Source organism: Esox lucius, chromosome 16, assembly GCF_011004845.1.
Source record: "Esox lucius isolate fEsoLuc1 chromosome 16, fEsoLuc1.pri, whole genome shotgun sequence".
Taxonomy (NCBI): Eukaryota; Metazoa; Chordata; class Actinopteri; order Esociformes; family Esocidae; genus Esox; species Esox lucius.
The window spans coordinates 14788568-14932746 of NC_047584.1; the positions used below are offsets into that span (position 1 = coordinate 14788568).

Consider the following 144179-nt stretch of genomic DNA (forward strand, 5'->3'; position numbering starts at 1 on the left):
GCTGATGTTGTTGTTGTTTAAAAGAAGCACTCGCAGGCACCGCAGTGTCCCAAAGGAACCTTTCTGAAGCCCTGCCAACAGGTTTCTAGACATGTCTAAGTGATCAGTGATGGGGGGAATGTTTTTAAGAGGAGTGGTAAGGTTAACACCTGAACAGTTGACATATTTCATAACCGAAAGACAGCTACACCCGTTATAGCAAGCTTTAATTGTCCTGTACGGAGGACTGATGACATAAAGAAGTAGAAGGAGCCAATAGGATGGAGCCACCATGTTCCTGAAAGAAATACAAGTGCAATGGTTTATGTGTTTACACCTGATCCGGAAAATGTAGTATCCCATTGAATTTTGTGGGAATGCTATGCCATTTCTGACAAAGGTGAGATAAGCATCAGATCCATTTTCCTTTCTAAAAGTAATAGTTTTTAAAAGATTGTGTGCGGAATAACCCTTTTGCTGGTTCAAAGTGTTATACTTATTAATGACCGTTATCCAACAGACAAAGCAACAGTAATTGCACTTAGCATGCAAGTGAAAATAAAGAGAAAGAATCCAAGCTCTTACCTGTGGGGTAGACTAATTGTGAAATTGACATTACCCTCACACCACGTAGCACCTGTCTGCTTCCAGCCTTAACTGCCAGCAGTGGAACCACATGGAGCAGACGGGTCAGACAGCTGACCTGATCTGTCTGTCAGCGGCTGAAAAGAAGTGGTCGTCTGCTTACATCCCCCCTCCACTCCCCTCGAGTGCACTTGTCGACAGGTGAGGGCCGCTCTGACAATGGCAGCGTGAATAATTCACATAGTGGTAGGTAGAGAGCCGGGTTGCCAACCTCCCCGGTCTCAGCCACACATGGCTCCCTGGGGATTGCTGCTGAGAAAAAGAAGGAAGCCTTTGCATTCGTCTTGGGGGTTAGTATACCGTATACCGGGGGTATTTGGACGTTTTCAATACTTCCCCCCCAAAATAGGTCTCATTTTTATTTTGTTTTTGCAAAATGTATTAAGCCGGTCATTATAGATTTGATTGAAGTAGCACATGGTACAAATACGTTACATAAGACAGTTGATCACTTCACCCAAAATTCACTGCTAATGTTTTTCAGCTAAATGTTGCATATTATTAGTCAAATCAAGCTTCTATGTTACTGCAGAGACAATATATCCCCCTCTTGGATGTGAAATAGTTTGAGATACTTTATGAGCTGGGTTGTCTGTCCTTGCATTTACTTTTTTAGCTTAATATTGATACCATTCAGATAACATTGAGATTAAATCTCTAGAACACATTTCAGTAATTTTTCACCTTCTACTCTTCTCAAACAGAACACATTCCTCACTCTATGCCACTTTTTCTTCACATCACCTTCTACTGATGTGTATTGTCGGTATTTAAAAAAACACAAAAATAAGTGCTGTGGAATTGTGTGCATGGGCCATGCCATTAATCACTGCATGCTACAATAATGGTATGATGGTATGTAAATCTGGAAACCACACTACACTACTTAGTGCCAGAATTACATAAAGAGTTACAGTACAACCCTAGTGTTTAATTGAGTAGACAATTATTGACACTTGGGCTGTGTGTTGTCTGTGATTAAATTTGAGACATTTAGCAGGCGCAACTGCAGATTTGAACCTTTTGACCTTTTAATTACTGGCCCTACGTACTGACCGGCGGGCTACACACACACACACACACACACCATTGAGCGTTGTGCGCAAGGTAATTTCAGGAAGACTATTATTCAACTCCTTATAGACTCTCAACCTTATTCAGTCTTATTGAAAATACACAGGTTTACTGTTTAAACCCCAACTAATAGCAGTGAGATCCTGCTTTTGCCTGGAGGTGTGGAGTCTGGAGTCTGCTGCTACGCCGCTGAATAAAGATGTGTTGAGCAGGAGCCCCACAGCTAAACCCAGCCCAGCTATCAAGTGGAGGAAACATGATTGGGGGAAAAAAAGGTTCATTACTCAACCAATGTGAGCTGGGGCACAATGCCATGGAAGCAGATGAGTGCAGAATTTCAAACCAGGTTCTGTCTGGCAGAGCATGCAGACCACCAAGGAAACTCATACCAGTGTGATTACCAAGGATATCGTGTAATTACAATTACATTTCCCCATGACATGTAACCCCATCATCAAATTGCATTTGATATCTATTTTCACATTTTGAATTTCGAATGCAGGCTATAGTGTTTGCTTCCTGAGTTTCTGTAAGTAACAAATACAGCAGATGGCAGCATTGCCATGTGGGAGCACATGATTTGCAGAGAAAGATAATGGCGAAGCTAGTATACAGGTGGTATAGAAGGCATTATTATAGCAATAAATACCGCAACTCTGTGCAAATTTCGCTGCTTAGCTGCAGCAGTACGATGTTAAGTGCAGACCCCAAAATATTTTATTTCTAGAATGAGCAGAAATGTTTGGTTCAGAACCACCTTGACTACATGTACTGTAGACAATATAGAGAATACAGTGAAGCAGGACCAAACAGTAACTCAAAACAATGTGAAGAGCCACGAGACCGACATGTCAAAACCTCATTGTTATACATTTCTCACAGCATTTTAACTACTGCTACAATGATGCTATATTCTAATATGCAAACAAAACCAGTATTGCTTTAATTTAATGCAATTCAACATATTTCTATTGTCAACATTGAAACAGAAAAGAAAATGAACTACACAGTGTAGTTCCAACAGTTGTGTGTTGTGGTTTGACACAGTGGTGGTGCTCTCTGTCATCTCCTTTGGCAGGTCACATAATAGCTATATTGATGATCTGTCAGCACTGGGCCTTCAATCCGTGGCTATAGGCCCAGTGAGCGATAAGGCCCTCCTGGTCCTATGACAGTGTTCCTGTGTACAATGACAAGTATTACCGTATGTGATAGGTTACCATTCTGTATGGAATGCTTATTTGGCAGCTAAATTTCACTTCGTAGGCTACTGAAGAAATTGTTCAAAATATATAGGCTTTGTGAAAAAAAGCTTTCACTGCAACTTTTCACTGCATAAAAAAATTACAAGAAGGGCCTCTTGTTTCTGAAAGACATTACGAACAATGACTGGAAACATATCACTCATGAGCAACTCAAACAAGCATATGGTGAAACATGGTATAATCAACTCATTGCAGCTACTTAATACCAGACAAATGGAGAAATAAAATAAAAAATCACCTATTAAAGATCATGCATGGTTAAACCAGACTAACGTAAACCGTAAAATGTATCTCTTCCATCTTGCTACAAAAAGTCTGACTGCAGCACCCTACAGTTTTCAAAACATTTGGGAAAATCTTTATGATATTCCAATCCCATGGCACTAAGTGTATGGACAAGTATATAAAACAACTATTGATGTGTCTCTGAGTGCCGTTCAGTTTAAATTGTTGTACAGAATTCTGGCCACCAAGAAAATGCTTAGATTATGGGGAATTGAGCAGTCGCCCGTGTGCAGGATATGTCAGGACAAAATAGAAACAATAGAACCTCTATTTTGGTACTGTCCTACATTGGCAAAATTCTGGATTCAAGTTCAAGATGGGTTATTGTGTCACAGAGTCACCCTGGAAGTTAGTTTACAGAGAGTCATATTGGGTGACCTGAGAGGCAATGCTCAATCAATTGAAAACATGATTCTTCTCCTTGGTAAAACATTCATTTTCAAGACTGCATCGGTGGACGCATTGAGCCTCGACTAATTCAAATATGTTGTAAAGAATCATATTAAGAACGAGAAATATATTGCTGCTAACTAATTAATTACTGGAATAAAACTCCACAAATATCAGACCTGAAGTATGGCCAGTGAAGAGGGTTGGTTAGCCAATGACAGATGAGAGCCCAACTATGATACTGTGACAAACTATGACACAGTCATGCATCTGGTCACAATCCACAATGTACATACCTGAGGTACATATGTACAGTGGAGAGAACAAGTATTTGATACACTGCCGATTTAGCAGGTTTTCCTACTTACAAAGCATGTAGAGGTCTGTCATTTTTATAATTTTTATAGGTACACTTCAACTGTGAGAGACGGAATCTAAAGCAAAAATCCAGATAATCACATTGTATGATTTTTAAATAATTAATTTACCTATTATTGCATTAAATAAGTATTTGATCACCTACCAACCAGTAAGAATTCCGTCTCTCACAGACCTGTTAGTTTTCTTTAAGAAGCCCTCCTGTTCTCCACTCATTACCTGTATTAACTGCAACTGTTTGAACTCGTTACCTGTATAAAAGACACCTGTCCACACACTCAATCAAACAGACTCCAACCTCTCAACAAGGGCCAATACCAGAGAGCTGTGTAAGGACATCAGGGATAAAACTATAGACCTGCACAAGACTGGGATGGGCTACAGGACAATAGGCATGCAGCTTGGTGAGAAGGCAACAACTGTTGGCACAAATATTAGAAAATGGAAGAAGTTCAAGATGACGGTCAATCTCCCTTGGTCTGGGACTCCATGCAAGATCTCACCTCGTGGGGCATCAATGATCATGAGGAAGGTGAGGGATCAGCCCAGAACTACACGGCAGGACCTGGTCAATGACCTGAAGAGAGCTGGGACCACAGTCTCAAAGAAAACCATTAGTAACATATTACGCCAACAACCTCCTTCCCTCAGTAAAAGCATTGAAGATGGGTCGTGGCTGGGTCTTCCAGCATGACAACGACCCAAAACACACAGCCAGGGCAACAAAGGAGTGGCTCCATAAGAAGCATCTCAAGGTCCTGGAGTGGCCTAGCCAGTCTCCAGACCTGAACCCAATAGAAAATCTTTGGAGGGAGCTGAAAGTCCGTATTGCCCAGCGACAGCCCCGAAACCTAAAGGATCTGGAGAAGGTCTGTATGGAGGAGAGGGCCAAAATCCCTGCTGCAGTGTGTGCAAACCTGGACAAGAACTACAGGAAACGTATGATCTCTGTAATTGCAAACGAAGGTTTCTGTACCAAATATTAAGTTCTGCTTTTCTGATGTATCAAATACTTATGTCATGTAATAAAATGCAAATTAATTACTTAAAAATCATACAATATTCTGGATTTTTGTTTTAGATTCCGTCACTCACAGTTTAAGAGTAGCTATGATAAAAATTATAGATGTGAGGGGAGCATTGACCCTCACATCTCCCGGATATAAAAGCAAGGGACGACGCACCTCTTACATACTTATGTTTGTCTGTCTGTATTTTGTGTCTTTTTTGTGTGAGTTTGTGCGATTGAATGTGTGTGACTTTTTCTAAATGATGCAAAAAAAGATGGAATCAAAGCAAAGGATGGCTGCTTTGAATAATCTAAAATATAAATTAATCTTATTTGTTTAAGACTTTTTTTGTTACTCCATGATTCCATACATCTTATTTCATAGTTTTGATGTGTTTTTATTATTCTGCAATATAGAAAATTTTACAAATCAACCCCCCTTGAATGCCTTCGGTCTTGTGTCCAAACTACTGTATATGCTTGCATGTGCGATCTCGCCCTCTCCGGCACCAGTGTTGGGCCAGTGTTCCCCAGGGTTCCCATGAGAACCACCCAGCCCAGGTCTGCAAAACGTGGCCAGGGAACACAGACCAGCAGCTTCTCCATTAACGAGGCGCACCTGCTCCCAATCATGCCTCATTTAGGGACAGTTAAAAAGACCCCAGGAAAGCAGCTGAGGAAGACAGAGAAGCGACTACAGCCAAAAGAGAAGCCGACGATGCCAAACCGTGTTGCCCTCGATGCTGCTCTGTCACAATGATGCAAGCGCTGAAGGAGGAGGACGATGACCAGGAGAGGAAGGGTGCAAAGGATGCCTCTATGAGGAGGTTGCTACAGAGATGACGACACCCCCTGTCTGTCCTTTTGTTTGTTGAGTTTTTCCCCACTTCCTGTGTCTCCGTAAATACACAGGACACTTGGTCCACTACCCTGTGTCTCTACCCATTGCCATATACTGTACATACAGGATGTGTATACATACAATACCATGCAAAATTATTCAAATCCCTTGAACCATTTGCTCAATATATTGAATTAGAATATTAGAAAACATTTTGTTTTATTTGATATTTTATTTAAATCACAATTAAATAAGGTCACATTGGCTTTATGGTTTCATGTTGCTTGCATAACATTCAACACTTACATATTTATATTGGTAGTGTCACATTTCTTTGCGGTAAACACTTTAAGTGACTTTGGCCCATTCCTATTGGGAGATTTGCTCAAGGTTGTGAGTGGTTGTTGGACAATGCTTGTCAAACTGCAATTTTCCAATTGTTCCACAGATTTTCACTAGGATTTAGATCAGAATTGCCACTGCAGGACCTACTTTTTCTTTTTTCTTAAGCCACTCCAAAGTTTCTTTTGACTTGTGCTTTGGGGTCATTGAATTTCCTCCCACGCATTGGCAGAATGGAGCAGATTCTCTTGCAGTATTCCTTCAATTTGAACAAGAAGCCTAGACCCTGCTGATGAGGCATTCCCATAGCATGATGCTGCAGCCATCCTTACAGTGAAGAATGGTGCAGTGTCTTGAGGCATGAGCAGTGTCAGGATTGTACCAGACTTTCAGTTTTTTCCCCACACCTTTCCCCACATTTTAGCTGTGTCACTTTGACATTTTGAGTAACAACTTCTTTCTTGCCACCTTCCAATACATGCTAGTTCTTTGCTTGATATATTTGATTGGTGCACCTTACTGCAATCCTAGCCAGTGAACTCTGTAGCTCCTTCAAAGTGATTGTTGGCCTCTCTGTGGATTCCATTTCTGTATAGTCTCTGGTCAGTGTGATACAGCTTCCACTTCCCGATTACTGATCCAACGTCCGCACAGTTGGATAAACAAACACTTGCTTATTATTATTTGACTATGTATTTATTTTGCTTTTTCTCTAAGTTCTGTAGAATGCCCTTTGGTACATTTCCCTTCAGATTCACAGCCTGACCTATGTTCCTTCAAGAGTGTGATTTTATCTGTAAAATGAGCCAGCAACTTTAAGGGTTCACAGGTGGAGTCCCATAGTAAAGTATCTGTGTCTTCGGTAGGGCAATTTGTTTCTTAAGTATAATAATTAAGAAAGGTTATTTTTGATATTAAGAAGGAAATTACATAATGCTTGATATCATCCCCCTGCAGATATCTATGGCAAGCCATTTCATCCAATTATTGTTTGATATCAACATTTCTATTTTTTTAAATCAACAATTAAAATGTTCTTGATATCAGAAACAGGAATTTCAAAGTAAAAAAAATGCCATAGTGGGCAGACACTACAGCAGCATGTAGGCCTTTAGGAAGTGCTTCTGGCACAGGCAGATACTTCTGCAAAAAAAAAAAACCACAACGGAAAAGAAATAGCCACTGTGCACTCTTTTGACAGATATCATCTCAATGTCCAACCACGCAAAGTTTTATGAAGTCCATTTATTTACCACTGAAGTAGACTTTTCACATAATCTATGATTTAGATGTGCATCATTGCAGTAGCCTGTGTCAACGCCAGTGAAACAGACCCATAAATGATTCAGAATTACAACACTTTTCTCTCTGTATCTGTGCATTAGTCACTCTTGTTTTCACATTCCCTGACAGTGTGGAGAAAATCCCTATGGATGGAGACTGGCCAGTATCTGTACACGGCTCAGCTCTGATCTGACTGCATAGGTGCCTGGGAAAGTATGCTGTCAGTAGTCTGTGGGGAGGAATGAATAATTGCGGCAGTTCTTTTGTGTCAAACACAGAATTAAAATGAGAATGAGCTCTCCAAAGAGCAGGGATGATTTTAAAGAATTGCCTGCTTTGACTTACTGTTGAAAGTTAAGAATAGTCGAATAGACTGTGACATTTAAAAATTTGGTTGTGCATGAAGTGCATCAGCAGTTTTTCATTGAAAGACAATTAGTCCGTGATAGCTAAACGTGTTTGGATTCGCAATTTAGTCTTGCTTTAGCAATTGGCTAAACTTCTAAGAATTGCAACTTTTCTCTACACCCATGGTGAAATGTTTAGAATTGTGGGTAATTAACTCAAAAACAATTATTGTCAAGAGCTACTGTCAAGAGCTTGCAAGGTGTACGTGTGTGTGTGTGTTTGTGTGTATGAGGGAGAGAAAGATGTGACCCACGAGCCACTGGAGCCTCTCATAATTAATTCAGATTAGTTCCCATCCCTACCTAAGGTGTCCCTCACTGCCATATGGTAAATAAGCTTCACACCAGGATTCAGAGCTCATAATCTCTCTGTATCTGTTCAGACAGGAATCCTGGGTATTTGGACGTGTCTCATCCCCCTGCACATTTCAAAACAAGACTAATCGATATGGTTTCTTTTTGGAAAGTGGTAAGACTGTGAATGAGAGTATTATTTCATAATATGGTCCAGGTGTAGGTCAACGTGAAGGTCAAGGTGTAGCTCATTACAGACCATTATGCAAAATGTTCTAAGGCTATTTACAGCACCTGAATGGTGTGACCTGAAAATCTTTATCTAAAATGTTAGATCCCTTTCAATGTGATCCAGTTTAAGGTTTCAATAAAGTCACTGCACACCCCCCCCCCCCCCCACCCATGGGGGCCCCCCATGAACAATTCTTCGTTAATTATGCACATTTCAATGTTTAAGTAAAGTTAATTTGCATTTCCAACTTCTTGATCAATCTGGATATGACAAGGATGAAAATGAATGGACATTTTCCTTATTATCTTTTGACTGAAATGAATGATCGCATGTGGCAAATGTAATTTCCCAGTTATTTCCTTATCTTTTACCTTGCATCTTACCCTCTGTTATTAGCTCTCCTTATGCTGCAGGAGCAATAACAGCATGAGATGAATGACGATAAAGCTTCACTTTCTTCTGGTAATTGGGGCTGCGGGTGGATTTTTCATTTCCGCTCATCTGAGCTCTTAAATGAGGTAGGATCTAACACTGACTCCACATTTGTTCTCAAAGACTTCAGAGGGTTGTTTTAAAAAGTGCCTGCATATTGAATGTACCTCTGGAATATAGAAACCCTCTTGCATAGATAGAGAACAAAGCATAGGCTGCTGCTTACTGTGGAACAGGAGTTCTAAGTTCAATGACTGACAACATATAGCACTTCTCTCAACTATGCACAATGTGTGTTTCAGTTATTATGCAGTAAAGTGTGTAAATGTAATGTGTGCAGTGAGTGTGTTTTTAATGTTTTATTAAATCATTTGGATTTCTCCTTTTATTAAATAAATCAACATGTAATCTTTACTTTTTGAACAATTCTAAATGATCATGATAAATACAATGCCAGGAAGTAGTTTGAGAATTAGAAACCTGAGTGGCACTTGAATATCTGGCTGTAATAGTTCAATTTGTCCCAATGCTATTCTCTGATAACAAGTAAGTGAATCAAAAGCCTATAGAAGGAGACATTTGAAGGGAATCAATAAGAGAAAAACCATTGTGTGATATCTATCAGTGGAGTTCATTATAAAAATATTTACCCCATGAGAGAAAGGACATATTGTCAGAATTGAAGGAATTGTAATTAGAGAAAAATATTGAAAAACATTGTACAGGAGAGAATAATAAAGAACAAAAGATTGTTATATAATGTGTGTTCGTGTGTATACAATATACATATACAGTATCTCACCAAAGTGAGTACACCCCTCACATTTTTATAAATATTTGAGTATATCTTTTCATGTGAAAGCACAGAAAAATTACACTTTGCTACAATGTAAAGTAGCATAGCTTGTATAACAGTGTAAATTAGCTGTCCCCTCAAAATAACTCAACACACAGCCATTAACGTCTGACAACAAAAGTGAGTACACCCCTAAGTGAAAATGTCAAATTTTAGCCCAATTAGCCATTTTCCCTCCCCAGTGTTATGCAACTCTTTAGTGTTACAAGGTCTCAGGTGTGAATGGGTAGCAGGTGTGTTAAATTTGGTGATATCGCTCTCACTCTCCCTCATACTGGTCACTGGAAGTTCAACATGGCACTTTATGACAAAGAACTCTCTGAGGATCTGAAAAAAAGAATATCTCTATATAAAGATGGTCTAAGCTATAACAAGATTGCCAAGACCCTGAAACTAAGCTGCAGCGTGGTGGCCAAGACCATACAGCAGTTTAAGAGGACAGGTTCTACTCAGAACAAGCCACGCCATGGTCGACCAAAGAAGTTGGGTGTACGTGCTCAGCGTCATATCCAGAGGTTGTCTTTGGGAAATAGATGTATGAGTGTTGTCAGCATAACTGCAGAGGTTGAAGTGGTGGGGGGTCAGCCTGTAAGTGCTCAGACAGTTTGCTGAAGACAAGCAGACTAAGGACATGGATTACTGGATAAGAACAAGATAAACTTATTTGGTTCAGATGGTGTCAAGCGTGTGTGCCGGCAACCAGGTGAGGAGTACCAAGACAAGTGTGTCTTGCCTACAGTCAAGCATGGTGGTGGGAGTGTCATGGTCTGGGGCTGCATGAGTGCTGCCGGCACTGGGGAGCTAGAGTTCATTGAGGGGAACCATGAATACCAACATGTACTGTGACATACTGAAGCAGAGAACGATCCCCTCCCTTTGGAAACTGGGCCGCAGGGCAGTATTCCAACATGATAACAACCCCATAAACACCTCCAAGATGACCACTGCTTTGCTAAAGAAGCTGAGGGTAAAGGTGATGGACTGGCCAACCATGTCTCCAGACCTAAACCCTATTGAGCATGTGTGGGGCATCCTCAAACGGATGGTGGAGGAGCGCAAGGTCTCTAACATCCACCAGCTCTGTGATGTCGTCATTGAGGAGTGGAAGTACTCAAGTGGCAACCTGTGAAGCTCTGGTGAACTCCATACCTAAAAAGGTTAAGGCAGTGGTGGAAAATAATGGTGGCCACACAAAATATTGACATTTTGTGCTCAATTTGGACATTTTCACTTAGGGGTGTACTCACTTTTTTGGCCAGCGGTTTAGAAATTAATGGCTGTATGTTGTGTTATTTTAAGGGGACAGCAAATTTACACTGTTATACAAGCAGTACACTCACTACTTTACCTTGTAGCAAAGAGTCATTTCTTCAGTGCTGTCACATGAAGAGATACACTCACCTAAAGGCTTATTAGGAACACCTGTTCAATTTCTCATTAATGCAATTATCTAATCAACCAATCACATGGCAGTTGCGTCAATGCATTTAGGGGTGTGGTCCTGGTCAAGACAATCTCCTGAACTCCAAACTGAATGTCAAAATGGGAAAAAAAGGTGATTTAAGCAATTTTTTGCGTGGCATGGTTGTTGGTGCCAGACGGGCCGGTCTGAGTATTTCACAATCTGCTTAGTTACTGGGATTTTCACGCACAAATGGGCCGACTGATTCAAGCTGATAGAAGAGCAACTTTGACTGAAATAACCACTCGTTACAACCTAGGTATGCAGCAAAGCATTTGTGAAGCCACATCACGCACAACCTTGAGGCGGATGGGCTACAACAGCAGAGGACCCCACCAGGTACCACTCATCTTAACTAGAAATAGGAAAAAGAGGCTACAATTTGCACAAGCTCACCAAAATTGGACAGTTGAAGACTGGAAGAATGTTGCCTGGTCTGATGAGTCTCGATTTCTGTTGAGACATTCAGATGGTAGAGTCAGAATTTGGCGTAAACAGAATGAGAACATGGACCCATCATGCCTTGTTACCACTGTGCAGGCTGGTGGTGGTGGTGTAATGGTGTGGGGGATGTTTTCTTGGCACACTTTAGGCCCCTTAGTGCCAATTGGGCATCGTTCAAATGCCATGGCCTACCTGAGCATTGTTTCTGACCATGTCCATCCCTTTATGACCACCATGTACCCATCCTCTGATGGCTACTTCCAGCTGGATAATGCACCATGTCACAAAGCTCGAATAATTTCAAATTGGTTTCTTGAACATGACAATGAGTTCACTGTACTGAAATGGCCCCCACAGTCACCAGATCTCAATCCAATAGAGCATCTTTGGGATGTGGTGGAACGAGAGCTTCGTGCCCTGGATGTGCATCCCACAAATTTCCATCAACAGCAAGATGCTATCCTATCAATATGGGCCAACATTTCTAAAGAATGCTTTCAGCACCTTGTTGAATCAATGCCACGTAGAATTAAGGCAGTTCTGAAGGCAAAAGGGGGTCAAACACAGTATTAGTATGGTGTTCCTAATAATCCTTTAGCTGAGTGTATATACATCATTGCAGCTAAGTTCTGTTAGTTATTAGGCAAATGCATTAAATTCTTAATGTGTTTGTCTCACTATATGTATTTCAACAACCTTTAATTATATGTTCAAATAATCTTACCATCCCAAAAGATGAAGTCCAGTGAACCATGACATCCTGACATTTCGAGAACTTCCTAAAGAGTCATCTCTTTCCACAGGGTTTTTCATGTTTGTTTTTAAAATATTTCCTGTCAGTTGATCGAAGCCCAGAGAGATGCTTCAATTGAATTGATATGATTTCAATTTTAACTAAACTCCCTGGCTCTGCTCTCTTCCATAGCAGCTGATCTCCAGGTCTAAAAATACCAGCTTGATCACAAGTGATGGCTTTCCCTTATGGTGGCAACAGGATTTGTAATGTCGTCACATTTTCAACAAGGGAGGGGACAATTATATGAAGGGCCAAACACATGGGCCTAGAGAGGTATTGTGGCCAAATTTGCACTGAGTTTACAAGAGCACTTTGTTTATCTTTGGCCTATCATGTGTGCACTCCCGATCAGCCATTAAATGAACAGAAATTGGTATTTCAGTTGTCGCTTGGCAACCGTTTGCATATATTGTAAAGATGACAAGAAATGGTCACAAGGTTTTGAGATCTGAAGGATTACAAGCTTTAGTCTGTCTCTCCTTTCTTTTTCCCTCTCTCTCTCTCTGCTCTTTCTCTCTCTTTCCCCCTCTCTCACACCGACTCACACATATGCACACATCGTAGCTACCAGCCGACACACAGTCACATACATAAACATGAACCATCCCCTTTTCCTTTGTGGACTCTATAAGTACATTTATATGCATTTTTGACAACGACAGAATATAAAATTATGACCCAAGGTATAATTACATTCCCACTTCAATATCACTGAGCCTCTTTCCATCCCTAGTAAAAGCCTTTTTTATTCAAAATCAAATGAACCTGTTGAAAATGATAAACAATGCAATGAGGCTGAACTTCAAGTTGATGAATAGCCCCGCAATATTCCCTACTTTAATGACTCCCAGCTTTAATCAGATGAGATTTTAAAACACCCAAGTGCAAAAACAATTAGTCTAAGCCCCCAATGAAAAAATAAAATAAAATAAAACGCTTGTAACCCTGGCTAATGCGAGCAGCCCTATAGTCTATGTGCATTGCAGTTGGAATTGACTGGGTCATTTTCACCTGGTAAAGTAATGTGTCCTGTATTATATGTATAATGTATATGTATAATATGTATTATGGTATAACATTAAATTTATTATGCAAAAAATAACATTTAAGCACGAGACATGATGCGGCTTGATGTGGGTGGTGATACAGTATACAGCCCATATACCACAACTGGAGTCTGTTCGTAGGCATGTGGCAGCATTGAGTGTCTGGATACAGCACTTGGTAGCATTATTTTGCCAATATAACAGAAACACCTGAAATGCCTTAACATTTTAGTTTTTAACCCTGAAATGGCAATTAATTGAGTTAATGAAAGGCTTCATTATAAGTTTACTAACTAAATTAGGTGTGTCAGTTTCAGGTTAAAACAAAACAGGAAAAATTTGGGAGGCCCAAGTAGATGTTTAAGAAATACTGTCTTATACCATGTTTTATGCCAAACCACATTCAGGAGTCAAAGCACCCAGTTTATAATGGTTTATAAACATTTTCATACTGTTGTCACTTAGTCAGCTGCAGGCAGACTTTATCCATCCATTACATGCATTTTAAAATGGCTTCTTGGATACAGTATCGGATACAGTTCAGACTATGGATTTACTTAAAGTTTCACATAACCTTTTAACAGAATGTTTAATTCTGTTTGATAGTGTGATAGATGCCATAGCCTGTTCTAGTGTATTGTAGTGCTTATTTTGTCACAGATGGGACACTTTCACTCTGCTTCACCTGCAAATTGCTGTTTGTGCCATTATACCAATACACCCTGATTATCCAACCAATGTTCAGGTTTTTGGCTATGTCATTTCTCTCTAGCTGTAGCTTTAGTGCAGTCTCCAGATCCATTAGATGGATGCTTGTTTATTGTAATGACAGAAAACAACCAGTGCCGCATTCCCACAGCCAGACTGACCCAGACCGTCCTCTGATTGCCTCTCTCTCTCTCTCTCTCTCTTTCTCTCTCTGCCACACATGCTCACACTCACACACATTTACATTTTACTATCCTGGTGAGGAACCCAAACCCTCCCATTAATATTTCCCTAAACCTACCTCCTAACAGTAACCCCAAAAACCTTACATTAATCATATATCTTTCCTCATGGGGACCAACGATGAAGTGTTACCACAAGGTCAAATGTCCCTTTTCAACTAACCTTAATGGGTCCTCACTATTACACAATACACACACACAAAAATATAAATAATACCTTACAGGAAATGTGTGCCAACAAGTTAGTTTGTCTCCAGGATAAATGGCTCTTATTGTTGTTGGCACGGGTGTAGTCAATATTTTTGTAGTAATGACGATGGGGTTGATGACAAATATTAGTGTCTGTGTGCTTCTGTGTCAGATCATATAAATCAATTATGAACTGAAAAGGTATTACATTTTCTTCACCCATCTACAACACTGAATACATGGGTTTCATCAATTCTCATTTTACTGCACGATATGGTTGTATAGAATGATTATTATAATGTATACAGGCACCGACTAGTCTAGCTAAAGTCATTGCAATTGTACATGACAAACTTTGTGGCAAACATTACAATCCCTTCTATCTGCCAAGACTCTTCAACAAAGTTTTATCACCAATAGTTTTATTTCTTATCTAAAATAACTTTTTTCATGTTATTCCGCTACCAGAGAATGCCGGAGTGCTTTTTCAATCCCTTTCAGACAGTGCTCCTTTTTTTCAATTTTGAGGCTGCGGTTTGAATATATTTGATGGTCTCAACAGTCTTTCTACAATGCAATTTCCTAAATACATTCCATTGTGTTAGAACAAGTTAAATGTATTATTTAAATAATTGATGTGTATGCCAATGTATTATGTACAACTTTCCATTCTCCATTTCTTTTAGTGAATATTCAGACATTTCCTTGACATGTTAATGTATTGTCAACTTTAGAAGTGTGGGTCACGGGTTCCAATGATTCAACGTTTTCATAAACTTACAAATTCCTTATAATCCAACCACACTGAATCCCATACTATGTCTCTACAAACATTTGCACTCACTTACATACAAACAAAGATACATTTATTGAATGTCTAGTGGTTTTCAAAAAAAGATTCCCATTAGAAATCGATTTATTTAGATTTTATTTCTTAATAATATTTCTCTTATACCTAACCTAACCCTAACCTTAACACCAAAAACCTTACCATACATCTCACAGTTTATTCTTGACCCTGATTCTAACGTTAACTTATATCTTTTACAGTATACTGGAAATACCCATTTTCTATGTGAGGACTAGTAAACACACACAAACATTTTTTACTTCCTTGTTGGGACCAGAAAGCCAGAAATCCATGTTATGTTTGCCCTGACACAAAACATCATCTTAAACCTATCCTTTCAATAAACTTTACTCTAACCATCACCTCAGTAATCTACCTTTTATGCCTAAACATAACTCATTGTAATCCATAATTCCTGAACATACAATTAACCCAAAGGCCTACAAATTATTTTGGTTTTCTGTTTGCTCTTACTCTTCTCACTTTACAAGTTGCACATTTTTCATGTACTGTACATAACAGGGAATCTCTATGTTTAACTGAAGGCAGATGCTATTTGCCCCAGGTGTCCGTAGTCCACAATGATATTTGCACCGGGGTGGAATAGGCCATGTATCTATTTACATCCGGGGTAGAATCAAAGGCTGATGCTACAGTATTTGTACCCAGGTGTCAAATCTGTGACAAATATGTTACTGCAGTCTAAAATTTAACCATTAGCCCTATTTTTGGTGGTTAAAAACTTAATATAGCTATATGGCAACACAGCAGAGTATTTCGACTAACTGCAGGAGATGTGAAAGTTTCACATTTTGCCCAAGCATGTTCAGCTGTAGCCAGTAACACTACTAGTTAGCAAAATGACTGTATGTCATCATCATTGCTGGCTATAACGTTTGCTAAATTACTTGGCTAAGTCTACAATTTTATAAATTAGCTGGGCATAGCTAACCACAGAAGTTTGCATTATGGTAATATTTTGTGTTTAATGTAGCCTACCTTTTTTACCTTTTGTTGAATCCTCCTTTGGCACCTGCAACCGTTGACGCACGTAGCTATCAACTTTTGTATTCTTTGGCATCTGCTGCCGTTGATGTACGTAGCTATCCATTACACATTACGTCATTTATTTGGGTGGATGTTAATAGCCAATTAGCTGCCGTGTGGCTATTATCAACTGGGTGCAAACAGACACTGTGAATTGAAAAACATTTCACAATGCATTCATATAATTTCAAACCACATGCCATTAATGCCAGAGCTCAAAAAGTAATAATTTTTGGTAGTTTCATTATTTGGCAATTTTTTGGCAATCAACCTTATTGTTCCAAGCAGTACATACTTGCAGCAAAGTTAAAAACTGCCCTCACTGGGAGCTATTATTTGAACTATAGCTCATTAGCCAGGATGTTTTTCAAAAACTTTGCTCCCAGGTTTTCATACTACGTAACAGTCTGATGAGCGATTTTCCCTAGAGTAAAAATGGGTGGCCCTGAAGTCATTACGTAAAGCGCTGAAACTGATGAATAAGAGGGAAAACAAGTCTTTTGCCCTGCTCTGGTTTATTGGATACGCATTTACAGTGTGCGTACTTGTTGGCGTGTGTGTCTATATATACAGTAGACTGTGTAATGCAATGGTTATAGAAAAGGAATGTCAGCAGACATATATGGTTTAGGAATATAAATGTAGAAAAGAAATGCGGGTTGTTTCATTTTTGTTGTTGTTGTCATGTCATCTACAACCCTCAAACAAAATAGCAATACATTAAATTGCCCTTATTACTATGTAGTAATATGGTCGTTGAGCATTGTTTTGTAATTATATGGTCACATGTTAATTACCATGTTAATGACCAATACATGACCTAGTTACTAACAACACGAGGCCATGACCCAACTCAACAGATAAGACCAATGTTGAATTGCTCTAATTTTGGGGGCTAAAGAAAATAAATGCTCATTCTCTTAGTCCTCCCTTAGTCTATGCTATCCATAGACTCTCTCATGTATAGCATTAAACACAGTGAAGGACCACAATACATAATTTGGACTCAATAGAATGAAAAGCTCATGGAAAACTCACATACTGAGCTGCTGTGTTATTTTATTAGCAAATGCTGTTTAAGCTGTGAGTGGATTTAACATGCTCATTGCTAATCCTGTAACAAAACCCAAAAACTTTGTACTAAGATAGAGCTGGCAGAACACTCTAAATCCATCCTTCCCATTTGCCAAAATACCAAAGAGATAATAGATATTCACGAGAAGGCAGATGATGGACAGTGGCTCAGCTGCTTAGGTGGGTCTCCATCTACAAAGGAAAACAAACTCTCAAATACTTCATGAATGGAACGCAATTGAACTAATTTTGACCTTATCAATATAAAAAATAATGCTTAATGGAAATCTTGACAAAAAGTGCAACTAATGAGGCAAGCTGTTACACTTCAACTCAAATTTAAGTTTACTAGAAAGAAAGAAAAATAACCAGATGTGCCTTATGTAAAATAGACATACTGTTTTTGTCTATGCCAGTTCTAATGCTAATGCAAAATGATCTGTGACTTAGACCCATCCCCACAAATAATTATGAAGCAGAAATATTAAATGAACATTTAGGATTTCTCTGACACATTCATTAGATGCTGCTCCAAAACATAATCATAGTTCCTAAAGAGATTACAACAATTACATACCTATCACTGCCAAATTCTGCAATACTGCTGAAAGAGGACAATGGCCTTGTCAACTGAGACCAAAATACAACACATTCTTAATGTGTCTCTTTGTCCAAATAAAAAGTTGACCATTGTCTGCCACAATGGTGATATAATGGAGGATGTGGAATTAGTTCATAGAAGACAAGTTTACCACCTTGGTGTGCTTCAGGGTCAGATAAAGTCCATAGACAAAAGGCGTGCTGAAGACTTGACAAACCAAGAACATTAGTGTTGTTTGGAGATTTTTTTTTATTTTTATTGGCTTATGAAGTTTCACTGCCAGCCTTATTGGAGGACACAGTAGACAAGGGGCGAAGACAGTGTTCAGCTTTATAGCAAAGTAAGAAGACAGTGTCCTATCTTCCAACTGCTTTATTAAAATTAACAAACAAGAAACTTGGCAAACCTAATTCAGCCAGCCCATAATAAAAAATGTCGCCATCTTTAGATTCCAACCCGGGTCGCCCACGTGAAATGCAGGGTTGTTAACCACTAGAACACAGAGCTATACACTTGGTGGCTGTCAGTATAGCTTCTTGTGTTTGTCTTGAACAAATCCTCTTTTGACACTGGCCGTTTTAACAGTTAATTGGCCATTCGTGAATGACACTGATACAGTTAAACTGACTAACGTTTCTTGCTAAATTAACCTCCACCATTTTAACAGCATATTAGCCAGTAATAAGCTTTACCGGTATCTACGTACTTATTGGAAAAGTCATAAGAATATCCGGCAAAAAATAATGGAATTAATAATTGGCCTTCCAGTATAAAATCCTAGGCTCTTTTTGACAAGGTTATTTAACATTTCCTGTGTCAACAGACCCATGTTTCTTTTACACAGGCTCATGGCATTTTTACCAAGTTTTATTAGACTGTGTTGTATCGCCATTGAATAGGAAAAATGGGGAATGTTTTGTATATATTTAGTTTGAAAATGTCACATAATAATTTATTACAACCTCGAACTTGGGGACCTGGGGCTGTATTCACAAAACATCTTAAGGCTAAAAATAGCTCCTAACTTGCTGATTTAGAAGTAAATCGTAAAAAGAATAACGCTTTTTTTATGATTTACTTCTAAATCAGCTATTTTTAGTATTTCACAAAGTGTTTTCATGTTAAAACCAGCTCCTACATCTGTGAAAAGTTAGGAGTAGTCAAGAGGACTCCTAAGTCACTAAGACCAAGTCACAAACAATCCTAAAGGGCTGCAGCCTGGAATCCACCTCCTAATCAGGTCAACGTTTTAGAAACATTTAATGAAACTGAGCTTTTAAAAAGTTATTACCTTAATCGCGAGGGTGTTATGATCGTAGTAAAGCTAGTCAGGGATGCTGTTACTTCACCAACAAACAGAAACAACCCAGTAACACCAGAGACCAAGGTTGTGACAACTCTACACTACTTGACCACAGGGAAAATGCAGCTATGCTGTGCAGATGAAGTACGTAGGCTATATCTCAGTCATCTGTCTGTAGAATATTACATCAAACAATAAATGCCCTCCTCAGACTCCACATCATGCAACAAATTATTAGTTTTTCTCATGATGTTTGCCAACTACAAAGAAACAAAACCGACTTCATGGCCATTGCTCGACCACCCGGTGAAGTTGGTGCTATAGATGGGACACACAATAATTGCACCAACTATTGCACCATCAAAAGATGAACGTGCATTTCTTTACGAGCTGCTAGACATGCAAGTGGCTGACAATTAGCGGAACATTTCTTGACCAGTCAGTATATCATTCTTGGTTTCATGTTTATTCAACCTAAATTTTTATTACAATATCTTTATTTCAATATGTCAACATGCCACATCCTTCTACAGTATTGCTATGATGAATTCACTGCCAGAGAGTCCTCCCCTATCATCCAATCACTGTGGGCATAGTAAGTAAGCTTGTTCGTAGAACACGACATCATCCACAGCAACGCGGTCAACTTCTCTCCATTCCTTAGTAAAAGTTGTTCCTAGCAGCTTTGTGAATAGATTTTAAGAGGAAACTATTAGCTAGGAAGTTTTAGTGCTGTTCAGGAGTCCTCCTAGTGGTAAGAGAATGTTTTTGTGTGAATATGGCCCCTTGAAGGCTGCAGGTTTGCATTTCTACCTGGTATGTAATTGCATACACCCAGGTGTAAATCAATCTGTGGCTAGTAGGCTAGAATGAAAACTCTGGAGACCTGGAGTTCAGAGCCCTGGAGTTGAGAGAAATACATTTTCTGGGCATCTAGTATACACATTTCATGTTCTACCAATGTCTTACAAAAGTCTTTGTATATAAACAGCTGGGATAATAAACTGCCTGGGCTAAATAAGCCCTGTTACCATGACCCTCATCTGACTCTGTAGTTCTTCATCCTCTTCATGTCCCATGGCAGGTAGGTCTAAGTGCTGCTCCAAGATAGAATCAAAAGAGATGATTAAGAAAATGACATAGAAGATGTGAGTGTCTTATGGATAGAAAAATGCCTATTCTGCAGTGGTGGTGATGGAGTGTGAATAATTAAGAGTTTGACCTTCTGCAATGTGCTGATCTTCATTAAGGTTCTTCATATATCCTATTAACTCTTCTACAAGAAGAGTGATCCTGCCAACAGCAATACCCATATTTATTCCTTTGTCTTTTCAGCAACAAAGTAGTCATTTGTTACAATGTTGATGTAGAGAAGTAGAGAATATGGAGACAGGTCATTAAAGTTGGTCAAGACATCATTACCCTACAAGATCCAGAGCGGAGTGTATAACATCTATACATGTGGATTGGTCCTGTCTTAAAGTTGTAATGAAAATTCCACTCTTTTGTGTTCAGCCAAGGCATTTCTTCAACATATCAAATAGGCATCTTGGTCTGAGCTGCCAAGTGGGCCCTTGAATTTTGTTCAGTAGCCCACTTGTGTTTTCCTATCCTCAGGAATCATCTGGTCATTCTAGTGGAGGCACAGTGGTGCTGATTTCCCTATAGTGGAGATTTTGTATCCTCCCCTTGCTCACCTGTCCATGTCCTCTTTTCAAATACTGAACTGGTGACTTTAGTATTTTTTATTCTTATTTTAACCAGACTACTATCTTCATCACTATGGCATACTTTTTTTCAGAATTCGTTATATATATATATATATATATATATATATATATATATATATATATATATATATATATATATATATATATATATATATATATATACTGTATATACACTCACCTAAAGGATTATTAGGAACACCTGTTCAATTTCTCATTAATGCAATTATCTAATCAACCAATCACATGGCAGTTGCTTCAATGCTTTTAGGGGTGTGGTCCCGGTCAAGACAATCTCTTGAACTCCAAACTGAATGTCAGAATGGGAAAGAAAGGTGATTTAAGCAATTTTGAGCGTGGCATGGTTGTTGGTGCCAGACGGGCTGGTCTGAGTATTTCACAATCTGCTCAGTTACTGGGATTTTCACGCACAACCATTTCTAGGGTTTACAAAGAATGGTGTGAAAAGGGAAAAACATCCAGTATGGGGCAGTCCTGTGGGCGAAAATGCCTTGTTGATGCTAGAGGTCAGAAGAGAATGGGCCGACTGATTCAAGCTGATAGAAGAGCAACTTTGACTGAAATAACCACTCGTTACAACCGAGGTATGCAGCAATGCATTTGTGAAGCCACAACACGCACAACCTTGAGGCGGATGGGCTACAACAGCAGAAGACCCCACCGGGTACCACTCATCTCCACTACAAATAGGAAAAAGAGGCTACAATTTCCACGAGCTCACCAAAATTGGACAATTGAAGACTGGAAGAATGTTGCCTGGTCTGATGAGTCTCGATTTCTGTTGAGACATTCAGATGGTAGAGTCAGAATTTGGCTTAAACAGAATGAGAACATGGATCCATCATGCCTTATTAACATGGTGCAGGCTGGTGGTGGTGGTGTAATGGTGTGGGGGATGTTTTCTTGCCACACTTTAGGCCACTTAGTGCCAATTGGGCATTGTTTCTGACCATGTCCATCCCTTTATGACCACCATGTACCCATCCTCTGATGGCTACTTCCAGCAGGATAATGCACCATGTCACCAAGCTCGAATCATTTGAATTTGGTTTCTTGAACATGACAATGAGTTCACTGTTCTGAAATGGCCCCCACAGTCACCAGATCTCAACCCAATAGAGCATCTTTGGGATGTGGTGGAACAGGAGCCTCGTGCCCTGGATGTGCATCCCACAAATTTCCATCAACAGCAAGATGCTATCCTATCAATATTGGCCAACATTTCTAAAGAATGCTCTCAGCACCTTGTTGAATCAATGCCACATATAATTAAGGCAGTTCTGAAGAAGAAAGGGGGTCAAACACAGTATTAGTATGGTGTTCCTAATAATCCTTTAGGTGAGTGTATATATATATATATATATATATATATATATATATATATATATATATACACACACATATTTATATTTTACATTATTCTAAGGTTGTTGCACTGTCGTGAAGGAAACGATAAGTATTTGGTTGAATGGCACATACAATGTTGAATATTTTTTAATGAAGGGAAGCAATTGTAAATGTCTTTTATTGATTTATTTTACCCTGGGATTGGAGAAAAATATGCTTGTGCATCCACCACAGTACAAGAAAATGAAAAAGAAAAATCATGTTAACTTCACATGAATGTCTCAGTGAAGAGTTTGGCATTTGATTTGCCACATGCATCATTCCTGAGCTGGAACCTTAAATTAGTGGAACTGTCTCGTTTTCAAAATCCCTGAGTAGATCAAAGTTCCTTTGTATGATACCCTGTGGATCAGTAAAGATACGGTGTTGCTTGTGCTGATGCTATGCCAAACACTAAGCGCACAAATAGGTGTGTGTGCAACATAGTTGAAACATGGCAAGTGTCAGAACATTCCTGGGGATATTCTTTAAATATAGATTGAAATAATAAATATAACAACCTTGATTTATTATCTATGCATGATACACAGTCTATATGAGAGTTTTAATGTGGATTGTGTCGTTCCCTGGGCCATGGAAAACATTTTGGTAACACTTTATTTGAAGGGGTGTGTATAAGTGTCCATGATATGACACATGAAGGAATCATTTTGAATGTGACAAAATAACCTGTCAGTGTCTTTTTTATGACAACATGACAGTAACCAAGACAACATAACCTGTCATAAACATGGGCCTAATTATCAAACTTGAAGAAACTATTTAGCCAGTATTCTGTCTGCCATAAAAGGAACTTTGCTGATCCTGAGACTGTTGCTCATACTCAGCTTATTGAGCGTGCATGGCAAAAATACAAACTGAAAATATGGAGTCATAGAGGTAACTGCACTCGTGAGTCACTGAAGATTCACTTCAAAATGATGGAGTGGCACAACTGGTTAGCCAAACGCCATTATAATGGTGTCTTGGGCAGACTTTTTCATGATGTGAAAAAACCAGTCAAGTTAAAATCAAAGTTTTTTGCAGGAACATAGTTTATACTGTAATTTTGATTAAGTTGATGCAGGACATCCATTCATCTATTCATAGTTTGCATGAACAATAGACTAAGTAATGACTATGACAGAGACCCAGAGACCCATGTCTATGTAAAATGCCATGACGGTGGTGCATTCCTTTGAAAAATAAAAATGTGTTACTGTACTGTACTGATTTTTTATTTTTTTTGAAAACAACACTCCTGACAATATCCCTAGGATTAATATAATTGGATTTTGTAACTGTATTCTTTAGGAACTTTACAATCGTTGCACTGTGAGTGTTAGCGATTAGCTAGTTCCTTGTTGTTAGCTGGCTTCGGTTGGTAATTAGCTGGCTCCAGTTAACTGTATGCTAGCTCCAGTCAAGTGTTTGTCAGTTCCAAGTAGCACTTTGCTAACTTGCTCAGACATGTTCTATTTGTGTTAACATGAAAGTAATTAGTTAAACTATCACTATCTAGCCTACTTTATGAATATTGTTTTCAATGTGATTACATTATGAATAGTTTAGATTATTTAGGCTATTGTTCATGCAAAGAACTAGGTACTGTACATGAAGGGATGTCCTGTATCAACCTTAAAAAATTACAGAACAAACTGTGTTCTTGCAAAAATGACATGAGCTTATGTCCTGTGTCAACATGAACAAATGACACTACTCTCTGTTATTTAATGCATTTGTAAACCATTAATAAAGTAAGGGTTATCATTGTTAACCGTTTGTTCATGTCTTGTTCATCATTGTTCGTCAATGTTCATTCAAGGTAACTACTGCATTTGTCAATGGATGTTCATGCACACTTATCATGTACACTTACAAGTCCAAATTGTACCACTGTACTTGAGGTTAAGGAAAATATTCATGACACAATTATAATGGTCTCATGACAACCAATGTCAAAACCAACCACATATGACAGCTGTATTTAATGCTAACACATAAAGCTAAATAGTTTATTCAAGTTTGATAATCAGGCCTGCTATGACATGTTTATGACAGGTAATGTTTCTGACTAACTGCTCCACAGCATGGTTTGGCAGTTGCTCCGTAGCCCACTGGAAGGTCCTGCAACGGGTGGTGGAAACCGCCCAGCACATCACTGGTACCCAGCTCCCAGCCATCGTAGACCTCCAGCACAAGCAGTGTCTGCACAGGGTGTGTGGCATCATCAGGGGCCCTTCACATCCACGCCACAAACTGTTTGCCCTCCTTCCATCAGGCAGGTGGTGCAGGTCTCTTCATTCCCGTACCAGCAGGCTCAGGCATAGTTTCTTTCCATCTGTTGTATCCCTGCTGAACTAGGTGACCCATCACTAACCTTACCCACCCTTTGTACTACTGGACTCTGACACTTCCTTGTAAAGTCTGAAGTTTTCAGTTGTTACAGGTACGTGGCTACATTGGGAACCTCATTGCTGCATTTCAGTTGCACATGCTACCCTACTCCTTCAATTTCATTGTATTGTACTTGTTCAATTACAATAAAGTTGAATCTAATCTAATGTTGTCATGGTTAATGTCAAGTTGTCATAACAAAGACATTCCAAACAATGTCAACCTTGCATAAAAAATGACACAATCAACCGAAGGACACCTAATGACAATATTCATAAACGTTCATAATGATTCCTTCATGTGTCATATCATGGCTATGACAGTATCATCATGACAATTATTACCAAAACTGTTAGTGTTTGGGCCTTAGGAATAGATGGGAATAAGTCACATTACAGCATATCATTAAGAATGTCTTCAATTTATTAATAAATATACAATATACCTGTACAACTGATACTATGCAAACAATAACAGAAAAGTAATGACATATTGTAATATGAATCAGCAAAATCTGATCATTAGAAGTTGGTTGTTTTCATTTAGAAAAATGTGACCATATCCTGTTTCGTAACTTTGTGACTCAAACGTTCACACAACAAATTATTCATTTTCTAGTTGTCAAATCCACTGGCTAAAAACAACTAACATTGCAGGGGCCCAATGAGCAGTCACTAGAGTTTGATCTGACAAGAAAACACTTTTTTATGGTATTCCACAACCATTATCAGAACCATGGATGCAATAATGCAGCTGCACTGCAGTGTGTTTAAAAGATGTGAAGTGGAGCCCCATTAGCAAGTCAATATGAGGCATGTATTTCAGGTGAGAATGTGTCTCGCATGTTGTAAGTGAACTCTATCAGACCAGCTCTGTTGCTTTACACTTTCTGAAGGGGAACATGTAACACCAAACTTTTAACAGACTGAATCTACTCATTTTTAAACCTTATAGAAAAAAACTCACATCTGAGAATTATCCATCATTGAAACAAAAACTACAGCACTATGTAACGAAATTACACCATCCATTTTTTTGTGGTGAATCAAGTGATGATTACAGTAAAGATGATTCATGTTCAGATTCATGTAATAAAAAAAGTGTTAAGGGTTCTGAAAAACCAGTCAAACTATATAAAGAGGCACTCTCAAAGGCACTATAGGTCCGTTCTTCCGTTTAGTAAATTTAGTGTTCAGTTTGTTACAACGAAGTGTTCCTTGATGGCATCACTTACAGGCCTGACCTACAGCACATTTTCTTACTTTTAAGAGGGGGTTCCACAGAGCCTTCTGGGAAATCTTCAAGAATATTGTGGGTAAAAAAAAATAAAAAAAACATTTTCAAAAGTTTGTAAACATACTCAGTAGGTTTGTCAGGCAGCATGCACTGTCTTTATGTCCTTCTCAGTCCTTTCTTCTTGTAGCTGAGAATTGGTTCAGATATCACGCCCTGCTCATTCACTCCATACTAGCAAAGAGTATCACTGACCACACAATAAACGTACAAACCTAAAATAATCTAAACGTGTAGTCCACTACCAATATTATTTTCAACCATCAGACAGTGGGCAGAATCCTTGTGCAAGACTCATAGACACAGGCTTTGGGAAATGTTGTTGTCCTGTATGGTATTTTTCAGCGACATCGCCTAAACCACTCTCAGAGAAGAAACATTCCCTGATGAGTAGGGGGCACAGACACCAGTGGTCAGATGTAGTACTCCCTGTTGTTCCTGAGAGAAGAGCTGTTGTTGAGGTGGAGCTCAGTCCGATAGGCTGGTTCAGCCTGGTAGGCTGTTTCTCTCCGGTAGGCTGTTTCCAGGTTGTGTCGGTGCTCCTTCTCAGTGACGCTGGCATCTGTCCGGCCCTGCCGATGGCGGTACAGGAAACGGGTCATAACCGCCACCGCACACAGAGTGATGAAGACAACCGTTGTCACAACTCCTATTTGGGAGAAACAACAGCCATCTTTATAAAACAATAGATTTATTGATAGTAGACTATTTTTTGTTATATTTTTTGAGCCAATGTCTATATTCTATTTATTAATTTGGATACGTAGACTCAGAATGTTATTTAGCTAACAACTTTTAACTGGCTTTTAATTTGTGAGCTAAAACCTAAAATCCCTTCCCAAATCATTCAATCCATTATGTCTATTACTTACAATCATATCTGACTCAAAGTCAATTTACAAGGCCGTTTACTTTACAGTGCAAATAACAGCCCTTCTCTGTAATTACTTTAGAAGTCTCTCAGCACTGGAAATGCCTAAATTGTGGCATGTTATCCTGTCTTGACAGACACACATTATTTCAAGAAAACGTCTGACGAGAGAGCGAGCGGCGAAGATAGTCCAGGCTCATTTCACAGCACACTGACTTTGGCAATTGAGCACTTTAACAACTCTGAATTGGACAACTCACCTCCAATTACCGCCGAATTGCTTTGTGAAGCGTTCCGTAATGGCTCCTTGCCTCTGCCGACTGTCTCTGAATGATCTACTGGAGGAGGAAAGAGAAAGTGGTGACATCATGAAGAATAGATTAGGTCATTGATCTCTCATTTAGTTGATGACCAAGGACAGAAGGATAAAAAAAAAAAAAAAAAAGTATAAGCAACATTTGCTTGGGACCAATCATGGTGACAACGGAGAAATCTGACAAAATAAAATGAAATTAACAATGTTTACAATTTAAATGTTAACTTAGATCATCCACAAAATGAAGTATATTTTCAGTACATTAGACCTTCCTTACCTGACTGAGAGTGCAATATTGCTGAGTCAGCCAGCAACCCACAGTTAGACTCCACCAGTTGACCCCGTATGCTAACCAATGAGCTGCCATGGTTCAGCAGCGCTGCCTTCAGTGGAGCAACGCGATTAAACTGGACTGATGATAAGCAGCCAATGAAGCCCTTAGATCCCGCCCACATTACATCCTCACTAACAGCCTCTAAACCTGTAAACAAAAAGGAATCAATTCAAGCACCAAGGCAGGTACTAATCAAACTCACTGATTCATGGATTAATCTGTGTGTTAATAAAACCGACCACCACAATGAGAACAATGCAGTATCTTTCTATTTTTCACTGATCGGCATGTTGTATGGTATCCATCAAAGTAATCACTTTGTTTCGATGTGAGATAGCATGAGCCATTGAGCAGGCTCTCCTGAGAGTGTAAGGAAATGGTCCATGCTTGTTATTTTCAACTAGTCTAATTGCATATAAAATGTATGCAAATGCAATTAGAGCAACACAATATGTTTAGTTAAAGATTCCTCATACTTTACCAGAAATGAATCATAACAACTACCAGATATGTGGATAGCATCCTGGCTTCTTAAAGCACTTATCATTAATCAGAGAGGAGAACCGAGATGCAATTTTCTATTTAGTCTTGTGCTCAGGACATGTTTAGATGGGAATACGAGATGCAAGACAAATCAGTGTGTGCCTGCCATTTATCCATAGATAAACTATTTTAATGTACTTAAATAGGATAGTATAGTACATTTAAATATAACGGCGCTTATCAGATCATTAGTAAAAATTCAACAGCATCTTCCTTTTGAAATAATATTGTATTTAATTGGTTTGAAATCTACAGACCTGTCAAATTTGAAGATTTCTTTATGAGCATTACCTAAGTGTGGCCGGCTCTGGACCCAACGATGCCCTGTGCCCACACACTACAAATCATCATAATAATGACACTGTTAGAAGGCTGCCTATGTTGGAATAGCAGGCTATAGACTGTAATATCTAATTGGTAATTCAATATTTACAAAAAAAGTTAAAATTCACTGTCAGGGTTTCCCCTAGGGCCTACACTTCTATTTGTATTACATTTCTTTTTTTACTACCTTTTATAACATCTCATTTCTCCATTCGCCACCATTCCATCAAATCTAACTGTATCCATGGACATTGTCATTACAAATGACTTTCAGTGGATTTGGGACAAGATCATTGCATGTCTTCCTCATTGGCATCAGTGCATAGCCCCTTTGCATTTTTCAACCCATCTCTTCCAGCCAGGAACCACGTGGGTGAATACGCCTACCTGACGACATCAGTTGGCTTTGCTGGCACTGAAGCCACAGACAATAGAGCAATGGGGGAAATCCTGCTTGACGATCCATGACCATTGTCTTAGCTGTTTCACTCCAACCCCATGTATATGCAGCCTCATTCATTAATTAACTGTCTAATTATAAAAGTGATGCGCTAAATTGAGGCTGGAGTGCAAACCAGCTGGACACAAGCGGTCCAGGAGCAGGGTGGCAGACCCCTTCGGGAACATTTAGAGGAGGGAGACTAACATTTAGCACAGGGAGAAAGGAACAAAAGATGACGCAACGACTGCAACAACAGAACATGATACAAACAATGACCAGTGAACACATGAGGGAAGGAAGAAATTAAAAAGAGACAGAGATCAGGAACACAGGTGGGCAATGATAACGAGAATCACGTGCCCATGTTCTAACTGTGGGATACAGGGCATTGAATCCCATCGCCATGGAAAACCCAAGATATTTAAAAGAAAATAACCCAGAGAATATTCCTTACTTTGGGGAGGATGAAAACCCTGTCAAAGTGTAGCCACTTCATATTGTTTCACAAGAAAGAAAAACCAACGGGACAGCAACATGATTATTCAGGAACATACAGGGCTGATCGGGCTGTATACTTTGCATTGTGTAGTCCAGCCACATGCAACACAAGGCCTATTTAAAAATGAACTCAGTATATGTCAGAAAGAGTGGTTGTATGCAGCAGCTGTTGTTAGAAGCCAACAGTTAAAACATTTATATTCCATATGGACTGGCATCCAAACGATTGCATGAGCACACATTTCACTGGCTTTAATGTTAATCTTGTCAGCTGTCAATATCAACTAGGGATATCACAGTACTTATCTTGAGTTCAGAGCAAGTGGAATCATTTGCCTAACTACAGGTTGCAAGACTGGCTGGAAGTGGCAGGTCTGAACCACACCAAAACACTTTTCTTCCTCACTTGTTGTTCTATTCCCTATAACACAGTGACCACAATTATAGACACCCTAAATAAAGTTAATAAAAAAAAGGCTATGAAAAAAGTCATTGTTGTTTATCAGCTTGATCTTTCACTCAAGATGTGAGATAAATATAAATATTAAGGAAAGAAATTCTAATGAAGAAATATTTTTCTCACAAAAACTGTGGTATGAATCCTGACACCACTACATTTACAATGTGCACCCTTGCCCAGATAACAGCACTGATACTTCTCTAAAGTTAAATGAAGTGGGATGACATATACAAAGGATCTGAGACCATTCATCTGAACAGAATCTCAACAGTTCCTTCAGTCCTTGGATTGAGAAGAGAAGTGGACTCTTCTCTTCAGCTCACCAAACAGGTTTCCAAGGGGATTTAGTTCTGGGATGACCATTGCAAAAGCTTGCTTCTGCGTTCAGTGAGCTATGCTTTGAAATATTGTTCTGCTGGAAAATCCAACAATAACCCAATGTTAGCTTTCAGGCAGAGGAAGACCAATTTTTATTCAAAATCTTGTAGCACTTGACAGACTCCATGCAGCCATGTGTCCTAGCACATTTCCAGGGCCTTTGGAAGCAAAACAGACGCAGAACTTCACATATCCACAATCATACTTTACAGTGAGGATTAGATTATTTTCAGTTTGACCATCTCCCTGTTTACACCAAACCTACCTCTGGTGTTTGTGGCCAAACAAAATGTTGTCTGATCTAACCTAAAAAACCTAGTCCCTATCAAAGTTCCAATAACGTTTAGCAAACTCCAAGTGCTGAGGTTTAGGACTTAATGAGAGTAAAAGCTTTCTTCTGGCAAGATATCCATATAGCCTGTTTGAATGAATGTATCTTATTACCATAATCCCAAGATTCGAACTAATTCTCCTGTGATCAATTAAGACTTCTTTGCTTCTCTAACTTATTTTCTTCATTGTGCATGGGACCTAGAGTAAACACTTGTCAACAATTGTGCATGGTAGTTAAAGTCCTTGTCAACACTTCAGTTCTGATTCATCACAGCTCAACCTTTAACAAAAACTATTAGTTATTTAATTTGTTCTGTAATCTGTTATATGCAATATGTCACTACCTATTGTTGACATATGGCTATATCAATGGGATGGCTATATAATTTATTTATTTATTAAAATATGCCTAACAATCTTTAAAAGTCTAATACAACTTTAATACTCAGTGAACAGTTTTGACAGAACAGCCCTCAGACAGGATGTCTTCATCCACACAGCAAAGCGCATTGAACCATTGAGACGGCATACCTCACCTCAAAATGTGTACATGCTATGCATACCATCATTATTCAAATTTGAGGCAATTTACCAGGAAGTATTTTTCGAATGATTGCCACAGTGATTATCGTTGGACATTGTGGTGCTGTACAGGTAGGATTGATTTGGGCTTAATAAATCCCTAGGAAATGTAACCCAGCCAAGAAGGTAAATGTATTTCCTTTTATCCTTTAGAGAACAGGCTGTACATGTGGAATCTGTTGTGCTATCCAGGTGTCATACAGATACTCTGTATGTGGCTTACAGAGAAATTGAATACTCTAGGGGAAATGAGTGTTTGTCCTATATACTGAGCTCATATTTGGCATACATAATATACTTTTGATTTTGAGTGTTTCACTTTACTTTTATGACTTTCCATGAGTTTGTGGCATTTCTGGAATTACATCAACTATCGTTACGATGATTGAAGCTCATAGGCCTAAGTGTAATATTTTTAATGTTTAATGGCTCTAATCTAAATATCACACAAGTGTTCCTCTCAAAATCAACTGTAATTTCAAAAGTATTCATCCGTGTTCTTTCTCTTCTAACAGGGTATCCGCAGTGCCATAATGATAAAATTAATGTTTGTTTTGAAATGCAAATCACTCTCAATTAGCATGGATTTGCTAATTCTTCAAACTATTCTGAATCTTTGTATTAAAGTAATTATGCTTGATTTACTTGATAGTTCCATTTAGCTTCTGATTAACATGTAAAGTGATATGATTGAGTAAAATACTTCCAAGATTGGTTATGAGTCTATATATAAAACAGATAATTATAAAGATAGAAATGTCCTGGTGGAGTGTTGTTGGAAGTAGCTGACACCTCTTTCCAATTCCAATTTATGTTCACATATTTTATGTTTTAGTGATTTAGCAGATTTAATTATCCAGAGTGACTTACCGTTAGAGCATTCCATACCTAATGTGAAAAGTGATTAAAATATTTGACCAAATCTAATGGTTAGAATGCCTGTCTAATCATCAGTAACAGATGTTGTCCATCTCTTCCAGTTTACAAGCTTTTATTGAAAAGACTGCTTCTTCAAAGCCTTGCAATCATGTCCTAGGCTGTTCATTTCCTCAATATATATTGTGGAAGTGACTTTCGCTCCCAATCATTTTATCATTTTAAACTACAACAACCAACATGTCCTAATTTCTCTGGAGGTCTCACCTGTGACTTTCCCCAAAGCCAGCGATTTGATGGAGATTAACTCTGCCTCTGATGTCAGGCTATATTTTAGGTTCATGTCCTTGTCAATCTGGTGGAGTGGGAGAATGAAAAAAGACAAGGAGGTATAAAGAACAGATTCAGCCAAAAAGAGTACTTGGTTAATCCAACACATAAGTGTTATCTATTATATTGTTTCTGAAGGTGACAAGGTACAGTTTAGTTTCCATTCCCGCTTAGCGTGACATTGTATTGGTTGCCTTTTTTTACTGCCCTAACTGTTTGGATATTGGAGGTATTTTACCCCCTTCACCTCCTCATTCTTTACCCTCCTTCACCTACATTTGCCTTTTATGAATGCATCTCTTTTGTTATATTCAACCCATAAGTACATATGCCTTTGTCTGGCTAACATTCCCCCATTATTGGCAACCCCCAATTATCAGCCATTTCTAGCGGTTGGAGAACGAAATCCTCTCAAGTTCAAAATTTAAATTGCCTTGGGTAAAAAAAAAGGTATGTTTTGCTATTAAATACACCCTTTCAGATACCACTTTTTATAGAGATGTATGGAGGTTCAATATATTTTTTATCTAAAATAAAGTTATCATCTAATCGTGTATGGACATTTTTTTAGACAAGTTGCAAAATCGTGAAATTCGACAAACCAGACATCATGTAAAATCAAGGTGATCAGCCTTTTTTATTTACCAGAAGGCATGAAAGGTCACCACAACATACTAGTATACCCTTCAGAATACAACATAGAAGACTAGTATCTGTCATTTGAAAAACAATAAAAAGGAAAAATAAAGCAATTGAACCAAATTGCAAGGTGGCCGATAATTGGGGACAGTGGCCAATAAAAGGGGATCGTATCTTATAGCTATGTCTCTAACAACTAAGCTGAAAATATGAAAATTCCCACTGACATTTCAGAAGCGCTAATTATGCTAGCTTACATTTACATGTCACTAATATTCACTAAACATTGACCTGATCAAATGATTGCTTGGTACAAGAGGATATATTTCAAAACTGATTTTGGCTATGCTGATAACGGGGCTTTACGCTATACATTCCATTTCTTGGCTCACCTGTAAATAGATATATCTTCCCTCACGGTGGAGTCTGATGCGGTGAAGCCGTCCGTCTGCCAGGCTGGAAGGCCTGGGGCTAAACACATCTGGCCTCCTGTCCACATGGAGATGGTACCAGATCTGGAGACTACCTGTATACCACAATGGAACTGGATCAGATCTGTTAACTCAAAAAGGATAAATCCTTTTTCAACAGATGTTAATTTATCACAGTGAACAATGGTAAAGAGAAGTCTTTACCATTGCGTGCCAGTATGACGGCTATGTACTGCTGGCTGAATGTGCTGACAGTGAGCAGCATAGCAGGGCTCTGTGTGGTCATGAAGCTGAAAGCCATGTTCTCTCTGGCCCTGCTGCTCTCTCTGTACCAGCTGGAGGCCTGGGAGCTCCTGTTCTGCATCACAGAAAAAGGCTCTTGGAAGGTGTAAGTCACTGACGACTCCCTGTCAAATGACACAGAAACCTCTGCATGGACAGAGAGAAAATCATTTGTTAGGTAATGCTCTCGATCTGCTCCCTCTGGGCTCCTGGCCGTCCCAGCCCAACAGGAAGTGATCTCCCGCTCGGTCCTTTCTCAGTCCTTTCTCGGTCCTGCCACCCCCAGTGGTCTACCTAACAGCATTCCAACAAATGTTCATCAATCATTTCTCGCAAATAATTGACATGACCAAACCAAAATCAAATCAAAAACCTGGTTGTAAATCAATTCACTGTCTGTAACATGCTGTTTTATATAAAAGTCTTATCATCTCTCCAAAATAAAATTAGTCAACTTGTTTCTAATTAATCTGCGCTTTAGTCTGATCAGCTACAGTCTAATGTTGACACCCGTAAATAGAAGCGGTGATGTACAGAACACATTCATAACCTCTTTATTGCCAATTTACTGCATTTGTACTCAGGTAAAATGTGAATGCGATAAAAATATTAAAATCTTTCATAAACCCAATGACTTCATAAGAAAAAAAAAAATCCCTCCAAAGGTTTAGATTAGCCGACACTATAAAGCCAAACTCTGGACTCTAAGAAAACAAGTACACTACACACCCACTTCAAGGCCTGGGTGCCTTCTATGAACAATGTCATAACTGAACAAATATATCCCATTTGCCTGATCTATCATAAATCAACATTGTACATTATTTCTGGAGGCGGGACTTATCATAGTGATCGTAAAGTGCATCTGGCACTATTTCAAAATGTTTCAGGTTGTTGCTAGTTCTGGTAAAAACTAACATCCCAAATATTACAATGTATAGATCACAGTTGTTTCCAAAACATTCTCTGCTATTACCATGTAAACTGGAGGAGTATTTCTTGAAGGACGCCCTGCTTTGGGGAGTGGTCAACATTTGTTTACTATTGTGCACTAATACCTTTGTAGGTAGCAAGCGAAATGGAACTTTATATCTGATTAAAAGTATTATCTGAGTGTATCTTGCTGGAACAACATGTTCATGTATCATATTGTGAATGTGTGAGCCCCAGTCCATCTCCTGAAAAGACAACCTATCCACCTCTGAAGGTCTTATTCCTCCAGCCCTTCATAAAGTGACAACATTAACATAGTAATATGTTACAATATTAACATTATTAGAATCTGTAACAATGAAATATGTTTCAGGGCATCTAAAATGTAATTGAAAAAGTAAAAGACAAAGATATTCGGTAAATTCTGTAGCCTAGATGCTATAGTAGTTTGATTGAATCAAAGTGAAACTATTGTATTTTAGACCAGTGGAATATTGCAGGTGTGTGTTCTGCATGACAATGGAAGCCTAGATTAGTGTGAATGTGAGAGTTGATCCTTTCAGATAGACCAGAGACAGCAGAGCAGCAAGGATCTGTCATACCATCCTCTACCTCTTTGATCTTCTTCAGATGAAGTCCAATCTGCACTTTGAATGCCACTGATCTCAACACATCTACTTCAAGAGCATGCGAACATCATCAGCAAGAGGCAGCTGAAGATCATGGGTGCAACCGAACATTTCACTTGAAACTATTCTGCATTTTTTTTTATATCCTATGAGCGAGTTAGATGTCTGTTAATGTAATGCAATATATTGCAACAAAGGTCTGTCATGACATTTTACAGCTCTATGTTAAGCAGCTTATGATTGCAGCAGATAACACTTCACTTGGGATCTTCTACTGTACACCCACAAGTTAAAAATGATACTTCAAAAACATAAAACACTTGCTTTGTTGGCATGTTTTAAATTAAATGCTGAATGTTTGAATCACACAGTGGCGTGACAAAGATTAATAAAAATGAAACATATAATTCAACGTTTGAGGTAGAGTATATGGTTTGTTTCAAGAAATTGATAAGTTGAGAAATGAGTAGTAATAGTTTTCTTAAAATTATAAGGGTCAAAATGATGGACATCTTTGTTTCAATATAATTGAATATGCAACTTTGCAAAAATTATGGCAAATATCCATTTATATTTTACGTGCTGGCAAACACAATGGTAGGAATTTTAAATCATTCATCCACACAGACTCTTGTAGATCCTTGATATTCTTCATCTGCGCTAATGGACTGCCCTCTCCAATTCAAAACACAGGTTTAGGGATTGATGGAAATTGCATTTTTATTTTCATTCAGCGGCCAATTAACAAAAGTGGATATTCTGTGTCAAAACAGAAGCAGAGCGAGTAGGTTAAAAATCACAGAAGCAAGTAAAGCCCAATGCATTATCTTTATAATGGAGTTACTCTGACATTCAGACCTTCCGTACAGCTTGATCCACCGTAGGCTGACTGGGAGCAGTCACACACGTAGCCACTGTTCTTCTCCACGCACCTTCCTCTGTTGTGGCAGAGACTACTGGAGCTACTGCAGTGTCCGGGGCAGCCAGGGCTCACCCCCGGGGTCATTTTAGCGCGCTCCTCCAGGTTAACGGTCACACCGTTTATAGTCAGAGTTCTGATGCAGCCCAGGAAGCCCCTCTGTCTGGCCGCCGTTCCCCCTTGAGGAGAGACCACAGGTTATTACTAGTTCACAGTTCTTCATATGATTGTATATATATACATATACATGTTATATATATACATATATATATATATATATATAATAGCATTTAATAATTGCATATATATATAATAGCATTTAATATAAATACATATTCATGACTCCATTTACACAGGGAAGGCAGCTTCTAACTAATTAATTCTGCTTTTACGGTGTTATAAAACATTTATCATTGTTCTATATAAAGTCACCTCCAGAATGATTGGCACCCTTGAAAAAGAATTATGTTTGAAATAACATAGGAAACTTGCTATATTCAATGCTAAATACATAATGTGGTTTTATTTTGTTTAAAGATGCTCAAAGATTCATGAACAAGTTAATAATGGCACACCTAATGATTCTTATAAATAAATATTTTTTTAGGTACATATCACTATTACGGAACTGTGGCCTTCAATGGCATCCTGTTTCACAGAAGTAAAATTCATTTCTCTTCCATCAACCTCTGGAAAAGCCAGAGAGGTTAGAAATGAATATAGAAAACTGAAAGGTGGCCTTTATAAATCAAGCAATGGGTAAATCATCATTATACCTCTAACCACTATTAGTGCAAAAGTTCAAAACTGGCTGAACAACGTGCCTGCAACAACACGCCAGTGCATATTGATCCAATACAAAGTGAGGAAAATAATTTGGAAGACAAATGATAAAATTGCCATATTTGAATCACAGAGAATGTTGTTGCATCTTGAGGTCACTATGCCTCCAAAACAACAATTACGTGCCACCTACAGGCCAGCAATCTATTTGGGAGGGTTGCCAGGAAAATACAGTACTTTGCAAGTAGTAAATGTAACCACGTGGAGTTTGCTAAAGGGCATTTGCATTTGGATTGGAACCGAGTTCTATGGTTAGATTAAATGAAAATGAAACTTTTTGGCCAGGCAAAAAGGGTGAGTATGCAGGAAAGAAACCCATACCTACTGTAAACTATGGTGTTGGATCTTTGATGTTATGGGTCAATTTTGCTTCCACTGGTGTTGGGGCCCTTTGTTAAGGTCAACAGCATCAAAGTACTGAAAACAATAATAATTTTTACATTTTTAGGCAAACAAAATTTATAATTTCAGAAATATGTAATTTTGGTTGATTCCTTTAAATCATTAATGAAGATACATTATTTGAAAATATACTGTAGCTGATAATTGTTATTGTTTATTCTATAAAGCCTGTTTTGTTCATCTTCATCTAGGGTGACAATTACTGTGGAGGTGACTGTGCATATGAATCCATGGAGTGGGTGTTCAGCCAAACCCTACCCACAAACAGCTGGCTGTTGAGCCGGAGGCGGAGGTGTCCATCAGACGGGGCTTCTAGGAAGCGCAGGGGCAGCTGGTCCACCTGCAGAGAGGCCTCCTTCACGCTGCGCTCCGCCCTCACGTAGTGCCACTGCCTGTCATTCAGGGGCACGTGGGACTTGACGGCAAGGATCACTGGCCCATTTCCCACGTCAAAGGAGAACGTCACCACAGACGGAGCTGAGGGAACAGGACAAGGGCAGTCAGGTCAGTGCTGAATTTCAGACTTTAGTATGATACACTATTTCTTCTTTGTCGATAGGATTTTATGTAGGGCCGAGCTGACAGCTTAACATGAAATATTTCTAAATGTGCCGAATATTTCAAATGGTGCAGTTATTTCAAAGCTGTAAATGTCTTGTGAGAGAAATGAATCTTGTAAAAGAACTAAGGAGTGGCTTTTACATACTCGTTTGGAACCAACAAAATGATGCTGCCGTCCTAGGGTTGCAAAAACCTGTGTGCAAGTGAGTATGCGTGCAGCAAAACCTCTCACAGCTGAGCTCCAGTCGAATGAAGTCCTTGAGGCCCAGGTTTTCCAGGAAGACACCTGAGGGGGCGCTCGTCTTGAAGTAGAAGGAGAGGTCAGCGCTGAGCTCTGTCTGGAGGGTTGGGAAGTGTAGGTAGGAAGACTCCTGGTAGAAGGACGCTGCATTCCACGTAGACTCTAGAAGAACAGATTTTGTTTTCTAACAAGTCTTGACTCACTTAAAAAGGATACAGATACATGAGTCAAAAAAAGGGTTTGCTCAAACTTCATCAACATTTTGCCTGAAAAAACAAGATTTTTTTTTACAAAACAGAACAGTTCACCTACTGTCACCATAACAACGCAGTGGGCCTATTCTGTAGAGCGCCTCAGAGAATGTTCTGTTGGTGTCTCCAATCACGATCTCACTTACTGGTAAGTGCTCTTTGTAAGAGAGGACTCCTGTGTCATTAGCCCTACAATCCAACGAGAGAGAAGCCTCTTAATTTCACCACCGATAAACTAATCTAGTCATCAGTCAGCATTGCCTGGAACTTTAGAGTAAACTCTAGAAGATGGAGCAATCTATCCAGTGGTGGACAAGTGCCTCCGGAGGTATGCAAATGAGGTTTCTAAATGCTAAATCACACAGGGACACAGTGGGTGAAAATAAATGTATGTAACAGAATTCAAGGAAAAGATAAAGTATGTAATAAAGAATATCAAGATAAGATATGCAGTTGAAGCCTATTATGTTTTATAGTAATCTATGCTTTGTCTAATATATTTAAAAATACAACAGTTGACGGGTCCTAGAGATATCACAGTATTCAAATCCTTGTATAGATGTAAAGTAAAAATACAAAAATCTTATATCACTAGACAAACTGAAGGGTATGAACAGCATACTGATCAATAAATAGCCCAGCAGACATTAGTTTTTTATTTACCATGAGTCTGTATCAGCGTCACAGTTGCAGAAGTAGTTCATGTCTATGCAGTTCTCCTCTAGGCTGCAGGAGCACTGCTGAACACCCGGCAGGAAGCCCCCCCAGTAGGTCCGTCTCTCCCCAGCCTGGTCCACCCACCAGGACAACGGGGTACCATCTACAACAGACCACAACACGCAATTAGATTCAATGCGGCAGCTACAGTAGATGCACATGTAGTTCTGTTGTATAACTACGAGATCAGGTAGTCACTGAAGCGTATACATAATACCATTTTGAAAATAAATTTAAAACATTATTTGTAATATATGATGTCATCTGTATTCAAATTACACTTTCCCTCCTGCTGGTCAGTAAGATTCAGCCAAATCATATTGGGGACCAGCTGGCCAAGGGTCATTCCCGCTGTATGGCTGTCTACACAGTGACTGGGATTAGAGCCCTGGGGGTCTGTTGGCATCCCAAATGTTGTGTCAATAAGCCCTCAGCGAAGCCAGTCAGACAGGCAGGGCTCATATCCTGGAGCATCTGTAAGTGGTCCTGCTACAATCATTCATCACACAACATGAATCTGCATTACACTACAGGCCTGCAGAGAGCAGCCCCTCAGCTGTCAGCATAGCTGTAAGCCTCTATGAACACATATGCATTGTGCCTCGGTGGATATGTGAAGTTGGATGCCAGACTTGCATATATAATAGACACTCTCTCATAAAACTCAGCCTGCAGCTAAGCAGTCTGATATGGCTCGTGTTGTGCGCCTTTTTGTCTGGAATAGGATGCGGTGTTGAGCAATATGAAAACCTACACTAGACTAATGTTGTTTTTGATTTGTCTTTGTGGTCACGACAAAGAATGTGAAACAATGCAATCTTAGTATTCAGACAGTGTGATCACAGATTATGAAACAGCATTAACCAATCAACATTACATTGTCAATGTGAACGGTAATTGGTCTTTTCATGTTATATTACAAGCTACAGCTGCTGTCTATGACCAGCACAATACATTTTCTTTTTTTTTTAAATCTATGTGAATGACATATTAACAAATTAGTAAATGAATGATACTAATGTGAACTATATTTTAAAACATTGTGCAGGTTATACATGTATGACAGTGTCATGTCGGCATTCACAAAAAGCCTAGTGATTAATGGAAGTTCCTTTCAATCAACTGGACCAATTATAAACATTTAGTGATCCTCTACGAACAGCTAAGTAATATAGTGTGTATTTGAAATGATGGGAGGAACACCATTGATCTTCTATAAAAAAAAGAAAATGTTAAAACACAGCAGCCAGCAGAAAACAACCTACTCCTGTTCCATCTGACAATGTTCAAATACATAGCCAGTAAAATGACTTATTTCCTGTCTTTCTTTGATCCGCTGTGGTAATGAACTTGTTTGTTTACGAACACTTGACAGCCAGGGAATCAGGGATTTTGGGACTTCATGAATGTTTCATGATTCAGGAGCAAATGTGGGATGTCTGGGAGACTGTTTTCTCCCAAAGCAATTGAAGATGAATGCTTAGAGAGGTTCTAGGCAGTAGCCTTTCAAGTTACCAAAAGATAATGGGAAGAATGGTTGAGGATGGAGTGCATTCACACTTTCAGGATGGAGTCAGGTCCGTTCTTAGAATACTAACCAGGCCTATTACAGAATAGGTCAGTTTGGGACCCAACTCACCTCTGGTGTTGAAAAGGCGGGATTTCCTGCAGCTGTACGTCACTTCCTGTTGACACTGCTCAGACCCAGCCACGAGGGCAATCAGTTGTTCAGGTGAAGCGCTGTAGTTGAACTTCATAATGTAAGGCTTCTGTAGTGTGGAGCCCTGGACCCTGATTGGATCAGTGCTGTTGTGGGTCACCACTGTCCAGACCTTGTCCTCTACACACAGCATGGGACAGATACATTTTCACCTGTAACATACAACCTTGGATATATTCACAGGCTTTGACTTAGAAGCCAGTATCCAATGGCAAAACAAATATGTTGAATTCATCATTGATTAAAGTGATTAAAAAAGTGAGTTCCCGCATGTACAGTAATCCAGAGCCAAACAGACGCTTTCCTGTAGGCACCCTGACTAAGGGTTCATCGTTTGGGTGATTAATCGAGGTGAGGACTCCAATTCATTTACTTCCACTCATTTTATGTGTTATCAGGGATTTGGTGTTTACCTTGCCTGAGAGAAAATCCTCTTCCACTTTGTGATTATTCACATCCCAGGTTGTCAAGCTGAGAGTTATTTACATCTCTAATGGATTCTTTAATTGAGGTCAACCCGAGGCAACTCTGTGTAAAATTATAAGGATTTGTGTGTGTGTGTGGGGTGGGGGCTAAAACATTGTGATCTGGGCTACACTATTGAGAGGCAACAGCAGTCAGCCACCTCCATAATGACTTAATTGTAGCATTAACCTTAGGAAAGGTCAGAGCTGTAAGCTCATGCCAGCAAGGTGATGGATACTGTCTTGAGTGCCTATGTAGAGGCATCTAAATCTCATTGTTTTACTCTGTGACATGGGTGGGCCCTGAAGCTGAATACTTGACACAGACTTGAATAAGGGCTCTAGTGCTCTTCGTGTCTTCTTTTTGACTTTTCACACAATTCTTTTTTTTTTTTAGAGCAGACATTTCCCCATTAGCTTTATTTGGAGCTCTTACTGCTTAGGGCTTGTACCATATCAAGTAACCCTAATGATTTCCACTTGATAGCCTAGCTGTCAGTTGTCAGTTGTGTTGTGGGTCAATGTAATGTGATCTGTAAGTGACTGAATCAGACATTGTTTACTCTGCCTCTCCTCTGACATGAACTCAAGGCCCCTGAGGGATTCTGGGGAGTGCAGAGAGGTGATGACTGGGCTGAGGGCCGTCAGTGGCAGCTCACCTGTCATGTTGCAGTAGACCTTTGTGGGCCCCAGAGGACCACTGCCATCTGGATCAATGGAGAAGTAGCCTGAGGAGCTGCCAGCCAGCCTGTAGGCCTCGCATGACACCTCGTAGATGGCTACAGAGGAACACACGTCATGGTTGAAAGACAGACAACCACCTTTACAAAACAGAAACATGGATATACCGTACATAGAAGACATACTTTGGTACAACCGGATCATTTTCATATCTTGTACCCCGAATCCCTCTCTCCCCACATTGTATTTTACATATCGCACATGTATGCATAACTTACCAAAGGTGGCAAGTCGGACAACACTATGCATATAATGAGGACGGTTCAAAGTAAATGGGCATGTTCTTATTCATGTGGCGCACATTCATTTCAAGGTAGACTCGAACATGCAAGGACAACCACATCCGCTGGCGAACAAACAATAAATCAGTATTCAGGAGCAGAGGGCTCTCACACAAGAATTCTGCGTGCATTCAGTGGTGAATATCAAAAAGAGAGTCTGTGCATGTCTAGAGCCGGCAGACGAGAAGAGAACGTCCATATGTCAGACCGAGGCTCTTGATCTACAGCTAACAGGGTTTACCTGATTTCCAGGTAGTTAAGCCAGGCAGGATACCGAGGGGATTGATCACAATAGGGTAACTCTGGCTCTGAACCATCTCATGTTGTTAGGCACCGCTCTAAATTGCACTTTTTAAGGATGGCAGCACAGGGATAACAGTTCAATGTGATTGTGAGCTGCATTTAAATGCATTATATGTCCTGGTTTGGGTTGGATAGCACAGTATTATTGAGAAAAAGAAATGAAAGAAAAATGTAGGTGAGAAGCGTAAATCACTCACAGTTGTGGCAGGTGGCCCCATTGTATCCTGTTCCAGAGCAGTCACAGTAGAAGGTGCTCCAGGACTGGGAACACTGTCCAGCATGTTCACAGAAGTTTGGCAGGCATCTGGAGACAAAGTATTGCTGCAGCAACTGACATTATCATGTATAAACGTATCTATAATATGTATAAATGTATCTATAATATGCATTAACATAAGTAAGCGTATTCATAATAATACAAGAAAAAGTACAAAAACATGAAATAAAAGAAATTACTTTGATAAAAACACCAGTGATTGTAGCAGTTCTTTGTGTTCATAGATTAAATACATTTGTCCGGTAATAAACAAAAACAATAACAAAATGAGATTATGGAAAATCTTTTACAAAGCCCCATGGTGTATCAAAAGGATTCCACAAAGCTAGTTTGTGCAGTACAAAGGGACAAACCCAGCTTGAATTTATGTGTAGGTCTACTATCCTGATCCTTTCATTATCTGGTTATCAGGCTCCCTCCTACATTTTCTCAAAATTATCAAAAAAACTGCTTGGCACCCATGTACTCAAAAGGTGCCAAAAGACAGTTTGTGCATATCCTTTGCTGTGGTATATTTATGATTAACAGGCAGTGTGAAATCTCAAATACATTGGTACCATTCCAACTCAGATCGTTGGAAGAAGCCGTAAACAAAGACTTACACCAGTGTGTGTTGCTATGTGTTTAAAACAAAAAGCAGCATAATGTAATCAAAATCACACCACGTGTTTACGGGATTTCAACACCCAGCGTTTCACGGAAATTCCTCTCCTAACCACATTTTCCTGATTTATAGTCTCTTCCTCGAGCCTACTTCAGTTTCGCATAATTGCCCGGCTTTCAAGCACGCATCTATAATTTCATACACTTTCGTCTCTCCCATTAATTGTCATGGAGCGGAGTGACTGCGCGTGGATAAGGTTACAGGCCATGGTTTAATTACCGTAGAGCTATTTCTATTGTTGTGTTCACGGCTAGCCTCACAGGTCATGAAATTACAGTAGCCGGGGGACAGAAGTGCACACTTGCAATAAATTGAGTCATGAAGTTTGATTTGACACAGAGAAATGCTTAATCTTCCAATCCTTTAATGAAGCATCGTTCTGGCCATTACAAGGGGGGACACTCTCCACTGGACAATGAAATAAAGCCAATGAAAAGACGTTAAGAACAATAAATAATACAGAGCATTAACCTTGTCCACGCAACACACTAGTGCACTACCGTCCACAAATCAAGGGATTAGGTGTGATATTGAATGGTAATATGAAATAAAACACAATCTCACAGTGTTCATCTCACTGTAGAAATTACACTGAGAGGAAGCTAACGGACAGACTTCTTTTTGTTCTCACCAAGCAGAGCACCTCAATGCGTTTCTTAAAACCTTTCTCAGATTCATTTAACTAACACTCTGATGCTATTCATTCATCTGTATTGTTCCAGTATCTCCGGCAACAAATCAACCTGGCTATTAGCATTCCAAACAGAAGAATCAGGTAAAGCGGGCTGACATCAGAGAGTTACAGTAGGGCAAATATGAGTAGATACGCCAGCTCTCTTGTTCGTCTCCTCCTGTAGATGTTCCAAGCTTCCAAGTGAGCCATGACGTCCACTTGACTTGTGCTAATCCAGGCTCCATTGCATAGTCTAATTAGCTGACAGCTTTAAGCCTATGTCTGCCGGCTAACTTGTCAGCGACACACAGCATGGGCTGTGGCGAATATACCTGTCAACAGCTGAAGACTGAACATAAACAAGTCACCATTTAATCCATAACAAAGGGACCTACTTGATCTCTTACGTCTCGTTTTTTTTATCCAAACACACCAGCAATTTGTTATTGGACCTCGACCATACTGCTGAAGCAAAAACCTTAAGTCTTACCTGTCATGGATGCCGCATGTGTTGAACTGCAGTTCTCTGTAGTTTCCCAGCCGTCCTTGGCGTAGCAGGTTAAGGTCAATGGGCTGGCTGTTGACGGAGATGAGACGCATGCACCCCTGGAATGCCAGCGTGGGGTTCACACAGCCTGCGACGTTCACGGATGGGCAACCTGAGACGCAGTCAGAAAAGCGTTTCTAAATCATCAATTTCAATTGTTTTCCGTTTTCTTGTCTCATCCAACATTGTATTCAGAACAGGCACAAAAGACTGACCACAAAGACCTGGCCACAGGAGGCAGTGAAGCATGCGGTCTTACCACCAAAGTAGAGGTCTCCTGCCTCCATGTGGTCTTCCAGGTCAATGGTAGAGGGCGGCTCGTTGTCCAAAGTCATGGTGACCTGGAGACCTCGGGAGCTGAGACTCACAGAGTGCCACAGTCCATCATTCACTCTGTGACCTGTGGACGCAGCAGGGTTTCATTTCGGCATGTCACATTTCGATGAGACACGATAAATCTCTGTTACAGGCTTATCAAACATAAATTACAGGTTTATTCAGGGACTGTTGGGATTAGGATCTTCAACAAAGGTAATATTTCAGATTACATTGTTTGTACTACATATTGAGTTATAAATCAGAGCCTGTCATTCACCGTGTAATCTATGGTCATACAGTTTGTCATAATAACTGTCACACACCACTATATGAAAATGGAAGATTGCATGTAAATGAAAATGAATGACAAATGTGGCTAGCCAGATTGAAGCTAAATCATTGCCAGAGGACATAACCTAATGCTGTGACTGTACTGGTGGTTATTATTGGATGAAACATTAATTTAGCCGTAGGTTCTAGCTTCAAACAGACGTAACAGCAGATTGTGCTATATTCATTTTGATTGTCCTTTATAGTGAAGGGCTTCCAAGCTTTGGCCATCTTTTTGTGGGTCTATAATTCCCTCTGTGCCAGCCATCTGCTGAGAGTCTGGGCTGTGCAATGCAATGTAATTTTACATGTTCTTTCCCTCTGACTGCAATCCTGTGGAACTTAAATCCAAAATACAAGATTTATGCTATTTTCCTTCAAGCCATTCCATTAAGATTAAGTGTCCTCTGACGTTATAGGGAGCAAAAGGTAAAATTATGTCAATGACATGACGTGCAAAACCAAACACAGACAGTCTTTCTCCCCCAGATAATGGATTAGCCTTTCACAGCCTGTCTACCTCCTTGGAATAAATAACCTTTTACATTCGTTCCCCCTGGGTGTAACTACTGATCCCACCCCATAGTAGGGATTTGACTAGAGTTGGCCCGGGCCTCACCGGTGGAAACCTCTTCTTTCTGCTGGGCTGACGTGTGGTGGGTCAAGCGCAGCCGGCTGTTGCTGATCTGCAGCTCCAGCCGCTGGGGCTCGAGGGCGAGCCGGGTGGAGAGCAGTAGCCCATCTGGGTTCCACGTTCTGAACCGGAAACGTACCGCAAAGCCGCCCAAAGAGGACGCCGTAGCCCGGAGAGACAGGAAACTGCTGCTGGAGCTCAGGAAGGTGGTGGACACCAGCTGGGGCTCCGAGCATGAGAAGGTCACGTTGCCCTGGAGACAATGGAAACAAATCATTACAAGGATAGTGATCGTATGAAGCCATTTATTATCACATAGTTGTTTAGCTCCTTTTTAAATCATAATGATAACAGAAATCACCCAAAAGGCCCTGAGCAAAGGTTTACATACCCTTGAATGTTTGACCTTGTTAAACACACACAAGGTGACACACGCAAGGTGACACACACCAGGTGAAAATGGCAATTAAAGGTTAATTTGCCACACCTGTGGCTTTTTAAATTGCAATTAGTGTCTGTGTATAAATAGTCACAGAGCAAGCTAGATACTGAGCCATGGGGATCAGAAAATAAAAAGACCTGTCAAAAGATCTGCGTAACAATGGAACTTTATAAAGGATATAAAATGATATCCAAAGCCTTGCAAATGCCAGTCAGTACTGTTCAATCATTTATTAAGAAGTGGGAAATTCACGGATCTCTTGATACCAAGCCAAAGTAAGAAAGATTTCAACCAAAACTGCCAGAAGAATTGTTTGGGATATAAAGAAAAACCCACAGGTAACCTCAGGAGAAATATAGGCTGTGACGATGTGGTTGTTTCAAGGAGCACAATTTGACAATACTTAAAAAGACATTTCTGCATGGTCGAGTTGCCAGAAAGAAGCCTTTACTGCGCCAATGCCACAAAAAAGCCTGGTTACAATATGCCTAACAACACCTTGATACCCCTTAGCTTCTGGCACACTGTAATTTGGAGAGACGAGACCAAAATAGAGCTTCAAGGTCACAACCATAAGCTCTATGTTTGAAGAGGGGTCAAAAAGGCCTATAGTGAACAGAATACCATCCCCACTATGAAGCATGGGGAAAATGTATGGCAAGATGAATGCAGCATGTTTTCAGAAAATCCTGGCAGGCAATTTGCATTCTTCTGCACGAAAGCTGCGCATGGGATGATCTTGGACTTTCCAGCATGACAATGACCCTAAGAACAAGGCCAAGTTGACCCTCCAGTGGTTACAGCAGAAAAAGGTGAAGGTTCTGGAGTGGCCATCACAGTCTCCTGACCTTAATATCATCGAGACACTCTGGGGAGATCTCAAACATGTGGTTCATGCAAGATGACCAAAGACTTTGCATGACCTGGAGGCATTTTGCCAAGTCGAATGGGCAGCTATACCACCTGCAAGAATTCAGGGCCTCATAGACAACTATTACTAAAGACTTCACATTGTCATTGATGCTAAAGGGGGCAATACGCAGTATTAAGAACTAAGGGTATGCAGACTTTTGAACAGGGGTCAGTTCATTTTTTCTTTGTGGCCACGTTGTGTTTTATGATTGTGCCATTCTTTTATAACCTACACTTGAAAATGAATCCTATAAGAAATAAAAGACATGCGTTTTGCCTGCACACTCTTGTTTTCTTTACAAATGGTACATACATTATCAATTCTCCAAGGGTATGCAAACTTTTGGATGTACTGTACTGTATGTACACATCCTGTAGCTTACCATTGTAAACATGAATATAAAATCTGTACAAATATCTTATTGTTTACAGAATACAGCAAAGAGGTAAAATTACTTCATGTATAAAACAAGATAATGTATAAAACACACCCATTTCCTACTAACGCTATACTGTGTAAAAGAGTTTAAAATGAATTAGCTGCCTTACAAAGGACCACAATGCAAATATTCCATATAACATAAAAATATACATTGACCCTAACAATCTAAATCAGGCAGATGGGCAGAGGTGACAGTAATTCCAAGTAGTTCAGAGATCTTGTAAGGCACATGGACCAAAAGAAAAACCATGTCAATTGAGGTCAGTGGCCCATCATTTTCAGTGCCTCAGGGGCATGGAAGAGCAATCGACAGCCGTTTGACTATCAATGTGATCCCTTTCCACTACCTCAGGTAGCAGTCCACATTGAAATTCCATTACAGATTTCATCATGCCGGTCCGTGAGCAAAATTGCTCACTCTCACACTTGTAAGTAAAGGTCTTTTAACATGGCAATCAGAATTCCGTGGTGGGAATTCTGGTTGGGGGGGCTGTGATGCAATGTGGCACTTTGGCTTCTGTCAGATTTGATTGGGCATTGAAATGATAGGCTGTGCCTATGGCTGAATCTATTCATGGATTTAGATTTAATGACATAGTAGTCAGGACCAGATAGAACTTAATGGTTGAGAGACTATAAATTGGTTTTCTCACTCATAATTTGCCTCCATGGACAGTGTCTCTGCCCTGGATCGCTAACAGTTTAAGGCATATGAAGAAAACGTGTGAATAACCACAAGTACAAATGGGATTAAATGGAATCACATTGTAGAAAAATTTGAAATCTCACTGCAGCAGTGCAATTAAACCACACTGTGAGCTCAAAGAGGCCTAGGTGGATTAAGAACTTTGTTTCCGTACTATTTCAAGGATGTTCTAACCGTCTATGGAACAAATGGATGAGAATAGCTGTTTTACCACACTGTAGATCTGAGGCTTGCGACGCTTGGCTAGGTCGATGACGTTGATCCCATTGTAGTAGAGGTTCTCAATACAGCCATGGAAGTTCTTCCTCAGGAAGGTACCAGGTTTACCTGGCAGTGGGATGCCTCCAAAGCTGAGCTTTGATAAGGAAAGCAAGTAAACATTGACATAACTGTAACTCAAATTACGTTAAAAACTTTGTGCAGGTGCAAGACACGTTTTTTAGCAGGTCAGACAAAGTCCTTGAACCTTTTTTACTGCAAGTGTTTGGATGGACACACCTCATAATCCACCTCCAGAGAAACTCCTTCCCCCTTTGTCCTGAAGTGCTCGGTGTGGGAGTCCACAGTGAAGTTGACTTGCTTGTTGAAGCGCTCAATGAGGACCGAGTGCCAGTGTTGGTCGTCCAGAAGACTGCCCAGAGTGACCGCAACACGACCGCTGCTGAACCGCAGCCTGGTATCATCTGATGATTAGAAATAGAAAATAGATAATAGAGTTAATTTGATATTTATATACAGTCGATATTAAAAATAAAACAGAGTTGTTCATTAAGAGAGTGCTCACAAAACATTCCCAAAGCAAAGTTAGGACTGAGGGCCAGCCTGCACCAGTGTTTGATTAATCTACATTAAAGTAGAGGGCCAGCCTGCACCAGTGTTTGACTCACCCAGGTTAAGGTAGAGGGCCAGCCTGCCCCAGTGTTTGATTAATCTATATTAAAGTAGAGGGCCAGCCTGCCCCAGTGTTTGATTAATCTACATTAAAGTAGAGGGCCAGCCTGCCCCAGTGTTTGATTAATCTACATTAAAGTAGAGGGCCAGCCTGCCCCAGTGTTTGATTAATCTACATTAAAGTAGAGGGCCAGCTTGCCCCAGTGTTTGACTCACCCAGGTTAAGATAGAGGGCCAGCCTGCCCCAGTGTTTGACTCACCCAGGTAAAGGTAGAGAGCCAGCCTGCTCCAGAGATTGACTCACCCAGGTTAAGTTAAAGGGCCAGCCTGCCCCAGTGTTTGACTCACCCAGGTTAAGATAGAGGGCCAGCGTGCCCCAGTGTTCCACGTTAAGATAGAGGGCCAGCTTGCACCAGTGTTTGACTCACCCAGGTTAAAGTAGAGGGCCAGCCTGCCCCAGTGTTTGACTCAGCCAGGTTAAGGTAGAGGGCCAGCCTGCCCCAGTGTTTGACTCACCCAGGTTAAGGTAGAGGGCCAGCCTGCCCCAGTGTTTGACTCACCCAGGTTAAGGTAGAGGGCCAGCCTGCCCCAGTGTTTGACTCACCCAGGTTAAGGTAGAGGGCCAGCCTGCCCCAGTGTTTGACTCACCCAGGTTAAGGTAGAGGGCCAGCCTGCCCCAGTGTTTGACTCACCCAGGTTAAGGTAGAGGGCCAGCTGGCACCAGTGTTTGACTCACCCAGGTTAAGGTAGAGGGCCAGCCTACTCCAGTGTTTGACTCACCCAGGTTAAGGTAGAGGGCCAGCCTACCCCAGTGTTTGACTCACCCAGGATAAGGTAGAGGGCCAGCCTACTCCAGTGTTTGACTCACCCAGGTTAAGGTAGAGGGCCAGCCTGCCCCAGTGTTTTACTCACCCAGGTTAAGGTAGAGGGCCAGCCTACTCCAGTGTTTGACTCACCCAGGTTAAGGTAGAGGGCCAGCCTGCCCCAGTGTTTTACTCACCCAGGTTAAGGTAGAGGGCCAGCCTGCCCCAGTGTTTGACTCACCCAGGTTAAGGTAGAGGGCCAGCCTGCCCCAGTGTTTAACTCACCCAGGATAAGGTAGTTGGCCAGCCTGCCCCAGTGTTTAACTCACCCAGGTTAAGGTAGAGGGCCAGCCTGCCCCGGTGCAGCTCCAGAGTGATGTAGTCGCCCCTCTGACCCTCACCATGGAGCAGCACCCCCTCAGCCTGGCGACTCTTGAAGCGCAGCGAGATCACATCCTTCACCGTGCTCATGGACTTCTGGTTAAACCGGTAGAGCAAGGAGCTTCTGCCATCAAAGTCTGTAACGTCTGATTCTGGGGGGCATCAACATGTAGTGAAATGTTTTAGCAGTGGGTTAGACCAGTGTAAAGTTGTCACCCTTTTTTATCTTGTGTAGTTTCAGTAAAAATATTTTTTTAAATCATTTGAATAATGATTTAGATTAGTTATTGTTAAAATGCCTAAAACAGTGAGACATTTTAGCAACATTCAAGTCACATTTGAGTTTACTGCCTCATTAACCTACAGTAAACATACACAGTATCACTGACTTCAGGTAATAAAAGAATCACTAGGCACCTGCAAAATGCAGGTAAGTTAAATTCTGACAGGGAAATCTCTCAATCTTACCAACCACTGCGATGGGTAGCCGACAAGTGTACGATACCACCACTTTTTTATTGCAAAAAACATGACCCTGACAAACCTACTAAGACATACCAAGAACTTAATGTCAGTTAACTCAACGTCATCCTCATAACAGGCTCGATTTGCCCCCCACACAATTCGACAGGAGACGCTTGTTGAATGTGAATTCATATATTTTACTTATATCTGATAGAACCATGATCACAGGCCAGTGGTGTAGGCTTTGTTGTTGCACAGCTTCTAATTGCCACAGAGGATAAATAGCACAGCTTCATTCAAATCCATATCTGTAGTCAAGTCATGTACCTATGCCACAAATTGTGTGCACTTTACGTAATAAGATAATACCAAAGGATCTGATTGCACTGAAAAGCTCTCTTTCCAAAAACCTCATGTACACTAACTTGTCTCATCAAGTTTTAAAAATATGTTTTGTTTACAGTTTTTTCTAAATCTTTTTACTATTGTTTCCCAATCCTGGTCCTGGGGACCCAAAGGGTTGCACATTTTGTTTTTGCCCTAGCACTCACACACCTCTTTCAAATGTTGCCCTACCACTCACACACATGATTGACGTACTGGAGTGAATTTTTGGTTGGATGTGCATTATCTTTATATGTGCAATATGTAAGTAGAAACACTATTATACCTCAATTGGCACTGAAAATCCAAATTGGATAGTTCTTGATGACACCGGGCCCAAATTGGTACATTCAGGACCCAATAATACATTTTCTAGGGGCTTTTTGGACTCAATTTTATCTGCAAATGAAATTCTAAAGGTTTTTGAACATATTCATTGAGATTTTCTTGCTTCAACAATGTATGAATTAGGATCCACAACAAATTGCTGTCATAATTACAATTATCACCAAAATCAGCAGATATAGCTGTGAGCTAAAGTGTTTTAATTCCAGTAAAACACAATATATAACAATGCATTGGATGTCACACCCTGATTGCCTTCCCACCATGATTCTACACACCTGTGTTGTATTACCAACCAGGTGTCTCTCCTTAACCCATCACCTGTGATTTTATAGCCTGCATTCATTGGCTTCTCTGGTTTTCCGTTTCATGGATTCTCTTGTTGTTCTAGCCTGGCTGTATTTACCGTGACCCAATCAGTGTATGAATCCATGCTATCCCGTGTACCGACCTCTGCTTGCCTTGACCTGAACTCTGCTCATTCCTTGTTTGTCTACTGCGATTGCTATTTACATGTACTTAACCCTGCCTGCTCATGACCTGTCTTCGCCTATCGATACAAATAACCCTTGCTTACTATAGTTTGTACAACAGCTTCCTGAGTCCGCAGTTGGACCTCACCATAGTTATTACATTGGAAAACAATATCTTAGCAATAACGTTGGTTGTCTTTCAACTAATAAAGACTAATATTTGGCATGCAATTTAACAAGCATTTGAACGCTGAAAGTTTTGCGCAGATGTGCAAAATTTGTAATATGCCCTACCGCCTCAACAGAACTTGACACATTTTGATTGAATGGCGATTAGTGTTTCTTTTTGTGCTTTTATGCTAAATTTATATCTAGAATGCCTGATGTTAGTTTTTTTCTGTTAAGGCCTAATTATGTAAAGCACTTTGAATTGCCCCTGTTTATGAAATGTGCTATACAAATAAACTTGCCTTGCATGTAAAAGCGAACAGATTTTGATTGCAAACATTTATTTTTTGTAAAAACAATTGCTTTAAAGCCTTAGACCGTAAACACTGATCAATGTACAATCGGCGATTAACACCATCAGGTCACGTTTGAGTTGAAATGAAGTGTTGAATTAGTGACATACCTGAGATTTGTGACTCAGTGCGCACAATTCTTTGCATAAAGAAGCACTGTCTCTTCCGCTCTCTTTTTGTCTCTATATTTGTGGCTGTCAATCACTCTCTTCTTTTTGTCCTAAACTGATCAACCTTTTTAATGCATATTAAATTGAGAGGTGTTGCCGCTTTTATTCTTTAAACTATGAGCTGCATTTGGGTGAGATGCATCATTTATTAGAAGAGTCCATATTCATCCAACATTAATACCCGGATCATGCTGTGGAACAGTTCGACATTATGGAAGTGCTCACTCAGGGATAATTATAACTGTCTTTCACAGAGCAGTAATTCACTGGCTGATCCAGTTAGTGCTGCTACAGAATGTGTTTGGGTGACGTCCCAGTGACTATCTTTTATTTACTTAGCATTACCCAGGAAAAGGCTCTCCACCTGAATACTTGCTTGGCAGCAACTTTATGCCTCTACTGCCTGCTGGGAAATTTTGATGAAATTTCTTCTTTAATCATGTGTGATAAAAAAAGAAGTGCATCAATATCAAAATGTGTGCACTCATACTTTTATTTAAGGGTGTACATAAAGGTAGGGTCATCTGCAGGTAATGGCTCTGCGAGATCCTTCACTGGATTCAGCTATTATGAAATTAGCTGAATGGGCATGGTCTGTCTGTACATGGTGGTGGAAAATATACTGCAGGCTCAGTCTACTGTGCATGGCCGGGTGGTCTGGTCACTCACTGTAGGCACAGCCGTACACCTCCACTCTGAGTCCCACCCAGCCACTGGGGTTCCAGTCCAGGGGAACAAAGCGTAGGAATCGGCTTCTGATGGAGTGGGACAATTTGTGGTGGACAACATCATTAGGGTTCACATTCCCAACAAACCTCTGTAGACAGAGAGAGAGAGAAGGCAGACCAGTAAGATGCCACAGTAAGGATTAATACAATATAGTGTACATGGGTAGAATCTTGAGGGAACTGTGTTCATTAAACAAAACCAGACAAAGCAATTAAAGCTCCGTTATCAAGGGAGCACCGTTAACCAAGTATGGCTTATATCTTGTAAAAGGAAATGCATTTTCAGCAAATCATTGAAAAGGTTTTTGTGTCTACTAGGACAAATGTTTTGGATCATAATAACATACAAAGGGGAAGTTACCAGGAATTGTGAAAGGTATGAAAAATGACTAAGCTGCGACAAAGCAAAACCTGTGCCGTGTCTTTCATTCTACCTGACCCTACTTTCAGATGAAAAAAATAAAATGTGTTGCGTGGGTTGGAACATTTTGAATTTAGAACTCAGTGGGGGAAAAAGCGCACTGTGCCAAGGAGCCATTGGGGAAAAAAACAATTGGTATCGCATAGTGTCTGCTCCCGGGAAAATACAAATAAATACTCCTCTCTGAGCATGTGAGATACCATTCTTCTTCTTCATTTCCACCCCCTATCCCTCTACCCTCCACTTCATCAACAATTTGTACCCTGGAGGCTGAGGGGGATGAAGAGAGAGACAGAGTGAGAAAGAGGTATAAAACAAAAACTCAGATGACTGATCACAAGTGGCCATCATAACGGATTCGAGGCAGGTGATGAGCTAAATCGATAATGATGTGTATCACAGAGTAAAGGAAAGAAGGATTGTTGACACTGGGGCTCTAGGCTTTATGAATAGCCCAGCAGTGTCAACTTATGCCATTAATTCAATTCTCCCTGCAGCTGGAACACAATGGCATAGGGGAAATAGAAGAGGCAAAAATCACAAACACTTGGAATTCATGTGGTAGAATGGAGGTATGATGTTTCCTCTCTGAGTAACGCAGCATATAGAGATTGGTTTCTAGGTAAACAATGAAGAAGAGACAGCCCAACAAGGTAACAAAATTCAGGCTGTTATTGTTATTCATGCATATGCTTTTAAGTTGTGAGTCCATTTAAGTGGAGCCTGGTGAATGTATTCTAGAAGATGTGCAAGCTAAGCACTTATAAATGCATTGTAACTTGTGTCTGTGCAAGATAAGCATTTGCAAATTCCCTAGGGTCTACACATCGGCTCAGACCATGCGGTGTATTGCAATGCATATCCTCTGCAATGTGTGCCTTAACTTATTTAGCAAATAAAATTAGAAAGCTTTTCGCGTTTCCAAAATATAGGATACATATTAATGACTGAGAAAACCACATTTCTCAATATCCATGAGACGTACCACAATATCTCCCAAAAATATGAGGGAAAATGATTTATTCTGTTGACAGGCATGCAGGCAAACTAGGGGATATTTTCTGCTCATTATTGTCCTGGATGAAACCAGAGTTGAGAATATGTATTATGTGAAACAATACATGTTGAGAAATGAATGTCTCGATTTGGTCTGAGCTTTTATTGCAATTTTAGATAATGGCTTTACTGGGAGATTACGTTTAAAATTTATGTTACTTCCCATTCATATAATATCTATAGAGAACAACAAAGGATGAACCATGAAACAATTGATTCAAGTGAAAAAATAAATGAAGTCTCTTTTTTTTCCCAGAGGTAGTTTGATACATTTCTTATTCATGAGAAATACTATCAAAAAGAGCAGAATTTAAGCTTTACATCAAATAGTTTTGTTTAATAAAGAGATGGCAATACATCCCCGAGGACTGCTCTGTTTAGTAAACATGTATTCGGACACAGCACTCCAATGAGTATTTGAAAGCACTTTTCTTTTACAATAAATCAGTCCAATTACTGTGCAGGTGTGAAACCCAGAGGTACAGAACACCTCCAATTGGACCACAGGGCTTTAGGTAAGTCCCTCTCCATGTATGTAGCTCCAAACCAACAGTGACCTCATTATTTGGATTCCTCTATCAACTCCTTGAACCAACACCTTTCTATCCCAAGGTGAAACATCCAATTGCCTTGAATGGCAGGTAATCTAAAGACACTGGTGATCAAGAAAACATGTTCAGTCAATACCTGCTTTAAAATCTTGCTATGGCAAAGCTGGGGTTCTTGCATTAGCCATCGCAAGTAGCATGTACTCACACAGAAATGGCAACTACCCAGTAGGTAAACAAGCATCGTTTTTTAAGGGGCCCTGCCAGTTGGCACAGCAGTCAACATGCTCTTAGCTAACCAAGGATGTCAGGTGAGGCCCTCACTCGTAGTGACCGACATTACTTCCTAGTTGGAAAAGCAGCATTTAAAAGCTGAATGGTTTGACAAAGATGATTATAACTAAAGCTTGCCACGATCATTCACTCTTTCAAATCTGTTGGAAGTTGTGATGAGACGTTGTCGTAGATACTGGATAATGAAAAAAGAGAAAAATGTAAAGATGAATTGCATTAATTTGATCAAAGAAGTTATGAAGGTAAGATAGCACATGCACAACTTAAGCTAAACTTAGTATGCTTTACCAAATGTATAATATTTATTAACTACATTGCCGCATTGCCGGCAGTAAGTCAGACTTGTTCCCAGTGCATGTTGGACTCCGGCAGGGCTGCCCTTTGTCACCGGTTCTGTTCATAATTTTTATGGACAGAATTTCTAGGCGCAGCCAGGGGCCGGAGGGTGTCAGGTTTGGGGACCACACGATTTCGTCTCTGCTTTTTGCGGATGATGTTGTCGTGTTGGCCTCTTCAAACCAGGACCTTCAGCATGCGCTGGGACGGTTTGCAGCCGAGTGTGAAGCGGTGGGGATGAGAATCAGTACCTCCAAATCTGAGGCCATGGTCCTCAGTCGGAAAAGGGTGGCTTGCTCACTTCAGGTTGGTGGAGAGTGCCTGCCTCAAGTGGAGGAGTTTAAGTATCTAGGGGTCTTGTTCACGAGTGAGGGAAGGATGGAACGGGAGATTGACAGACGGATCGGTGCAGCTTCTGCAGTAATGCGGTCGATGTATCGGTCTGTCGTGGTGAAGAAAGAGCTGAGCCGCAAGGCGAAGCTCTCGATTTACCGGTCAATCTACGTTCCTACTCTCACCTATGGTCATGAGCTTTGGGTCATGACCGAAAGGACAAGATCCCGGATACAGGCGGCCGAAATGAGCTTTCTCCGCAGGGTGGCTGGGCGTTCCCTTAGAGATAGGGTGAGAAGCTCGGTCACCCGGGAGGAGCTCGGAGTAGAGCCGCTGCTCCTCCACATCGAGAGGGGTCAGCTGAGGTGGCTTGGGCATCTGTTTCGGATGCCTTCGGAACGCCTTCCAGGGAAGGTGTTCCGGTCCCGTCCCCCCGGGAGGAGACCCCGGGGAAGACCTAGGACACGCTGGAGGGACTATGTCTCCCGGCTGGCCTGGGAACGCCTCGGTGTCCCCCCGGAAGAGCTGGAGGAAGTGTCTGGGGAGAGGGAAGTCTGGGCATCCCTGCTTAGACTGCTGCCCCCGCGACCCGGCCCAATACGGATGAAGCGGAAGAAGATGATGATGATGATGAACTACATTTTATTGACATATACCTAATACCCCCAAGACACACCCACCCACAGAACTAACAGATAATGTTAATCCATGATTAATCACATGCCATGATTAATCACATGCCACTTTAGTAGAAAAGTCTAGAAAAAGTAAACAACAGAGAAGTAAAAAATGGCACCTTAACACCCTTTTTCTGAAATATTGTAGAAGTGATATTTGGCTATGTTTATATCCCCTCATTATTGTACAATGTGGACTAAATTGTAACAGCTTTATTTTTTTCAACAGCCAAACTGTCCAAGCTTGTTATCTTGGATTTAGCACATTGTTGCACTCCGGGGGTAGAACAATTGGCATTTTGATGGAGAATGTAACTTTCTTAACAATCTCAGAGGAATTTATAAATAAATGCAAACTAAACATTAGAACTACAATAAAAAAATAATAATATATATATACATATCTTTATGAGGATCTGTATATTAGGAGCAGACAGCATCAATCTAATCTGAAAGAAATTCTGAGTTCCACTGACGGAAAGAAAAACTAAAGCCAACACAAGTCAACAAAGCAAAAAAAAAAGAAAAAAAAAGAAAGAAAAAAGAACAACATACAATTAGATAAAATTGCACAGAAAAATATAGATTTCTAGGCATGAGTCATTTTGCTTTCTTTTCTCACTGGCTTTGTCAAATTAGATCATTAGCAGCTGGTCCATGAGTGTCATGCTGTCGTTTCTAACATCATGCCCTACACTCCCTGTTGTGCAATTGCAGCCTGGCTATCTGACTCCTAACAAACACTGAGGACTTGCAAGCATAGATAATCATGTCGCCATTGTTCCCTGGTCTGGCACAGAGCAGAGATTAAAAGGACGGCACCTCTCTCTGTGCTCATGTGTGTGAACGTATGCTCCTGTGCATACTGTATGTGTGTGTAGGTCATGCATTCTTGTTTGCGTGTGTCGAAGCAAAACCGAATGTGAGAGAGGTATAATAGGTGTGTTTGAGATTGTGCCTATGACCACTTAAGTGCTAAGAAAATGTCTTCTTTCATACGCGGCACGTAACACTGGCTAACCTTTCAGGTGCAGAGTTGCCGCAACCCGACAGACACAGGCAGCTGGTGTTCTCTCATTAGGAATTTCAGTCTGCAACCACCATCTGCAGGCCATTACCTTTGAACTTCCCTTGTTAAAATGCCAGACGGACATCAAATGTCTGTGTGGTGTGCAGATTCAAACCGGTCACCCACCTTTCAAGTGCCTATTAGGGAAGTCCTGCTAATTAGCTGCCACTCGTCCAGTTCATCCCATCATTTCTGTAGGTTGGATTCTTAGCCAAATGACAACGGCAGTCGTCTAACATGAACAGATAAATGAATGTTATGACTGTTGAACAGGCTAGATGGTGTCTCCTTGTGTTTTTGATTGACCAAAGACAACTTAAATGTTTTTTTTGTTGTTGTCACAAGGATTAATGAGTCTCCAAGTTGGGCAAGACAACCTCAGCTACCCCCAACAACTTGATTGATTTCAAAGCACTACATAACATTATTTATAACAAGAGTGGATGGGTAATTGTACAGTTTAGAATGAAGGTGGTTAAGTTAAGATTGTACTAGGTATAACCCCTTACACACTGATGGCTCTTTTGGGGTGGGTGGCATTAGCAGGCAATCCAAACCAAACACCCTTTGAATGTAAAACTTAAGACAACACATTCAATATCATAAGGCCTTTCTTTGAGTGCCTAGTAATACTATAACTCAGTAGTGTTAGAAAACTCCTGTTTAAAAGGCCAAATCAGGCCTGAAAGTCACATTAGCCTGACTTGAAAAGTGATATGTAATTCCTATTGAAAGTGGTTAAAGTCAATGCATCCTGCAGTCAGAAGGCTTACCAGAGTAGCAAAGACTGTATACTGAGACAAACTCTATCCTCTTAACTGGATCAGGCCTTCTCATTAATGGATGCACTAAATCCTACTATTAATAGATTGGATTTTGTTTTCAAAAAATTTATCAGAAAATGGTTGTTGTGTAGTGTAGCTTACGATTACTTAATAAATCAATGTTCATTGCATATTTACTGAAACTAGCAATTCTCAAAATCCTGTTTAATTTTTCTGCATATTCATGAAACAGAACATTATTGTGTGCCTTATAGCTTTTGCTAAATATTGCCAAAATATTAAAATAAGACTCACCCTATACTTTAACATTATATGCCACTGATAGTTTCTTTTAGTATAGCTGCTATGTAAAAGCTCCGGTTGCACGTTCTTTAAAAATGACTGCCATGCAGGATGGCGACATTACTGTCATTCGCTACCTTGCTAACCAACCTTAGCTAGCAGTCAAGTCAAAAAAGAAACACAAATGACATTGGAAAGACAATGACTAGGTGGGTATTTTTGTTTGATTTAGCTTGTCTATGATTGGCAACTAATTGGGTGTGTTCATAATGATATTAATACTGTTGATGAGTAATTTTGTCTGGCTCAGTAAACATGTCACATTCTGTCATGGTTGCCTAAAGTACATCTACATACAATAGCTGATTCGAACTGCAATGAAAGCCTGATGATATGTTTGTGAAAGTGCAGTGATACTTTTTACATGAAAATCTTAGCTTCCATAGGTTTTTGTGGTAGGCAATATAACACGGCTGGGAATGCTGCTCAGAATCCAAGATTAAAATGCCTGGTTTTATTATGCACGGTTCCAAATTAAACCCTTCCTGCCTTCCAAAGAATAATCAAATAATATGTTCTTAAGTAGAACTCTTAGCCTTACAAAAGACATTAATCTCCAAAAAGGTGTCCTCATCAAAATGGCTCTTGGTATAACCCTATCATAATGCAAATAACCCTTTTGGAAGCCTTTCGGGGGGCATTTGACTGTTAAAGCCATACATTGCATAAAATACATGATTACCATATTTCATTCTGATTTTAAAGTAACTATAACAACAATTATTATGAATAACAATCAAAACGGAGTGGGCTCCAAACAGCAATTTCATTATGGCCTTGTTTCATAGTAGCAACTTCCAGCTGGCTCGTGTCCCAATAAAAAAAAAGTACATTCTTCATGCCATTTTGGTTCTTATCACAATGCTCACTCAACTATGAAGTAGGCCAGAACCAACATGCTTGGAGAAAATCTCTCTGCTAACAACTGCAATGGTGAAGGTGCAGAAAAACGAAGGAATTCTCATATGTATTCGTTCCAGCACTTCCCACAAAGAACTATGGCACAGAATATATGTCAAAGTGCCAGAAAATCTGCATCATCAACTTACCTCCATCTTGAAAATCGATTTGGGATCATGTGTACTGTTCTAGTGTTGATACAAAAAAAGTAATGAAAACATGTTTATAATATGCAACATCAGCAAATGAGCACATGGCATTCACCATCTTTGTGCAGTTTTACCATTGAGCTTGGAGTTCCTGATTTGCTACAGGGGATCACTGGCAAAGCAAACCCATCAGACCATACCTCCGCTCAATGTAAACGGCGCAGAGCCAGCTTGTCTCCCCTTTGAGACACTTCCGGGCACTGTCAGTATGCCGCAACCGGGATAAGAGATTAGGTTTAAATGTGATGCCTTAGACAACTTAATGTAACGTACTGAAGAATTCATCAAATTATCACCACAGGCACCTTCATTGTTAGCACTCATATCAATTACATAGAGTGCGCTACACTACACACTGCCATATCAAGCTGTAGTAATAAGAGACCGCAGAACAAACTGCTGAGAAAACGATGTAATTTTCTATTAAAGGCCCACGGTTAATGCAAGATGATGACAGATTTGAGGCAGATGTACAGCCCGGATGTACAGCCCGGTTTCCAAAATAGCTGGGACGCTGTGTTAAATGGAAATTAAAAACAGAACGAAAGATATGCAAATCATTTATACCCGATATTCAATAGAAAATAGTACAAAGACAACATATAAATGTTGAAACTGAAAATGTTGATTGCGCCTTGAAAAACATATGCCCACTTTGAATTTAATGCCAGCAACAAAAGACTGGAAAAGTTGTGAAAATCGCTGCATCGGCTCAGGAACATTTCCGAAAACCATTGTCTGTGAACACAATATGTCGCTGCATCCACAAAAGTTACAACTCTACCATGCAAAGAGGAAACCATATATAAACAAAATCCAGAAATGCCACCACTTAGGGCCCGAGCTCATTTAAGATGGACTAAGGCGAAAATGGGAAACTGTTCTGTTTTAAAATGGGAAACTGTTCTGAAAATATTTTAGGAATCATGGACGCCGCATCATCCAGGCTAAAAAGGAAATGGACCATCCGGCTCGTTATCAGTGCCCAGTTCAAAAGCCAACATCCGTGATAGTATCGGTGTGCATTAGTGCACACAGCATGGGTGACTTGCGCATCTGTGAACAATATATACTGTACAGGTTTTGGAACCACATAATATTTTTTTTTCAGGGAAGGCTTTGCTTATTTCAATAAGACAATGCCAAACCACATTCTGCAACTATTACAACAGCATGGCTCCGTTGTAAAAGAGTATGGGTGCTGAACTGGCGTGCCTGCAGTCCAGACCTGTCACCCAATTGGCGCATTATGAAACAAAAATAATACAAAGGAGACCCCGAACTGTTGTGCAGCTGAAATCCTATATCAAGCAAGAATAGGAACACATTTCACTTTTAAAACTACAGCAATTGGTCTCCTCAGTTCCCAAACAATTACAGAGTGTTGTTAAAAGAAGAGGAGATGCAACACAGTAATAAACATGCCCCTGTCCCAACGTTTTAGAAACATGTTGCTGGCATCAAATTCAAAAATTTTCCAAAAAACAATTACTTTTCTCTGGTTTAACATTTGATGTGTTGTCTTTGTACTATTTTCAATTAAATAAATGCATTAAATGATTTTCACATCATTCCATTCTGTTTTTATTTGCATTTTACACAGCATCCCAACTTTTTTTTAAATCAGTGTTGTACTGTATTTAGACTTGTCTGGCACTTACACAACATAAGATTCATAACAGATTTTGTGTTGCAAAATGCAGGTTCAGTTTTATTTATTTTGTTATTTATACAGAGATATCAACTGAGACCTTGGTCTCTTTCAAAGCTGAGCCCTGTATTACCACGGCAAAACATATACAAAACAGATATATGAAATACACATACATTTTTTGTAAATAAAATAATTTTTTGTTTATCAGACATTTGAAGGTGTTTCACCTAACATGTATACCCCAATGAAACAGGAACTTTTAGATTAACCTTAAAGATGCATTCAGTTTCAGGACATGCCTCTCGAGAGGTCGGTGCGCGGCCTTGGCTTCATGTCATCCAGATTTCAATGATTACTTTATGTATGCAAACATTTTGGATTTCATCAGATCTGGTTCATAAGACATTTACAGTAACTGTAAGGTTGCTGAATCAAATAGCTGAGATGACAAGATGGAAAATCAGCTCCTGTAATTCGATCGGAAAATGAGTGTTTGCTAAATGTCAAATGAAAATATCCCAATGACTGTTTACGTGGTATTTGATGTAACTGGAGAAAACTAAATGGTTTCTAAAGAGTGAATGTGCACACAAGTATTATGATGTACAAACAAGCCTTATATTTAAGATGTTAACTCTGTTATGCACATGTTTTAGCCGGGCAGTAGCAATAAAAACAAAGGTGAAGGAGGATGCACACTGAGCTACTCAAAAGTGTGAAGTGTTCATCCCAGGTTACTGTCAAACTTAACAAAATGTCTCCTTCACAAAAAACAATGAAACAGAAAGTCAATTGCAATCTGAATTATCCTAATTGCTACAAAGCACGGTACCTCTGGGGAAAGCAGAACAAATACAGAAAGGTTTAGACATCTGCTCTCCCTCACATACACAAACAGCTGAGGACACTCACTTAGGTACTGGAGAAGGACCAAATGTTTAATTCCATTACAGCTCTGATGTACTCTTAACACTCAAACTCTTACCAGTCAATGTAAGTGACCAAGTTCAAACCCAGGTTTTTTCCATGCCTGTATTAGCCTATTGAGCTACAGCCAGGGCAAAGACTCATGATAATAGCACATCAACAGACACATGCACAGCACTAAGTATGATGCGACTCACCCCCACCCCGTCCTCCTCTCGGTACTGCTTCCAGGCTCGTCCCGTGTCACTGAACAGCAGCAGGTAGCCGCTGACCCAGTCGGAGCTGCCGTAACGCCCCTGTGTGGCGATGGCCGTCACCTCCATCCTGTCCTTGAGGTCCAGCTGCATCCACGGCTGTCTGTCTGTCGCCTGGGGAGACCAGCCTCCTGCTCCTTCAGTAAAAGGTTTGCTTTCAGCTTTTCGCCAATGCAAGGTCTGGATCAATTTGTGATCCGTGTTCAATCTAGATAGCTAGATAGATGTGGAACATGCTATCCTGCAATTGTTGCAGAATCTTGCATTGCTGTCTATGTGGGCAGTGTCCTGTGCATGCTAGACTCTGTATAGTTGATCTGAGGTTTTTCGATTGCTTGCAATATGAACTAATCCCCCTCTATCATCCAATATGATATGGAGTGTGAAAACACCATTTGGCTTACATTTCAGATGCATGAGTGCACCTCATATGATGCATACACTGGTGAATAATAACCTCAGCATCTAGATCCAAAAACAAATGTGAATGTGTGCGATGGCGGTTCTATGTACAATTAGGAGAGCCAGACCCACCAAGCTGCCCAGCTATCACGCTGAGGAAATGGGTCAGCTCTGGCCGAGATGCTCATTACTCAGCTGCTGTGGACTGGGACACAACGCCATGGGAGCAGATAAGTGTAGAATATCAAAGCAGTGTCTCGGCCACAGAGAAAGTATTGGTTACGGAGACCTCCCCCGCAGGGAGCAGGACCATTGTAGTTGTTACTGAAACAAGTGCTGTAGCCGAGGTGATAAAAAAGGACGCAAAAACTGGGGTAAGTCAACTGAGAGTCGGTGTTTAACTGCAACATCTCTGCATCATATTTACAGAGTGTGGACTCAATTATTGATCAATGTTTAACGCCGTACTTGGAGTCCACCTGTAGATCAGACTATCAGTAACATTATAACCCTAACCTTCCTAACCCTAACACCACCCATACACAAGCATCACTTTGCCCGGCCATAAGCACTGTGCATATGTAATGTTTCACCCGCTAAACCTGAAGCTCAAGAAAATCTGTTCCATTCCCATAACAGTATGGATGTGCATGTCAGCCATGGTGAACTGAACCTCAGTAACGTGTAATCCTTTGGACATGACACCACCTGAGCAGTAAAGTAACGGTCATTTATTTCAAAGGAGGCCTTTGGCTGATAGCAATGCCGGCTGCACAATGGTTCTAGTGTAGCTTTTTGGTACAGAATGATGGACATTGGGACACTCAATTAGAAGTATAACCAATTCTTGTGTTTGGGACAAACAGAATGGTTGATAAGCAAACACCACTTGCTCAGAGCAATACAAATATTTGCCTGTTACTGTATGTAAGTGGTTAACAACAATCATCTTGGGGAAGGGTGAAGGTAAGTTCTAAAAAGCAATCATTACAAAAATGTACATTGCAGTACATTTATAAAACCTCACAAACAGGTAACAGAAAATTGGAACAGAACCTTCCATTCCTGGACTGTGTAAAAGCAAGCAAACAAAGGAATCAGAACAAGAAAATCCAACATATATTGTTCTGACTAATCCTATACAATGCGATGTGGGATAAAAGGCAGACTGATCTATTGTAAGCTGGGTGATATGTGCTACTTAAAGGTCCTGTAAACCTTCCACTGAACAACGCAGGGACTCACTATCTGGGATTAGGTGAGATCAAAACATGCACCTGTAAACAGAACGGTTTTGCTAACCCATTAACACATGTGGCTCACTGAATTGTCCTCCCAATGCAAATGAAATTGTACATCATGCCTCAAATTCAGCTGACATCTCTTTTACAGACACTATCGTTGTCATGTCTGGCACAGAGCCTATATCTGTTTATTTAGTTTCCAAAAAAACCCAGTCAGCCAGAGATTAATGATATTTGTAAAGAGCCATGGCAAGCATGCAAAACATGTCACAGCAACATGTTTGGTGTGCAGCAACCTTTTCTTTTTTTTTTTAACGAACTTCCACAAGGCTTAGCCATTATTCGCCAGATTGACCCAGGTTTTTAGACAATCACGTCAACAGGACCTGGAGGACAGCAGAGCATGACTGTACTAGCACAAACTACTGTACTTAGCTCAGTATAGTACAGTATAGTACAGTATACTACTGTACGCTAGCTCAGTATATTTATTTGTCTTTTTGCATAGCTGCCTAACTAGCAACATGCAGTGTTCACTAGTACAGCTCTGATTTGAATAAATCTACTTAATGTTGTCCCATGCACATGTTACACTTCTCATAGATTTGTTGCTGTTGCTACTGTTCTTTCCTGGGGCGTTGTGTCCACTCTTCCCCCGTGTCAATGGGGCAATGACAAGGTTCTCCAAGATGAGCTAGATACTGTTTTGCTGGTGGTTATGGTAGGTGCACTATCGTTCTTAACAATGTACATTATTTGTCTGCATCACAATGCGTTTTATAGGGAAATGCCAGGAAAAGACACACTGAACCACCATTTATAGTAGGGATGGGCATGGATAGTCGAATATTCGAATACCCGAAATGTATTTAGCATTTGATTACTTGTGTGTGTATTCAATTAACCCCCATTATTTGTATTCTTTTTATTTAATTTTTTATAAATAGACTTGAATGTTATTTTTCTAAATACTTTCAAAATTCCAATCTAAAATGTTTACATATGACGATATATGCAATGACGAGGTTCTCCAAGATGAGCTAGATGGCCTTGGAGGTTCTTCTTCCCTGTATGTCCATTCACCGATCATGATATTTTTTTTTAGGCAGGGATTGTCTGCTATGCCATAGTATGCGGAGCTAACACCCCTGACCAATATGCCAATATGCCCGACCACCCCTCCTGGGCGGATGTCCGTTCGCAGGCCCGTAAGTATGCTTTGTCGTCATCCTCCAGGGATAACCTGGGACCTAGGTTTGTGGGCAAGTTCTTCTTGAAGTCGGACCTGAACCTCTGACCTTCATTGCAGGCTGCCAGGTGGCGTATTGGCTCTGCATCAATCTGTGCAATTTAGGTACAACCAAAATAAGAAAATAAGTATTCCTAAAAATAAATCATGTCCTCAAAACGTCCAGGGGAAAAATAGGTCTCGACCTTTACTGTGCCCGCGTCGTCCACCGGTTGTAATGGGTTGGCATAACTGTCACCAAAATAACAGTGGGAAGGATGAAAAGAAGAGACGTGAGATGGAAATGAAGTGGAAATCAGGTATTGATGGAGTTGTGCTTCCTTTTTAACAAAGATGTAACTCAGGACAGGAACAAAACCGGTTACGTAGAGACTCAGCTACAAAGCTCTTGGGTTCCCGGCCTGAGGGTGTATAAGTAGGTTAGGGACAAAACAGTAGTTAATGAAAATAGGTAAATCAAATGATCACTACCCTACTCACACCTCAAGCCGGGTTCTCCCTGGGTCCTAGGGTCCCCAGGATGCTGTTCCCTCACAGAATATTAACATGATTTTCTTTATGAAGACTAGCAAAAAAGTGAAACTTAATAAATTACCTAATAGACTATGATAATTTGCCAGAAAGAAATGGTGGTGGAAAAGTCTATGTTTCCATCCCATGTTTGTATTTGATCAATGACATTGTTGGCAAGCAAGCTATAGCCGAAAAAATCTGTTTGGCTGTCAGGTGTGATTCACAATGAGGAAGCAGGTGTTTTGCCATGTGAGTGGGTGGTAACATTTAAATAAATCCAGCACTTAAACAGTGTAGGCTGACAATAATATTGACATCATCTCACAGGAAGAGATGAATTTGGCACTTGAAGGATCTCTTAATCTCCCCATAATATGCTCCACAAAGGCTGTTTAGCAACCTACAACAGCTGCCCTTCATATTAAAAAGCGCTATTAATTAATTCTAGTATTTGTAAAAGAGTATTTGTAAAAAGAAAAGATAACGTTCCATTATAACTTACCATCTCTTTCATTGATCTTGGAGAAGTATGGCACACCACTGACAGAGGAATGTGAGGAGCACTCAAAGGAGGCCTGAGGCAGCACGGATAGCAAAGGGACATTGCAGACATCTGTGAAAGTAAAATAGAAGAGTTTACAGGTAGATCAGGAAAGATATGTGAGATGTATGATTAGAACATTGGCATTGTCAGCCTTTCTGGAAAACCAATGCCTCATATGGATAAGATGTCCCATTAGAATAGGCTAAAATATCGACACAGCATTTTTGCTAAATACAAAGGGTCTAAAGCGAACCTTTGCTAAAATAGTGGGATTGCCTCACAACAAAACTTTCCACAGCACTCTATTAACTCAAGCAGTGACCCTTAAACAACAGGTAGAGTTGAATACACAGTAACCTTTGGAGAAATGTGTGTTTATTGTTCCTACTAATCCATCAGTGTGAGATTAGACCACTTCCACCAAGAAGGAGATAATAAACAGTGATCTAAATGTTGTGTTGACGTCATCTTACACTGACCCAACTTGGTCTGCCAGGCCCCAATAAGGGCAATGAGGGGCCTGGAGCTCCAACAACTGTGTTTTACACTAAGATATACACTCACCTAAAGGATTATTAGGAACACCATACTAATACTGTGTTTGACCCCCTTTCGCCTTCAGAACTGCCTTAATTCTACGTGGCATTCATTCAACAAGGTGCTGAAAGCATTCTTTAGAAATGTTGGCCCATATTGATAGGATAGCATCTTGCAGTTGATGGAGATTTGTGGGATGCACATCCAGGGCACGAAGCTCCCATTCCACCACATCCCAAAGATGCTCTATTGGGTTGAGATCTGGTTACTGTTGGGGCCATTTCAGTACAGTGAACTCATTGTCATTTTCAAGAAACCAATTTGAAATTATTCAAGCTTTGTGACATGGTGCATTATCCTGCTGGAAGTAGCCATCAGAGGATGGGTACATGGTGGTCATAAAGGGATGGACATGGTCAGAAACAATGCTTAGGTAGGCCATGGCATTTAAACGATGCCCAATTGGCACTAAGGGGGCTAACGTGTGCCAAGAAAACATCCCCCACACCATTACACCACCACCAGCCTGCACAGTGGTAACAAGGCATGATGGATCCATGTTCTCATTCTGTTTACGCCAAATTCTGACTCTAGACCAGGCATCAGAGACTCATCAGACCAGGCAACATTCTTCCAGTCTTCAACTGTCCAATTTTGGTGAGCTCGTGTAAATTGTAGCCTCTAATTCCTGTTTGTAGTGGAGATGAGTGGTACCTGGTAGGGTCTTCTGCTGTTGTAGCCCATCCGCCTCAAGGTTGTGCGTGTTGTGGCTTCACAAATGCTTTGCTGCATACCTCAGTTGTAACAAGTGGTTATTTCAGTCAAAGTTGCTCTTCTATCAGCTTGAATCAGTCGGCCCATTCTCCTCTGACCTCTAGCATCAACAAGGCATTTTCGCCCACAGGACTGCCGCATACTGGATGTTTTTCCCTTTTCACACCATTCTTTGTAAACCCTAGAAATGGTTGTGCGTGAAAATCCCAGTAACTGAGCAGATTGTGAAATACTCAGACCGGCCCGTCTGGCACCAACATCCATGCCACGCTCAAAATTGCTTAAATCACCTTTCTTTCCCATTCTGACGTTCAGTTTGGAGTTCAGGAGATTGAATTGACCAGGACCACACCCCTAAATGCATTGAAGCAACTGCCATGTGATTGGTTGATTAGATAATTGCATTAATGAGAAATTGAACAGGTGTTCCTAATAAGCCTTTAGGTGAGTGTATATTCCCTGAAATTCACTGAAGAATGCTTGAATCACTACATTGTTTTGTATTATAAACAAGGAAGAAATGTAAAGCAATTATGCTTATGGAATAAGTTGTCTGCTTATTTACAGTGGGGCAAAAAAGTATTTAGTCAGCCACCAATTGTGCAAGTTCTCCCACTTAAAAAGATGAGAGAGGCCTGTAATTTTCATCATAGGTACACAGAAAATCACATTGTAGGTTTTTTTATTAATTTGTAAGTCCTCTGTAAAATAAGTATTTGGTCACCTACAAACAAGCAAGATTTCTGTCTCTCACAGACCTGTAACTTCTTCTTTAAGAGCCTCCTCTGTCCCCCACTCGTTGCCTGTATTAATGGCACCTGTTTGAACTTGTTATCAGTATAAAAGACACCTGTCCACAACCTCAAACAGTCACACTCCAAACTCCACTATGGCCAAGACCAAAGAGCTGTCAAAGGACACCAGAAACAAAATTGTAGACCTGCACCAGGCTGGGAAGACTGAATCTGTAATAGGTAAGCAGCTTGGTGTGAAGAAATCAACTGTGGGAGCAATTATAAGAAAATGGAAGACATACAAGACCACTGATAATCCCCCTCGATCAGGGGCTCCACGCAAGCTCTCACCCCGTGGGGTCAAAATGATCACAAGAATGGTGAGCAAAAATCCCAGAACCACATGGGGGGACCTAGTGAATGACCTGCAGAGAGCTGGGACCAAAGTAATATAGGCTACCATCAGTAACACACTACGCCGCCAGTGACTCAAATCCTGCAGTGCCAGACATGTCCCCCTGCTTAAGCCAGTACATGTCCAGGCCCGTCTGAGGTTTGCTAGAGAGCATTTGGATGGTCCAGAAGAGGATTGGGAGAATGTCATATGGTCAGATGAAACCAAAATATAACTTTTTGGTAAAAACTCAACTTGTCGTGTTTGGAGGAGAAAGAATGCTGAGTTGCATCCAAAGAACACCATACCTACTGTGAAGCATGGGGGTGGAAACATCATGCTTTGGGGCTGTTTTTCTGCAAAGGGACAAGGACGACAAGGATGATCCGTGTAAAGGAAAGAATGAATGGGGCCATGTATCATGAGATTTTGAGAGAAAACCTCTTTCCATCAGCAAGGGCATTGAAATGAAACATGGCTGGGTCTTTCAGCATGACAATGATCCCAAAATAACAACACATACTATTACTATTTTTACCATAGTAAAATATGGTCCAATGCACATCCCTAATTTATAGCACTTGAAATAAATAAAAGGGGCGTCACTAAATCCTGGCTTTCGATGCTCTCTAGCTAGCACTAATGTTTTGGTCAGCATGGTGTGTTTTGCACAAGTTTATTAACACAGTTGGGATCGTGTGCAATGAGAGCCAACAAGTACTTTGTGTCCACGCATCCACTTCATTAAAACTGTAGAGTGTTGTAAGGTTTATTAGAATATTTTCCAAACGACAGATTAGAATAAGATATCATAACAAATGTAAAAGTACATTTAGAAATGTGGTGGCATGTTAGAACAGAAACATTTTGCCCCTCTCGAAAGTTGACCAGCAATTCTGGCAGAACTGAAAGTACACGTCATCTATGCATTAATTAGCATGTTTTGTTAATATTAGGATTTTAAAAATAAGCCATGTGCATTAGCCATTTGACCCATCTGTATCTTTTTGAATCTATCAACATGTTTTGTTAGTAAATTAACATCAGAATCACAATAAGTGCTGAATGATGGAGCAATAAAGCGCTGATTAAATATATAATTTAAAATGCCCTTCTTGGTTTCCCCATTAAGCGTATTTCTGATTACATTTATCAAGTGTGAAAAACGAATATGATTACAGATACGAGTATGACGAAATTGGTACACCCTTTGTCTACTATTAAAACATCAAGTTTACCACAACATTTGCATGCTAATGTTATGCTTGATAAACAGAAATCTAGAAGCCTGTCAACTGTATACATTAGCAAAAACAAAAATTCTGTCTTTAAACAGCTTAAATGCAGTGACTTTATTATTCTGACTAATTAATCTTTATTAGAACAGACAGAGGAATCTTTTATAGAACTAACAACCATGTTTTTACTGGAAAACAGAGAAAACTTGAATTTGCTTGTCAAAAATAACGGAAGACATCCCTGCATGTACAACATATTAACAGTTCAGTAGCCTACATGTATTATTATTTTTTTTTTTATGTATTTAAGAAAGTAGATTAGAAATATTTTTTTCAAGAGCATTCAGGCAAAAATATGCAGCAGCAAGTCTTTATTTTAAAATGAGAGACAATAAAAAAATTATATATGTATTCTAAAGAAACATGAAAATCAGTCCTAAATCAAAATCATAATAACAACAAATTAAAACATTGATAGGTCAAGGAATCAGTCTCAAAGTCCTTCATCAATGATTAATAAAAACCAAGGGGGAGAAGTTCTTCCAATTTAAAAGTATTTTGTAAGCCGTTCCAAGCCGATGGAGCGTAGTACATAAAATCCCCTTTTCCAAATTCAGTTCGGGCATTTGGGACAGTTAGTAGGATAAAGTCCTGCAAACGAAGAGAGTACCCACCACATTTGTAAAGTATAAACATGCACAAATAAGATGGTAGCAGACCCAGAATGGCTTTGTAAATAAAAGTATAGTAACAGAGTAGGAAGACCAGCCATCCCCAGAATATAAATTGCAATGGTGCTTAATTGTTTTGCAGTTTAAAATAAATCAGTTGATCTCAAACACTGAGTGGAAGCATGTATAAAAAATCGCCATATTCCATTTTAGGCATAAAAGCAGCTGATACAAGTCTTCTTTTGGCTTCAAAAGAAAAACAAGAATAATTCCTAAAAACAACTTAATCTTCAGATTGTTTGCAAGTTGTTGAATATAGGAAGAAAGGCCATCATCAATTCCAGCTTTAATTCAAGGTTCATTTACATACACAGTCCCCTTATTTCAGGGGCTCAAATGTAACTGGACAAATAAACACCATCATAAAGAAAATGTAAATTATTAATACTTTGTCGAGAATCCTTTGCAAGCAATGGACATCTTCAAACGCTGGGTTTCCTCCTTTGTGGTGCTTTGCCAGGCTTTTACTGCAGCTGTCTTCGGTTGTTGTTTGTTTGTGGGTCTTTCTGCCTTAAGTTTTGTCTTCAGCAAGTGAAATGCATGCTTGATCAGGTTGAGATCAGGTGATTGACTCGGCCGTTGCAGAATATTCCATATTATTTTGTCTTAAAAAACTCCAGGGTGGCATTCGCTGTATGTTTCGGGTTTCATTATCCATCTGTAAAGCACCATCCAATTTGGATGAATCTGAGCAGACAAAATATATCCCTACACACCTCAGAAGTCATCCAGCTGCTTCTGTCTTCTGTCACATCAACAAATAAACACTAATGACCAGTGCCATTGGAAGCCATGCATGCCCATGCCATCACACTGCCTCCACCATGTTTTACAGAAGATATGGTATGCTTCGGATCATGGGCCATTCTCAGCCTTCTCCATACATTTTTCTTCCCACCATTCTGGTACAGGTTGATCTTAGGTTCATCAGTCCAAAGAATGCTGTTCCTGAACTGGGCTGGCTTTTTTAGATGTTTTTTGCCAAAGTCTGGCCTTTCTATTCTTGAGGCTTATGAATGGTTTGCACCTTGTGGTGAACCCTCTGTATTTGCTCTCGTTATGTCTTCCCTTTATAGTAGACTTGGATAATGATATGCCTACCTCCTGGAGAGTGTTTTTCACTTGGCTGGATGTTGTGAAGTGGTTTTTATTCACCATGGAAAGGATCCATCCACCACTGTTGTCTTTCGTGGATGTCCAGGCTATTTTGTATTGCAAAGCTCACCAGTGTGTTCTTTTTTTTCTCAGAATGTACAAAACTGTTGATTGGGCCACTCATAATGTTTCTACTATCTCTCTGATGGATGTATTATTACATTTTTTGCAGCCTAAGGATGAACTCTTTCACTTGCATTGAGAGCTGATTTAACCGCATGTTAAATAAAATAACAAAGGAATAGCCCACAACTGTCCATGAAAAATTTTGAGTCAATTGTCCAATTACTTTTGATCATATTTAAGAGCTGTATTTAAATCTGTGGGACTGCACTTTAAGCCCACATGTATTAACTGTAAATTTTGTGTCAGTGTCCAATTATTTCTGGACCTAAATGTATGCCTATAACTGTTTGTTAACTCAAATAAAATTACAGTGAATCATGTCGCTGTTTGTTTAATATACTGTATAAAGCATGCAGACATGGTCAAGTGGTTTAGTTGAATATAACCAAACAGTAGAATGGGGAAGTTAAAAAGATGAGAAAGTGGCTCTGCGATGATAGAGGCTACTGCGTTGAGGAAGAAAGGATCCATTTAAGTTACATTAACTAATAAAATAAGTCCAAATAAATTGGAAAATGTGCTTGACATGGGTTGTTTTTAGATTCGAAGCCAAACAGAGGTTTTTTAGGGTCAACATTAAGAAGTAAAATGCAAATGCAATGAAGAACTAGCTATTTTAAAACCACATTTTGCTATTTTAAAACAAAATGTATTGCCGATAAATATACACAGGAAACTATAACGCTCTGCATAGTTTAAAATGAACATGATGAAAATCATTTGTTTTCATTTTCATTTTGCTCAGGAGAGCTCATGTCATGCAATAAAACGTACCCTTTAGGCACCCTTGATAAAAGTGCTATAACAATTGAAGTTACATTGAACAGTCCAAATACATTGGATAATGTGAGTTATCTTTGCTTGACATTTACACAACAAACCTTTTCTGCAACAAAATTGACCAGCCAAAAGTAGTAGCACTTGGACATCCATAACCTAATAATGGTAAATCTGATTGGCTTAATATAAAAAAAAACTGGTACCAAGCACATACACTGATCAGCCATAACATTATGACCACCTGCCTAATATTGTGTAGGTCCCTCTTTTGCCGCCAAAACAGCCCTGACCCGTTGGGGCATGGACTCCATTAGAACTCTGAAGGTGGTGGGGCCTACATGGATCAGACCTGTTTGTCCAGCACATCCCACAGATGATCGATTGAATTGAGATCTGGGGAATTTGGAGGCCAAGTCATCACCTTGAACTCATGGTGTTCCTCAAACCATTCCTGACCCAGAACACTGCCCAAAGCATCACACTGCCTCCGCTGGCTTGCCTCCTTCCCATAGTGCATCCTGGTGCTATGTGTTCTCCAGGTAAGCGACGCATACGCGCCCAGCCATCCACGTGATGTAAAAGGAAACGTGATTCATCAGACCAGGCCACCTTCTTCTATTGCTCCGTGGTCCAGTTCTGATGCTCACATGCCCAATGTAGGCACATTCAGCAGCGGACAGGGGTCAGCATGGGGACCCTGACTAGTCTGCGGCTACGCAGCCCCATACGCAACAAACTGCAATGCACTGTGTGTTCTGACATCTTTCTATCAGTACCAGCATTACCTTTTTCAGCAATTTGAGCTACAGTAGCTCATCTGTTGGATCGCTCAGATCCTTAAGCTTGCCCATTTTTCCTGCTTCTAATACAAATTTTGAGGACAGAATTTTCACTTGCTCCCTAATATATCCCACACTCTGACACTTGTTATTCACTTCACCTGTCCATAGTCACAATGTTATGTACATTCCACATTAATTAATAATTTTCTGCCCTCTTCTATTTGCCATTGAAGTTGAATCTAATCTAATATTCTGTCTTTATTAGGGATTAATTGGTACGTACAAAAACACACATCTCCACTACAGTGATCAGTCGTTCGCCATCCATCATCCAACTTTTACCATAGCAAAGCTGTTGTGCCAGGTGACCTGTGGCATCTTCACAAATAATCATCAGTCCAGAAAATATGCTGATGAAATTAACGCCAAAAGCCCAAACATATGCAAATCTATCATTTTTCCCTACACAATAGGCCAGTACGAGTTACATTATTTGTATGCATTTTTAATTAGTCAAAACACCTTATCAGCCTCCAAAAATCTATCTATTTCTTATTATTTCAATTCACATGACAGAACGAACATGTGCGGTGGCTGTCAAGAATTGAACCTCAGCATTTTGTGAAGCTTTTCTTGGTCCACCAAATTTTACCTAGCCTCGTACTCGTTTCCTGGCAGTGCCAACCACCCTGGAATCTAGTCTTCCCCCAACCATTTTTCATTGAACTTGCATCTCCGCATCTTGGCTTATCCTTATCTAGAAACTACTTACAACAACAAAAAGATGACACAGCCAGATGTCAACATCTGTAGCTAGATAACATAACCTAAAATGTATAATAATGGCAGAATCTCTCATTGTCTAATACTAAGTTAATCAAACAAATACACGCTAACGTCTTATCTACCATGCCAATGTGCGTGCCAATTTTTCCATCAGCCTTAAACGCACCATCCGCAAATTTAAGACAATTTACGACCTGATTCAATTTTAGGACCTTTTAAGATTTTAAGGAGATGCGGCAACCCTGTTATCCATCCTAACTGACTCTTCTCTAGTTTTGCATTTTGCTAGTGTCTTTGTCACTACTGGTAGCATGAGATATCTGCAATATCTGCAGCCCATTCAGGTTGCACAAGCAGTCCAGCTCCTCCAGGATGGCACATCCATATGTGATGTGACCAGTGATGGTCTGGGTAGGCAAATCCTTGGAGGACTGCACAGCTTGCCAATGGTACCGACTGCTGCTAGGTGCCGGGATGAAATCCTCATACCCATCGCCAGACCTCATGCTGGTGCAGTGGGCCCTGAGTTCCTCCTGGTGCAGGACAATGCCCGGTCTCATATGGCCAGAGTGTGTAGGCATTTGATACACTGCCGATTTTGCAGGTTTTCTTACTTACAAAGCATGTAGAGGTCTGTAATTTTTATCATAGGTACACTTCAACTGTGAGAGACTAAAATCCAGAAAATCACTTTGTATGATTTAAAAATATATATATATTAGCATTTTATTGCATGACATAAGTATTTGATCACCTACCAACCAGTAAGAATTCTGTCTCTCATAGACCTGTTAGTTTTTCTTTAAGAAGCCCTCCTGTTCTCCACTCATTACCTGTATTAACTGCACCTGTTTGAACTTGTTACCTGTATAAAAGACACCTGTCCACACACTCAATCAAACAGACTCCAACCTCTCAACAATGGCCAAGACCAGAGAGCTGTGTAAGGACATCAGGAATAAAATTGTAGACCTGCACAAGGCTGGGACACAAGGCTCCATGCAAGATCTCACCTCGTGGGGCATCAATGATCATGAGGAAAGAGAGAGATCAGCCCAGAACTACACGGCAGGACCTGGTCAATGACCTGAAGAGAGCTGGGACCACAGTCTCAAAGAAAACCATTAGTAACACACTATGCTGTCAGGGATTACAATCCTGCAGCGCACGCAAGGTTCCCCTGCTCAAGCCATCACATGTCCAGGCCCGTCTGACGTTTGCGAATGACCATCTGGATGATCCAGAGGAGGAATGGGAGAAGGTCATGTGGTCTGATGAGACAAAAATAGAGCTTTTTGGTCTAAACTCCACTCGCCGTGTTTGGAGGAAGAACAACCCCAAGAACACCATCCCAACCGTGAAGCATGGAGGTGGAAACATAATTCTTTGGAGATGCTTTTCTGCAAAGGGGACAGGATGACTGCACCGTATTGAGGGGAGGATGGATGGGGCCATGTATCACGAGATCTTGGCCAACAACCTCCTTCCCTCAGTAAGATCATTGAAGATGGGTCGTGGCTGGGTATTCCAGCATGACAATGACCCAAAACACACAGCTAGGGCAACTAAGGAGTGGCTCCGTAAGAAGCATCTCAAGGTACTGGAGTGGCCTAGCCAGTCTCCAGACCTGTACCCAATAGAAAATCTTTGGAGGGAGATGAAAGTCCGTATTGCCCAGCGACAGCCCCAATACCTGAAGGATCTGGAGAAGATCTGTATGGAGGAGTGGGCCAAAATCCCTGCTGCAGTGTGTGCAAACCTGGTCAAGAACTACAGGAAACGTATGATTTCTGTAATTGCAACCAAAGGTTTCTGTACCAAATATACATTTTTGCTTTTCAGATGTATCAAATACTTATGTCATGCAATAAAATGCAAATTAATTACTTAAAAATCATACAATATGATTTTCTGGATTTTCATTTTAGATTCTGTCACTCACAGTTGAAGAGTACCTATGATAAAAAATACAGACTTCTACATGCTTTGTAAGTGGGAAAACCTGCAAAATCGGCAGTGTATCAAATACTTGTTCTCCCCACTGTACTTCAAACAAATCATCAGTCTCTTCAAAACAACCACTTCAACACAGTGCGACCACCTTTGATCCTGAGGGCCTTCTCACCAACCATAAACGTCAGGTTAGTCTTTCACCTCTGTAAAAGGACTTGCTCCATTTTATCCAAGGGTTACACAAAACCAGATTGCACATATGAGACCTTGGTACAGGGGAAAGGCTACAGCAATAACATTTTATGTCAGAGCAGCATACGATGTAAAGCCGGTAAGAACATAACTCTGAATTCAAAGCCAATTTCAGTAGCTCACTTATAAAACGTGTTTTACGAACAGTGTTTTTGTTTATAGCCTGCATCTAGTTTTATTGTCGCAGAGCCAAACTCGGGCTGTCAATCATAAAAACATTATGGGCAGAGGATGATTTGCCTGCAAAGCTGCACTGCTTTGCTCAGTGCCTCCTTGCCCTGGGATAATTGAAAATCTCTCTAAGCTGTGAATGTGATCGTGCCACAGCACACTCACTATGCAAAGTGGTTTGGCTTAAATCTTAAACACACACCCTCATAAGTACATGACACACACACACATAAACAAACAAACAAACAAAAAACTGAACTCAAACAAAAACAAAAAAACAACTCTAAGAGCTTGTACAGGAGATTGTGGCAGGTTATAGCATATTTGCATTATAAACAGTCATCAGACATCTTGACACCACCCGGGCTTGGAGAACATCTTGCTGGGGTTATCAGTGGTTGTGTTTTGGATAAATAAAATGAATATTATGGTGTGTGAAAACTAACTGTAGTAACTGAATTTTTTTTTAAAACTGTAAATTGCAGTACAAAAACAAGCATGTGGGTTCGCATCCGCATGCTAACGAGACAAGTGAACAACAGAACTGAGTAACCTGACGATTAAATAGTCAGAATGAATCTGATATTGTGATAGTCAGATTCAATCCCCGATGTCATCAGGTAAGTCACCAACCAAAGACCACTTGGGTTTCCTCTCTAAATTGGTTATTCTAATTTGTTTTATCTCACCTTTTATTTATTTAACCCAACCCCCAGGACAGTTAAATGCAGCTGCTCAACTTTTAACCAGCCAAAAGTAGCATTATGCCTTCTCATTGCAGTTCCTGTACTCATTCTATAAAAGGTTATTCAAGTGTAGAAAATGATTTAATAGCATTTCCCAGCAATCATACATTGATTGCAAGGGACAGGGCTGCTGACAGAGGCCAAACATGCCGGTTGAAAATTGGCAAGTAAAGAGAGTGTGGGGAGATTGTCAACCACATTAGCACTAATGATGATGGCATCAGTCAGAGATCACCAAGCAGCATAGCTTCAACGTGTCAACTAGCTAGTAAGATGTGTCAGCATCGAATGATTGCCTCTGGCCTATTCCCAGTTAGGGGTAGTGATGAGATTCTCTGCAGACTCAAGCAACTGAATCACTAGCTGAATTTCTGTCTGTCTGTCCATCCCAGAAGATAGAATTTGTAAATAATTGTCCCTATTCTGGGGTTCACCCATGACAAAAGCCAAGCCTGACCTGCTAAAGACTGACAAATTCCATCGAAGCTGGAGTGGTATTCTCCTTTCATTCTTTAACAGACAGGAGTTAAACTCCTCTACCCTCAACAAGAGATATGGCAGGCCAGGCAAAAAGCTGTTACTCAGGCTGCCAGCTTAGTGGAGCCACCCCTAAAATAGTCACTTTTATCAGCTCCGTTTTCCCCATTGAGACTGCAACTGTGCCTCAATCTAGGCTGAGCAAAGCTAAATGGGATGTTGTTTGAAACAGCAGCTTTACTAGAAGAGACCTCCCCCATTACTGTAATTAATGAAAAACGCTGTGATAACACCTCACATCTCAGTTGGACTACTTAATGTTAGATCACTTACTTTTAAGTGATCTAACATTTTACATTTCATTGGTATTGTTCACCCCTGAGTTTCATGGTCATGTCTAATACCACTCGCATGCCCTGGATCTTCTGAAGTGTATCCCCAGCTAGCTTTGCAGTGTAGACTTGCATATTCCAGGGCTGACACAAATCAGAGCTTTTGGTATTAATCAGAGCTAAGGTAAACAATAACAACTTTCATGTTTTAAACCATGGTAAATCATAGTAAATTTAATAAACAACATATCTAATGTAACCTGCTCAACATCAGAGCTTCATGCTTAGTCCCCTTCTATACCACTTGTTCACCCAGGACTGTATTGCGCTTAATGTAGGACTCATAATCAAATGTGCTGATGACAAAACAGTGGCTGATCACTAATGACGAGACATCCAAAAGGAGGTCAGTGTGGTGCCAGGACAATAAGACAATGTCAACAAGACAAAGCAGCTGATTGTGGTCTTCAGGAAAGGGGATGAGAACATCTCAGTCCACATCGACAGGGATGACGTGGAGAGGGGTGAGGGCATAGAATTGATTGGTGTTTACACTGTCAACAAGCTAACATGGTTGGACGGCGCCATTGCGTATCGCAATGCATGTAGTATAGCAGCTGTCATTGGTTTCAAAAGTGGCATTCCTTAAAGGCTGATGGAAACGTCAAATGCTTGACGGCTCTAGTGTAGCTTCAGCCTTAGGAGGCTAAAAATATCTGATCCTCGAAAAGCACCGTTGAGTGCGTCTTGACAGGCTGCATCACCACTTGGTGCGGTTACGGACCTCGATCGCAAAGCGCTTAACAGGGTGTTTATTTTTTTCTCACAAATATTTTCCAACATCAAAACATAGTCGCTTAGCATTAACTGATTTTGAATGTCAGTTTTTTTTTTTTTATAAAATATAAAACATATTTGCCATTTGTAATTCAGTTAAATAAGAGCTATGGTCAAGGATTTGAATACTTTTGCAAGGCACAGTATATTCAGTTTTCATTCCTGTTCTTTTTACTTCCTTAAGTGAACATTTAATTTAGGGCCTGTAATTACACTCTATGGCCAAAAGTATTCAGACACCCCTACTAATTATTGAGTTCTGGTGTTTCAGCCACACCCATTGCTCACAGGTGCATAGAATCCAGCACATAGCCATGAAATCTCCTTAGACAAACATTGACAGTACGAGCCATACTAAAGAGCTCAGTGAATATTAATGTGGCACTGTTATAGGATGCCACATTTGCCACAAATACGTTTTTGTCCTACTAGATCTGCCCCGATCAACTGTTAGCTCTATAATTGTGAAGCGGAAGCACCTAGGAGCAACAATACCCCAGCTACAAAGTGGTAGACCACAAAATTCACAAATTGGGACCGCTTAGCATGTAAAATTTGCCTATCATCTGTTGCATCATTCACCACTGAGTTCCAAACTACCTCTAGAAGCAACATCAGCACAAGAACTGTTCGTTTGGGAGCATTTGACGAAATGGGTTTCCATGTTCGAACAGCTGTAAGCAAGCCTCACATCAACATGCACAATGCCAAGTGCATGTAGTGGTGTAAAGCACATCACCATTGGACTCACACAGTGGAAACATGTTCTCTGGAGTGATCACAGTTCACTGTCTAGCAGTCTGATGGACAAATCTAGGCATGGTGGATGCTAGGAGAACGCTACCTACCGGAATGCATAGTACCTACTGTAAAATTTGGTGGAGGAGGGATAATGGTCTGGGGCTGTGTTTCAGGGTTGGGCTAGTCCCCTTAGTTCCAGTGAAGGTTCATCTTAATGCTACAGGATACAAAGCCATTTTAGGCAATTGGGTGCTTCCAACTTTGTGACAACAGTTCTGGAAAGGCCCTTTCCTGTTCCAGCATGACTGTGCCCCTGTGCTCAAAGTGGGGTCCATAAAGACATGGTTCAACAAGGTTGGTGTGAAGGAACTCAAGTGGCGTGCACAGAGCCCTGACCTCATCCCCATGAAATACCCTTGGGATGAATTGTAACGGCGACTTCTCATCCTACATCAGTGTCTGACCTCACAAATGCTCTTTTGGCTGAATGGGCATAAATTCCCACAGACACTCCAAGATCTTGTGGAAGCCTTCCCAGAGGAATAGCGGCTGTTATAGCTGAAAAGGGGACCAACTCTGTATTAATGACCATGGTTTTGGAATGGGATGTCCAACAAGCTCATGTAGGCTGTATGGTCAGGTGTCCACATACTTTTGGCCATATAGTGTTTTTTAATGTTAGTTGACACCTGTTGTTAATGAATACTAAAGAGTCTATTCATGAGTTTGTAGCTCAAATCCTTCAGTTGTAGTGCATGTTTGAGTAACAAGACTACAGGTGTAAAAGACACTTAATAAATGTGCTCCAACTGCTCAACTAACTAGATGGCTAGGCAAGATGGCTGGCTAAATAAGTAGTGCATACACACTCACACGCACACACACACACACACACAAAATGGTTTAGGTAATCTAATGATTCTGTTAATCAAATGAATTTAATATAACACAAATGCCCTGAATTTACTTCCATCCCTCACGCTGTTCATTAGCCAGCTGAAACAAACAGCACAGAAAAAAGAAATTGAGCTCAATTAAGACAAAATAAATGCTTTTTTAGCACATGAGTCTGGAATATTTTTAGCTCTGATTCAGGCCCCTGCCCACCTGACAATGACTAAGCAGCATACTTGCCAGGAGGAAAGCTGTTTATATTCTGAGACTTAACAGAAGAAACAACACTGTCCTGTCAGTGCAGAAGAAGGGGTCTCTCTTTTCATTTATTATCTCTATGGAGGTATATGGACAAAGACAATGCTTGAAGGAGCATCCTGGGTGAAAGGCACAACTGTGCTGTCTACCCATGATGCCTCACTCCTAATTGGCTCCAGAACAACAACAACATGATCCAGTAAATAATGTCTGTACTGTATGTCTCTGGGTGGTATTGATAAAGCCACATCTGATACCTCACATGGATTAATAGACTGGACTCATCTCAACTCTGTCTGGGATGAATCATTGAATATGGCTTAGGTATCGGCTGACAATTTGCTACAGAAACAGACTTATATCATATTATCATGTTAGCCTTATATCATATAGAATTTGCGGAAGTGCTGGTCAATATATGTGATTGAGAAACACAGCGATGTACTGCAGTACTTGATTTCCAATAATTTGTGCAACAGATTGAACAACACAACATCCAGAGATGTTGTGGGGCTGTCTTGGTTGACACGCCTGTGCAACATCGCGTGGCGGTCGGGGACAGTGCCTCTTGGATGGCAGACCGGGGTGGTGGTCCCTCTTTTTAAGAAGGGGGACCGGAGGGTGTGTTCCAACTATAGGGGGATCACACTTCTCAGCCTCCCCGGGAAAGTCTATGCCAGGGTTCTGGAGAGGAGAATACGGCCGATAGTAGAACCTCGGATTCAGGAGGAACAGTGTGGTTTTCGTCCGGGCCGTGGAACACTGGACCAGCTCTATACCCTCTACGGGGTGTTGGAGGGTTCATGGGAGTTTGCCCAACCAATCCACATGTGTTTTGTGGATTTGGAGAAAGCATTCGACTGTGTCCCTCGCGGCATCTTGTGGAGGGTGCTTGGGGAATATGGGGTCCTGGGTCCTTTGCTAAGGGCTGTCAGGTCCCTGTACAACCGAAGCAGGAGCTTGGTCCGCATTGCCGGCAGTAAGTCAGACTTGTTCCCAGTGCATGTTGGACTCCGGCAGGGCTGCCCTTTGTCACCGGTTCTGTTCGTAATTTTTATGGACAGAATTTCTAGGCGCAGCCAGGGGCCGGAGGGTGTCAGGTTTGGGGACCACACAATTTCGTCTCTGCTCTTTGCAGATGATGTTGTCGTGTTGGCCCCTTCTAACCAGGACCTTCAGCATGCACTGGGACGGTTTGCAGCCGAGTGTGAAGCGGTGGGGATGAAAATCAGTACCTCCAAATCTGAGGCCATGGTCCTCAGTCGGAAAAGGGTGGCTTGCCCACTTCAGGTTGGTGGAGAGTGCCTGCCTCAAGTGGAGGAGTTTAAGTATCTAGGGGTCTTGTTCACGAGTGAGGGAAGGATGGAACGGGAGATTGACAGACGGATCGGTACAGCTTCTGCAGTAATGCAGTCGATGTATCGGTCTGTCGTGGTGAAGAAAGAGCTGAGCCGCAAGGCGAAGCTCTCGATTTACCAGTCAATCTACGTTCCTACTCTCACCTATGGTCATGAGCTTTGGGTCATGACCGAAAGGACAAGATCCCGGATACAGGCGGCCGAAATGAGCTTTCTCCGCAGGGTGGCCGGGCGATCCCTTAGAGATAGGGTGAGAAGCTCGGTCACCCGGGAGGAGCTCAGAGTAGAGCCGCTGCTCCTCCACATCGAGAGGGGTCAGCTGAGGTGGCTTGGGCATCTTTTTCGGATGCCTCCGGAACGCCTTCCTGGGAAGGTGTTCCGGTCCCGTCCCACCGGGAAGAGACCCCGGGGAAGACCTAGGACACGCTGGAGGGACTATGTCTCCCGGCTGGCCTGGGAACGCCTCGGTGTCCCCCCGGAAGAGCTAGAGGAAGTGTCTGGGGAGAGGGAAGTCTGGGCATCCCTGCTTAGACTGCTGCCCCCGCGACCCGGCCCCGGATAAGCGGGAGAAGATGGATGGATGGAGATTGAACAACAAAAAAGACATAAAAAGAAAAAGCAAACTGATATCTATAGGTTGATAGATATTGAGCATGAAAGTAATTGAATTAAGCTTGACACAATGTATGAGAGTACTAACTATCTCTGTATGGAGGACACTAGGTAGGAAATGTGATGTCCCATTACTGATGGGTCCCAAACACCCTGTCCATACCACCTGCTAGGAACTGTGTATGTGACTGTCATAGGACTCTCTGAATAGACCCTTGGGTCATAGGTTGGAATACGCCATACAAGGGTATTTTGTAGGACTTATAATAGTCTGTGTAATGGTTGGCTATGAACACTGACCACCTCCTATGTGTCCTGGTATAAATGACTGTGTTTACGTTGTAAGCATTTGGAGAGAACAATGAAAGAACTATGGAAGGTTATCATCGTAAACCTCATGCTGAATAAAGGCTCTCCCCTGACTTCTGGTTGCATTTATTTTGTTCATGGATCAAACTTGGACAGAATCTGACAAGGTTAACTTGAAGACAGATCGATGATATTACTACAGTATCACACACTTCATGGATTTCATTTTTGGCATTCATAATAATGTAAATGTTCTTTTGATTCATTATCCCTTTATGATTAAACTTTGTGATTGCATCACCCATGTATGATAGGCTACCCCACACTGAACTCCTCATTAGCCAGCTCTGTGAGTCGCTATGCAAAGAAACCAGAGGCTATTAGACCCTGGTGAATACCAGACTGGAGATGAGAGGCTCCCATTCGATGAGAATGACAGCTTAGCTTCCACATCCTAGCAACCGCAGATGGTGGGCCTGATAGGCTGCCCTCTCTCCTGCTTGTTGAATGTCCCCTAACTAACTCACATTAAAATAGAAGGCTAACCTCAGTATTAATTGGAAATAACTATAACAATACTGCCAGGAGAAACCCATTTAGAAGCTACCTAACATACGTATGGTGAAAATATAGCTGATCTTAAGTGAGCATTTTCGTTTTCAATTTCAACATGTCAGTTCCCAATCTTGGTACTGTGGTGTTAATGGACCATCGACCGTAACAGCGTTGGTAGAGGGACAAACGCCCCATTGAGGACTACCAGGCCCGGTGATGCAAAATGGGGCCCTTGAACGCAGCCCAGTTGCTGCCTCTAAATGCAGCTCGGCTGCCACCCCTTGACGAGGCACACCTGCCCCCAATCAGGCCTGGTCAGAGGGAACTAAAAGAGCCACTAGGGAAGCAGATGTGGGCAGCAGAAAATGGAAAAAGTTTATTGAGTGGGATGCTGGGCCCTGCACCTGGCGGTTTTGGTCGTTTGCAGTATTGCTTTGATTTAGTTTGCTCGTTAATAAAAGCCCCGAGCCCAGTACACTGGCACTGTGTCCGTTCCCTGTCTCGCATCGTTACAGTACAAAATGTTGCCTTTTATACACAAGCTGTGCTGTTATAGCTGCCTGTCAGAAATGTTTGCAGGATCCACCTTTATACCTGTATGTTTAAATCTAAACTGTTTTTGTATACATGCAAGATCACTTTCTACAGGTGTGAGGCCTTACAGTAGCTACTGAGAGAAAATGCATGCCAATTTCTCAGGTTTAAAACCTTGTTTCCTGTCTGCTCGGCCTAGTATGGAGATTAAAAGTACAGAAACATTACCTTGTTATTCTTATCACTCAGGCAAAGCACTGCATAGCAACACTGCTCTCTTATTGGCACATTCAATAGTAAGTGGGTATTTGTAATCCTTTAAAATCCTTTGCCAGTAACACCAGAAATAAATAGAAGACGGAACTTACGGAGTGCATCGCTATTTGCAGAAAATTCAATGCACTCTATAGATTGGGAATGGTGTTCCATCAGTGTATGAGCGATACGGTAGGAAATGCAAATACCACCACTGGTGCCACATTCATCAAATGGATTTTGTTTTCATCCCAGGGGACCCAGTAAATTATTGCTCTGAACAGGTTAGCCTTATATCATATTCTGTATATGTTCATAGACCAATACCAGTTGGCTTTTCTTTCTCCACACCAAATATTACTGTTCTTTGTTGTCACATCTTGCTTATGATTTTATGTGAAGCTGCAGAGAAATATTAAAGATACATGTACAGTCATACATTTGTGGTCCTTCTCTCTAAATTGTAAAACAGTGTGTGTGCATGGAAAGATAAAAAGAATAGTTGTATGAACCAAAAACTAACCTCTCACATCAAACCAGAGATAATAGGCATGCTGTCACATAACGATGTATACTATAGAGATAGATAAAGATCGCTACTTAGATTTGGTAAATTTTTGCCTGAACATTGCAATTTAGGGTTTCCATCATTTTGAAGAAGACCATCCAGGCTACCACCCACGTAATTATACTGAGTAGATATTAATTGCATGCAGCTATCTATAAATTGTCAATCTTGGCGTACACTTTCAAAAAACACTCCAGGGTGTATTCATTCCATCAAACTAGAACTATAAAGGACCAAAAATATATATCTTGGTCGACCATTTTAAAATCTGTATTTTCCAAATAATAGATAGACCTTATGTTTGAATAAAATAAACTATATGAACTGAGCTTGCCTGATACTTTTAAACAGAATCGTGAAATTATTAGTTACATTATTATTAGCATTATATTAGTAGCCAGAAATCAAGATAACAAGACCAGACTCTTCACAGAATCTGTCGTTACGCTCTTGAAATTTCCATTTGTCACATGGAAACACACACACCACACTCGCTGTTCAAATATAGCCTATGATTAGGTTGATACAAACAGTTCCTTTTAATTACACAAGGCGTGTTTCAGACATGCATGTCCTGAACTGAAATATGTTAAACAGCTAATATTATCAAGGGACATCACATCACTTTGGAGTCCAAACCGAGCAGAATCATCACACAGTGTATCTGTATGCAAGGGAGGTTATAGGATTGGATGTAAAGATGGACATTACTGCATTCTGCTCTGCACACCACCACTTTGGAGGGGGATAATTGTGGCCAACTGGTTAGGCCTCCTTTCTTCCTCATGAATATGATGAAATATTCACCAGAATATGTAAAAAAAATCTTCCTCCCTTAATATTAAATGCATTGCAAATTGTCCATTGACATAGCAAGTATGAACCTTCTCCATGAAATTGTATATCCTATTAATGTTCTGATAAAGATATATCTATAGTAAATTGCTAAATGGTACATCATTTTAAAGTCAGGTCAAACTGGGGAAACATGCAAGCACATTCTGGACAATAATCTGGATAGGCAGACTGAGTTTGCATCACAACTGTTTGGTTCTGAACAAGCAAATACAAGAAATATTTTCAATAAATCACCATTTCAGTTATGTATTACATCATTTAATAGTTTATCCTCAAAACATCTCAAAACCATCTTGTGACTGTATTGTGACAGCATTCCCCACAATGAATAAATACACAACTATGGGCACAAATCAAACAGGTGTCTTGGAAGAAAGTACAGAATTTCAATTGTGCAAGGACCAAGCAATCAACCAGTTGATTAAATGGGTTGAACACTACACCACACTTCAGGTTTTGCAACATAGAAAACATTTTACAACAACAAAAACATATGACCTTACCTCACACAGGAAGTGCCACTGAGGCTAATCCAGACACTCACATCTGGACTATTGCAAATTAATTTTGGTAGGGGCCTCTGCTTGTGCCAACAAACCCATGGAACTCATCCATATGCCGCAGCGTGACTGGTGATGAACCTTCCCGAAGTATCCCATGTCACTCCGCTCCTGTACCTCTCTAACTTCAGGTAAGTCTCAATCCTTACCCAAGGTTTCCATTCCACCACGCTGGTATATGGCAGCTCCTGTTAAGCTTAGCCAAAACTCTTCTCTGTCCTCAAACCCCCGTGGTGGAACCAGCTTCCCCTTGAAGCATGTTTATTACAGTAAAGTTTAATAACAGAAATAAATAAAAGAAATAGGCATGATTTTAAATATATGGAAACACTGGGTAGTTAGTTTAATTATGTTTGTCATTTATACTGTATTTCAATGCATTAGGCAGCAATTAAACATGAACCCCGTCCACAACACACATGCTGCAGGTTGCCAAAAACAGCTTTCGATTGAGATGATCAACACCCTTGGAAGAAACGGTGCCTTTTTCTTTGCATTTGAAATGAGCAACATCCTATCTACAGTCACACATCAGAGGAAGTGCAAAACAGCCTCCATCCAGCCACATCCAACCATCCACACTTTAAATAGAATAAAGGAAAGTGTAAACGGTTTATTTCATTAACGCCATTGTAATTGGACCAATCAGGGAAACATGTAGGAATCTCGACGACTGAGGCATAGTGAAAAGAAAATCAATTGCAATGAACCTGATTTGTTGACTTCGTGTTGCCATTGTAATGTCTTGGCATTACATAGAGTGAAATGTACGAGGAAAAGAACACATTTTTATTTTGTACTGTTCCTGCCCTGCCAAACCATGTAGAATGTATTTAATTTTTTTAGATGTGACAACATTGTGATTTTAGAATTGTGGCTATACGTCTGTCCTTTTCCAGCACCATTGGCCTTGGCCTTAATAAAAAAACAGAGCCAACAGAGCTTCAGTGTGAACCATGTGAATAGGAATAAGAACATCGGTCCACTGGCCCAATGCACAATTATGCCGGCAATCTTTAGATGATAACAGGGGTGTAACGGTATGCAGAGGTCACGGTTTGGTACGTACCGACATTTTTAAGTCACTGTTCGGTATTTCGGTACAATGGAGAAATACATGAAAAAATTACATTTATTTTAATTTATTACGAAGTTATAATCTTTGCCCATTGCCACAAAAACCGTTGCCCATTGCCACAGTTAAAGCATGCACTAGGTGGGATTTTTTTTTGTAAAAAAACAATTACAGCATTTTGCAATTACTCACCGCTCAGAAAGCGGTTCCGCGCCAATGCCCGATAGAGAATGAAGTTCCGATATAAAATTAATTACCTGTTCCAAAAAAAGCGCTATAGAGTTCGACATTTTTCTTAGCCTTGCTAACCTTAGCTTATGGTTCCTGTTTGCTAGCTATAGTGAGCTATCTCACTGGATCTTTTTGGCCTTTCGCTTGATTTGCTCATCGCTACAGCCGCTTGTGGGCATGTACACTTTGTTGTGTTTATCAATTCCAGGAGTTCACGTTTACTAGCTCCTGTAGCTAGCTAGTTAGTACATCTATAGCAGTACTATGATGTAAATCCACACAGGTAGGATACCCGATAACTCGGTTAATACAATTGGAATTGCTCTAGGATATACCTGCTGCAGGTAGGAGTTGGCTATATAGCTAATGTTTGTGTATTTTGATTACGATGTAGCTTTGTAATACCAAAGGAAATGTCTTCCCGCATATTAGTAGTATTACAACCCAATGATACGAATTAGAAAATGTTCGTCCATTTTGCTATTGGAAAGATTGTACTCTAGGAACTGTTGTAAAGGGAACCAGTGGGAAGTGTACCAGACATGCCATTTCTGATTGGCTGTTGCCCACCGCCGGCAAGCGAAGTTGCATGTTCTAGACTACTTCAGTTGCTAAGTTACGGCTCCAAGATCCGTCCCCGGGGAAAAACTCGTTTAGCTTTCGCACACAAAAAAGTAATGTGTGTGGTTAAAACGAGAATATATTCATTAGGATCACAACGCATACCGAACAGAACGTCCTGTACCGAACGGTACGGATACGTGTACCGTTACACCCCTAGATGATAAGCTTGTTGTTTTCACTGTCGGATCAGGTAGCCTTCACAGGACCCCAGACCTAAGAGATCCCTTTGGTTTTCTCTCTTTGAGAGGGAAGTGCATGAGGACATATTCCTGTGAGAGGATGTGGCTGCCATTATCTTTGTCACCTGACACAGGGGGCACACAAACCTCCCATGATGGATCTCTGGCTTCTCCTTTTGTTTCTTGAAGGTAAACATGAGAACAGTCATTTGCTTGTCCTCTAGGAAAATCTAGCCATTTCATCTCTGAGCAACATGTCAATCCTGATAACTGGATACATTTGAGAACCACAAAAAGGTCATAAATGAATAATGCAGCTGTCAGTTTAGCTCAGTTTGGTGGCTTTCATCAGTAGAATAAACTGCTTTTATTCTCATCTCCCTGGCACCAGGTATCAGAGTAAGAAGCCTCACACCAATTCTGTTTTGTTCATGCCTTTTGGTCATGTATGGCTCCTATTCAGCAGATAGGCAACCATTATACTCTTTTATTAACACCAAAACGCAATCCGCCGCCCTCAATAAATTATTTAAGTTTGATCAACCTGATCCAAAACAAGGAGGGACATACCTGACTTTGTCCAAAGGAGAATGTTAGACCAACATTTCTACAACGTCGAGCAAATGGGACAAAAATAAAGAAGAACTTGAATGTGTCCAAAACCCCCTCTTATTTTAGAACAAACAGTTGCAAAAACATAATTGGCAGGAAGAAAACCACAAAGACAAAATCATTTATTTTGTCCAGAAGTGGCCACTCCCAATGCAGGAGATGGCTCAGAGCAAGACACCTCAATGGCAACATTGTTTGGGCCCTGCCCCAACAAAAAGAAAATGCCAGTGAGATGTTTCACTTTGGGGCACCTCCCCTCACAAGACTGGACAAATAAGTATAATAGCTACAGCAGAACAGCTACCCCCAGATTGAAAATGATTGGGGTTTTGCCTCAAAAGCAGCATACTACACAGTCTGGCAGAGTACAACAATCTCCAAGTTGTTGCTTTCTCTTAGTGTGTCCATCCCTGATACTCAACATCAGAAAAATAGAAATGTCCCTGATATTTTTAAATGTGTTCTATTTTACCAGCACAAATCGGCACTGCTCTTGTATTATGTATTCTAGTACTTGTTTGAGTGTATTGATATCCATTACATCCATAGCGATTGTGGATGTGATAGACAATACATGTATCATGTCTTAGCTCCAGACTGTTGCAAATGAACCAGATTTTGTGTGCTTATTCTGGGATGTATACATGAGAATTTTACTAAAGCAATTCTCTTGAAACTTACATTATGTGCTGAAATGCATTTCTTATAACTGGCTATTTCCGACTCTAACATCCATAACAGAAGGTGTAATATCTAAAACAGCAAATAATGAAATAATAATTGAAGAAAAACATGACATTGCAATCCTTCTTCTGACCTTAGACTTCCAAGTGCTTATACATTCAGTCTTCCCAAAAGTCTTGTCCAATTCATTGCCCATTGCGCACGACACAGCCACACGACACACTGCATTTTATTAAATATTCCATAAAAGGAAATAGGTGAGCACAGTAGGACAAATGTTCAAGCTGACGTTTGAGACCAAATTTACTTAGAAAAGCTCATCATAGCTTCCAACATGTACTGGCTCTTAAATTATATTATTATAAACAATGTTTTATGGAGCCGGGTTAATTTACTTTGAGCACCCAGAGCAGTGCCTAAGGCCTGCTCTGTGAGAGATGAGAGGGATTTCCAACCGCTCAACCCTAGTCACAAACTCTGCTAGGGGCACAGACATCAAAGTTTCATTGATATTTTGTCCATTCCAGAGACATCAAAGTTGTGATTTGTGGGAAATGTCACATCCATAATGCCTCACGTTTGTGAGCTAGCATACAGTGCCCTAAAAATATATTGGCACTCTAGATAAATATGAACAAAAAAGCCTGTGAAAAAGTGTAATTATCGTTCATCAGCTTGATGTTACACAAAAAAAATCTAACTTTTAATTGAAGGAAAATTATTGAAAGAAAAGAGAAATCATCAATAAATAGTTATTTAATTAAAACATATTTAATCTGCAACTGTGGTCCTTCTTGATTTTATGTCGCTTGAACCATCCTTTTCACTGTGTCTGCTTGCAAAATACAAATGCCTTCTCTTCTAGGCAAATTCAGCACCATGTTCATCACAGGTCTAGCTTTACATTTCTTAGTTATTGCCCTAATAGTGGAAACAAGTATATTCAGGCTTGTAGCGATCTTCTATAGCGATTTGCAGATTTTGGGTCTCATTTCATTTGCCGTATTAATAGATATCTAGCTGTGTTTAGCCTGTGCGTCATCACATATTTCTACCCCAGTTCAATAAGATGTCATGAGAACATAAGGCATGTATGTATTTGAATACATTTGTTATTTCTTGATGATGAGTGAATTTGTATTTTTATGTTTCACTAAATTAAAGGTTATATTAATATAATTATTTAAGTGTTTGATAAAACTGATAAACAACAATGACATTTTCTCTATCATTTTTACCATATTTACCTAGGGTGCCATATTTAGCTAGGGTGTCAGTAATTCTGGAGGGCAATGTGGTAAACTGTTTCTGGAGGTGCAACATTTTTTAAATTTCCAGCACAAAATGCACTACAGACACGACTACAGTTAAATAAGCATTAATGTTGTAGTATTAAGCTATTCTGCAGTTTTCCGTAAAATACTGCATTCAAAATATTTAAGCTGATTTTAGTTAAATGCAAAACTTTTGGAAGAGGATAACAAATAACAACGAAAGGAGGTTGAAATGGGAGGATGTGTACTTAAGTGAAAAATCACGACCTCTAGCGACAAAAATACCAAAACAATTTGACTAATAAACTTTACAATAAATTCTGGCACACCAAATCAAAGAATTGTCAATTGAGCATTAATTAGGTAGCATCAGACAGAGAAACTAAAATAATGCAGTGAACATTAAATAGAGTTTTGCAAACATAATTTAGTAAATTAGTGAACATAATTTCCACCAAATTATTGCACCTTTAATTATGCTACTATCATGAGAGAGAGAGAGGTGGAGGAGCTTCCATTGTAGTCATATGATTTGAACAGTATTAGAGATGGGCGGCCTTGAACAATACAAATTACAGCCATGCAGAAAAAAGTGCAGACATGGACTACACTAGAAAGACAATAGGCAAACCGAATGTATACAGTTGAACACAACGGCCCTACACACATAAATGTAAAAAAAAGAGCATAGCTAGGACGTTATTGACAAGCCCTTTGTCTGTTCAGACATTTATTATATATACATTTTCCTACACAACAGGCATACGACAACTGCAAAAGCGTGCCAGAAAACGCGCGTGGTTTCGTATCCAAAACCACTGGTAGGCTAGAGGAGCAACTTCTTATACTCACGGTGGCTGGCGGCGGATGCAGTGCTGGAGGCGCTCAAAACAAAGACAAAGAAGATATATAACCGTGACAACTTTCGCAATTCCATCCTCCCTACTGTGATGTATCCTTATTTTGAAAGAAGATTGTAAATTTCATGGAAGCGATGATTCCAAAGTATTTCCAGCGAGATCACAATACAGCAATGTGCTATAGAAGCCTAGTGCAGAAGTAAACCACTCCCCCGTCAACAGTCCTTCACAGATGCGCAACCCGAAGAATATAAATATATAAATCGCTCTCTACCTTTCTCTAGTCTAATATTCGATGTATAAAAACACTGAAACGGCTTAATTCAATAACATTAGTATTGCAATATTTACACAATAGGGACTCTCTTTCAAGCATGCTTTCACTTTTCAAAGCTCTTTCTAAATGTGTGGGCACAGGTTGAATATTGTAAAAATAAAAAATAAAGATACTGCATAAACATTGATATGGTGGGTTTGAATAAATGCCAGCCTTTGATGAGATTCCCCCCAAGGTCAAGCTGTGATTCACATAAAGTGTTTCTCCAACTGAAAACCGGTCAGTTTGTATATACAGTTATAGTGCACCTACCAGTAATTGCACCTTCCACTACATAGTCATTGCCTGGAATCAACTACTTGCATATAGATGATAATTATAAACCCAAAGACCCATTCTCCAATTATCATACTGGGCTTGTTTGAGCAGATAACTTTGGTCTAAATGTGTGGTTTTTAGAGTGATGAATTGTATCTTATAGTAACTAGCGCATATATATTGATTGGATGAACTTGTGAAAATATAACGGGATGAATGGTCATGATATTTTTAATGTATTTGCCTTCAAGTCACAGGAGCAGCTTCTACTAACACCTGTTAGTAGTAGGCACAATATGCCAACCAATCTTTAGGTTGGTTTTAGTTGAGTCACATGAACGTGAATATTGACCTGACTGCATTTATTGTTTTACAACTACAGTTCGTTCCGGAAATATTTGGACACTGGCACAATTTTCATTATTTTGCTTTTGTATGCCACCACAATGGATTTGAAATGAAACAACCAAGATCCGATTGAAGTGCAGACTTTCAGTAGGTTGAACAAAAATATTGTATGAAAGGTTTAGGAATTGCAACCATTTTCAGACACAGTCCCCTTATTTCAGGTGCTCAAATGTAATTGGACAAATTTACATAATCATAAATAAAATGTTCATTTTTAATACTTTCTCGAGAATCCTTTGAAGGCGATGACTGCTTGAAGTCTGGAACACATGGATATCACTAAACACTGGATTTCCTCCTTTGTGATGCTTTATTGCAGCTGTCTTCAGTTGATGTTTGCTCATGGGTATTTCTAACGTAAGTTTTGCAAGTGAAATGCATGCTTGATCACGGTGGGAGATCAGGTGATTGACTGCAGAATATTCCACTTCTTTGTCTTGGGTTGCTTTTGCAGTATGCATTGGGTCATTGCCCATCTGTAAAGTGAAGCGCCGTCCAATAAACTTAGCTGAATTTGGGTGTATCTGATCAGACAAAATATATCCCTATACACTTCAGAAGTCATCCATCTGTCTTCTGTCACATCAACAAATAAACACTAATGACCCAGTGTCATTGGAAGCCATGCATGCCCATGCCATCACACTGCCTCCACTGTGTTTTACAGAAGATATGGTATGCTTCGCATCATGGGCCATTCTCAGCCTTCTCCATACTTTCTTCTCCTCGTCATTCTGGTACAAGTTTATCTTAGTTTCATCTGTCCTATGAATGCTGTTCCAGAACTGGGCTGGCTTTTTTAGATGTTTTTTGGCCAAGTCTAATCTGGCCTTTCTATTCTTGAGGCTTATGAATGGTTTGTACCTTGTGGTGAACCCTCTGTATTTGCTCTCGTTATGTCTTTTCTTTATGGTAGACTTGGATAGTGATATGCCTACCTCCTGGAGAGTGTTCTTCACTTTGGTGGATGTTGTGAATGGGTTTTACCTTTAACGTCCAGGCTGTTTTGTTTTGCAGAGCTGACCAGTTTGTTCTTTTTTTCTCTGAATTTACCAAACTGTTGATTTGGCCACTCCTAATGTTCCTGATATCTCTCTGATGGATTTCTAATTTTTTTTTGCAGTTTAAATATGGCCTGTTTCACTTGCATTAAGAGCTCCTTTGATCACATGTTGTGGGTTCACAGCAACAGCTTCCAAATGCAAATTCCACACCTAGAATCAACTCTAGACGTTTTACCTGCTCAATTGATGAAGCAATAACTAAGGTATTGGCCACACCTGTCCATGAAACATATTTTGAGTCAATTGTCCAATAACTTTTGGTCCCTTGAAAAAGAGAGGGCTTCATATTAAAGTGCTATAATTCCTAAACCCTTCCTCCAATTTGGATGTGAAAAACTGAGTGACTGCACTTTAAGTCCATGAATATACAGCAAAAATAACAAAACATGTGTCAGTGTCCAATTATATCCGGACCTAACTGTATATTGTTCTGTAGTAGTAATGTAACTAGTGTTATTTATATGTGTCTGTGTATATAGTGTACACATTTTCAATATACATTTTGTAACGAGTTTTGCTGCTCCTGTAGTGTATTGGAATATTTCCACCCTGTTTGGGACAGCTCCTCAGATGTAATGGAGTCAAAATTAGCATGGTTCATCCAATAAGATACAATTAAACAAAGATATCTCCTTGTTTAGCTTTAAATATATAATGAATCGGATCAAGGAGTTATATTCAGGAATTCAGGAATAAATACAGTTCCGCGTAAACATTTCTATTCTCCAGGCAGCTACGGTATTAGACAGCATCCCTGCTGACACTGTGCCACAGGCTGTATAAACATCCTGGAGGATCTTACTACAGATACAGGCGATGTATTGAAATTACACTCATTAGGTATACCCATGTGGTACTGGGTTGGACCTCCCCTTTGCCTCTAGAACAGCCTGAATCCAGAAACATTCCACTGGGATGTTGATCCATGCTGACATGGTAAACTCACGCTGCTAGCACAAAACCCTGTCTCGGCTATCAGCTTGATGAGACAGGAACCAGGAATCTCCACACCGACCAGTGCTTTTTCACTCCTCACTAGTCCAGTGTTGGACCTGGTATGCTCTTATGCTGCAATAGCCTATCGATGACAAGGACAGACAATTTGTGCGTTCTGAGATGCAATTCTGCAACACCAATGCCATCTTCTGAGATCCACACTTGTTTTTCAAAGGAGCCCCCCTCCACGTAGTTAAAAGGAATGTATCTTGTAGGTAACTTATCGACAACAAAAAAGGTGACCATATATCTGAAGTAAAAACCCTTAGGAAATAACTTTGAACAGATGTTGTTTTTGAAACGGTAATGTTAGGCAATGCTTTCTGTCTATTGACATGGTTGTCAGTGTGTAGACTAATACATCACTGTCATAAAAAGTTTGCAGAAGCCGGAAAGTTTGAACCATTTACCACACTCTTATTAGAGCCTATATTTGCACTGGAGTCATTGTACTGGGGAATGTCAGGTAATGTAATTATATGCACGAGTACACATCACCGTATCAGTCATTTTAATCTGAACCTGCAATGTAGGTGATTTTTACTTAGGGATAGACTAATAAACACTTCTGTTTATACTGGTCTCATCTGAAAATAGATCCTTCTGATTTAACAGAAAATATAGAATAGATTATGCTGGTGGTGTGGGCATGAAAAAAACAACATCTATATTTGGTGAAATGCGTCAGTTAATTATGATATTGCATCCAGTGAAATCCTTGCTGTTAATAGATTGCAAGCATATACTTTACCAATTGAGATATTGAGAACATAAGTTCAAATCCTGACTGTATACACAGTAGAACAGTCAATTTGTCCGTATTCAGCCCAGGGGTATAGTGCAGCCACAGCACTTTGTTGTAAATGATTCTCAGTCAAGCTTGGAAATAAGGGAGAGTCAGATTCACTACAGAGTGAGCCTTTTGGCCTGACCCAGGCTTCTGAATGACACTGCAATTGGCCCTCTCTAGCTCAAGAAGGAGAACACAACATCTCCCCCCAAGACCTTCTTAAAGAAAAAGGTTAGATGTATACGTTTGAAGTAAATTCAGGGTTTGAGTTAAATTCTGTCTCCTACTACAAGTGTTCCCAGCCTAACAGGTATGGCACCTGAGCTTCCTTGGGTGGCCTTCGGTCTGCTATATCTACAGAAATGCTGACATTCCACTACTACTGCAGATGTTTTATGGACATTTCCAGATATTACAATACAAAAACTGCACAAATGCCCCTTTAATGCAAAATGCACTAAACACAATCTCAATCGGATGCCGCAGCAATCCTACCAACACAGCTGAATGGTACTATCAGTTAAAGACCTTATTAAGTTCTTCGTTCTAGCATCTACAATATATATAGTAAAAAACAATGTATTTATTTTGTAGTTTTAGTAGCCTATCCTGCCTATGATATTACTATAAATGGGAAAAACATTTCTCTTTGTGTACCTTTCCCAGGTTTGTGGAGCTGGACAGATATATACAGTGCCTTTGGAAAGCATTTTGACCCCTTCACTTTCTCCACATTTTGTTGTATTTAAGACTAAATTTATAATTGAATATATATATTTTTGTCATCAATCTACAATCAATGACGAAGTAGAAGTAAGTATGTACATTAGTATTCTGACCCTTTGCCAAGACACTCCAAAATTGAGTTCATGCATTCTGGGTCCTTTGATCATCCTTGAGATGTGTCTAGAATCTGTTTGGAGCACCTCTGGTAAATTCAATTGATTGGACATGATTTAGAAAAGAACACACCGGTCTATACAATGTGCCACACTTCACTGTGCATCTCAGAGCAAAAACTAAACCATGAAGTCTTCTGTAGATCTCTGAGATAGTATTGGGTCATAGATATGGGAAAGGTTATGAAAAAAAATTGTATTGCATTAAAAGTTCCCAGGAACAGAGTAGTCTCTGTTATTGTGAAATTGAAAAAGTTTTGACCCAGCAAAACCCATCCTAAACCTGGTGTTCAGGCCAATCTAAGCAGGCAAGAACAGCCATGGTCAGAGAGATGACCAAGAACCCATTGGCCACTCTAACACGCTGTCACTCATCACCTGCTTAAAACCACCCTGGTTGCTTCTCAGCGGCAGGGTCTAGGACACTGGTGAGGATTGAGGGAAGGAAGAACTGAGCAAAAGACTGAAAGGCCCTAGAAGAAAACCTGACCTAATGTGTACATAACCTCAGACTGGGGAAATAGCCAAGATAAATACTGGAGCTTGCTTCAGGAAAAACTGGTTTCCGGAAAAAGTCTTTGAATGTCCTTAAGTAGCCCAGCCAAGGGCTTGAACCCTATTGAACATCTGTGGGGAGACCCGAAGATCACAGTCCACCGACATTTCCGGTCAGACAGAGCTTGATCTAAGGAAGAATTGCGAGAAACCTCGCAAATACCGCTGCGCGAAGCTAGTGTAGATGGACCCAAGAAGACTCAAAGCTGTTGTTGCTGCCAAAGGTGCTGTCATGTCAGCACCACCACAAGCACAGACCTCCAGTTCCCAACACGCCACGTCCAGTTCCAGTTTCCCTGTAGCTACGGTAATTGTCTATAATTTTTTGCATTGGATTTTGTTTATTAAACTTTGACTTTGAGCATTGTATCCAGAGCCTGCTGTGTCATTCGTTACAGGTGCTTCTACAATGTATTGAATGATGCATCTGAACACATACACTATGTACATGAGATATTTCCTTTTATTTATAAATTGGCCCTAAAAATGTTCATTGTGTGTAGATTAATGACAAAAAATATATTTGTTTTTAAATCCATACCAACAACATGTAGAGAAAGTGAAGGGGTCTGAATACTTTTTAAAGGCACCATATGGAGAGCTAGCTTGCTACTTGGAGAACATACCTGGAGGAGAAATATGGTCAAAAGATCATTTTTAAGGGCCATATCATTTAGTGCATTCCTCCACTGCTTCAAACCATGTCTGCATGTACAGTACATGTGACACGTGACCCTTTAGCTGCATTGATTGTGGACAGTCTAAATCAATAAAGTTATTATCTTTATCCAATTACATTATATCCAATTTCTATCCAATTTCTATTTATTCTCTCATAGCAGAAACTCTCAATGGCCTCAGGACATGCATCCTCTAAAACAAGCATTTGGGTCCTCCACTCCACTGTTGTTCTAAACAATTTGCCAGGAAGCTAAGAGACAATCTTGCTGTTTTAAAATTACTGTAATGATTTACAATTCTACACAATAGGGCAGAAAGATCATTTTTAGATTATTCACCCCTACCTGCTTGCCATCGCACTGCTCATTTACCAGGAAGTAAGCCAATCAAACTTGGCAAATTGACTCCACGAATTGGAGCTCCTGGTCATGGAGGGCTGTGACACAACCTGGAGTCAAACCAGTTTGAAGTGGTGCCTCAGCACTTAATTGAAGTGCATTAGCCCGATGCGCCACTTCAAGGCTTCAGGCAGCCGAATACCGATCATTAGATCTTTTGCCAGTCATGCTACATTTACAGAGGCCGCCAAATTCAGATCATTTTCAAAGCGGTCCAACTAATTAAAAATAAAGATCAAAATTTCAGCAGCCTGTCTAAATTCAGACCAGAGAATCGTTCAATCTTTTAACTTTTGATTTATATCACCTTACATCTGGGTTCATACAGGCTGTGAAATGTTGATATATTTTCCACTAATTGTCACATCAGATGTTTTCAAATATCTTTTCCAGAACTGATCTGGCAAAAAAGTGTGGACAGTTGCCAAAAAAGCTGATTTAAGTTCTCAGGATCATTGTGTGTTATAGTGTATAAACAAAATGCAGAATACAGACAAACTATAGAACAATACAATGAAAATAACCACATTCAGTACGTAAGCCGAATTGGCTTGTACAATTGCATTTGTGACAGTGTTGCACTATTTTGCATCTTCAGTATAGATTGTAATTAAACGTGTTTTATAAAACCATTGCTAATGACAATGCTATGGCAGCTTCTTTCAATTGCTGTACTTTAGTAGAGGGAGAGGACCAAAGCAGATATGGAAACGCTAATGCACCTGTGATGACAAATGTTTTTGGGGAATACAAAGATCACGGCAAATATATCAGAGAAAGTAAAACAAGGCTTCATTTAGGCTTCTTATGAAATCTGATCAACTCAATTAATGCTGTTTTGTTTGTATTTATCCCGTTACCAAAAAGCCTTTTTCAATTGTGAAAGTGTCCCAAAGACGTGGGAGCGAAAATGGTCAAAGGTGTTAGGGCTAGTTAGACCCTCCATTGACCCTTCCCAGCAAGTGTGCAATTTTGCAGCCTGAAGTGGAATCCTATAAAAAATGCTCTTTTATTAAGAGGTCCAGCCTCCACGAGGCACCAACATTCAGGGGAGAGTTTGGACTGTAGTGAAAACATTTTCATCCCAGAAGGGGCTCTACCTACCAGAGAGGAGTGGAGCAATATGCCAGTGAGGCAAGGTGGATCAGAACATTTCTTAAAGAGCTATTTTGCCGTCACAACAGCCTGCTCTGCTCTACAAACTGTCTTCCATTGTCAGAGCAAAGTCATAGGCATACCATATTGCACGCAAACAAGTTCTTCATGCGCTCCAGTAATGCTTGTAAGATTGTTAAAAAGAGCTTGGCAATTTCATTGAACCTAGAGAATTACTCGCACATCACTAAGTATGAAAAATTGTTTCGACTAAATAGTTCTGTAACATTCTGCCATGGACACTTGGATTCTCCAGGAAGTGGCCCGGGGAAGTTGCACGAGATTTAATTTCTTGGAGCAACCCGCTCTTCAAACTGGTGGCTCTACCAACATAAACAGTTTCTTAGATTACAATGCGACAAAGGCCAGCCTACATATTTACACATGCCAAGAAATGACACATCTGCAGCACTTGTCAATGGAAGGCCAGAGTTCTCTGTTAGGCTGTTGAATTTGTGATTTGTGGTCACATACCCTCTTATATGCATACAAAGCCTATGACCCTCTAATATGCATTTACCTCATGGATCTGTTCCAGCCCATCCTGAACGGGGTGCACTTGAAGTGCATGTCATTGGAATCCAGGTAAACTGCCGTGGCAGGAGGACTTACTTTTCCCAGTCGTGCTGGCAGGTCTGCCACACTAAGCTACAGGATTGAGATCTATGTTCACATCTTTAATGCCAGTAATACATCAGCAACGACATCATAGGCAAGAGTGCTGTACGTGTATAAATGTCAGGTTTGTTTCTTATCCTGATGTTGAAACAGGAGATTCTCCTCTCACAGAGCTACACTTTGGACATATGTGGACGTGTTGATGTTCCTATAAGAGCTCCTCATGCAGGGCCACTCATTTTCATCAACAAAGGTTTTCTTTGCTGCCGTCTCAGCAAGATATTGGAATTGATAGATCAACTCAAAGGGTGCACCCTGGTAATGTCCTTTTTGGGGGGGCGTGCCACGTTAGGCCAGTTGTGAGATCAACCACGTTCACCTGGGCTGGTGTTACTGAGTTAGGGAGGCAGGGTCAAATAAATAAATAGCTTTGTATGGTGTACAGTATGATGCATACATCAGAGTAAGAACGTATGTCAGTGGACTAATTTGCCTACACTTTGCAGGTCTTTAGACCGCGGTGGAAACGCACACAACATTAGGCTGAAGGAACATTTTAGCTCCTTGACAAGTAGTTCCTGGGACAGATATTCCGGGTATTTTTGCTGGAAATGCGGATTACGTTTTCTGAGTTGCCCTGAGGGACCGCTGGTATGTCTTGAAACATCCTGTCTTAGGTCGCAAATCAATGTGGTTAGGTTGAAGCCAGGGTTTTATTCGACTAGAGTCATTACAAACAATGTTTTCTTTGGCTTCTCTAAATGAAAAGCATAGAAAATAAACATTAATTAAACCATTTGGGAACACAACCCCTTCAAAATTCAGTGCTAATGCAATTTCATACTTGGTGTTTCTGAGAAACAGATGCACATTCTGAATATAAATTCAAAATGTTATGACACTTGGGATAAATTGCTTTATAACTATATTTACTACCAACTTCAGTGGGGAGTATTAGTATTTGATACACTGCCGATTTTACAGGTTTTCCCACTTACAAAGCATGTAGAAGTCTGTAATTTTTTCAACTGTGAGTTGAAGAGTACCCATCCATCCTCCCCTCAGTACGGTGCAGTTGTCCTGTCCCCTTTTCAGAAAAGCATTCCCAAAGAATGATGTTTCCACCTCCATGCTTCACGGTTGGGATGGTGTTCATGGGGTTGTACTCATCTTTCTTCTTCCTCAAAACACAGCGAGTGGAGTTTAGACCAAAAAGCTTAATGTCTCACTAATGGTTTTCTTTGAGACTGTGGTCCCAGCTCTCTTCAGGTCATTGACCAGGTCCTGCCGTGTAGTTCTGGACTGATCCCTCACCTTCCTCATGATCATTGATGCTCCTCGAGGTGAGATCTCGCATTGAGCCCCAGACTGAGGGAGATTGACCGTCATCTTGAACTTCTTCCATTTTCTAATAATTGCGCCAACAGTTGTTGCCTTCTCACCAAGCTGCTTGCCTATTGTCCTCTAGCCCATCCCAGCCTTGTACAATTTTATCCCTGATGTCTTTACACAGCACTCTGGTCTTGGCCATTGTGGAGAGGTTGGAGTCTGTTTGATTGAATGTGTGGACAAGTGTCTTTTATACAGGTAACGAGTTCAAACAGGTGCAGTTAATACAGGTAATGAGTGGAGAACAGGACGGCTTCCTAAAGAAAAAGGAACAGGTCTGTGAGAGCCGGAATTCTTTCTGGTTGGTAGGTGATCAAATACTGTGCTAAAAATGCAAATTAATTACTTAAAAATCATACAAAGGTATTTTCTGGATTTTTGTTTCAGATTCTGTCTCTCACAGTTGAAGTGTACCTATGATAAACATTACGGATCTCTACATGCTTTGTTCTCCCCACTGTAGTTCCCTAATCGGCCTGGAATGCTTTACTGACTTTCCAATTTGGTCTGCCCACGTGTGAGTGTGACCCAAATGGCTTTGTGCGCCATGTCCACCACCAACGGGCAACCCAGACAGGCCCAAGCAGAGCCAGTGGGGGCTAGATGCAGAGGACACTACCCGCGATTGGAGGATGAGTGATGGAAGAAAAAAACCCATTCAGCAGCTGGCAATACAGCCCTTCCCCGACAGGACCTTACTCAGTAGGCACGAAGGAAAAGACGCCGGGGCACCCAGGCTCCTCAGATCCTCACGAGACAAAAGCTGGTAGGAAAAGCTGAAACACTGTCGGTACCCCAAGCCAACAGCCGAGCCACTCCTCCACAGGTGGAGTGTAAATTGCATATTCGACGACCATGATACTCAGGCATTACTGTGATATGTAAGGAAAACCAAACAAGCAACTCTTTCCCAGGTGACTGAGAATGTCAATGCGGGACGTGATCAGACTGTGTCAGCAAGAACAGTCCGTCGAGAACTGCACAGCAAGGGATATTACAGTAGGGTTGCAGTGCATAAACCCATCATTATAAAGGTTTTTCCTTTAATTCATCCCAGTCTGTATATTGGAAACTGGACACTGAATATACCACTGTAGTTTATGACATTCTGAGCGCTACATATATGCTAGATTTTAGAAAAGACAGTTGTCATTCATTTCTCCCAGTATTCCCATAATGTATTCTACTCAGTGATGAGAAGCACTTCAAATTTCCCATTTGGGCATTTGCCTGTGTAAATGGAAGGAGCTGTGTGATTCAGATGAAAGTGAGGAGAAAATGGGCTTTTCACTGGAAAGAAAAGCTGTAAGAGAGCAACAAAGCAGGGTGATGACTTGAAAAGGTAATGAAACAAGAAACATTATCTTTTGAAACAAGCTCCATAATCCATGCAATTACAATCAAATGGCTAACAATGAGTGCAGCTGTCCTCATGTAAGAATTTTTTTTTTTTATCTAGAACTACCATGCAAAGTCATCTAGAATGGCAAGCAGGAGAGTCTAGGCAAAAACAATCAAAGTGGGAATAGTGCTGTGTTTGCACTGTGGCACAAAAACTTAGTTGGAGATGAAAAACATACTATATAGAAAACTAGAATATGTGGTTGTGAATCATGCCCATGGTAATTTCAACATTTTGTGTGGTTTGTGTTAGGTGGTCATGTGGTCATGCTCGAAGAGAACTGTGGGTATACGCCAGATGGCCTTTGGCTTCAGGTCCTACAGATCACCTACAGCTATGACATCTCTCTGATTGCAGCATTCTCAGGTTCTCCTCTAGACCACATCACTCTTCTGGGAGCATCTTTAGAGGCAGCCACTGTGGAGAGTTTAATTTGGGAAATGGAGAAGCTGCCTAGAGTTTCACTCATATGGATGATGGATGAGACCAAGATCTCAGATGCAAAGAATTCTCTCACTTGTAGGGCTCAGTAATTCTAGTGGCAATGCCCATGAAAGATTGTTCTCCTACCTGATCACAAGATCCAAGCAACCAGGAAATGTTCTGCAAATCCCAATCCAAACCCTATGCCCTACACACTTGCGCAGAGTACAATACATGGTGATGTTTTGCTGATAAAACTCAGAGGTTGACTTCCAAAGGGTGGATAGGTTTAATAAAAGTATCAACTTCAGTACACCCTCATTCATTTATTCATGCAGTTCATTGTCCACTTTTAATTAATTGACATTGACAACCATTGAAAACATAAACAGAAGCCACAGTAGAACTCTCACCAGAGAGCAAAGATATTGCCTACAATTGCAAAGGAACTTTTCACCAACAGGAGAGCCCATTGACAGTGCTATATTTTGTAACTGCTTCCCCATGGGAGGATTCATCAGCTCCAGTCTATTGGTGGAACATGGTTATGATTGGATGGTATAACTCTGAAATGCAAAATGCACAAATGAACTGTATAGTAATGGATATAATAACCGAAGAGTAGCATTTCCATATAGAACACTAAAACAGGCAATGATGATACCAATCAGAGCAAGTATAGCAACAGTGATTGAACCAGATGGTGTGCACTATAATCAATAGTATGTAAATACAGTGGGGAGAACAAGTATTTGATACACTGCCAATTTTGCAGGTTTTCCTACTTACAAAGCATGTAGAGGTTTGTCATTTTTATCATAGGTACACTTCAACTGTGAGAGACGGAATCAAAAATCCAGAAAATCACATTGTATGATTTTTAAACAATTAATTTGTATTTTTTGCATGACATAAGTATTTGATCACCTACCAACCAGTAAGTCACAGACCTGTAAGTTTTTCTTTAAGAAGGCCTTGTGTTCTCCATTCATTACCTATATTAACTGCACCTGTTTGAACTCGTTACCTGTACAAAAGACACCAGTCCACACACTCAATCAAATAGACGCCAAACTCTCAACAATGGCCAAGACCAGAGAGCTGTGTAAGGACATCAGGGATAAAATAATTGACCTGCACAAGGCTGGGATGGGCTACAGGACAAAAGGCAAGCAGCTTGGTGAGAATTATTAGAAAATGGAAGAAGTTCAAGATGACGGCCAATCTCCCTCGGTCTGGGGCTCCATGCAAGTTCTCACCTCGTGGGGCATCAGTGATCATGAGGAAGGTAAGGGATCAGCCCAGAACTACACGGCAGAACCTGGTCAATGACCTGAAGAGAGCTGGGACCACAGTCTCAAAGAAAACACACTACGCAGTCATGGATTAAAATCCTGCAGCGCACGCAAGGACCCCTGCTCAAACCAGCGCATGTCCAGGCCTGTCTGAAGTTTGCCAATGACCATCTGGACGATGGGAATGGGAGAAGGTTATGTGGTCTGATGAGACAAAAATAGAGCTTTTTGATCTAAACTCCGCTCGCCGTGTTTGGAGGAAGAAGGATGAGTACAACCGCATGAACACCATCCCAACCGTGAAGCATGGAGGTGGAAACATCATTCTATGGGGATGCTTTTCTGCAAAGGGGACAGGACGACGGCACCGTATTGAGATCTTGGCCAACAACCTCCTTCCCTCAGTAAGAGCATTGAAGATGGGTCGTGGCTGGGTATTCCATCATGACAACGACCCGAAACACACAGCCAGGGCAACTAAGGAGTGGCTCCGTAAGAAGTATCTCAAGGTACTGGAGTCTCCAGATCTGAACCCTATAAAAATCTTTTCGAGGGTGCTGAAAGTCCGTATTGCCCAGCGACAGTCCCGAAACCTGAAGGAACTGGAGAAGGTCTGTAAAAATCCCTGCTGCAGTGTGTGCAAACCTGGTCAAGAACTACCAGAAACGTATGATCTCTGTTATTGTAAACAAAGGTTTCTGTACCAAATATTAAGTTCTGCTTTTCTGATGTATCAAATACTCATGTCATGCAATAAAATGCAAATTAATTACTTAAAAATCTTACAATGTGATTTTCTGGATTTTCACAGTTGCAGAGTAACTATGATAAAAATTACAGACTTCTACATGCTTTGTGGGAAAACCTGCAAAATCGGCAGTGTATCAAATACTTGTTCTCTCCACAATACATGTACAATAGCATGGAAGCAAGTACACAGTATTACAAAACACAGTAATTATTTACCAAAACATTTTATGGATATTAAATAAACAATAGAAAGTAATTGCTGACTACAATAATAGAATGCAGTTGAGGAAGTGAATAAAAAGGTTAACTAACAATGGGGAAATAAAGAATCCTCTACCATGTAGCTCAGTTGGTAATTGTTGGCTCTTGCAAAGGCAGAGTTGTAGGTTCAGTTCCCACAAGGAATCAGTATGAATGAAACATTTATGTACTCACTTGTTGACACACTAGTTGAATGTAAGTTACTTTGGATAAGAGTGCCTGCTAAATTATGCAACATGTCAAATGTACCATGAATGACTAAGGGCATGACCCCAACCACGCCCTCACAAGGATAACACTAGTGGAAAAATATACTGTCCCAAGTTCAGACCTCTCTATAATATCTACTGTTCATTTCAGTAATTTAGAAGACACTTTTATCCATAGGAACTTATAGTAGCGAGTGCGCCTATTGCAAATGAAATGAACCATTGGAGAGTGTCAGCTCTTTCACCTATCTGGGCAGCATCCTTTTGAAACAGTGAAGATTAGATTCAACTTTACTGACATTGAAGTACAATGAAATGCAGTTAGCATCTAACCAGAAGTGAAAATGTAAGAAGGCAGAAATGTACAAGTATTAAGTGTAATGTATGTTACAAATTGGGTGTAAAGATGTGCAATGAGGGCAAATAAAGGTGCGTGTGGCAGCAGTGAGGATCCCGAGGTAGATGTGTACATGTACCAAATGAAAAACATTCTATAAGACTTTGCAATGCTGTGTCTGAAGTGCAGGGATAGCTGAAGAGGATGAACTGAAGAGGATGTTAAGGCTACACTAAATTCTTAAAAACAGATTTGTCTTTGTCAATTGGATTAATAATTGAAGTTTTAATATTTCTTTCAACATGGAGGTACATGGAGGACAACGAATATAGACAACCCAACCCAGGCGCCTACAATGGACATCACACATTAAATTATCAAATAAGGTCAGCAACATCTACCTGTAGGAAAACATCAGGGCAGAATGGGGAGACCGGCTACGTAATTCCCCGTTTATAACCCGTACCGTGTATAAACATACATTTTATTGCTTTGTGCATATACAAACCTGAATATTAACCAGAGAGCGTTTGCCCGGAGAATTATGACTCATACAGTGGATATAAAAAGTCTACACACCCCTGTGAAAATGCCAGGTTTTTGTGATGTAAAAGAATGAGACAAAGAAAAATCATGTCAGAACTTTTTCCACTTTTAATGTGACCTGTAACGTGAACAATTAAATTGAAAAACAAACTGAAATCTTCGAGGGGGAAAAATGAAAAATAAAAATCTTACAATAACCTGGTTGTATAAGTGTGCACACCCTCTTATAACTGTGGATGGGGCTGTGTTCAGAATTAACCAATCAAATTCAAACTCATGTTAAATAGAAGTCATTACACACCTGCCATCATTTAAAGTGACTCTGATTAATCAATAAAGTTCAGCTGTTCAAGTAGGATTTCCCTGATATTTTCTTAATTGAATCTCATAGCAAAAGCCATGGTCCGCAGAGAGCTTGCAAACCATCAGAGGTATCTCATTGTTGAAAGATATCAGTCAGGAGAAGGGTACAAAATGATATCCAAAGCATTAGATATACTGTGGAACACAGTAAAGACAGTCATCATCAAGTGGAGAAAATATGGCACAACAGAGCCATTACCAAGAACTGGATGTCCCTCCAAAACATATGAAAGACGAGACGAAAACTGGTCAGGGAGGCTTCCAAGAAGCTTACAGCAACATTAAAAGGAACTGCAGGAATTTCTGGCAAGTACTGGTTGTGTACTACATGTGACAACAATCTCTTGTATTCTTCATATGAGTGGGCTATGGGGTAGGGTGGCAAGATGGAATAATTTTCTTTGTCTCATTCTTTGACATCACAAGAACCTGGCATTTTAACAGGGGTGTGTAGACTTTTTATATTCACTGTACATACATAGTGCATTAATATTAAACATCTGTCATAGGGCACTGCTAAAAGTAATTAGTTGAAGAATAAAATATGTTTCCGGGACCTCAACGTTTACAAGCAATCATCATCTGTGAAAATGTTTGTCGGTGGAAATGGTTTTAAAAATGTAAACTTGTGTATTATCCGCACCCATGTATGTTTTCCAAATCTTCGTATAAATCGTGGTTGATAAATGGGAAATCAGCACACCTTCTCAAATTACCATTATATATATTTTTGGGGTATATTGTTGAGTATGCAAGCTCCAAAATGAAGCTTTTTCAATCTTGCTTAGTGCTTTCTGTGAATAAGGGGCTGAAAAAACAAATCCAAAAAAAAACATGGAGCATAGGCATTGTTTAACTTCTCTGGTTCCACATGATTGGCTCAGGGCAGTGTCTCTTGTGGACACAATATTAGCTAGTATAGTTTGCCCCTTTGATGCTCTCGCTGTTCTTAAGTGCTGTCCAAGAAAGATCAAGGTCATTGGCCAAAGATTAAATTATGTTAATCACATTTTATGTGCCAAGCTTGAATTGGATTGATAAAGTGTTGGTCCACCATCATACATCCTCAATCTTAGCTAGCTACTAGCTAAGCGGACATTAATCAATTTGACAATCTACTGGCAAATCCAATTCAAAATGTGTCAAATCAAGAGAAACTAGAGATTAATGTATTGGTGCTCATCTGTCAATGGAAATTAACTAAAAACAAGCAGCTGGCATTGGAAACAGCTAATTCTAAAGAGTGGTATGGTAATAAGCAATGGCTAGCAAGCCAGCAGGCATGTAGGGGGCATGTAAGCACTCTCATATTATTACTATGCATCATTCATGTCTTCAAGAAATGGGTGGCACACTCACAGCCTTCATTCAAAAGTCTAATGAAGCAATGTAAAAAAAAATTTTTTGCCACAGTGCCTGCTGCAATATAACATGAGAGACAATCTCTATATAATGTTCTGAGCTAATAGAAACCAGATAAAAATGTATAGCTCATGTGAAAATGCATTATAATGTCAACTTTGAATTTGTAATTTCCTAAACAAAATTATTTTAATAAAATAAAACAATAGTTATTTTAATAAGTTATAATATAACTTTCTTAAATATGATTAACTTCCAATTAAAATGCAATCAATGATACACATGATTTGTAGGAGTCCTTCAAAATCAACCAATTCAAATGTGTGTCCTTAATCCTGTACAGTCTCATTCATAAAAAATATGTCTCTGACCCTCAGTTATTCAGTTTGCCTATTGCTTCAAATAATTAAGTAGCCTTTCAAAGAAAGAGGTTTAACCAGTGAAAACTGTTATACTGATGCTGTACCACCATATAATACAACACAGCTGAGAGGCAGCAGAGAGTGACTCTCTCATCTGTCTGTGATAAGATCAGTCATTTTTGCAGTGAAAAACCTGAATGAAATGCTATCACCCAAGAATGAATGACTGCTTTATGCGCATCATGCAGCTGATGTGTCGCCTTAGTTAAATTGCCTGGAAAATCAGCCCAATGATCCAGCAAACAGGAGAAAACCTCCAACCATCCTCTGAAAGAAGGAGATTAATGAGAAGATGGTGATTTTCTGAACGGCAAATGTCTACCTAAAAGTGCCTTTGAACAGCTGGGGATTGTGCCACTTCTATATTGAATTTCACTAAGTTTTTCATGCTCAATGCATAGGATAGGGAAGTGTAAGATTTCTGACAATAAGTAGAGATAGTCAAACCTTGCATTCGAACATTTCAGTTTTCTAAGTATACAAGTGTACCCATCGAGGTGAAATTTACAAATTGTATGTTTTTGCTAAGTTATCACCTTACAAATGTGTATCATTTTTTAATCCAGGTTTTGATCCTGGTTCAAACCCTACTCAGCATAATGAAAACTTAAGGCCACACAAAACTGTCAAAGCACCTTCCTAGGGCGGACAGGTATATGTTGGACAGGACTGTATGTGTGCCAGTGAAGTTCTGGATGAGCGACCAGTCTGATAACAAAACAGTTGGAGAAAAATGCCTCAATCAACACGTCTCAAAATTCCTGCTGTGTTGTTGTTGCAATGAGGCAAGGCCATAATCGTAAAATATTACAAAATATGGGAGAGACATAATTTGTTTCTAATGTAAATATCATTTATTTTTAAATATATATATATATATATATATATATATATATATATATATATATATATATATATATATATATATATATATATATATATATATATATGTATGTTTATATTCCCTTAACTAATAGTTAATTAAATGTGAATTAGATAATCAAAATAGCTGGCAGCATTTAGAGTGATAAAAGGAGAATAAGACATTAGGAAAATGTCTCAAATTGATATAGCAGTTTAGCTGACAAATCCAAACATGCAAATATGCACACACATGCACACACATAGACAAATGCACACAAGCTGACTTTGACCACACATGTGCATATACATGCCTGCACACAAGCAGATCCATACACACTGACATGGTGTGTCTTCTGTTTTCATTGCAGGCAGTGCAGCTCAGATGGAACTGAAGTGCATTTGAAATGAACGGAATTGCAGAACAGATAACCAGAGGGTGATTGGCTTGTTTGTGAAAATGGTTAGAGGCTGTATAATGGAGTAAAGCGCTTCCTGAAATTAACTCAAGGGGGATTTAAGATTTGTGAATTGCCCTGTCAAGATTAATTTATAATTTTTAACAGGAGATGATTTGGGGACTTATTTGCTGGAACTGATTTTTTTTTTTTTTTGTGAAATGGAAGATAACACAAATAACAGTAATTTTATAAATGTTGTAGATTTTAATCTTAATCATTGAAATAGTATTGGATATGATACTAAAATAATTATGTCAATTATGTTCTTGTATAATGTCCTATTACCACAAACATGGGGATATTGTATATCCTTACATCCACACTTGTGAATGCAAAGTATATGTGGGAATCTCTCTGTTTGATACAATATTTAGGGTTTCTCAGGAATTTCCACAGAAATTAGGGGAATACAGGGAGTTGTTGCATTTTCAGGTGGATGGACTCTCTCAGGGACCAAAAATACTTTCCCTATCCGGTATTCTGATACATTGCAAAACGCACTCATTTTGAAGGAGATTTGTCATAATACCCAAACTGGTCAAATGCATTCCTCCTTTGTCAAATCCTTTCCTGCCCAATGGCTCTACCTGTCAAATATAGAGAAATGTACTCTTTGTCATAAAATTCTACATTAACCAAGTGGTAGAAAGGTCCTTGGCTAAAATCCATGGAGCTGAACAAGCTGCTTCGGTGGCCAGGGCTGCAGTATATCTTATGATGAATATTGTAGCTAAAACACTTGAGGCAATTACGGTGATTTATTTTCATCCCTTACCAGTAATTCTATTTTAAACAATCGTATATCTTACAAATTATAAAAACGTATATGCATCTCTTTGTCATATCATTTTGGGAAATAACTCTTTTCAAGAAGGGTCCTGATGACTAGGGGCCAGCATAGGCCTATGATTTAGTGTCATAACCAGAGTAGTAATGTTTGTTAATTTCACTCAGGAGATCCAATACTGCCAGCCGATGAGATAAACTAGTCTTTGAACAGTCCATTAGCAAATTGTCCATCCATGCCATCTAAGCCTTCCTCTCAGACCAATAAATATGCTATAACTTCTGCTGAAAATATTTCTACTAATTTTCATTAGTCCATGATATGTTTGGGCCTGCATGCACAGACAATGTATCGTAGGGATTATTTTGATGGTATTTGTCCCTAATGTTTTGTTGGTTCCTTCCAATTATTTTCCACTAGGCAATTTAATTACTCTGTGACAAAAAGTCAGTACACGACAAGTCATTGCTCACTTATAACCTTTAATTTTATACTGTAACACTGGAAAGCTAAGATACACTGTTATCATCAAACACATTATAACAATGCTCAGGGGACCAAAACTTTGACCTTTTGACCACTGGTACACCTCTGGTGGTGTGACTTACTCCTGCAGGTTTATGCTCCACAAAATTCATAGTGTACGTCCTCACACAACGTGCAGGTACTACTGTAATAAAAAAATTATATATATATCTATATATATATATATATATCAAGTACCAATAGTCCTATATTCACTACAAACTATTGAAAATAGTGGAAACCCATAATGCTTTAATCTAAAAAGTTATTGGATGGTTTAGATCTTATTAGAAAGATTTCAGTTATTTTTGTGCATGGTTTGTCCTCTGTCAAATAAAAAGTATGCTGTTCTGTTTTCCTCAAGTCTTACTTTTGTTTAATCAATGTCAAGTTTTACTGATATGCAGAAAACAAAGGATGATACATTTCAGTGAAACATAGTTCAAGAGCCGCTTTTTGTCAAAAATGATGCAGAAAGTTCTATCCATGCCTTGTTATTTAATCATTAGATTATTCAGTGCTCTTCTCTCTGGCTACCCTGATAAGACACTAAATAAACTTCAACTAGTGCCAAGTATTGCTGCTAGAAACTTGACTAGATATAAATGTAAAAAAATTAAGAGGCAAGCCTAGTTCAGCCGAACCGCAATACAAAGTACTGCCCTCATGAGATTCAAACCAAGGTCACCCACATGAAAGGCTGTGTTCCTAACCACTACAACACTGAGCTCTATATTCAACATGTGTCAGTATAGCCTCTATCCTGAACAAATCCTTGGTTGCCACTGGCCGTTTTAACAGCTTATTAGCCAGTAATAGGCTTTACTAGTATCTTCTAACTTACTGGAATAGTCATAGGAATTGAGCAATTGCTAGCGAGTCTGCCAAATCTATTTCATTTCATGGCATAACATATTTTTTTCTTTGATAACATATTTCTTTCTTTCATGGCAATATAGCATAGCATAGTTTTTTCTTTCATTTGTGAATAACATTGATACAGTAACTATCAAGAAAGGTGATGATAACTAACCTTTTAATCAAGTGAAACGATGAGAGAATCATGGAAATAAAATTATTAAGTTTACCTCCACCAGAAATATGAGCTCTTAGCTTTAGCCACTGGCTGTTTGAACAGCTTACTAGTCAGTAAAAGGTTTACTGATATCTACTAACTTTTGAATTGAGCAATTGCTAGCAAAACTGAAGATGAACTTTTCCATGCCAGAGACAGTCGCAATATAAACTTATACAATTTCAGGTTTCGGTTTAAGCCAGCAAAGTTTTCGTCAATACGGAATAATTCACAATGCGTACTTAGCTTTGCATGCAAGGATATATGAACTCAGGACCTACAGTTCACAAGTCCACTTCTCTAACCACTACGCTATTTAACAAAGGGTAGTCAGTCAGTCTCTCACTCACTCAGTAAGAGACATTCACTCTTCTTAACCGGATTGGCTTACGCGGTCCGGCAAAAATAGTCTGAAAGATATTCCGGAACCAGGACTTTTGTTAAAAAATATTGGATAATCCATGAGCAATAGACAATAATTAAAGTCCACACTTCTCGCACTGGCAGAGAAGGGAATCATTTACTCACCCACCCATCTCCATCAAGCATCCTATGGGGTTCAATTATTTTCAAATGATTTTTTAAGACTACAATGGGGAAAGACCTTGCCTTTCCTAATAGGGTGGTTAAGACCCTTCCTGGTCCAAGAGGAGGAAATAAGCCCTGCCATCCTCTCGTTTGCAATTACAGAAGAGAGTTAGAGAAATTTTGCAGAGAATTTTGTCGGATGAGGGAGGGAGTTGCAAGCACAACTTTATTAATATATGAAGAAAATAGAATTGGGCCATGAATTAAACACTGAGGAAGACCCATAGATACCACCAGAGATGTAGACAGCAAGGGTGTCAATACTTTGAGGTTACTATACATGTATATATTTTCATACTTATATATTTTGTATATTTCATGTGAATCTTGAAATAATGATCAAATATTAAATTCTTAATAATTGTCTGGACCAATATCAAGTCAACTCCAACATTATTTGCGTCCTTGACTAATTTGGCCATATAAATGTAAAACAAAGGTAATAAGCTTTAGTGTAGTGTGGTATACAGTATCTTGTATTTTGGATTATGGTACTAAAAATGAATGTGAGATTGAAAAATACATTGGAAAGCGTTTTAGACAATTTTTTCATACAGATTTTTTTCCAGATCCTTGAGATCCTTCGATCTTTATTTAAAACCACAAATTTTCAGTTTGATGTAAATATGAACACAGATTTTGTTTGGTCAGTTTACTATAGCTTTGTGGATGTTTTAGGTCACTGACTTGCAGTAAGATCTACCTGTGAATATCTTTCAGCCTCTTAGCAGAAGTTTTTGGCTGACATATCCTGGTACTGAGAAGAATTCATAGTGCCATTGACCTTAACTCATCCGTATTACCTGTGGAAGAAAAATAGTCCTATGACATCAAAATATCCACCACCCTATTTCATATTAGGTATTAGGTTATTGTCTGGTGGAGATTTTGAAAAAAAAGACTACTGGCCTTCACGGCCAAAGACCTCTGTTTTCATTTAATCTGGCAACAGCACTGTTTCCCAACATTACATTTACATTGCATTTGTTGTATGATATGAAAATATAATTCCACTGCACACCAGTATTCCTTTTGGCATTGCAGTGAGGAGACAAGTGAAACAAAGCTCTCTTATATAATATGTAATAATTATATATAACCAAGTAAAAACATGCTACATACTGACACTGTCATAAGGAAAAATCCTTCTAGAAAAAAACATGTATGGGATGAAAGACATGGTTATGAACAGACAGATAACGATTCTGCACAGCTCTCACCCATTGCAACTCTAGGAAAATAAAAGTTAAAAATAAATGCTTTATTAGACCTATGCTTTATGCCCTAAACCAAGTAAGCCTTACAGACCACATTTGCCAGTCTGGCTCATATACAGTGGGAAAAACAAGTATTTGATACACTGCCGATTTTGAAGGTTTTCCCACTTACAAAGCATGTAGAGGTCTGTCATTTTTATCATGGGGACACTGCAACTGTGAGAGACGGAATCAAAAACATCAAAAATCCAGAAAATCACACTAAATGTTTTTTTTAAATAATTAATTTGAATTTTATTGCATGACATAAGTATTTGATCACCTACCAACCAGTGAGAATTCCGTCTCTCACAGACCTGTTAGTTTTTCTTTAAGATGCCCTCCTGTTCTCCACTCATTACCTGTATTAACTGCACCTGTTTGAACTCGTTACATGTATAAAAGACACCTGTCCACACACTCAATCAAACAGACTCCAACCTCTCCATAATGGCCAAGAACAGAGAGCTGTGTAAGGACATCAGGGATACAACTGTAAACCTGCACAAGGCTGGGATTGGCTACAGGACAATAGGCAAGCAGCTTGGTGAGAAGGCTACAACTGTTACTAGAAAATTATTAGAAAATGGAAGAAGTTCAAGATGACGGTCAATCTCCCTTGGTCTGGGGCTCCATGCAAGATCTCACCTCGTGGGGCATCAATGATCATGAGGAAGGTGAGGGAGGAGAAATGATCTAGAGGAGATCCAGAGGAGTAATGGGAGAAGGTCATGTGGTCTGATGAGACAAAAATAGAGCTTTTTGGTCTAAACTCCACTCGCCATGTTTTAAGGAAGAAGAAGAATGAGTACAACCCCAAGAACACCATCCCAACCATGAAGCATGGAGGTGGAAACGTCATTCTTTGCGGATGCTTTTCTGAAAAGGGGTCAGGACAACTGCACTGTATAGAGGGGAGGATGGATGGGGCCATGTATCGTAAAATCTTGGCCAACAACCTCCTTCCCTCAGTAAGAGCATTGAACGACCCAAAACACACAGCCAGGGCAACTAAGGAGTGGCTCCGTAAGAAGCATCTCAAGGTCCGGTCTCCAGACCTGAACCCAATAGAAAATCTTTGGAGGGAGCTGAAAGTCCGTATTGCCCAGCGATAGCCCCAATACCTGAAGGATCTGGAGAAGGTCTGTATGGAGGAGTGGGCAAAAAGTTCTGGTTTTCGAATGTATCAAATACTTATGTAATACAATAAAATGCAAATGAATTACTTAAAAATCATACAATGTGATTTTCTGGATTTTTGTTTTAGATTCTGTCACTCACAGTACCTATGATAAAAATTACAGACTTCTACATACTTTGTAAGTGGGAAAACCTGCAATCTGCAATGTATCAAATACTTGTTCTCCCCACTGTACCACATAATGCATATTGGATAATTTTTTTTTTTACTTTTCAGGGATGTCACAAAGCAAGATACGATTAGTGGCCATAAGATGCCATAATTTAAGCACATTGTTAGCCACTATTATTTTTTATGTTTTGAAAAGTGAATTATAGGTATGAAAAGAAAAGTTGGCACTGTCAGCTGGCTTCAGTCAAAAATTCCCAGTAGGGAGATTAGCCCCTTCTTAATTATACACACACAGAACACTTTAATGGCACTAGACCTCACTGTGAGTCACCCTCTCTGCATTTTGCTCTTTTTATAGCTGGGTCAATGGAAAAGTGCACTCAAAACCTTCACTTTATTCTATTCTCAAACAGTTATTGGCAGTATACTAAAATCATTCCCTTCATTCTCCTCTCATGCAGATTAAATGTGAATACAACATACTATGCAACATCAAACCTAACTGTGCTCCCACCGATGCAAAAGAGGAAAAAAATACTTTCACTGAAGTTTTGAAAAAAAGAAAATCTCTGAGGTGAATCTCGACTTTGTGTGTTGTAAGCATTGACGCACAAGAGGCGATGCTGTATCATGAACACAGTAACAGGTAAATGGCGAGGTTTGGCCCGGCGTAATAGTGCATGCACAGTCAACCCATTTACTTGTGATTATATTCATGATACAGTTTTAATGTTTTACAATATTGCTTTTATAAAACTACTGTGACGGTTGCTCCGCGTGTCGCTTCGTGCCCTCTCCCTCTCTGGCGCTCCACCTCGCCGGTGTACCAACTGCCAGCAGGAAAGATGGTAGTAGCACACACCTCACTCACACACACCTGTTTTGAGTTAGTCATTATGTTGTGTATTTTAGTTCCTGGTTTTCACCCTCCCCTCACTGGTTATTGTGTCTGTATGTCCTGATACAGTGTGGTGTGTTTTCGCTATTAAAAAGAAAAGACAAGTCGCGAATTTGATTCTTTGTGTTGTTGGTTTTTGTTTTGCCTCGCCTTTTCCACACTCACTTCCCTCGCACCTCCCATTTACCCACATATTAAAAGTCTGTGACTTTTAGTACATGCTTATGCTTATCAGTAAATAAACACTTCTGTTGAGAAAAAAATGGACAGGTCTACCTTCAAACAGCTACTCTGAAGCTTGTGTGCATCACAGAGAAAGACAAATCTGTGTTCCAATTGAGTGTAATAGACATGAAATGACCAACCCATATACTAGCTTAGACTCTCAGCTAAAAACATCTGTTTCTTGTCTACATACAAGTTATTCAGCTTGATTGGTTTCAGAATTTCTCACTCTGATAAAACCACAATTTGCGGCCCTCTAAAAGTAATGGGTGAATGTAAAAAAAAAAAGAACATGTATGACAACAAAAAATTATGTTAATTGATATGCGGAGCACACAACGCAAATGTCATGATTTTCAAAACTTGTAGGACTATTTATTTGACTTTATAGAAACATGTTTAATGCTATGAAATCAGGTGAACAGATGTTTTGGAGTTATTTACTTTTCTTTATGATGTGTTTGATACAGTATGTCCTAATGCATGTTGAGGTTTTTCTCTATCTTCAAATCCAAGCTCCATCACCCAAACATCTTATGTAGGCTAATTATTCCTCTAACCTCTCTTAAGCCAATATAATTTATTCAGCTCCATAAAACACGATGACTACCTTGAGAATATAGTTTAATAGGTTCAATGAGCTTAAACAGGGTTAATGTAAGGTGACTGTGGTGATTTAGCCTGTGAAATTGTAATAAAAACTGGAAACAAATTTTGTTTAATATCACTGTGTTTTAATTTCCAGTACTTACCACCCACACCAGGCCTGCTCCTTTCCGGAAAGGTTCCATTGGAGTTTCATAATATGCATTTCAGTTGCATGTACTAGTTTTTATTTTGAAAAATGAAATGTAATGAATAAATAAAATAAGATAATTGGCAGCTGTAGAGTACTGTAAAGGCACTGATGGATCCTTTGGACAGCCATCTTCCAGTCATTCCACACATTTTCTATTGGATTTGGTTGGAGTTTTGTCTGGGCCACCCAAGGAATTTACCTTTTTTTTCCTTAGCCACTCCACTTAAGATTTGGCCATATGCTTCAGGTCATTGTCATTCTGAAAGGTGAACTTGAAATGCAGTTTCAGCTTCATAGTAGGGATGGTGTTTTTTGGGTGATTTACCATGTCAGCTTTGTGCCGGATGTAGCACTAAACAATCACAAACCTTATTTCAGAATGCACATTCAAATCCCCAGCAGTGGGATGACCATGTAAATAAAAATGTGTTGTAAACTGACTTTCCTGATAATATTAAGCTCATTTAAAAATATAAATACATAAATAGATGGGATTTGCCTTTGAATCCATAACCTTTGAATGGTGCTCATAAAACGTATAATACTTTCTGAATTAGCAGCAAGTCCACTCTGGAAACATGTATAGTATATTTTAAAACACTGTCTTAAACTATATCAAAATGTTTACTTTTAAGATTAAAAAAAAAAAAGTATTTAAATAAATTACTGTGAAGTGTTTTATATTTGGATAAAGTGGTCATGCTAAAAGGATATATAAAATGTTTTAGCAGCAATGTTTAGCATGGGAATGTGGCTCGCTTTTTTTGTCCAACACTGGCATGGAATCGCCCACCTCCCCCCGTATATTTCAATGGAAAGTAAGTTAAGTGGCCAATGTCTCCAGCCCTGGATTGGAATGATGATTCTTATAAAACATGTAAAAGTTTCCAAGGCCTTTAACTAGCTGACCCTGGCCTATGTAATACTATGAGAAAGAAACAACACACATTTTGACAGGTCTGATTGCATGCATGTACTTTTGCACAAAAAACTAAACAAACACCCATTCTTGCTTAAATATGTTTTTTTCACATTACCACTGGCAAATTATTTTACATTTTAAGCATTTTATAATAGATTTTAAATATATTGGCAGCTTTATTGGTTTTTATAACCTTGTTATTTTTACCAAGTAAGTCACTTGAAAGCTTATTCTAATTTTTGAGAATGAACTGGCCAAAAGGATTTTAATGCAAGACAAGACAGTACACAAAGCAACACAATATAATATACAAAATATATAAACAAAAGAAGACATAAATATTCATTATAAACACAGAATTAAAAATGAATACTGTGGGATAAATGCACAGATAGGAATAAAGGATTCAGCAGGTGTAGTCTAATATCAGTTTTTATCTTATTTTAGAAGTTGTAAAGTGAGACAAGCATGTCGAGTTTAAGGGTCTCTGGAAATTCATTTAAGTTATTGGCAGCAGTAGACTGAAATTAGTATTGATCAAAGGAAGAATAGGCTTTAGGAGTAACCAGAGCAATATATCTTCCAGAGCGCCGGTTACTATTAGAGTAGCAGATGTTAAGGATCTAAGAGAGGGAATTTACCTAAAAGTGACATACCCGTGAGTTTGGCATCAAGGGCCAATTAACCAGGTTGCTAAGGTCACAGTAAGGAGTGTTGAAGGTGGCAGAGTTCACAAAGTGGATGGCAGAGTGGTAAATTACAGCTAACTTATAAAGTAGTTTTTTGGCAGCAAACCTAACGATTATAGTGCCGTAGTCAAGAATTAGCAGGAAGGTAATTTTAAAGTTTTTACTTTCCAGCATGTGTGAACGATGCTTTATTGTGGAACTAATAAACAATTCTCGATTAAACTTTAGACTGCGGATGGGCAATGTGGAGCAGTTGAGCCAAATACCAAGATATTTGTGTTGATATACTCAAACTCAGTCCTATCCTGGGCAAGAAGGTTTTGGTGGCAAGGATGTATGTGGGGCAGGAAGGTTCTGGAAGGCTTTGACGCTATAAGGAGTAGATCAATTATGTTTTAAGTTTTTAAAATGTTGAAGGGTGGACTGCAGTGTGAGAGGCCTGTTGTGTACAAGACTATGTCGTCAACATAGAGATGGATTACCAGCAGCAAGGGGAACATCATTCAAATAAACAGATAATAGGGTAGGCCCAAGAAGCAAACCTTCAGGGGCAACAATGGAAAGGAACGGAATGCTCTCTGATTATACGCACTGTACGCAGTCAGAGAAACTATTTTCAAACCAGGCTAGACAGTCCTAGGAGAACCTTAGGTTGTGGAGTTTATGAATAATACACGTGATGTTTGACAGACTAAAAGGATTTAGCCAAACTATGTCATTTAAGACCTTCAGAGATGCACCAATTGTCAGCTCTAAAACCTGACTGTACATTTAGGGTCAAACTACTGACCCTTTTTGAACAGGGGGGTAATGTCGGCAACCTTCCAATCCTGTGGGATTGCTGCTATTTGTAAAAGACGATTTAAAAAACAAGGTTAGTGATAGGGGCTGAGGTAGGTCTCAGAAAAGGGATCCATATCATCCAAACCAGCAGAACTGTATGATATGATTCTAATTTTAGTAACTCCTGCCCCTCATTTACTAATATCTCCCTGAAGGAGGACCTGGGGGGGAGCTCTGCAGGGAGTAGAGGGACCAATATTGCCAGTAGTATTTTGAGTGCTTAAGATTACCAATGTTGTCTGTAATTATCTCTATTCTAGTCACATATAATATATGTATGTATGTGTATATATATACACTCACCTAAAGGATTATTAGGAACACCATACTCATACTGTGTTTGACCCCCTTTCACCTTCAGAACTGCCTTATTTCTATGTGGCATTGATTCAACAAGGTGCTGAAAGCATTCTTTAGAAATGTTGGCCCATATTGATAGGATAGCATCTTGCAGTTGATGGAGATTTGTGGGATGCACATCCAGGGCATGAAGCTCCCGTTCCACCACATCCCAAAGATGCTCTATTGGGTTGAGATCTGGTGGCTGTGGGGGCCATTTCAGTACAGTGAACTCATTGTCATGTTCAAGAAACCAATTTGAAATTATTCGAGTTTTGGGACATGGTGCATTATCCTGCTGGAAGTAGCCATCAGAGGATGGGTACATGGTGGTCATAAAGGAATGGACATGGTCAGAAAAAATGCTCAGGTAGGCTGTGGCATTTAAACAATGCCCAATTGGTACTAAGGGGCCTAAAGTGTGCCAAGAAAACATCCCCCACACCATTACACCACCAACACCAGCCTGCACAGTGGTAACATGGCATGATGGATCCATGTTCTCATTCTGTTTATGCCAAATTCTGACTCTACCATCTGAATGTCTCAACAGAAATTGAGACTCATCAGACCAGGCAACATTCTTCCAGTCTTCAACTGTCCAATTTTGGTGAGCTCATTCTCCTCTGACCTCTAGCATCAACAAGGCATTTTCGTCCACAGGACTGCCGCATACTGGATGTTTTTCCCTTTTCACACCATTCTTTGTAAACCCTAGAAATGGTTGTGCATGAAAATCCCAGTAACTGAGCAGATTGTGAAATACTCAGACCGGCCTGTCTGGCACCAACAATCATGCCACGCTCAGAATTGCTTAAATCACCTTTCTTTCCCATTCTGACATTCAGTTTGGAGTTCAGGAGATTGTCTTGACCAGGACAACACCCCTAAATACATTGAAGCAACTGCCATGTGATTGGTTGATTAGATAATTGCATTCATGAGAAATTGAACAGGTGTTCTTAATAATCCTTTAGGTGAGAGTATATACATATAGATATATTACATACGGTGGGGAGAACAAGTATTTGATACACAGGTGCAGGTTTTCCTACTTACAAAGCATGTAGAGGTCTGTACTTTTTATCTTCAACTGTGAGAGACGGAATCTAAAACAGAAATCCAGAAAATCACATTTTTAAATAATTAATTTTCATTTCATTGCATGACATAAGTATTTAAACACCTACCAACCAGTAAGAATTCCGTCTCTCACAGACCTGTTAGTTTTTCTTTAAGAAGCCCTCCTGTTCTCCACTCATTACCTATATTACCTGCACCTGTTTGAACTTGTTACCTGTATAAAAGACGCCTGTCCACACACTCAATCAAACAGACTCCAACCTCTCCACAATGGCCAAGACCAGAGAGATGTGTAAGGACATCAGGGATAAAATTGTAGACCTGCACAAGGCTGGGATTGGCTAGAGGACAATAGGCAAGCAGCTTGGTGAGAAGGCAACAACTGTTGGCGCAATTATTAGAAAATGGAAGAAGTTCAAGATGACGATCAATCTCCCTCAGTCTGGGGCTCCATGCAAGATCTCACTTTAGTAACACACTATGCCGTCATGGATTAAAATCCTGCAGCCCACGCATGGTCCCCCTGCTCAAGCCAACGCATGTTCAGGCCCGTCTGAAGTTTGCCAATGACCATCTGGGTGATCCAGAGGAGGCATGGGAGAAGGTCATGTGGTCTGATGAGACAAAAATAGAGCTTTTTGGTCTAAACTCAACTCACCGTGTTTGGAGGAAGAAGAAGGATGAGTACAACCCCAAGAAGCATGGAGGTGGAAACATCATTCTTTGGGGATGCTTTTCTGCAAAGGGGACAGGACGACTGCACCATATTTAGGGAATGGGACCATGTATCGCGAGATCTTGGCCAACAACCTACTTCCCTCAGTAAAAGCATTCAAGATGGGCCGTGGCTGGGTCTTCCAGCATGACAACGACCTGAAACCCACAGCCAGGGCAACTAAGGAGTGGCTCCGTAAGAAGCATCTCAAGGTCCTGGAGTCTCCAGACCTGAACCCAATAGAAAATCTTTGGAGGGAGCTGAAAGTCTGTATTGCCCAGTGACATCCCCGAAACCCGAAGGATCTGGAGACGGTCTGTATGGAGGAGTGGGCCAAAAAGCCCTGCTGCAGTGTGTGCAAACCTGGTCAAGAACTACAGGAAACGTATGATCTCTGTAATTGCAAACAAAGGTTTCTGTACCAAATTTTATGTTCTGCTTTTCTGATGTATCAAATAATTATGTCATGCAATAAAATGCATGACATAATTATGTTGTTTTAGATTTAGATTGTTTTAGATTCCGTAACTCACAGTACCTATGATAAAAATTACAGACTTCTACATGTTTTGTAAGTGGGAAAACCTGCAAAATCGGCAGTGTATAAAATATTTGTTCACCCCACTATGTATCGTTTTTTAAATATATACTTTTCATAGACAATCTTTATTTATATCCTTACATAGACAATCTATACATACAGTACATATATACTTTGTTCTTGTCTATTATTTTTCCTATTTTAAATGTTCTGTGGACCTCAGTTTGTGTTGCTCCTGGTTTTGCAATTCATACTCAATATGAGCAGATTCTGCTTTTGGAGCTGCAATGAAGATCTTATAACAACCCTATCTGATAATCCTAAATTTGAGAAACATAGATTAAAGCTATTAATCATGTCTGTAATACAAGTTGAATTAAACACTGTTTTCTTTCAAATCACAGTAAATCACCATGCATATCAAATCCTACAGTATAGCACCACAGGCCTTGGTTGAATTAATGAATGTCATTGTCGTCCCTCTAAAGAGGCTTAAAAAGTCATTAGGCGCTTCAGATAACTCTGCCTCAGCTTAATGTCACCTGGCCAATAATGATGTTCAAGCCAGTGTGGCAGATCGTTACAGGATTAATGTGTATTTTGGCTGCCTAAGGACATCTCATACTGTACCTTGCCATCTGCAATATGTTACTTTTACGGAGACTAAGCCAAGCAGATCACTTTTTTTTCTCAGAGCCGTGTCATGATCACCCATTAGTAGTACAATGTAACATTCCTAAGTGAATGGATCATTTACACCGTACAGTATCTTGATGAGTATGGTGATTGGCACTTTGTACTATGAATTTTCGTATGTGATTATCTGCCTCCAGAAGTGTCATGCATACTGGCATGTTCATTTGCGGGGGCACTGATGGCCAATCTAAAGTCAATAGTTTAATCATATGCACATTTAACTATTTGTATGTATTGTGCCTTAATTATATTCCATTTTGGACTTGGGGACTGTGAAGACACGTTCGGTGAAATGTCCCGTGTGTTATTGATGAGCAACCGAGTCGTGTGTTAACTGCCTAAACAGACCGCTCACTACCTTCAACATTTCAACATCTATTGAAACTCCAATAGTAATTCAGCTAATATCACCTATACTAGAGAGGTTGGCATGCATGTTTTTGCCTACATCCTTCTTTGTGACACTTGACCATATACTATAGCTGGGCTATAGTCCAAGTGGGGTTAGTGGTTTGTAGGACATGGTCCATCAAACATGTATTTGGGCTTTAGGCTACTCCCATAATAAATAACTAATCAAATCAAATGTATATTATAAGGTTCTTTCTACATCATTTGTTGTCACTAGGTGCTTATACAGATACCCAGCCTGAGACCCCACACACCTTTTTAAGGTTGGCAAAACCAAAATTGAAATTGAAAGCATTTTAGTCAATGGTCTGTAGTTTCTGAAATGCATAATTTGTATTGCAAAGTTCATGATATGGTTAGGAAAGATCATCAAGTAATCATTGAGTGCATTGCTTTCAATTGCGATTTTGCCACAGTCCCTTTTGACATATCCTATGAAGGTGTGATGGTCACAGACAGAAACAGCATTTGTGCTCCTGAGGGTTATACCTCTAATTTAAGTGTCTTAATAGCTGATAGCTCAAACCCTTTGAGACAAATTTGTTGGAGTGATATGGGAAGTATTCTATATGTGCCAACCGCGGACATCGCTCTTAACTCTTGGTTCTATGAAAAAAGCGCCAATACTCTCAATGGGGCATCCCTCCGCCTATTGGCCCAGCTCTGCCAACCGGGATTTGAAAGAACTCCAGAGGGCCAGCATAGGAGGAAATGCATGTTTCTTTCAGATTCTTTCCAAACTGTTATTTCCAATTTAACATTTCAGACATGATTTGGCCTAAGGAAAAAATTATTAATCCCTACCAAAAAGATCCATTCATTAAAATCCACAAAACAATATTTCACAGATTATTTTCAGATCAACATAGCTGTCTGGCTAGTGTTGATCAAATATTGGGGGACAGCTGATGATGGTACGTACTGGTGTAGAATAGAAACATCTAGGCAATCTCTTGAAATGTCTCTGGGCAGCATGCTTAGTGATTTTTTTTCTCTAATAATTTTTTTCTCTGATTAACTATTATTAATTAACTGGTTGAAGACTCCTGCTCTACAGGGTGAAGACCGCTTGGAGGACCAAGTGCAGAAGATCTGAGGAATTGCAAGGTGGATGCTCTTCCTTGGCGTGTTCGGGTTTCTCATGATCTTTTCCATGTTATCACTAATATTCATCATATTACCGTTTTTCTAAATTGCTATCACATTAAAATGTGTTGTTTGAACCATATACACAAAATCTCCAACCCATAAGCACCATTCACCTGTTTTCACTCAAATCCTTTCACACTGTTTTGCAAAACTCTACACAGAACTCTCATTGTAAAGCACAATTTCACCATGTTATGTACTAAACATTGCCATTCAATAAAAAACACAAATTTACTTTCAACAAACAGCTGTCGAGGTGTAAACACAAACAAGCAAAATTTGTCAACAAGCGGTCAGGATTGTTGGCACGAATAACAACTGTCTCAGGTAAGCACATCTGTGTTTTGGAACCATGGATAACAACATCAGAAAGAGACAGAGGAAGAGAAATAATGAGAAGAGGTGGGAGAAGAGTGAAAACAGTAATCTGAAATGAGTTATGATGTAAGCCATTTAATTGTAGCCCAACCTAAGCCATTTAATTGTTGAAATTAAGTTAAGTAACTTACTGTACAGGCTGGAAAGTACTACACCTTTCTCCACTGTCCTCTGAATCTGTAAAATGACAGGACCTTGAGACTTGTTTTCAAGTTGCAAACAATGTGTCCAAATGTGTATGGACATTAAACTTTTTCTTCAGAACAGAGGCAACCAGTTGATCATGATAACACACATTTGCTCTGAGGCCCAATAACTAACCCTTATGAACATTGTCTTTGATTTAAATGAAAGCCTGACCAAGTCTGACACAGGTCTGAGTCAGGTTCCTGAGGCTGGTTCAAAATGTACTTTTATTACTGTAACCCCTTACCTGTGTAAAAATGCACGTTTCCCCCTTGTTTTCATTAGCTATTTTAGTTCCTGCAAATTCCTTTTAGTTGAATATCAAGTGTTACGGTATGATAAAAAAGGAACACTTGTGGTAATTGTGTATTGTATGTACACTTCAGCATACTCTCTGACATCATTTACAGTTTGTAGTACCACGCAAGTGTAACATTCATAGGGGGAAATTCTGGAACACATTATGGTAATTGCTATTTTTGTAATAGTGTTTTCAATTTCTCTCACCACTGCGCATTTGGTATTCAGTAGTGTCATAGTATTTAATGCTTCTGGGCAAAGTTTTGTTTCTGTGACAGATAATAAGGTTTTGAGTACAGAAGTGAGAAGTCTGCGTTTTGGTCATTATGGTATGAGTCTCCAGGATAGTTGTTAGAAAAATTGATGCACTTTCAGCAAATGTGTTTTAGCAGTAGTGAAAACTATAAATGATATTCTAACTAAATGTGTAGTATTATTGAAAGCCATGTACAGCAGGACTGTGCAAAAGATATTCAAAGGCCTATTTTTGTTATCTACTCCAAGAAAGTATAAACAGCTAAAAAATGTGTGAAGGGAAGACAGACTATGATAATATTCTTATAATTCAAATATATTTTCTTGACATTGGTTAGTTACCACATCCTGCACTGGAACAAAGAAAGTGAATAGGGACCTGGTTTTCCTTTTGTAACCATCTGGTAAATGTTTGAATTCAAACTGACTTGTCTGACAATTCAAGTAACTTTTTATTCAATGTATCCCAGTGATGTCACACATCACTGCTTTATAGAGATGATAGAATATGGGATGGCCAGTTCCTGTACAACCAGAATTGCTAACTGACTACCAAAAATATTGTGCTCAGTAATAATTGTAATACCCTTACAATTATCCAAATTCACACTCATCAGGAGCAACCTAATTTCCTATGAGATGAATGTTAATAAAATGATACTAAAATACCTACTCCAGTTTAAACTAGGCCACTCCTTTAAACGTATGGCCACCTTGTTCCTTTGAATTGTGTGTGTTCTCTTCTACAAATCTTGACGCAGCTTGGAAGACATCAAAGAACCCAATCCCATAGGCAACACACAATTGTCGCATACAGGCTTGAAGTCATCCAAATTCCAGAGAGTGCGCAGGTTTCTTAAAATATACACAAATAAACAAGAAAATATAAATGTAATACAATCAGTCATCTCCCTTTGATGTCCTTGTGATCAGACATACAAAACCTAATGACAATAGATCTCTTTGAACAACGCCAAGTGAAACTCAGACAAATAACAGAAACGGAAAATGTCTATTCAAACCACACAGTCCTCTGAAATGTAGCGTTGCCACACTAAAGGGAAGACTAGAATATCATAAATTGTGGAGCATTGCTAAAAAACAAATAAAGTATGCAAATGAATAGACAATAACAGCATTTTAATCATAATACATCTATTCACTACATTTGTAAACTTCCCCTTTGCTTTTCATTGTAGGAATGTCTTACTAACCAGTTGGACGACAGACACCGTGACTTCCTTTGTCCTTGTCCCTTGTGGTTCTCAGCTTTCATATGACTCTTCAAAATGTCTCTGAAGGTACAGGATACAGTTATGTGATACACAATATTCTTCAATTGTGTGTGTGTGTGTGTGTGTGTGTGTGTGTGTGTGTGTGTGTGTGTGTGTGGTAGCATATGTTGGTATAGGGGGTGGATGAGAGAGAGAACAAAATAATATTAACACCAGTGATCATGGATGGGTGTAATATAAACAGCTTGATGATAGACAGATAATTTTTTGCGCATTTCCAAGTAATTAACAGTTAATTTGAAATGTTACACAACAGTGATACAGTACACTGGCATTCACAAAGTATGCATAATGATTGTGCTTTAACCCTTTAGACCCCAGTAGAATTCTAGAATAATGCTCTAGATTACAGATCATTATTTCCTAAAATAACTTTTCCTGCATGTTTAAAAAAAACAGACATAGCACAAAGACCAAGAAAAAAGGAAATTTATTTGTTGACTTAGCAAGCAAACATCCAACTAGTTTTCTGACTTCATAAAACTAAAAATGTCAACTCTTTTCAAGAGGTGATTGCCCCAGCACTCGTTTGGAGTCTGCGGCTAATATTCAAGTTCAAAGTTTATTTATCAAATGCACCGAATAACACAGCGTCATTCTGAACAATAAAATTATTGTGACATGGCACACAACATCCACGGAGGAATTTAAACATATATAAATAAAAATATGGCAGTAATATACATAACAACGTGAACTAGCGGCAGTGTTAAAGAGTGTAGAATGGGGAAAATTAACAATATGTTTAGAAGCATTGAATATTATAAATATAATGAGTGTGATATGCCTATGAATAGTACATACAAAATTATATTCTAATGTACATTGAATGTATATGGAAAGACATCAGAGCAATTGAAATGTTCATGTGTGATCAATATGCTCATAGATCATTGTTGCTGGTTGAGGAGCTTTATGGCCTGAGGGGGGAAAAAAACTGTTTGTGAGTCTGGAAGTGTGTGCCCTGATGCACTGGTAGCGCTTATGAAATTGCAGCAGTGTGAACAGACCATAGCCTGGGTGGATGTAGTCTTTGATTATGTTCTGTTCTTTCCTAAGGCATTGTGTATGGTAGATGCCTTGCATGAAGGGCAGATGGTAGGCGATGATGTGCTCTGCAGACTTCACCACCCTCTGGAGGGACTTGCTACCTGCAGTGGAGCAGCTGCCATACCAGGCAGTAATGGAGCCTGAGGGGATGCTCTTAATGGTGCACCTCTAGAAGTTTTTACAGAAATGCCAAACTTCTTGAGTCTCCTCAGGAAGTATAGTTGGTTTTGGGCAGTTTTCACTGCTGAGTTTGATTGCTTGGACCAATTGAGGTCATCTTTGATGAACACACTGAGGAACAATAGTCAGGGTGTCTCTCCACTTCAGCTCCATCGATATGTATCTCCTTAGTCTTGCAGACATTGAGAGAGAGGTTGTTGTCACCATGTAGCCCGGTTCTTTACCTTCTGTCTGTAGGCATTGTTGGAGATGAGACACAGGATTGTTGTGTCATCTGCACACTTAAGGATGACGTTGGAGCTTTGTGTGGTCAGACAGTCATGCGTGAACAGGGAGTATAAGACCGGACTGAGTATGCACCCCTTGGGCGCTCCGGTGCTCAGGGTCAGTGCAGAGAAGGTGACAGAGGGTGGTGTGTGTAGTCAGGGCAATGGCATCATTCGTAGATCTATTGGTGTGGTTAAAAGGGGTCCAAGGTGTCAGGAAGGGTGGAGCAGATGTATGTTCTGACCAGCCGCTCGAAGCACTTCATGATGATGGAGGTCAGTGTTACAGGGCGGTGGTCATTCAGGCAGGTGATGGAAGGTTTCTTTGGTACAGAAGATGTTTAGCTCGTTGGGGGTGAGAGATGGCAGGCTGAACATCATCACTGACGCACTTGGAGATACAGTTAGGTCTGGAAATAATTGGACACTGACAGTGATGTCAGTGATGTTATTTTGGTTGTTTACCAAAATATATTCCAGTTACAGTAAAATAATGAATATGGGCTTAAGTAACCGTGATGCACTAATCTAATCTAAACTGAAATAGAAAATCAACAACAGAAAAAACAAAGTTGTAATGAAATGAATTAATCTCGATTTTGGGACATTTATCCAAATATTACTGTTAAAGAAACAAGGCTGTTCATGGCCAATCCAGCAAGAAAGGCCATTTTGGGGGGTTTGAAGGTTTGAACAAAAACCAGATATTATATATATCAGGTTTTTATTTTTCATCGTTTTCCATTTTTCTTTTACTACCACAGACAAAATGGACACAATATTATGTTTTTATGCTTGTGAATATATAACATTCCAATTTTAAAAGGCAACCATTTCCTTATGCCTTTTCCTCTGCGACTATGTTGCTTGATCTGGATGTGTTGTACATGTGTGGTCTGAATATGTTTGTGTGACAGGCAACACTTGACCTTGAAGGGTAGAGTAAGACCTGGGGCATGCAATCAAGAGGAAGAGTTGATGTCAGGTAGCCTTTAACTGTCAGCTTCATGACAGCTACGATGCACTTCAGAAATGTTATAATCACCCCTAAAGGAATATGGAAAACAGCTCAGTGTTAGGTTACTGACACATACTGTATAAACCAATGCATTACGTCAGTCAAAATAACATTCTGGTAAATACTCTCCCTCCCAAAAATATTATATTACATTCGAATAACTGGAAGCTCAAATCCTGTGATCCACTTTAATATGTTCAGAAAACATAAGGCAGTGATGTCTGTTTAGTAAGATGTGCATCCTCTGATCCTTCAGTGTTTTTAGTGCCACCTCACTGTAAAAACAAAAAAACAGGCAAGCCTAGTTCAGCCAACCCGCAATAACATGTGTTCATCATGGCTGCCCTCTCGAGAATCGAACCCGGCATTGTCATTAACCACTAGTTTGAATATTTTGTTAGACACCATTAACTAGCATTAAACTGAGTAACGTTTCTTATTAAGTTTCCCTCCATCACAAATAGTATCTATGAACTGTATGAATTTTGCCACAGGCCATTTTAATAGCTTATTAGCTATTTGTGAATGACATTGATACAATAACTACTGTATCAATATAGGTGACGACAACATACTTTTTCGTTAGGTGAAAAGACGAGAGAATCGTGTAGCCTGCAGCGAGGTTTTTGTCAATCCTGAACAAATCCTCTTTTTGCCACTGGCCATTTTAACAGCTAATTAGCCATTTGTGAATGACATAGATACAGTATCTATCAATATAGGTGATGATAACTACTGATGGACATTCGAGGCTTCATTAGCGTTATTTTAGCAGCAGGATATTATGCTGGCACCACTCAGATTTTCTTTATCACAATAAAAGCCATAACTGAAATGTACAAGGCAATATAGTTAACAATCTAGTTTGTGAAAAAGAACAGAATAACATCACTTATATCAGTGTCCAAGAATAACATTGGAACAGACATTAAACATAAAATGTACAGACAAGATTTTTAACTCTATTAACTTATTAATAAGGGTTTTATTTTGAAAGTTAGCACTGCTCGCATAATATCCTGCTGCTAGAAGAACGGTAATGAAGCCTCAAATGGCCATCACTAACGATAACTGACTAACGATTTCTATTACGTAGCTATGTAAAGTTGTTTCTGTCCTGAACCTCAGGCGCAATGCATTTTGACTGTTACGGGAGGAGAACGCGGGACCTGTTGTGCTGTAGCACAATGCCATTTAACAAGAGTCAGTCAGTCAGCCAGCCAGCCAGCGAGCGACATTCGCTCTTCTTAGCCAGCTCCGCTTACGCAGTCCGGCAAAAATATACATATTAACCAGCTTCAAGTGTTTGCGTTCTTTTTGAAAAAGTTATGAATTTGTCAAATGTACAAAGCTTTTGCAGCTGATTGCCTTGAAATTGGAAATTTAATGAACTTTCTTTTTTCTATACAGTGCTTCAGCAATGTAGATCTGATTGGTTGTTAGTGACCAACAGCACTTTCAAGTTTGTTTAGACAAAATATGCTTAAAACAGTTGCATGTGGCGTTGTTATACTCATCTAATTTCGATTTTTACAGTAACTTCCCATCAATAATTTACATAATGTATTAAAAGATTTTAGCACTTTAGGGTGATCGTGTTACACTAAGTAGTGGGTTTTTCTTATTGGTTGATGGTAAACTTTTGAATATACTGTAAGTTTAGATTATTAGGTATTTATCCGTTCTTACAGAGCTTATTGAATGCCCATTCTGAAATCTAACTACATTTCTACAACAGTGTACAGTAATATACAGTTGGTGATCCGTTAATGGGTTAGCAGGTGGTCCTGTTCCATCTAGGTAGCCTTCAAGCTAGTTAAAGTGTTCTTTGGTTTATTGAAATATTTTTCAAGTAGGCCTATGCCCACCTATTTGTCTACAGATGTACAGTATACTCACAAATTACCATTGGGACTCAGCTACATGAAGACAGACCAATAGCGTTATTTCAGTTATGACAGCTGACAGTATGCATTTTGGTCGACTTGCCCCTGCAGACAGCCAGCTGCATGCTGAGGATGGATGGTGAGAAAAGGGAAGACATACTGAGGAGAGAAATTGACATTGGTCACAATCCTAATTGCTAGAGGCGTCGACAATGTATACCTAAACACTGTGGTATTTATTGGGCTTTAATCCTTGCATACCTGCCTGTGTATCATGTAGAGATCCGATCCGATTTTCAACTGGGTCGGATACAACACTATGTAGTTGACCTTAGGATCCTGAGGCAGATCAAGCATGGAGGCTACGGATCTACAACGTATCTGAAATGATATTATAAACAATATCCTGATAATAATATTAAATATCATATCAGTCACATCTGCTATGCATTGCAGTTTGTTCAGAACAGACTATTTGAGCTTTCCTCCACAGTTCTTGTCTGGTTTGAGCTCCTACTGGACTTGCATCATTGTTTCCATTTTCTGTCAAATATTTTTAGAAATGGATAGTATCATACGCCACTGTCTTTCTGTGTGTTAAGTGATGAAAAATAACTTTCAGAAAGTCTCCAGCTCAAAAGGGCAGTTCATGTATTCATTGTAACCTAAGATAAAATGTCCCACATTCACTTTTACAGAGCTACATTTGTGCACAGGCCAGATTATACATATTCTCAGGCAGGAGTCAATTTAACAAATAAATAAAAGTGTACAAAGTAGTGGAAGACAGAGAGCACATTTTGAAGACAGATGAGTTGTCTCATCTCCATCTTTGGCCACACTTTCCTCTGGCCCATCATATCGTCGTCGGCCTCTTAAGCTGCTACCGTTTCCCAACCCTCTGCACTTGAACATAGGTCTGGACTATCCTGTCTTACTGCACACACCTGTTCCCAATTTCCTAATCATTAAGTGTATTTATGTTCACTCTGGCTGTTTATCAATCCACGTTGTTGTCCGTTCTTGTGTTCTTGTGAACCCGTTTGACGTCATCTTTCAAGGTCCAAGTACTGTTCCAATCCAAAGAACGCAAGTCACCAAGAACACATGAAATGCCCGGATGTGTTCTTGATCTGCCCCTTTAATCAAGGATGCATAGGTTGGTGACTTGGCCAGCAAGAACGCACCTGAGATCCCAGAAATCATTTCAAGATGCCAGGAGAGCCGTACAAACTTCACAACTGTAATTTTTTAATTTGTTAGTTCAGGTAAACGGCAAATCAGCATCTGAAATTTCTTTTGACCAGAAATGGGCAATGTAGTCACTGAATATGTGCTTATTTTATATACAGCTCCGGAAATAATTAAGAGACCACTGCACCTTTTTCTTTCCTTTCCAGAAAGTTGAAAAGGAAAGTTTTGAGTGAGGAACAGAAGAAAGGAAACAAGGAAAGGAAAATGTGCAGCGGTCTCTATATGTTTTCCGGAGCTGTATATTTTAGAAAAGAAAAGTCAAATTTTAAAATTTGCTCTGACCTTTCGATTAGCTAGCTAGCATTATTCTGTTCAGTGCAGTGGAGTGGAGAAGCTAGTTAACGTTAGCTAAGTTAAGTAATTACCGGTACAGTAATATCATATCGATCATATGAATATGGCTGTTGTGACGACTTCACCATCTGCTGCCTCTCCTCCCCCTGCAGCGGGCAGGCTCCAGAGGTCGACGTCACCGGCCTTCTGACACCACCGCCCATCTCATCTATTCATCTCACCTGTTGTCTTGTTTAGCACACCTGGTCTTCATTTACAATCATTCCCCCCAGTACATATGTTCCCTCTGCTCCCCTGGTCTTTGTGTGTTATTGTCTCACCATTGTGAGCATTGTTTGCGCTTCACTGTCATTAAAGACGTTCACAGACACGACTCCACGTTTCCTGCACCTCATTCTTCGACGCCTGACAGCTGTAGTCTCCAGACAACCTTCAACCGTGTTTATTCACATTAATATTGAGAAACTACTGAGGAGATTACAGACCTCATAGAGTGGAGGGGGGCGAATGAGACCCTCTTCATTGGGAAGTGGAATTCTTCCAAAAATGGATGGGAGTGAGTAGAGATTAAAAAGATTCTAATTTTGGCAAATATTACAGATTCACTTAAATACAAAAGAAGTCATCTTAGCCATGACAGTTGAGGTATGATGTACATTGTGGTAGCAGGTGGGGAATAGGCACCTGCTGTTGTCAGCCAAATGGCATTTTATGTAGAACACTAGTTTTCTCTCGTTTCACTTTCACTAGTTTTTACTCAATAGTTTATACAAAAAAAATTAAAAATAAATAAAGATTATGCTGAGGATGGTCCTCCACCTCCAAGATGTCATCCATAGAGAGACAAAGGTTGTGGAGAATGCAACAGGCAGCAACCACCTTGGGCATAAACAGAGGACGCACTTACAGAGCCTTCAGAAAGATGGATCTCCAGCGGGTTTTCAGCATGCCAAACATGCGCTTGATTACGCACCTTGCGTGAATAAATGTTATACAGTTACAATATTTGGTAATGCTGTTATTTACTGTGTTATTAAATCCACTGCCAAGATCTGTTTTCATCATGTATAAGTCCAAGTCTTTGATCAGTGATGAAAACAAAGAACTCTTGGTTGTGAACTCAGACTTTTGGAGCCTACTGTGTGTTTGTGTGTGTTGGCAACCTTGGATTTAGGTCCAATAAATATCCCAACCAGCTACAGGCTGTCGAAATGGGATGATGACAGCCACAGGATGCTGCAGGCATGGATATCCTCCATCTTCTGATAATAATTCTGTTTGATTTTGTTCAATAAAGGGTTATGGACCATTATTCCACATTGTGTTGTTTATAAATGTTCATAACTGATCATTCTCCTTGAAAAGTGGTTGATTATCATTGCTATACTGTGTAATTTGTGGTCCAAGATGATTTGGACCTTTTAAATCTGTTCTGATTCAGCTTGTGGAAATGGAAACAAGCAGTTGCCAATAGGAAACTCCAGTAAGGCATTTACTTCATGAGATGTTTGGGGTTTCCATTAAAGTTTTCCACCTAAATGGTTTGGTTACTTTTCCATCACTTACATTGAGAATGACAAGTTCCAACATGATGTAGCCCTTTGTCTCATTCTGGGCCTCTGGATCAGGTGCCCTTGCTCAGCTGCCTCCTATATATAGCTCTAATCAGTTGTCTTGTCTATCTTTTACCTCTGCTTTTTTCCTGCTGGTAGCTCATTTATGTGCTTGTGAAATTCATGAGGTACCAGCGGGAAAAGGATGAGGGAAAAAAAGAGGAAACCGATTGGATAGATAGGCTAAGTAGATATGAGGTACACAAATTCTGTATATCTCTATATATAGAGGTTTAATATTAATATTGGTTAGACTGCAGACTGATTGTTTGTCTTCTGGGATATTCCTGTTACCACCTTAACCAGTTTGCAAATTTTAAAAGGATAGTTTGTCCAAAAATCTGAAAGTTGAACTATCCCTTTAAGAAATCAGTATTGCTGCATGCACAGCCCATTTATGTACTGCAGACCCCATGCCAGGTTCCTTAATATGTTCACCCTGACATGAGTAGTGTGTTCTTACAACACATACCTCATTTCTTAATGTTTTGAATTAGAGACAACTTTATGATAAAAATGAAACTGTATAGCATAAACCAGACGAACAAAAATAAAATGCATGTGAAAAGTTAACATTCACTGACCAAGTTAAAACAATTTGGCGGGCCTATGGGGAAATAGAACAAGCCTTTTCTGGCTATCTGATAGATTTGTGTCTAAGATATATTTGACACAATTTACATCCGATTAACACTGATCATTTGCATATTTTCGGATCAGATATGGCCTACCTCGCATCCCACTTGGATTGGGTTGTGATTTTACCAAAACTTACAGATCTTGAAGGTGCGCCGGTGAGATATTTCACAGATACAGTTTGGCTAGGATATACATTTCAGATCTGATGATGACATCTTACTCACTTGTTTAGCGCAGTGCTTGATGTTGTCATTTTAAAGCCACCAAACATTCTTCTTCTGCATGTTTAACCTAACACCAAACATTGACAGAAGTGAGCTAAGTAAATAACTAATTAAATAACAAAGAACAAACTAACTAGCTATTGCAACGGCTAACTACATATCTAGCAGATATTATTTTAATTTGAAAACCGCTCATTCACATAGCTAGATGTAACCCTCCTCTCTGATCTCACAGTCTGTGTTATTATTCTACCTTGTGGACAAAATAAGAAGCATGAACATCAGTGGAAATGATTATGCATCTTTGTCACTTAATAAGAATACACTGATCGTAGGTTCTTATAAAACATCATTACATTGAAGTGACTGGTATGCAAACAGAGGTGAAAACTCTTCCAACAGTCAGGCTGTGAAGTTTGTTGATTCTTCCTCTCTGTCCAAGTAGATTGTTTAAAGACCTTGAAAAGCTGCTGCATCATCCATCTTTTTTCTTCTTTCCACCGAATCATCCCGCAGGGGTAAGAAACAAGGAAGTTAATGGAGTGGATGTGAGAAGTTGAAAAAGTGTGAGACTGTCTGCTCAGCCTTAGATGAACATGCATCATGAGAGCTAGTGGCTGAAAGGCCGTTTATTTCAGTTTTAGACTCACAAATACACCCCCATTCACCACATCTCTCCCCTGGTAGACTTCCTTCAAATATAATAAAATAAATGCAGCTAGCTGTCAATCCCATTGCAGTGTGAACATTTAAATTACAGAAATAGCCAGCCATAATTAATATGCTAAACTTAAATTACAATGTTATGACATGAAGGCAACTGGCAGCTTAGCATTTTGTTGAATGGTCCATACCTTGAGTATCCAGTTATTGATTATATTTTATTTTATTCTCTAATTTTTATACTCTTATTTATTTTTATTCTCTAAATAACAATAAAAAGTACATTATATATTTTGAGTTTAGCGATACTAAGAGTACATTTATTGTCTAAAGCATCTGCCAATTAGTAAAAGTAAGAATTTCCAGAGAAATTTGAAATTCAAAGGCTCAATGACTTTAACTGTGTGTGGTTATTCCCTGGCAATGCAACGCATCTCAAGTGTATTAAGTCTTAAAGAGCTTATAAACTTGACATAATTTTGACCAAATGTTCTGTCTCCATGAACATTTCAGCTGATGATACTGGGTTGCACTTAATCCTCATTAACAGGAATATCCCCTCAGTGTCACACAAAAAATCCCATATGGAAACTAAATATACTGAACAAGCTTTTAAAGATTATCACAAACTACCTACATGTACAATCTGGCTCTGCTGACAGGCGGATTCTGTTTTTGGAGTAATTAACTGCAGAGAGCTACAGGTAGCTAATAATGGCTGCACCTGATTTGTAAAACTGCCATGTCTCTTTATATAAGTAATACATTTTGTGCTTATATCTGTGTGTGGATTCATTTGTTGGTAATTAATATATTAAGAACTGTAACTCAGTAAAACCTTGGAAATTGTTACCTGTTGCACTTCTATTTTTGTCAACCCCAATACTTGATGTTGCTAGTGTATAATCATAGCTAGCTTGTTAGGCTAACAACTAGGCTTGAATTTAGATCAGCATTTGCTAACGAGTGATTAGGCTACTTCTGACATTGATAACAAGTAATTGTCAAAGAGTTTAAACCCAATTTATGCTGATCAAATAGTATATATCTCATATCTCAAACAATTTTATAATAAGACATTGGAAAAGTTTTTCCAGGGGTTTCCAACCTTTTCGTGCATGAAAGATACTTAATGATTAAACATGTTTTTGGATTTAAATTGAACATTGTCCTTTCGTTCAAGCGAAAGTTTTGCCCCTACATTTTCTGTTGAAATAGACCTGATCAAATAAAAGGTTAATTACAAACCACTAAAGAGGGCCAAAAAAATCTGATTTCCCCACTCAAACTCTGTTGAACCTTGCAAAACAATGTTCAAACCGAAACTGGTCTATTTAAATGATTCAGTCACTTCAGAATACAAAACATTTAGGTTGGGAACATTTTTAATTGCCTTTCAATAGCAATGTGCCCTTCCTACACAAGAGGAATGTATAGGTTTTTAATGAATCTGTAGTGTACTGCTGTTCTCAATGTATACAAATATCATAGAATAGATTCAAATTATATGTTATTATATACTCCTGATGTAAGACATTTTTGTAAGATTTTAGGGAAAGTGATATGATTTGAATCTAGTGATTTTGATTCCATGCTGCAACACAATAATACTTGGAAAGATCCAACAAAGGTCAATACTTTTAAGCTACTGTATGTAAAAAAATAACACTAATACTGGCTAAATCTCAGACAGGTTTGAAAGTTATATGGGCTAAATAATTTCAAAGATCCTACATTTCATAAGGAAACCAGTCAATTTAAATGAATTAACTTGGTCATAACCAATAGATGACTGAGAATGCTGATATACTGTATACCAGTGGTTCCCAACTCCAGTCCTCGAGTACCCCCAACAGCACACATTTTTGTTGTAGCCCTGGACAAGCACACCCAATTCAACTCAGTGAGATGAATAATTAGCCTGATAATTAGTTGACAAGTTGAATCAGCTGTGCTTGGCTGGGGCTACAATGAATATGTGTACTGTTGGGGGTACTTGAGGACCATAGTTGGGAACCACTGCTGTATGCCTGTTGGTCACAGATACCTTGATAAAATGGTAAGTGGATGACTAGACTTTTATTTTATTTGGTGTGGCCACCATTTTGCTTATGCAGCACCATGTCGTTAATATAGGGTTGATCAGGCTGTTGGTTGTGCCTTTGGAATGTTGTCCTACTCCTCTTCAAAGGAACACACAGTAGCATCCGTCAATCCAGAGCGTCCAAAAATGCCAGAATGGATGACATGTCTGGTGAATATGTAAGCCGTAGAAGGCCTGAGAAGACGAGCACAAAGATCAGCTTCCTTGAAATGATTTGGTCAGTTGCAACCCACAGTTCAGATAGACCATTTTAGACAATCTTACAGGCAGAAGACACTGTGTGGAGGTATAGGAGTGGCGTGGTTACACACAGGGCTTGACATTGACACCCGCCCACCCGCCAAATTTGGGCAGAATGTGGCTGTGGCAAGTAACTCTCTCACTCTTACTAGCCACTTTGGTGGGTGGCATTCTATATATCTATACAAAGGGTTTTTCCGGAATTCAAAGTTCAAAGGCAAAAGCCTTCCGAAAATCCCGCACCGCCTCTGTGCGCTGGCATGGTGAAACATGATTTTGCGCTCATATAGAAAACAAAATACTGCACCTAAGAAGACATCTTCTGTTAATCATGTCACTCCTGTTCTTCAGCAGTTACATTGGATCCCTGTAAGTACCGCATTGATTTTAAGATTCTGCTCCTCACCTTCAAGACCATTCACAACTCGCTCCTCTGTACCTCACTGACCTCATCATATCAACATATGCACCCGTACCCTCAGGTCACTGTACCTCCTGCCCGTTTGATCACAATGGGGTTTAGAGCCTTCAGCCGCTCTGCCCCTTGCCTCTGGAATTCTCTACCAGCAGACATCTGTAACATCAACTCACTTTCCATTTTGAAAATCAGTCTGAAAACTCATCTTTTCACACTGGCATATCTAACATGATCACTTTTCATCAGCTTATAGCAATGTTCATCATCACGATTCATTCTGGTTTTAGCATTCTTCTATTTGTTTTTATCTTTATTGTGATTTGTGTCTTGTATTGTGACCTTGAGTGCTTAGAAAGGCGCTTAAAAATGTAATGTATTATTATTTTTAACTAAATCTAATCCGCACAAAAAATGTTTAGCCTAAAATTCCAGATTTGTTTTTAAAGAGAGATGACTGGTGAAAAGACCATCAGATTGGGGTATGTACTAATCACAAAAAACATTAGGCTATATATGCAATATATAGAGTAAAAAATATATAATTAACATATTTAAGTTACTAACAATATGAACATATGAACGTGAAGATGCTGAATAAGCGACTGCAGCAGAGCCTAGTACAGCTGATGGAAGTCGAGGAAGATAAACAACGTTGCGTCAAGGCAAGGATGGGGGGGGAATAACATGAAAAAGTTGTAATAAATACAGCTCTGTTACGTTTTTTTATGCAAGTCTATATTAAAAATAACATAGCATAGCAAAAATAGACAGCAATAATATTGACTGGGATTAATTATTAAGCTGATGTCTGATTTCATATTTATTTTTAAATAACATGTTAATAGTTCTAGGTTATGTTAAGAATACATTTATTGCTTGCATATTTTGGTTGTTATTAGGGAGGACATTGTAGCGTGCATTAGCTTCTCAAGTGGACATGGGCAACAGGGCAGATTTAACAGTATAATAGTTTTTTTCAAGTGTGTGGCCACATTATATACATTATTTTACAGAGGGTTATACGTTAGAGTGGGGTACCACCTTTGCCTAATATTGATTGAACCAATGAACAAGACAGGCTAAGATGTAGCACACCAAAATAAAATTTTATCAAATAAAATGTAATTCCCCAACAACAAAATGGTGGCTAGGGAAAATGTTGAGTGGCTAGTCACTTTGGAAAACCACTAGCCACAGTGGCTGGTGAGCAAAAAAGTTAATATCAAGCGCTGGTTACACGTGTTCCGTGATTGTGAGGTTGGAGGCTGCATATGGAAAATAACTTTCAGTTGTCTGCCAAATCCTCTGCTGGACATTCCTGCATTCAGCATGTCAACTGCATGTTTCCTGAAAACTAGAGATATCGGTGACATTGTGTTGTGATTGGGGTATACAAGACATTATTCATCAAGAACATTTGGTGCCCGTTAATACTCAATGGTTGAATTTTTCATCTTTTCTGGAGCTATAATTGTTTGTTATTTCTGGCTTAATAGCCATTGCACTGTGTCACTGAAACTTTTCCCCATGCATTCTTGGTGGGAAAAAAGGACATGATTGATGATGTTTGAAGTACTATTATTACATCATGGTTATGACAGTGTCACAAACTGTATACTGGCCCTTGGGCATTTTTGAGGGATTTTCCCACTATAGCCTAATTTGATAAAGTTGAGTTTAGGGAGCAAACCTTTAGCTTTTTTTCAGTGTGTACCAATCCTCAGTAGTCCCTAAATGTCTGACAGAGAAAAATGCAATAGAACCACTATTAGTAAACATTTACGCAGCAAGTACAGTAGCTGAACATAACTGGTAACTGATGGCTATAGTCCCAATTACTTAGCATATCACTAAATGTTAGCTTGACTGCATGTACAATAAAAACAGTGTCAATGCTTTTGTATTTAGTTCAACAAATTGGGTGATGTTTATTAACAATACAGAAAGTGAATAAGATAGTTACAAATTATATACTGCTTATACGGCTTATAAGCAAGTCAAGATTGATAACCAGATTAAATCAGACAATGTTTTACCATTTATATATATACACATACATACATGCATGCACGCATATGCACACACACACACGCAAGCACATGCACGCAGACACACACACACACACACACACACACACACACACACACACACACACACACACACACACACACACACACACACACACACACAGAGCTCCGGAAAAAAGTAAGAGACCACTTCACTTTTTCTTTCCTTTCCAAAAAAGTTGAAAAGGAAAGTTTTGAGTGAGGAACAGAAGTGTTCAATTGCAGTGGTCTCTCAATTTGTTCCAGAGCTGTATATGATTGGACATAGAATGACTTGCTCTGGATTGTAAAGGCTAATTTAGAGGACACTATTCATGAATGATGAGCAATATGTGGGATTGCCAGGATATTGGGTTTCTAATACATTTATCTTTGTGTTGTTTAGAGTTGTCACGTCCTGTTTATGCCCCTAGCCATCTCTGCACTTGGCTGAGGCCATAGTTAGGACAGGACAGAAGGTGGTGCCTTTTAGCCACCTCTAAGCCTTTTGGTCTCCCCAATTGAGGGCAGGTGTAGATCGTTGCCTCCAATTGGGGACCCTATTTATGTCCTATGTGTGGCCACGCCCGATGTGGTTCATTTTGGTTTTGTCTTGTACTGAATGCCCTACATAACTGGTTGAATAGCAGGAAAGGAGCTTGAAAACACAAACTTCCATTGGGTAGAGAAAGTCTTCACCCCTCAGAGTTTCAGGAATTTTAATTAAGATGTTTTTCACTTATCTACACACCGTACTCCACAGTTCTATGGAGATTTATTTATCAACAGGTTTATTATGTACAGAAAAGGCCTTGAGGAAAACATCTTGCCCTCAGCAAGAACAATGAAACAGGGATGGAAGTTAACCTTCCAGCATCACAACAACCCAGAGTGCACAATCAAAGGTACAGTGAAGTGGCTAAGGAATAACAACGTAAATGTCCTTGAGTGGCTCTGCCCTGACTTTATTCCGATGGCATGACTTGAAGATCGCTGTCTTTTAACACTTCCCATGAAACTTGACACAGCTTGAACAATACCAGGTGGGCCATGACACCTCAGTAAACAAAGTATTGAGGGGTGCTCAACATTGACAGATTTGAAAAAAGGGCTTACAAAGAAAAAG

General features: G+C 39.7%; 2 protein-coding genes across 10 annotated transcripts in view; both read right to left on the reverse strand.

Moving 5' to 3' along the window:
• The window catches only part of LOC105016257 (leucine-rich repeat-containing protein 70-like), an 18301-nt gene extending 1758 nt beyond the window's left edge, over nt 1–16543 (reverse strand). Inside the window, exons 1-3 of one of the 5 annotated variants that reach the window (XM_010879958.3) lie at nt 16450–16528; nt 565–873; nt 1–277 (exon numbers count right to left, since the gene is read on the reverse strand). The exon at nt 1–277 is cut by the window's left edge and continues 1758 nt beyond it. In XM_010879958.3, the coding sequence (XP_010878260.2) occupies nt 1–273 (273 nt within the window). In that variant the 5' untranslated portion in view covers nt 274–277; nt 565–873; nt 16450–16528. Of the gene's footprint in view, nt 877–16449 lie in introns of all 5 variants that reach the window. The other 4 variants (XM_020054622.2, XM_020054619.2, XM_020054620.2 and 1 more) reach the window with 4 other exon arrangements.
• Nucleotides 16544–25408: 8865 nt separating this feature from the next.
• Nucleotides 25409–93854, reverse strand: LOC105016258 (contactin-associated protein-like 5). 5 transcript variants are annotated; one of them, XM_029113667.2, is made up of 24 exons: nt 93645–93854; nt 67765–67875; nt 63798–63991; nt 53991–54138; nt 50912–51115; nt 49387–49571; nt 49100–49243; nt 46372–46639; nt 45364–45504; nt 45048–45216; nt 43141–43247; nt 42278–42397; nt 41074–41274; nt 39381–39537; nt 38779–38906; nt 38458–38628; nt 37923–38141; nt 36359–36598; nt 33861–34085; nt 33618–33751; nt 32524–32611; nt 27764–27967; nt 27431–27505; nt 25409–26948 (listed from the first exon to the last, which is right to left on the reverse strand). In XM_029113667.2, the coding sequence occupies exons 1-24, from the start codon at nt 93727–93729 to the stop codon at nt 26713–26715; spliced, it is 3954 nt and encodes a 1317-aa protein (XP_028969500.2). In that variant the 5' UTR covers nt 93730–93854; the 3' UTR covers nt 25409–26712. The 5 variants fall into 5 exon arrangements, with proteins under 5 accessions (XP_028969500.2, XP_028969499.2, XP_028969501.2 ...); XM_029113666.2 differs by having other exon boundaries at nt 27431–27508; XM_029113668.2 differs by lacking the exons at nt 63798–63991; nt 93645–93854 and having other exon boundaries at nt 27431–27508; nt 67765–67867.
• Nucleotides 93855–144179: the final 50325 nt, after the last annotated feature.

What these genes read in the sequence shown, in the direction of transcription:
- LOC105016258 (XM_029113666.2), bottom strand. Translation starts at nt 93,729, where the DNA reads ATGGAATTGCGAAAGTTGTCACGGTTATATATCTTCTTTGTCTTTGTT. An exon ending in CCGCCTTTTCAACACCAGAG is followed by an intron (nt 39,538 to 41,073) that starts GTGAGTTGGGTC and finishes GGTCTGTTGTAG; the next exon opens with ATGGTACCCCGTTGTCCTGG. An exon ending in ACTGCGTTGTTATGGTGACA is followed by an intron (nt 38,629 to 38,778) that starts GTAGGTGAACTG and finishes CTGTTCTTCTAG; the next exon opens with AGTCTACGTGGAATGCAGCG.